The following is a 108,979-nucleotide window of genomic DNA, read 5'->3' on the forward strand; positions in this document are numbered from 1 at the left end:
AAAAAAAAAAAAAAAAAAAAAAAAAAAAAAAAAAAAAAAAAAAAAAAAAAAAACCAAAACAGTTGGCAATCGAAACCAAAACTATATCTAAACAGTTGGATCATATTTTTAAATTTTATTGGAATCGAAACCGTCGATTTTAGAAAGGGATTATCCGTCGATAGCAGTAAAACTCAATAAATGAGGGGCAAGAGTGTATTACGTGGCGTCCTGGGGTTGTATTTTATTATTTATTTTCAAAAATCGTCATCACCCAACAAAGCAGCGACGCCGGGGCCCCACCAACCATCAGACGAATACTGAGAAGCAACCTGCGCTAGCGCCGTAACTTCCTCGGCTGGAGCCAATGGAAGACCCCAATTTGAACCAAATTTCCTCCCAAAGCTAAAGATCTTGCTTACGATCTCGAAATTCCGGCAGATGATAACGGAGTCTGGCTCCGTCCCGCACGAGGAAGTTGCTGTAGCAAAGTCTCCTCTCGACAAGCCGCTTCAGCAGCTCACCGAAGATGACATCGCTCAGGTCACTCGTGAGGACTGCCGCCGGTACCTGAAGGAGAAAGGTTGCTGAGATTCAGTAAAATTGAAGTTATGAAGAAGCAGTAGCGCGATCTTGTTTTGACGAGTTAATTTCTGTACGATTTTTTTTACGCAGGGATGAGGAGACCATCGTGGAACAAGTCACAGGCAATTCAGCAGGTGATAATGCTGAAGGCTCTGCTGGAAACGCCGGCGAATTGCGATGCTGATTTTCGCAAGAAGCTCCGTATTTCCCGCCCTAATAAGCTTCATAATAACACGATTGCTTCTGAAAGTGTGCGTAATCTATCCGTATGATTATTTTATTGTTAGCATTATCATGTGTTTGTTTGGAAGAGAAAAATAAAATATTCGGCACATGCTTTGTATCGGTTTCAGTGACGCTGTTTAAAACAGTATTTAGCACTGATTAAGTTGTTAAACTAACTAAACAACTGTAGGTTCCCCAAGGGGCATGCCGTGATGCAGATTCCGCATTGGCGCTGGATGCCGCACCATACCGTAGAAAGGATGTGGACAAAGAAGATGCTTCCGGTGGTTTTGCTGCCGCCGATGATAGCTCTGCTTTCACTAGGTTATTATTGTTCTTTGATGTATGCTTTAGATCCAAAAGTTATATAATTTTATAAAATATGATATGATGGACATTAATGCGTGCGTGCACCTATGGATAATCTACAGCAGCCGTCCTTTACTTTCATTAATAATTCTTTTAGAAACTTCAAATTGAAGAAAGATTTCATGAGGATTTGACTTCTATTATATAACATTTTTTTCTTGAATTGAATTATTTGTGGCATCCTGCCAACGAATAAGCATTCCACATTGCTTACATTTATTATTTTTAATTGTTTTTACCGACTTATCTTAGCATTCTTGAATATAAAACACTTTTCATTTGTTTTAATTCCGTTTAAAATTTTCAGCTTGAGAGATTGATACGACCATGATTTATCATATTTGGAGCATGATTTTTTCAGTTAACTGAATCTCTTGCCATTGCATTTGTCACCCGTGTCTCGCACTTCACCATAAATTGAGTACTCTGTCTATACTATAGCTTCATGTTACCATTCTCATCCGACTCAGTGCCACTGTTGGCATGGCTTGAAGTCTGGCATCTCTTCTAAATAGGTTTTTTCGTCATTTCCAGAACCACAGTTTCAACAAAGATGACAGTAGGACAGATGACAATATTTTATTCTGGTGAAGTGAATGTGTATGAAGATGTGCCGTTAGATAAGGTATTGAAGCCATTTTTTCCCTTTCAGAAGAATAGAATACATCGAGGCCAGTCTTGTGCCTATTTACTACTCTTTTTTACCGAATATGTATGCCAACTATGTTATATTCCCTTCCCAAGTTATTTTTGACTTGCGAGGTTAAACTGCTTACAAATCTTCTGGCCTCCACCATAATGGTATCTGTCTTAGGCACAAGAAATAATGCATATCGCTGCAAGCCCGATACTTTTTCCACAAGAACATCCAGTTGAGGGCACTGTTTTGATGCAGTCTTCACCATGGTTTTCAAAAGCTGTCAAGGCCAAAGCTTGTCCTGATTATAATGTTATTCACTTGCCATCTATGCAAACAGGTGATAGTTCCATGTAATGTGCCATTGCCTTTCTTATCTATCAAAATTTTAATTGACGCCTAAAGTAGTCTCTCTCTCTCTCTCTGTATGCATGTGAAGTATGCCCGTTTGCAGTGTTCAGTCTCATGAATAGTATAATTTATCATATTAATTGTGATTGACCAGGAATTTCATGGAGGACGTATATTCAATTTTGAAAACAACTTATTTCAATAGAATTAATGTAATTTATGTATTTTGAAATGTTTTTCCAGTGACAACAAGCGGCGGTTCTCGATTTCTCACGGAAGAAAGTAACACGCCTCGTGAAGGGAACCCTGGTAAAATGCCTTAGTTTTTAAAAATTATCTAAAACTATCAGAATTACTGAATTTGCGGTGGATTACTTTTGCAATAGCCTTATATGGGGTTTATACTTTTAGGCTACATTAGCACTAACTTATCATACTTCATTAACTCGTGGGTTGAAAGCTGCAAAGTTCCATATTCATGTTGAAGGACCCATTTTTTGTTGACGAAGACGCCTTGAATGGACTAGCAATGCATCAATTCAATCCATAGGACTGAAACTGTCGGTAAACTAAGTTAAAGTGAAATGCACAAAAAGACGATCAAAAGATTTTGATTAACTTTCCTGTCCATCTTTTCTTCAGCAAATAATTCATTTATTTTAATGGAATTGGATTACAATGGCTCCTCATATCTAAAAAACGCCAACCATATCCCAATGTGCTCGGACGAGCTTACTTGGTTACTCATCTCACTGGCAATGACAAATACTCTCATGTAAGACTGTACAATTCTGGACCCTCTTTTAGCCTCTTTTAGATAATAAATTGGGGATTTCATTTTATTCTGTCTTCAGAAATATTAACTGCAAAATGAGGTATAATATGTCATTTAGTTTGGAGAAACTTATTTACTGGGTTGTAGTGTTTTAGATTACGATAATGCATACAAACTGCATCAGTGCTATTATGGATTTCAAATAGAATATATATGTGCTTTAATTATATGGAAATACTTGTACAATCACTATTTATATTCCTAGAGAGGAAGATTCTCTACTGCTATGAGGCTAATTTATGATCTATGGGAACCAAATTTGTCTGTTTTGAAATAAGATTAGTAGTATAAGAACTCTGTCATGTATTTTCAAATAAACTTCATTCTGATGTATTTCCTTTTCTAAGCAGTGGAAGAGTCATTGACCCGAAAGGCATCTGTGCAAAGGTATCTCGAGAAGAAAAAAGACAGGTATCTTAAATAATTAAGTTGCTATCTGTGTTACAAACAAGACACGTGTTAAGTGCTTCTAGTTTCTATTTGGTTCCTCATATCTCTGTTAAGTGAAGGTTTAAAATCAAGAGGAAGGCAGGAATAGCATCATGCTCAAGCCTGGACATATACTTTAACCATCAAATGGGTAATCAGATTACAAATGAGCCCTTGAGTGGAAGCGACATATACTCACCGCCCCAACTCATGCCACCTTCTACCCCAAAACGCAGCAGTTCAGTTGATTACGATTTCATACAGAATATTTATACTTATTCTGGTATGAATAACTGAGATGAGATCTGCATCTTGTATTTTTCATTTAGACGGTCTAAATCCTGAAGTACATATTTCCCAAAATTTGTTGCCATTCTCCAGTATTGTTCTTGTGGTTTGTAACTTCTATGTGTAATATGTGCCCAAATTTTTCCCTGAACTTGATTGATAATAACAGGAATTCGAAAAGAACAAAGAAAAAAAACAAGAGAGAGAGAACGTAAGAAAGATCCCTACAGTGGCTTAAGAAACTATGTAAATACAAACTTCTTGACTTCTTGTTGAAGTTCCACCATTGCTTATTAATTAGTATATAGGGCAAACTTGGGCTGCTTTTGCTACATTGAATACATGAATCTGATATCTATTAAACCTGATTTTCATTTTAGTGGCCAATGGTTAAATCATGCTCAGGTTAGTTTCGCATTCTGGCTGTTGTTATGTTGAGCAAATCACTTGATTAGTGGTTGAGGGTACTGAAATTGTTTTCAGGAGGCAACTATACTGAAATTGTTTTCAGGAGGCAACTATCAGAGATAATTTCTACTCTATGATTAGAAAATTGCTATGCTCGATTTCTATTCCGATCATGTATGTCCAGGTGTACAATACTTGGTTAGTCCGTTAATTGTTCAAGAATGATTATGCCTTGATTGTTGTTTTATTCAAATACCCTGAAATAGGGAGGAAAAAATATAAAAGAAATAACATTTCTACAGAGATCCAGTTTCAGCTACCAAATTTTGTTTCTTGCCTTTTGTGATGTCTCATAGTTGAATTATGTCTTCATTAGTTATTGCAGTCTTTTGACGATTATTTTGTTAGTACACTGGAAGAGGGAGGAAACCAAAGAAACCACATAGATCAATGATGAATCATGAACGGTTGCTTTTCAGGTACCAAGAACTCGAACTGGACTAGTTTGGACTGAACTCCCTCAGGTACCAAGAACTCGAACTGGACTAGTTTGGACTGAACTCCCGGCATATTACTTATTTTTTCTCACATGGTGATGATGACAGAGCCATCTCATTCTGTTATTATATGATCTCTTCAGGATTCATTTGGGAATTGAATCCCTATCCGTGGCATTGTCCTTTTCCCTGTTCACTTATTTTCCAGTGTCATGTCTTTATTCGAACTTGTTGTACAAGTAGTTCGAGTATAGGTGTAGGAGTTAGCCTCTTCCTTTCAGCAAAATCCCAGTTAGTTTAATTTCCTTTGGTAGTTGAATTGGGTGTCCTTTTAGCTGAGAAACTTGAGCAAGTGTCGGTAATCTTTGGCATGATTCTGCAGCTTTATGAAACATGGTATTTTTGTGTGTATGTGTGTGTTAACATGGTCTAATTGATCGTGTTGTCATGTTCGATGTTCTCGTATGTCCGATTCACTATTTACGATGGTACAGTGATGCTTTTTCAATATATAAGCTTGATAACTCGTGCGCATACTGTAAGGGCCAATGGGCAATTAATTTGTCGCCCCATCATTCGCACGAGGAGCAATCCTGGTTCGATGATGCAGGTTGGAATCGCGCGGTGAAGTCCGTCTGTAACAATTTTTTTAATTATTTTAATAAAATCTATCAATGATCCAATAGCCAGATTAATTGGATCGTTTTAATTAATAAAATTAATAAAAAAAAACTTAAAAAATTAAAATTAATGATAAAACATTTTTAAAAAAAATAAAAAATTGAATGAGATGATTTGGTCATTGTAGATCAATCGTCAAAATTATGTTAGCCTTTAAAAATTTAAAATCATTAAAAAAATTTTAAAAAAATTGCATAGAACGGCTAGTAATTTATATATTTTCAATCTCTTATAAATTCACTTAATTATGTTTTTAATATTATGTAAGCTTTTAAGCTTTAATTATGTGTCATTTAAAAATTTTCAATTATATGCAATTTTATTTTGTATTTAAATATCCATATATTTAATGAAACAAAAACTTAAGATTTCAACACTCTATCTGCAATATCATCCCCTCCTCATCGTCGTCTTCTTCTTTTCAATTTCATCTTCAATAATTTTTGATACCTTTGATCGATCTTATCATCACCATCGATTAACAAAAATTAAAAGCAATCATATTTACGGAAAGCTGTTGACCTATGTTACGTTTTGACACGATATTAAAGTGTTTCTCAAAATTTATGATGAAACAACCACTACTCTGACCGATGATATCTCTACATACACTGAACAAAATTTCAAACCGAGCCCGAATTTGAAAATCCAACGTGGGAAAAAGTTATCTTTTCATATCAATTTTGTGAAGTTCTGGAACAACCAGAAAATCATTCGTCACTATTTTTGATCAACTTCCGACCGTTTACCGCAACTTCCACCATCGGTCTTCCGAATTTGAAAGTAATTTAAGTTCGATTTTCAGCTTTCTAGTTTTCGAGAATTGCCCCAGACCCGTGTTACACAGGTCGGGTTCAGTTTAGTCGCGAATGATCTATAAGTTTTCGCGAATGAACGAAGTGCAGTCGTGTTGGAAATGGGCAGTTGTACTTGTGTCCCGATGGAGATCACTCTTTGTATTATGAGACAATGAAATCTAAATATTTAAACAAGCATGGCCCATTCCCAAATTATATCTCATTTTCACTCCCGAGGAACACATACAAAATGAGTCCCAAAAGTTCTTGTTGGGGTGTCATTTCAATTGTTTCATCGCATTTATTGGTCTGTGAATTAGTGCTTCTTGGAGTATGGATCAATCACGAACAATAATCGGTCAATTCTCATTATGTTTAATACTCAATTAGGGTGGTATTCCCATAAGCTTAATGTATTAAAAAAAAATGAGTCACTCTCTTGTGAGATGGTCTCGCGAATTTTTATCTGTGAGACGGATCAACCCTACCGATATTCGCAATAAAAAGTAATACTCTTAGCATAAAAAGTAATATTTTTTCAGTGATGACCCAAATAAGAGATTCGACCCACGAAATTGATCTGTGAGACCGTCTCACAAGAGTTTTTATGTTAAAAAATAGATATCGTATCGAAAAATATTAAAAATACTTATATCGATATCATACCGAAAATTTCAAAATACCGAAATTTCGGTATAATTAACATATTGATTAAACCGAAATGTTATAGTATATCGAGATTTCGGTACAATATCGATATATATAATTATATATCGAAAAAATACTTTATATTTTTGTAAAAATTTAACTTTGTTATTTAAATATATATTATTTTAGTATTTCGATATATGTTGAAAATTTTCAAATTTCGTATCATTATCTCACCTAAAATTTCGGTAAATTCTTTATATTTTTGGTACGATAACCTCAATATATCGAAAATTATTTTTTTTCCCACCCCTGTCAAACTTTTTTTTTTATTTTATTTTTTTGTGAATTGCTTATTAGAAGACTATCCTGAAGGTATATTTTGTATTTTTATCTATCTAAAAAGTTTTAAAGAATAATCTATTTATTTAAAGTATCTGGTTCATCTGACCCATTTATATCTATATCCAACGAATAATAATTTGTTGTGACATCACACGCCTAACAACTCTTAAAAATCAAATAGCTACTATATAAAATATCCATACTACACCTTTCCTGTTCGAAGAAATAGTTGCTCTTGTCTTGGTGGATAGGATACAAAAAGATTATAGTTTAATTGGAAGGCAAGAGGGAAAAAATATTACAAGTAAAAAAATCGACATATAATTGAAACCTTTTAATAAGTTTATATGTGTGTGTGTTATAACTAAATATTTTGTGTCGTAGAAGGTCAATATTTTACTATTTATCTATCATACATCTTGATTTTGCTGCATGCTATGGATACCTAGCTCAGTGCCAATATCTATGGCAAACTCTTGTAAAAGAAAAAGCTTTGCATCCATCGTAATTATTCTTCGTAGGATTATTGTCCATACTAGGTTTGAGTAAAGTCTTCTTATCAGTTCTTCGACTTCTTTTTGAAATAATAAGTTGTAGTAGCATTGCCCACAATCGACACAAGTACAATAACGATTGACATCCATTGTTTGTGATGATGAAATGATATCTATAGTTATATGAAATGATATCTATAGTTAGTTTTTTATACCGTAAGCAAAATATGATGAGTCATCATTTGTTTTTGACAAGTGTTAAGATTAAGTTTGTCTGTTTCAGTACAATATTGACAATTGTTATATTATAATATAATATTGTAAATAGGTAAGATTAGTCATCAGAATTTGTTAGTATATTTTGACACATGTAATGTCTGACAAAACGTAGTCATTGTTCATTTATATTATGTGGAAATAGAATTTATATGGTTGTAAAAGAAATAATACACAAAAATCAGGAGATTAAGCTTAAACAAATCTAATAATTTTGAAGGTTGCCATTTGCAGTTTATGATTTCGCAAATAAGTTAAGCTCAAGCTCTTTTTCACAAAAATATATTCATGAGTCACTCTTGAACAAAAATTTATCTATTCACAACAAGTATTTTGGATAAGCTCTTGATGCTACGTTTTATAGCATCAATAACACACGCACGCTTGTTCTAATTGGTAAAACAACAACAACATAACACAACAGTATCTCACAATATGCTAACAGCAAAAGCTAGCTGAAAATTGAAGGAATTTTGGAAATGTGAAAACGAAACCTAGCTAGGAGCAAACAACAATTTTCACAAAAGATGGACACATATGGGGTGCACCAATAGATAGGCTGCCATGAAGAACAAACAATACCTGAAAATGGAGGGTAAAAGCACTGTCAACAATGTTAGATATCAATAAGGCAAGCAAACAGATAGACACACACACATATTTGAGTTAGCAAGCTAACAACAGCAGCCCGACATAACAACTTCTATAGTACATTATCTGAGCTCCAAGAAGCACGTAGACTGTAGTAAACAATCATAGCTTCAAGATTTAGTGAGGCGAAAGACTAAACAACGAACACAAACAAACAAAAATAGAGAGTTAAACTACGAGCATAAGAACATATAAATCAAACAGAAACTTCCAACCACAATTATTAAGGACTTTGGATAAACCACAATTACTAAGGAGTTTGGACAAAAATCAGAATATTGAAACCACAAAAACCAAGAGCGTTGACACCACCAATAGTCGCTGCAAATGAAGGCGCTGTTGAGCTGGTATACAAAAAAAAAACACAGAATAACAAAACAAAAAATCTACACCAACAAAACATAGCAAAGCAGAGGCTCCAAATTCCAATAACCAAGGACACCAAAATACGTCTTTTATTAGTTGTGTGAAAGTTATCGTATTTTATAGTGTGTAGTTTGTAAGTACCTTAGTCTTGTTTTGAATGCTTCAAGCCTTCTTTTGTCATATCTTTCTTATCTTCAAGTTTTCTTTTACCACTTGAGGCAATTTGATGTTCGACAAGTTCTATTGCCATATGTTCCTCCGGTGTTTTTGAGGTGCTTTCTTGAGATTCAATCATAGCAATATCTGCCTTGGTCTTTATGCGTATGTAAAGATGTGCTTTTTTCTTCGGAGCTGTGTGATGTTGACGATGAATCAGATGTTGGTAGACATGCGATTATTGTATGTCGAACGAAAACTCTCCCCCTGAGTTCGTTTTTTGATGTTCTGATTTGAAGTAGGAACTGTAGTTTCTTGAATTGTTCATTAATACTGTCAAGACTAAATTCTCTTTCCTGTCATAAATAAGTACAATGAATCTTAACAGATATGTGGATTGTTCTATTGTAGGGAAATGGATTTTATATAAATATACCTGTTGCTCTGCTTCGATGATTTCTTCGCCGGACATGCCTAATAGTATTTTTGTCTCGTTATGTTCCACAAAAACAAGTAAATTCCCAGTTCCATCGTACAAATCTGCTTGAAAACGTAACCTAAATAGATATAATTGGTTACAATGCAAGATTATTAGAATATAAATATATAGTACAAGATAGCATGTTGGTTGCTGGTGTAGTTATGTAACCTATAATTATGACTTACAATGGTTTTGGGCTTGGAAAATCATTGTTGCAGTAGAAACATGTAAATTCATATTTGTAGGCTCCTTCAGATGCTCTAGAACAACCTGGACAAGCTAAAAAATATAACCGATGTTCAGAATCAGTTATTTTCAGCGTAGCTCTGATCCAAAAAGATTTGACCTGTAAATGTATATATTTATTTAGAATAGTTTATATTTTTGAGGTGTAAATGCAGGTAAAGCAATGCATGAATGAATGTAAAATTACCTTTTCAGTCAAGCTAAGAATTTGACTGATTTTCCGTATCTGAAAGCTAAGAGGTGGGGCTATTGCTTGTTTTGCTTTTTCATATACTTCTCGGTAACAACACTTTCAACATATTCTTTGTTGTTGTTTATCCTACAAAGATAAATCTAAATTATTTATTTGGTTTTCACTCAAAATAGCAGTTTTTTTTGTATACAATTAAGGAATAGGAAGCAAATATTGTAATAACATAACTAATAGTGAGGGGACATAAATTACCATATCATCAGTTGTTTGGCTTGTGGTATGGGAGGCTCAAATAAAATAGTACTATTTGGCACTGTTCCAATGGACAACCCTGTGATAATATATTTTAATGAGCAAAGACTACTATATATCAATATAACTTGCTATAATATATATTTAGCTATTTATCATTCAGATTTACTTAGTAAAGTTTTTATATAATGGAATAAAATCAAGCTTATCTTACCGTAAAATGTGTTCACAGAAAGCCTCATTCCCAAAATGATGGGCATGTTGTGAACATTTTCAACCAGATAAGGAGCTTCGTTTTCCAGAAATTCCTCCCATAATGTGAGGATTAAAGGTTTGCGTCTGTATGCATAATAAAGCTGTAATATCTCTTTGAATATGATTATGAAAAATCTAAAGTGCACCAATTGACATTGTATATTTTGAAATGAAATGACTTACTCTTCGTTGACAACGACAAAGTCCTGTAAGTGTTTTTTAGTTTTCTCAACAACCGTGGTGGAAACACATGCATAACACTGCACAATAAGTCTAAAACACAAGACCTGTTCATTAAATAACAAGACTTAGTTGGTATTTCAGGATGTGAAAGGAAAATTGGGGAAAAAACTTAGCTGATTTGTTTGTTATGCATGTCTGCTATTTGTGGGAATTGTCCAAACGAAGTAAGTTCGTAAGCATGGTCCACGGGAAGTTGTTCTTTTACGTCTGCAAGTTTAATGTAAGTGCTTCGACTCAAGATCATTTGATGTTTTGATGCTGCCATAATCGGTGTGTTTCCACTTATTTCCTTGATCTTGGCATTCCCGACATAGTAAGTTTTGTAAAGCTCAACCAACTTGTTTAGTTGATCCACATCTTGTTCATAGATGATACTTTGCATGCTTGTATTCTGGATGAAATAAAGCGTGTAATTAAACCATATGAAGAACAATTTTTTTTTTACAATGCTTTAAAATAATCTTACCTCTTTATCCAGGAAAATAATTTTTTGCTGTCTTCCCCATTTCGAAAAACGGATGGGGTTTTTTTCTACAACCAAAACCCTTACAAACCAGTTGCGAGTTTCTGGTTTAAGATTTGAAAGAGCTGTACATTTTTCATTCATTGATCTGCATGGTATAGGAAGAACAAGCAAGATATAAATGGCTATTTTCGATAATTCTAACAGAGAAGTTCTTGTTAACAATCACAATAAGAAATGACAAATATAATTTATACCTTAGATATGATATCTCTTAAGAATAACACTTTAATATGGTATAAAATAATTTTTAGGGTATGTAAAAGTTTTGGGACCAATTAACATGTGGAAAAGTTGTAATAAAGAAATTGAACCTTATTGTTTTAAATAAAAATGTAGCCACTGTGAGTAGGAAATTTTCAGAAAAGGCAGAAATCTAATTGGAAATTTTCAGAAAAGGCAGAAATCTAATTTGAATATAACAATGCTTTGTCTACAATATTTAACGTAATTGAAAATACCTAACAAATAGAAAAATAATAGAGTAATAGTTTATCTATATTAATGTATATTTGCAGCTTGTAGAACCTCGTGATATACACTGTTTTTTGTATAATTCGTATTTTGAATTAATGGTGTTGATGGTCTAATAAGCATTTTTACTTGACCTATATTTTTCGCTCTTGATAAAGCAACATAGAGTTGACCATGTGAGAAAACATGTTCTTTCAAGTAGACACCAACAAAATTCAAAGTTTGACTTTGTGCTTTGTTAATAGTCATTGCATAACATAGACGTACTAGGAATTGTTTTCTTTTAAATGGAATTGTTGAAAAATTGTCATGTGGAGCTTCTAATGTTATACGTGGAATAAATACTGGCTTTCCTGCATGAGTTCCTACTGAAATTTCAGCATATATAATATTTTTGTTGAATCCTTTGCAAAGAAGACGCGTTCCATTACAGAGACCTTCGGTAAGATTAATATTCCTTAGCAATATGATTGGTGAATTTATTTTCAAAGTTAATTTATGAGGAGGAAGCCCTTGGGGAGTCAAACAGTGAAATAATTCTTGTTGGTCTGGTATGATACAATTACTTGTGTTTTCATCACAACTAAAATATGTCTTCTCCTCGCCTGAAAATTTGCTAATTAGGAGATTATTTATTTCGTGAACGAATTCGTTTCTTGTAGTAAGTATAGCTCGTTTAACAAATGAAGAGAAATCAATATTCGGATAAGAAATGTTTGGAAATACCATGTCTATCAATGCATGTAAAGAAGTAACATCATCTACAAATGGAATGTTTATTTTATTTGGTATTTGGATTTCCTCTTTGTCATTAATATATTCGATTCCATTACCAATTCTGAGCAAATAAGATGAGAATTCAGGATCGAGAAATGCTTGCATATTTTGCTTGAGCTTTATTTTGTCAAATTCTTTCCATAAAGGTGACATAATAATTGAGGCATCTGTAATGGCATCTCTAGTGCTTTTAAGAATTACTGGTAAGGTTTGCCGAAAATCTCCACCAAACACAACAATTTTACCACCGAATAATCTATCTAAACCCATTACATCTTTAAGCATTTCGTTGAACTTTTCAATAGTACTACGTTTAGCCATTGTAGCTTCATCCCAAATAATTAATTTTGCTAGCTTGATTAAATGAGCTAATGTGCTTTGTTTACTAATGCTACAAGAATTCGAATCTTTTTCATCTAAAGGTATTTTAAATCTTGAATGTGAAGTACGTCCTCCTGGAAGCAAAGATGCTGCTACTCCTGAAGTAGCTGTAGCAAGTGCTATATGACCATTTGAGCGAATTGTTGCAAGGATAGCTTTGTATAAAAAAGTTTTGCCAGTGCCTCCAGGGCCATCAATAAAAAAAGCATTTGGTAAATCATTGTTAACATGATACATTATTCGATTATATGTCTGTCTTTGCTCTATATTTAGTTGTTCAACAGCTAAGAGATCTTCAGCAGGTATAACTATGTTTTGTTCATTTTGTAATTCTTTTGTCATATTATCATGACAACATCTAATTAGGTCGTCATTTGCAGGAAAGAAGTCTTCTAAATTTTTTCCCATCGAATACAAATAATTACCAAGAATGGTTAAAACTTTGTGTTTAGTTACATTAGGAGAAAGAGCATTGTTGTGTTTAAAATCTTCTGAAAGAAAAGTTTCGAATTTGAGCCATAAATGTTGGGGATTTTTTGGATTACAATATACAAGAACAGTAGCAAATAACTGTTGTAAAGCATGAGGCATTAAGTAAGCAGCAGCTTCTTGCATACACATATCAGCAGTGCTGTCAGCCTCTATTAAGCCTAATGTTCGTGCAGCCTCTCTGAAAGTTTTGAAAGTTTCTCCATTGATTGTTTTTAAGTCTGTAAAAGATGTTGGTTTCCTAACATGCATTAATAGCAACTTCAAATAAAACTTTTCACCGTCTGAAGGACGACAATTAAAAATCCTACCAATGACCTCATGTTTCTTACGCGGTTCCCATTCTTTTGAATCACTGTGCCATGTAAAATATTCAGGAAACTCAACGTATAAACAATTCATTTTTTTAGAATATTCATTGTATTTATTCATGTAGAAAAATTGGGTTAGCATTGTTTTTTTATTTGTAGGGTTATTAGCAATGTTGTATAATGATTGATTAGCATGGAAAGTTATAACTTGTTCATTCTCTAGATGAATAGGTAAACATATTACTGATGGATACACATGGTTCAGATCAAATTTGAAAATTCGCCAAGCAGCTTCAGGAGGTGAAATCCATCTTGCAGTTTGAACCACATGCTCTTTTTCATCTGTAGCTAGTGTATATAAAATTTTATCGTGTCCTTTGTAAATATATTTGTAAATGTATTTTATAGCTTGAATTGTTGAGCATATTTCAACATTAATATGGCAATTAAATTTAGCCAATAGATATTGGTTGTAAGGTACTACCCACCGATTATCTCGTCGTGAACCCCTAACAACAACAATATGGTTGTCATTTCTACGACGGTATATTGGATATGAATTTGTACCATATTTTGTATACTACTGAGAAGTCTTTAGGGTAATTAAATTTACAGGATTTTTTTTCATACAAGGGCACGATGGATTAAGCAAACCACAAGGTCTATCCATCATATGCTTTACAACTAATGAAAGCAAATATGGTTGAGTTTGTGGGTCAGGTAATTCGGCACTAACAACTCTATCAAATGCTTCTGGACAAAATAGTTTTGATGCCTGATTGAAAATAAGCAAAAAATGAGCATGTGGTAGACCTCTTTTTTGGAACTCTATCACATAAGTATAAGCAATAACATGACCAAATATGTCTTTCTTGAACAATTCATCTTTTAAAACCTGAAGTTTTGCACGAAATATTCTAGTGATTAAGTCAGGCCTATTATGTATTTCATCAGAAGGTAGACATAGAGCTTTTATTTCTGGCCAATTTGGATTCGAAGTCATTGTCAAAAAAATATCAGGTTTCCCATAGCGTTGAACTAAAGTTATCGCATCCATATATCTTCTACGCATATCTCTAGGACCTCCAATAAATGAAGTAGGTAACACTATGTGTTTTCCAATATCAGCACCCATTTCACATCCATGTGTTATACTATCTAGTAAACCACGATATGCTTCATTTCTTAAACGATTTTGCATGTTTGAAGTTTTAAAAAAGTCCAACCTCGATGTTTCAATTTTGATGTACATATCTACTATATACTGTTGTAGAAGCCTACCAGTATGTAGCAAAAAAGATTTGTCGTTCTCTCTAATTTGTAATTTATAACAATAATATTCACGACATGACACTGTTGATCTTTGAGTGCTGTTTTTTTCCAAAGCTATATAAACAATAAAACAAATATGTAAGTACAACTAAATGTGAAGAATAAATTTCAAAATAGAAACAAAAAGGAACAATTCTAACTTACCCTGATTTTCAATGTCTATGAGATAATCTTTATCCGTAGAATTTTGGATGCTGTAAAGGGTTTCATTATTGCATGTTGGTCTAGGATATATTTTCTTTTGTTGTTGGTTTAATCTTTCAATTTTTCGATGCCAACCAGATTCTCCATTTGGAAATATAAGAGGATATTGCATGGGATCGTAACAAGCAAAGTAATGTTTAATTATCTGTGTCTGACTATCTTTTGGATATACTTGTATATGTTGACTCGCATATTGTTCGCTTTCATCAGATTCTAACCATATTCCCGCAACTTGAGATATAGTAGGTTTATTAAAAACTCGTTGGTCAATAGCAGGGTCAGCTTGCAAAGTGATTTTATGATCATGTAGATTGTCAATACTATTAAGACTTCGGAAAAAATTTGCATAAGGATTTACCGTTAAAATATTTATCATTTTTTCTATAAGGGTTTCCTTAAATTTTGAGCTAATACGCATCCGGTTCAAGATTTCATGGTCAGTGTCAAAAAAATATAGTTGAAGATTTTTGGGATTTTCATGATTTGATGGTGTTAGTTGTCCTATGAAGTGATAAACTTGACCTTGTACACGAAAAGTATAAATTCCAACATTTCTTTTAGCAAAAGATTTGTCGCAATGTACTCCCATCGATGTGAATGCAAACATATTATTGTAACTACGAGCACAATTATTGAATTCCTCAGCATTTTCAGCATTACCAAGATACAATTGTACCAGTTCGAAAGGCATTTCTGTCGACAAGAGATTTATTTCCCCTAATGAACAACAAAATGCAGGTGACTCTAAATAAATACGTTTAGCATCACAAAATGCACAATTTGGCACATCAGGTAGCAGATCTTGAGTTGTTGCTATAAATTTTAACGGGTCACCTTCAACATTTTGTGTCTCAAAAGTATCTAAAATTGGTATTTCATTTTGTTTTGCTCGTCGAGAATTTTTTGGTAATCTCCGTTCTTCTAGGCAGGCATATTTCCTTTTACGACATTTTCTTACACAACTAGCATCTAAATTATTGTTGATTTTGTTGTGTGACATTGCTGCTAATTTTATGAACTAAGCAGAAGAAAAATATGCAGCTTAAATATTCCTAAATGTAATGTTATGGAAAACTAAGAAAACGCGTACCTATATGCTGATTGAGTCGAGGAGCTGGCCATTTTTTCCCAGAGTATACCTCAGCGCATGTAGATCGTTTATGTTCACACAACAAAGCGCAAATAACCTTGAGGGAAAAAAGTATAGCAATTAACGTAGGCAAATTCAACATAACCCAAATAACCTTGAGGAAAAATAAGTATTACAATTAAAAGAGGCAAAGTCAGCATTTTAGTTTTACCAAAAGTGTAAACAAATATGTAAAAAAATATTTATTTTTGGGCGAGGTGTTTCGGTTAAGCATCTACTGAATCGTTGGAAGATTTAAGGGATTTTTTTGCCTGTTTCTCGTTTGGATTATACTTCTTCTTTTCCTCTTGTTTTCTACTAGTACATTGTTTGTTGTCAAAGACCAATATTGTATATGATTTAGTTCAAAGATGGTTTAGTAGTGTTTATGCCCTTGTCAGTTTTGAAGGTGTTCTGGAAACCCTTAATTTGGAGCCAATCGAGGAAATAATTTAGTTATATTGATTGAAAATATTATATTATCATTACATACACAAATAGTATTAATTTACTATGGTACAACAATAGCTATTTTTCTGCTCAAAATTTAAGCTCTTTGAACAAATACTGAAGGATTGGAAAATACAATGAGGCTTTAGAAAAGTTTGAGTCAGTATTAGGTTCTAAACCAGAGGCAGAGGAATCTGTTGTAGCAAGTTGATGTAGCTAACGAGCTTTGGTAGTCCGAAGAAATCCACAAACCCAAAAAAAAATCCCAAAGCTTGTTCCAGTTGATAACTTAGTTCAGTAGAAGGATCAAACCAAGAAGCTTAAAAAGAAACCCAATTGATAACGAGGGAAAAACAAGAACAAGCAAACATATGGAAGAAGCTTAAATGCCCAAACCAACAACCATAACAAAAAGAATGAACAAAAACAAACAACCCAAAAAGAAGAACAAGGAAATAAACCTGGGCAAAGCTTGAACCGAAGCAGTAGACGGTACACCGAGAAACAAGACTGGAGCTGGAGAAGTTGTGAAGACGAAAGAGAGGGGATTACTGCACTTCCTTACACCAAGAAGCTTGAATGCCCAAATCAGAAATTAACACAAAAAGAAGAATAAATGCCCAAATCAGAACCTAACACAAAAAATAGACGAAAGCACAAAATCCAAAAAGAAGAACAAGGAAACAAACCTATACAAAGCTTGCACCGAAGCAGTAGACGGTCGCCGAGCGAAGCAGCGGACGGTCGTCGAGCGAAGCAGGAGTAGAACCGAAGAAGTTGTGAGGACGAAAGAGAGGAGAAGAACAAGGAAAAAAACCTATACAAAGCTTGAACCGAAGCAGTAGACGGTACACCGAGAAACAAGACCGGAGCTGGAGAAGCTGTGAAGACGAAAGAGAGGAGATTACTGCACTGCCTTCCACCGATTTACTACGCGAGATCTGTCCCTTGTTGCTGTGAAGAGGAGGTTGGGTAAATACCATTCAAGATCTGTTCGCGATGTGAGAAATCTAAAGATGTGAGAAAGCAATTTTATCGATGTGGAGATGGGCATGTCACACACGTGTATTTTGCTTCACCTGCAACCGGAAGGAAACTGGCCATCACCAACTTTTTCCCTCTTTTAGTATAGTAGATATTCCCACGTATGTAAATAATAACCAATTAATTTCCATATGCTAAATGTTAAAAAAAAAAAAAAGAAAAAGTAAAAAAGTCCCATGTTTTCAGCAAAATATAAATTTTTATAATTGATATTTTAATAATCGTTTGATATTATTCAATTACTTATCCTGAATTCTTTTATATTTTGTATTTTTATATTAGATAAATTGTTCTTCTAAATTCCTATATATTTTAAAAATAACATATATAATGTTTTATTGAATAAAAAATAATTTGGTACACGGACTTTTGATTAAATAGAAAATTGATATATGAATTTTTATTTATGGCTCAATTGGTACATATATGATAGGCAAAAACTTCTGTGAGACGGTCTCACGGGTCGTATTTTGTGAGTCAGATATCTTATTTGGGTCATCCATGAAAAAATATTACTTTTTTATATTAAGATTATTACTTTTTACTGTGAATATCGATAGGGTTGACCCGTCTCACAGATAAAGATTCGTGAGACCATATCACAAGAGACCTAATCTGTATGATATATGTTAATTTAGGTTCAATTTTTTGATAAAATTTAACTTAAATACCTATCTTACCCTTTCAGAAAAAATTATAATTTAAATATTTTTTGTTAAACTATGGCCTAATTTTTGTAGGAACGGCATTTTGACATAATTAATATATTAAATTTTTTTAACCACAATTATTACTTATTTGAACCTGTTAATTTTCAACTCAACCATAACTTTTTTACTCGAACTGTTCGTTAAAATCAATGAAATTTCCAGTTTACTTATATATTTATATATCATAATTACTATTAATTTGAATGCTTTTCAAAACACAAAATGAGAAATTTGCAAAGTATGCACAAAAAGTAAGTGAATAAATTTAAATAACTAAATTGATAACTATAGAAAATACATTTTTTTAAAATTCAATTCAAAAATATTTTTTCACACTTTTCTTTAGATTAATTGAAATTTTCAATTAAATAAAAAATTAATTTTTATCATAATTACTATTCATTGAATATATTTTTTTAAAAAAAATACATCATGAAAATGTGCAACGTATGCATAAATAAAAGTTTAACTAAACAATAAGATATAATGTATTTTTATATTTATCAAATTTATTTATTTAAATATTATATATATGATTCAATTCATATATCTAAATATAAATAATTCTAAATAAAATTTTAATTTAAGTGATATGGAGTAAAATAGAAAACTTAATTTCATAAAAAAAAAATTGACTCTAATTTGACATTGATATATCAATTGAGTAATTAGTAAAAATTCGTGTATCAATTTGCTATTTAATAAAATAAATTAATGTATTAAAATAATTTTTACTAAAAAAATACACTGCGTATTTTCTTTTTCTGTTAAAAGAAAATTATTGTAATAAAAAGGGAAATTCTTTATTGGAAGAAAATTATAATTTTTTATTCAGAAAAATGGAGAATGCAGAAGAGAGAGAAAAAAGAGAGAGAAGAAAAACGTTTCCTTTTACCGAACAAAAAAGAGAGAAAGTGGCAGACTGAAGCTATTCTTTTGGATTCCATTCCATTTCTTTTATCCACGCCCTGCACCTCAGTTTCAAATATTCTGTCTTTCAATCTTTGAACTGTGGAATCGAGCCCAAAAGATTAGTGGGTTTGGTTCTTGATTTGGTTTAGTTCTCATTTTGGTGGGTTCGTTTATTTTGTTGTGTTCAGAGATTTTGACGGCTTATGTGTGGTTTAGGTTACGGTTTTGGTAGAGATCTTAGTTAATTTAAGTGGGTTTTGGCAATTTGTTTTTAAAAATTTTGCGATTCTATTTAAGCTGTCCCCTCTGTTTATTTTTCTTCCCTGGTTATTAAGTTGAAAAAGTTCAAATTTTAGCTATTTTTCTTACTATTATTGTGACTTGTGAGCTGTAAAGAACACTGCTTTTTTGTAAAATTTATCAGTGTTTTGTGAAACCCGGCTTTATGTATTGCTTGTGTGGTTACCTGGGAATGATGTTCATCCTACAGGTGATGATTTTGGATTAAGGGGATCCAATTTTATTTTAATCATTTTTTGGCTTTATTTTCTCTCTTAAAATTTTGAGGTAAACATCCCGTCTTGCTGTTGTGGAGATCTGGGAGCTGTTTCATCTTCTGTGTCCCATGAGGACACTTTTTGCTTCTGAATCTTGTAAAGAAACACAGCTAAATTCCATCAATCCACAGTCATGGCTCCAAGTTGAAAGAGGAAAGCTTTCGAAATTTGCAGCACAGTCTCCATCTTCAATGTAAACAATGGACCCCTCTCTCTCTTGTACTATAATTGAATGTTAAGACCTTCCATTCGTTATTCATGTGATTAAGTCTTAATACCTAAAATTTATGTTGTTTGTAGAGAATCTCTTATCAAGGTCCCTGAACCTCCAATTCTTCCACATTACAAGCCTGTAGATTATGTAGAAGATTTAGCTCAACTTCATGAAGAACTCGAGTCATGTCCCCCAGAGGAGAGATCGAATCTTTACTTGTTGCAGTACCAGGTCTTTAAGGGTCTTGGAGAAGCCAAATTGATGAGAAGGAGCCTTCGCTCCGCCTGGCTCAAAGCAACCACTGTTTATGAGAAAATTGTCTTTGGGGCATGGCTGAAATATGGGAAGCAAGGTGAAGATATTATCTCTGACTTACTGTCATCTTGTGGTAAATGTCAGGAATTTGGAGCTATAGACATTGCATCTGAATTTCCTGTCAGCAAAGTTCCAAGTTTTCCATGTACTTTGGACGACACTGGTTGTCCACAGATTGTTTCTTTTCGAATTGGAGACAAGAATATTGCCTGTGATAGGCATAAGATTGCAGAACTGTCAGCTCCATTTCATGCCATGCTTAATGGGTCATTTACTGAAGCCTTGTGTGATGACATTAATCTGTCGGAAAACAATATTTCCCCTTCAGGAATGATGGTCATTAATAAATTTAGCACTACAGGAAGCTTAAATGAAGTCCCCGCAGATCTTTTGTTAGAGATATTGGTATTTGCAAATAGATTTTGTTGTGAAAGCCTCAAGGATGCTTGTGATAGGAAACTTGCTTCTTTTGTAATCTCGACACAAGATGCGGTGGAACTCTTTGAGTATGCTCTTGAAGAAAACTCCCCTGTCCTGGCCGCGACTTGTCTGCAGGTTTTCCTTCACGAACTACCTCACTCATTAAATGACCCACAGGTAGTTGAATTGTTAAGCGGCCTCAGTCTGCAGCAAAGGTCTATAATGGTGGGGCCTGCTTCATTTTTCCTTTATTCTCTATTAACCGAAGTCGCTATGAATTCTGATCCTGGTTCAGACATATCAGTTCTTTTCTCGAAGCAGTCAGTAGACTGTGCTGGAAGCAGCCGACAGAAAATGTTAGCTCTTCATAAGTTGGGATGTGTTAGATTCCTCAGAAAAGAATATGATGAAGCAGAGAAGCTTTTCGAGTCTGCTTTGCGTGAAGGCCATGTTTATTCTGTTGTTGGCTTAGCCCGATTATGTCATATTGATGGTCATAAACATTTGTCATACGAAAAGATGAACTCTGTCATATCCTCATATACTCCTCTTGGATGGATGTATCAAGAGAGGTCTTTATATTGCGAGGGCGAGAAAAGGTTGGGAGACCTTGAGAAAGCTACAGAGTTGGACCCAACCTTGACTTATCCCTACATGTATCGAGCTGCATCTTTGATGAGGAAACCAGATGTCCAGGCGGCCCTTGCAGAAATCAATAGGGTTCTTGGGTTTAAACTTGCACTAGAATGCTTAGAGCTGCGCTTCTGTTTCTATCTCGCCCTTGAGGATTACAAATCAGCTATATGTGATGTACAGGCAATTCTTACTCTATGTCCAGATTATCGGATGTTTGATGGACGAGTTGCAGCTTCCCAACTTCGGATTCTTGTGCGAGAGCATGTTGAAAACTGGACAACAGCTGATTGTTGGCTGCAACTATATGATAGATGGTCATTAGTTGATGATATTGGATCACTCTCAGTGATATACCAGATGCTCGAGTCTGATGCTTCTAAAGGAGTCCTGTACTTCAGGCAGTCTTTGCTTCTTTTAAGGTAACATTTGCCGCCATTACTCTCTCAACAAGTTTACCTGGCATTTCTGTTAGGAAACAATGTAGTATATGTATCACATGTTTTGTTTTCTGTGGTAGCTGCATTTAACATGCCAATATCATCTTTTTATCTTATGTGACTGCATTATAGTCTCAACGGTCAATTGCCTTGTAAAGCCCTTCTATCCTCTCCTGCCTTCTGGTCCATTGATGGATACCTATTTTTAGTTTTTGCTGGGGGTTACATAAATGATCAGTTACCACATGTGACAAGGCATTGGTGCTCCTGTCTTTTTAACTGGTACATTTGTGTATCGGTTTTACCCTTGCATCGACCATATGGAAAACTCAAGTAAATTAAATTCTGATGTTACTTAATTTGTTATTAGACTGAATTGTCCTGAAGCAGCCATGCGAAGTTTGCAACTAGCACGTCAGCATGCTTCCAACGAACCCGAACGGTTAGTTTACGAGGGATGGATCCTATATGATACTGGCCATTGTGAAGAAGGGCTAAAGAAAGCTGAGGAATCCATAAAACTTCAGAGATCCTTTGAAGCTTTTTTCCTAAAAGCCTATGCTTTAGCTGACTCTAGTCAGGATCCTTCTTGTTCCTCCACTGTTATATCCCTTCTCGAGGAAGCGTTGAAATGCCCATCAGATAGACTTCGAAAAGGTCAGGTATGATTTTCTTTTCTACCAACTTTTAAATTCTCTGAAGAAAAAACCATCATCAATAATTCAAAACCCCATCCTATGTAAATTTATTTTTCAAACGATTAGTTGATTTTTTTCATATTTGATTTTCGGTGTTAGCATCAGTGGGAGGAGTCAAGATCCAAGGTTCATTGGGGGAAAATATAAAATACTACTGTCTAAAATATATATATATATATATATATAAAATACAGTATTGCATTAGAGTCTACAAGAGGCATCAATCTTGTGATATTATTTTGACAATGTAGTTTTTTGAAGTGCTGTAATTATTGTTTTTTTTTTTTGTAACATAGAAGATGAGACCAATGTTAGATTAGAATTTCTTTAATATGTTAAATCCTCTAATAAAAATAAATAAAATCATTGACTGAGATCTATAATTATCTCCATCTTTATTTGAAAGAACTTGACCCAATACGGAGAATACCTCCATTTCTCTAATAATTTGTCTATTTATCAACGTGTGATCTAAATCTTGAGTTTAAAAGAATGTAGCATCTCCTATGGATAGCTTTAGTTTTGTTTTCCCTTGTTTACTAATTGGTGGATTTTGTGTATATACATGATGAACTCGGCAGTTATTGTTTGGATTTTTTTTCATAATGATTTATAGTATTATTCTAATAGATTATTCCAATTTTTGGCGATCTTTTTCTTTTTTCTTGTTTTTTCTTTGGGTGGAAGTTGACCATTTTCTTTTTCTGGCTAGGCACTCAACAATCTAGGCAGTGTCCATGTTGATTGTGGTAACTTGGATGCAGCAGCTGATTGCTACATTAATGCCCTTAAAATACGTCATACTCGAGCTCACCAAGGCCTAGCCCGTGTTCATTTCCTGAGAAATGACAAAAATGCCGCATATACCGAGATGACAAAACTGGTCGAGAAGGCGAGAAATAATGCATCAGCTTATGAAAAACGGTCTGAGTATTGCGATCGTGAACTCACAAAGGCTGATCTTGAAATGGTCACTCGCTTAGACCCTTTGCGGGCGTACCCATACAGATATCGAGCTGCAGGTTAGATTTCTCCTTCAATTGAATCATTATCATGGTCTAATTTCCCCACCGTCTTACCTTGCTGAATTTCATGTAGCATGGAAATTCAGACAAAGTAAGCCCTTAAGTTTATCTCCTGATAATTTTGAAGATTTTTAAAGCTCGGCCCTCAAGTACCATATGAGAAGCGCATGCCAGCTATTAGCAGATTGTGGAATTTCACCTCAAATCTTTTACTAAATAGCTGCAGATTGATGATTATTGGTGGATTTGTGTATGGATTTAACAACCACTCCATAGCCCAAAATAGTAAAAAGGCAAAGCAGGGGAAAAAATAATTTGTAGTAATGCAAGTGAAGAAAGTTCTTACCTAACGTGGAACTTAAAAGGGCGTGCAATAAGATCAAGATTCAGCGAATGTTGCTGGAGACCATGTATTCGGAATATTGTAAGGAACTGTTTGGTGCGAATGAGGAGATTCAACATCTTTGCATCATCCCACATTTTGATTCAAGTTTTACAAATAAGGCTTATGCCTACTAATGTAGCTGCAGTATTTGATTAAAAAAAAACTAAAACGTGGAAAGACAAAATGGTTTATGAGTGTTTCATGAACTAGTACATGAAGTTGGGTCTGTGCTGCACTCTTTATGGATTTGGGGTATTCTGGTGGAATTTACATATGATTCAGATCCATTATTACAGCTTCCATAACAATACTTGGTCTTGATATTGTTGTCATTCCATAACATCTCCAAGAAAAATTTATGTTCTGAGGGAGGGGAACATGGAAGGATAATGCCATGATTCCACCGAAGTTCTGATTTTTTATGTTTTTCTGTTTTTTGCTCAGGTTTCGGTTGTGACTTTAAGAAAATCCGTGTGTTTTATTTCCACAGTTTTGATGGACAACCAGGAAGAAAAAGAAGCCATTGCAGAACTCTCAACGGCTATTGCATTTAAAGCAGACCTTCACCTTTTTCATCTTCGTGCTGCATTCCACGAGCACATTGGTGATGTTATAGGTGCATTACGAGACTGTCGAGCTGCTCTTTCAGTCGACCCTAATCATCAAGAAATGTTGGAGCTTCGTAGCCGTGTGAATTCTCAAGAACCTTGAAGTCAAATCCTGCTGAAAGAGCTATGAGGTGGGGAAGAATTAGCAAGTAAGGTTGGTAAATGATTTATTATTTTTGTTATGAAAAAGAAAAGAGGAAATTATAAAAAAAACTTTAGCTTGTAACATATCTATCTTGTATCATACTATCATCTTCCTTTTTTTTTCCTGGATTTTGTATACTGTGAATTTTTTTGTCAATATAACTCACTATTGTCAAAAGGTATTGGTGGTCCTGTCTGATCACTTAAATGGTTCTTAAGGTATGGTAAATGTCAATATTTTAAGTATTGCAGAAGGAATTTACCTTTTTTAAAAGATTTATTAAAATGTTTTCTATTTTCCACTTGATTACTGAAATAATCAAGTTTTTGTAGGCCTATGCTCTCTTGATGGGTTTTTTATATTCACCCTCACTATATTTAAAGAATTTGACATTTACATATTTCTCGTGTTGTCATTTTTGCACTTACACAAGAGATAATAAATATAAGTAAATGTAAAAATCCCTCTCTCTTGTTATGATTCTTGAATCGTACATCCGTCTCAATTTTACGTTTAAATTCCTATTTTACCATCTTATTATCTCAAGCGAAGACATTAGTGATCAAGAATGGGAATGATTTCGGGAAAAAAAACCACATTTAAGTACTTCTAAAATATTAAGGTTATTGTGCCCCAAAAAAAAACTATTAAGGTTATATATGCTTTTGTTTTCAAAACATTTCTTTCGTCTTTTGAAACAAAATCAACATTGGTACTTTGTTAGGATCAAACGGTGACGAATGGAGAAACACTATAGCTGTGGTAGCGTAAAATCCATCAACTTTGGTGCTAATAGGTCGGGTTGTTAGGTTAATGAGTTCGAGAGGTGTGTCTATTTACTGATGTTTCATATCTCTTAGAGATCCGTCTTACTTTTTTCTTACCGTCGATCATGTCCTCAACAGAAATGATATTACCTGTTAAGAGCTGAAATTACTCTTTTATGGTCCACCTAACCAATCAGATCAAGCGGCGCAGTGTCAACAGCTTGACAAACGAGAACTTCTTAGAAAGTCACTCATCTCAGATTCTCAGTACTTCACTCGTACATACCTTTTTTTTTTCTCCCTTTTTTCTATCTTTCGACGTGATATTATTTTTAGTTCAAATTTTCACATCCTAATAAATTTGATTATATATTATTACATTATAACGTTGTGTAATATGATTTTACAATTTTTAACTATCAAAATGTTATAGAAAAATAATTACACAATTCAACCACTGTCAGTAAACTCTGATTTTCCTGAATACAAATTATATATTTACTTCATTATATGTTCACAACATTTTTAATTTGCTAAATATATTAACTTTGCGTCACCTCATAAACCATTTTTTTTCCATCAAATTTGTTTCGAAAGCTTAAATTTCTGTTTATATTTGGATATGAGCGCAAATTACAATCAAATTGAATTTTGATTCGTGGATTGGCGTCGTTACAAAATTAAAATGTATTCTATACTTGATAGAAAAATATTCCTCGTTCTCATGCATCATCAACTATCGGCTATATAAATCCTATGATATAAATTTAAAAGTATAATATGATGTTTTATATGGTATTATTAGATATATAGTATTACAGCAGCCCTTGGAATTAATTGAATAACAATTAAAAAGTATTATATCATAATTTCTCATCACTACAGACACACTGTGTATAAATTAAATCGTAATTTCTCCATCTCTGTTTCTGTCGAGGTTTTAAGTAAGTTTTTCTTATGCTCAAACCGACAACTCTACTAAAGTATCTGACAAGGTCTTCACACTTGGGTTATTCATCCTCGATGGACGTATATAGGATCAACTAGCGCAAGCTCGTAAAAGACAAATGCTTAGGACTGGTAGGACATCGGCCCTGAGAATGATTATACAAGGGAAATATTGATCGGACATTGTGCTTGAATTTTGGAAAATTGTCGAATCGTAATAGATACTTTTAGGTTATGTTGTAACATACTTAGAGAAGGGCATTATGTATCAGAGCTTCATCAACTTCAAGTATCAATTGAAGAGATTCTTGTCATGTTCTAAACATTGATTGATACATATTGTCGTATGTGCGTAATTGTAGAGAAATTTCAACATTGAACTGAAATTGTCGACCGCCGTATTGCTTTGATTGTTAAAGTTTCTGTTCGCTTCTCTCAAATATTATTGTTCATCGGAATGAGCAAGAGATACATCCTAGAATAAGGAATAACTCAAAGTTTTACATGGTTTAAAGTATACTTTTTTTTATGCATATTATGAAATGAAATTTTAGTATGACTTACTTTACAAGAAAAAATAATTATTAATTATAACATGATAAATATCGACTTTTTTAAATTCTATCACTATGTTGGTCCGTTGGAGCTATAGACGGTACATATGTGCCTACATTTGTACCAATAGCTTATCGAGATGCATTTCGAAATTAAAAAGATAACATCGCTCAAAATATATCAGTCGCATGCGACCATGATGTGAGATTTATCTTTGTTCATGCAAGATGAGAGGTCAACACGCATGGATTCCAGCATCTTGCAAAATGCATTAAGTCATCAATGTGTGAATGATTGTTCCCATGCCTTATTTAGGTAAATACTATGTGGTTGACTCCACATACAAAAATATGCCATGATTTATGATCTCATTTTGTGGTGTTCGTTATCACATGCGAGATTTTACATGTTGAGGTCGAGGTCGTGCTCCAAGAACTCCAGAAGAATATTTCAATCACATTCATTCTTGTATACGAAGTGTGGTTGGAAGAAATTTTGGATGTTTGAAGCGTCGTTTTGCCTTCTTTGGGGAACTAATGAAAAATTATAGCTTTTAGGAACCAAACATACTTTGTAATTACTTGTTGTGTGTTACATAATTTTATTAAAGAAGTTCAACTTGAAGATAATATTATTCATGAATTTGGAAATGAAAATGTATCAAATAAATTAAAAGAAATTGATACATCATATTGTATCATCTTCCAATGAAATAATCGTCGAATTAATATAACAACTCAAATGTAAAATGCATTGATCAAGTAGGTAAAAAAATTTTTGTTATAAACTATTTTATTTTTTGCTTTTACCATTTGAAATGAGAAGTTGCATGTTTTAAATTTTCTTACTATAAATTGTCATTTTGCTTCAAACATCTAAAATGTGAATGTGTATGTTTTAAATTTTATTATTATAAATTACATCATTTTGCTTTCAACACGAAAATTTATATGCTTTAAATTTTATAAATTTAAATTTTATTATTATAAATTATGTCCTTTTATTTTCAACATTTTAAATAAGATAGTGTGTTTTAAATTTTATATATTTAATTGTGCATTAATGAGAAAAGGTAAAAAAAAATGAGAAAAAATTACAATTAAAAAGTTTGAGTAAAATAGTTGTCCAAACACCTTCTTAATTATTTCAACTTCAAAATTGTTTTTCTAAAATAGTTATCCAAACATTTTTTAACAATAAAAACATTTTTATAAAATATTTGTCCAAACACTTATTTATTTTTAAAACAACTTTTAAAAACATTTTATAACAAAAATATTTTAGAAAAACTTGTCCAAACGGAGCCTAAGTTTCTACAAGTAAAAAGTAGCACAAAAATATGTCGTAAAGAAAAAAGACCCAAATAAATACCAAAAAATAAATATACCATTTTAAGCTATGATGCAGATAGTCCCAAAAGCAACCCCTTCCTCATATCCCCCTTCCACCAGGAATCCAGTAAAAACCACTTATCGGAATATATTACCGAAGAAACACTCATTATTTGGCGATTGCAATCAAAAAACGCATTGAGAATCCAGCAGTTTCATCCCAAATATACCTCTTCTTCTCGTCCACAAAGTTTCACACACTAATTTAAGACAACAGTTGCGCCTGTACGTAGGACAACTGAGATCACCAAACAGGGGGAAAAAGAACTCTTGAAAGATGAAACACCTTTTGTCCCTCATAAAGATGAAGCAGTGCAAACGAGGCGAAGTTAATCATTACCTAAATATTATGCATTTTGTTGAACTTGACGGTGTAGTTGCATGAACCAGTCGGCATAACCACTCGCACCTCCGGTCTGGTCCTCTACTAAGTTGGAAAGAAGGAAGTAACCTTCTCTAGGCTGCTCACCTTGCCTCACTAGATGACAAAGCTGATAATATGATGGATCGCTCTCCCTAGATTTCTGAAATATCTTCATCAGTTTTCTTGACATTTCATTGTCACGCTGAGAGAGGCTAATCTGGATCCATAAAATACAGAGATAAATATTAATAAATGCACATAGTGAGAAAACTTGCAGCAGGAAGTAGATGAAATGTGGAACGATAAATGATGCAAAAAGCAATCACAGAACAAAAACTGGCCCTAACACCATTCCATTCATGTATTGTGATAGTTCCCATAATTTGCAAGGGAGAATTATTGAAAAAGCAGAGTCACAACAATTACTAATTAATGACAACCCTATTGCTGCTGGGGATCTGATATTAATTCCACCAAGTTAAAGGTCTCTGCGTAACTTTTGGAGCAGAACTAAAATATAGAACCCAGTAAACACAGCCCAAAATTAGATCAGAAGGTCCAGGTGATGGCTTAATATAAATTTTGACTCAGGAAATAAGACTGAGTGAGCATCATGTGATTGGGTGTTCAGATGCTTACATCAAACAACCTTTTTTAATGTATGTTTCATATATATGACGCATTGCCATGCAGGTCTATAAATCACAAACTATGGGATTAATGACTGGCAAAATACTTTGTTCTAAAACTAACCCACCTTTGAGAAGTCTGCACCAAGATCTTCCCCAAGCAAACCCCTAGCTTTTTTAATGTATGTTTCATATATATGACGCATTGCCATGCAGGTCTATAAATCACAAACTATGGGATTAATGACTGGCAAAATACTTTGTTCTAAAACTAACCCACCTTTGAGAAGTCTGCACCAAGATCTTCCCCAAGCAAACCCCTAGCTTTTTTAATGTATGTTTCATATATATGACGCATTGCCATGCAGGTCTATAAATCACAAACTATGGGATTAATGACTGGCAAAATACTTTGTTCTAAAACTAACCCACCTTTGAGAAGTCTGCACCAAGATCTTCCCCAAGCAAACCCCTAGCTTTTTTAATGTATGTTTCATATATATGACGCATTGCCATGCAGGTCTATAAATCACAAACTATGGGATTAATGACTGGCAAAATACTTTGTTCTAAAACTAACCCACCTTTGAGAAGTCTGCACCAAGATCTTCCCCAAGCAAACCCCTAGCTATGTCAGGTGAAGCTGATCTGCCAAACCATATGACCAAACGAAAACCATCATCAAAAATATATACCCCTCTGGTATCTAAGCTCTCCGATGTAAGTGGTAGCCTCTTTGATATGTCAAAATCATCAGCCCGGGCAGATGACTGGGAATCAAAAAATCGATTTCGGAATATCAAAACATATTATTCACCAATCAAATATTTTTTTTTAAAAAATGAAAGTGCAAGTAACTTACGTTCACAAGACAGTCATCTATACGCAGCAAGGAAGGATAGAGAAGTTTTAGCAATTTCTTAACAGGTAAAGCCATCATAGTATAACCAGCTTCACAGCGTTCATCAAGTTGAGCATCAGCATATCCACCACGGAGGGGTGTGGATCTAGTTAAAGCTAATCCGTACAGGGGTAAGAACTTCAGCGACTCTGGGTAAATCATCCTTCCAACCAAGCGATGTTGTACAGCATATAGATTTCGATATTCTCTAAAGGCTTTTACAATCTTCAACTGGATAAAGTTCCGAGCATCTTCCAACTTGTTGGACAAAGTTTTTTCGATTGCTGCAGACCATATTGAACCCACGTTAGTCTGTACCTTAGCCCTGAACACCCGACCTTCCCCACCCCCCCCAAAAAAAAAGTTTCGTTTTGTTTTCCCATTTCCCATCAGGAATGGATGCTCTGGGAAGGATTGAAGAAGAAAAGACTGCCAATTACCTAGCCTGGAAAGCAAAGAAACAACCGCCCCTGTGTCGGTCAGGCGATACATTTCTCCCAAGTCTGCAACAACTGGAGCTGCTGCCGTGTGTACCCTGATTCGCCTTTCTCCAGAAGATGATGTATATCTTCACAATAGTTAAGGGATTTCAAACTTCTCCCTCCAAGAAAGTTCCCAAGGTTCAAAAAAAATTCAAGAGAGACAAAGAACATGGTAAATAGCTAATTTAAAAAGATGCAGAAGATAGAATAAAGGAAATATATGACCTGAGAAGTATAAAAGGGGAGAGCCTCAAACATACCTAAAACCTTACAGACATAGGTGAAACACCATACCTGCTTGACATGCAAGATAGGCCGAACCTAGATGTCATTTTTCAATTGCATAAAACAATGGTAAGACCTCATAGAGCCATGACCATGAAGTCTCTAAGTTAAAAATAACTCGAATTATACAATCATTAATCTTTTTGGAAGAAACCATCACACTAAATTCTTTTCACTGATAAGGATACAACAAAGCAACTTGGAAGTACACAGTCTGGGTTGTTAGAAGTGTCTCTTCAAGAGATAACTGTGCCGCATAAGCCTTATCACAATCAACAGCAGGAAGTGCTAGCAGGTCAGTGGATCTTAGCATGAAATTCCCATGAAAAGATGTGAAACGAACACCTAAAGAGAGGAAAAGGACATAGTCCTTGAATATCAGAACTTAGCAAACAAAACAATTTACTACAGAATCTGAAAAATGAAAGTTCAGGCTCAACAACTAGAGAAGCGTGGATTTACCTTTCCCACATCTTATGCGCATGACGGATTCCCATGCAGTCTCTCTAGTGAGATCTCTGGTTAACTCATGTCTTAACTTATCTTCGTGAATGACTGACAGGAAACTTGGATAATAATACACCTGGCCACCGGTATATTTTGCCAGGGTTCCTACAAGGCATTCAAGATGGCAGTTTAAGTTTACAATTAACTGCCGCATCACAAGTGAGGTGTGAACTCAATAAATTTGTTATTTCGAATTTCAGAAACTCAGAAGCATTGGAAAATTCAACAGAATAGCAGAGTTATCAAGCGATAGCACAATGGTTTTATTTCTCTCCATTCTTTTCTAACTAGCTTACATCTGATAACTCAAAAGGCAGCATTCTAAAAGTCAGAATATTGTACTGAGGTAATGAGCTCAAGAGCTTTCCTGCCTAGTACATCTTATCATGTTTCAAAGCACCACTCACAAGAAACAAACAAATCATTATTTTTTTACACCAGAGTGCAACTTCATCGAGCTATTCTAGGTATCAAGACTAGATCTAAGAGAGAAGAATTAATAGTCATTTAGCACCTATTCACTCCAAACTCAAATTTCTGGTGACATTGAGGTTGCTATTTCGTGCGTGCGTGCGTGCAGCTTTCTGTTCTCCTTTTTCTAATCTCTTTGTATATTAACTCTATTACAATTTTCTGGATGCTGGTCTCTCATCTTTTCAGCTTAAAGGCTAGGTGCACTACACATTTAAGTTATGTACCTAAGGATGCTATGTCTGTGTACTTTCCACTGAATGCATATACATTTGCTGCAATTTGATACTTGGTAAAATCAGCAGCCATCTGTTTATAAAATGGATCTTCTGGCACACGTAGAGTATGCTCCTTATCAGTTCCATATAAACGAATATCATCTCCACGCAGCCTCAGGCGACCAACACCTAGTGATGGCAGGGTATTTTGGAAAATTATCAATTTACCACCAAGTTGGCTCTGACAGAAGGAAAAACGCAAATTAAATACAACCAAATAATAGAGAATGATGAATTTTTAAAATAATAATAATAATAATAATAATAATAATAATAATAATAAGAACGGTGCATGTAATTCTAATGTAATAATTACAAGTCAAAGTTGAATTTGGAGCAAATAAAAAGTCAAACACACCATGACCATGAAAGCAGCTTTGAGAGCTGGACCAAATGCTGATTCTACATTCATGTTCTCCTGGAACATGGAGGGTAAACTCTCAAGGAATGCTTCCACCGCAATTCTAGATTCCGATAAGTTGACCAGAAGATCATCCGGCAGGGGAACAAATATGTCATCCAAATCTGAGACAACCATCATCTGAGGCTGCACCAAAGATGACTGATACAAAGAAAGTTTCTCGTCATTCCTAAAGCTGGGAGAACTAGAAATGCTACAAAATTGATCCTTTATGGTCTTACTTGCCTTCATATTATAGAAATGGATTGTGCTATCGTAAGTTAGAAATCCAATCTGTGTTCGAGTAGATCCAGGCAAGTTGTCCAGACAAGACTTAATTGTTTGGGCCACAACCTGCAAGATATCATGTGCTTCATTATTGATGATGATTTGGCAAATGTAAGGAAACAAGCTGAAACAAAGATCGCAACTATTAAAAGGACTGGTCATTCTAGACAAATACCAAGTTGGACCATCCCTCACAATCAGATCGTAAGCAGGAAAATTTAGATTACAGACCGTCAGATCAATGACAAAATACAAAATGAAATATCAAAAAAATTATATAAGAAGTTGACAGGAATACCACATAAAACACTAGTATCAATCAACTCAATATAAAAATATTTCTTGCAACGGTATTCCCAAGAAAAGGAAGTATGTCACAGTAACATGGCACAAATGTAATAAATGGACTAGGGTAGACAAAAACCTTTGCAGATTATATTATGATATTTGTAAAAAAATATCAATTCATGATGAGTTTTCAATCAAGTTCGAAACCACAAACTCATTTGGAAAAATAAATAAGATATACAAACTGATAAAGTTCTATGCACAGGAAAGTGAACAGAGATTTGATCGTACCAATTTTCGACACCGTAATCATTAACCACTCACAATAATTTGATATCAATTATATGTGGTCCATAAATGTACCAATTTCTAACGAACCTCTGATTTAAACAAACTTATCATTAAATGAAAGCAAAGTTTATTTTAGCATAAAAATAAAGTAAATATCTGATGCAATGGCTATAAAAATGGAATTTAGTAAACTTTTGCTGATGGTAATAGAGTTTTTTAAGAAATTCATATGTCGATAAATTCAGCTCAACAAAACTTGTCCAAGACCTGTCCATAAGAAGGCCATAGAGCTGAATCTTCCACTGAGTGCTGTACATCAGCATGGATTGTTTAACATAAAACAATACATTCTCACCAGTTGGCCTGTTCATAACTGCCAGGTTAAAGCCCATATCTGTATTCTTATTCAGTCTAACCGATTTACCACTGCATTCCAACTAATTCTTACGATATTTTCACTCGGAAAATCCATGATTTTTAATCTAAATAGAAATTCAATATCACTCTTTGTAGAAGATCAAGGCATGAATTTTAAAAACTCCCGTCTACTGTTGGGGAAGACTCTACACCTGAAGTAGGAAATGAGGAAATCCATATTTCATACATTGACAAAATACCCACCCTATTAAAATTTTAAGTGTGTAGCCCTGATAATAAATACGAACGGAAATAAAATTTAACTGTAATTTAATACATTCTCAGAATCCAAACTACTTTTTAATCCAACACATTATGAAAAGATTTTTAACAGCTATACCAAAAGTCCTCAAGATCCAAATTCCATTTTCCACTTCATACATTAAAAATAATTAAGCTTGTTTGGCATAGATTGTTATCTGACCAAAAGTTTTGATTTCTCTTTACATTAAAGCATTAGTTTTGACAAGGAATCTAAAAAAATATAAGATCACAAACATCTTTCTTGGTGTTTGGTTTGCGTTCATATTCACAACAATGTGGAAGACTTCTCTCTTTAGACTAAAAGAAATTATGACACTTCACATTCTTGCATCACATAACACTTTTTTTCCTCCGTCATGCCATATCCGTTACATAAATCTGTATAAAAGGGTGACAAATATGGAAAAATATAGCATTATGCTGACATAAAACTAGATTTCCAATGTGAATTATTATTTTGGTGGACAAATCAGAATAACAAACCGCAAAACCACGAAGCTATAAAATTATATTATTATAAATGGAAATTTTACCTCAAGCATTCCACTTTGAACCGCAGATATCGACACGTCAATAAGAAAAAAATACAGTGGCGGCATCGGAGGGCGGACCATGTATTCAACTGGAGCAATAAACTCCACACTACCCTTTGTCAGCTCTGGTCGTTGATCCAGATCAACTCTTCTGCCATTAGCGTCCACATGAGCAAAGTATTCACCAGGAACTGAACATGAGGAGCTAAGATAAATCAATTCACACATATTGACAGCAATGAAACAAAAAATTAACAAGGATAAGCCACTGGCTTAAAATTTTTGGCAGTAGACATATAGGAAACAGGAAGCGAGAATTGAACCGAGACTAAATTTCAAGGCTGTGCGTAGAACATGCATTAGCTGTCATTAAATTAAGAAATTAAAAGGTTTGCCTGAGGCAGTTGCATGACAAACTTCATGCTTTCTCGTAGCTGCTGCTCCATGGAACGGTAAAAAGACAAGAATTTGCAGGCAACTACCAAATGTACGAGAAAAACAAAGATTAAGACGGAACTGTGATGGACAGATTCCAAGATATGTCCTCTTAGAAAAAGAAAAAAAAATGGAGGCTGAAAAATTGCCAGTCCACACAATATTTAGACACAGAGTCGACGAGCATTTTTCTCTCTCTACATTTGTTTAGTTCTATTTGGTACACATAAATTGGCCAAACCATTTAACATGCTCCTTGAACAGAAAACAAAAGCCTAAATAAATATGGAAAAATGCAAGACTCTCAACAGCAAATATAAGGCATGATCCCAAATACCCAAAAATGAAAAGATATATTATAGCTTCTTAATTACCATCATTCAGCAGTGAACATATATTGCACCTCCACTTTCTTCCATGATCTGTGAAAGTAACATATGGATTCACATACGTGCGGCACCTTCGACAACGAATTATTCCTGTGGTGCCAAAATTGACAATGGGAACTTCATCCTGAATGAAAAATCAAGTAACGATTAGAGCAGAATAGAGATATTTTGAATCAAAGAATACAAGACGACGGACATTTTTGGTTGATATATGCATTGGGCTAATAAACATAACATCTAAAACGCAGTTGAGACTAACCCCAATAGGAGATTCTGCCAAAGGACAAACAACTGCCCCAAGTCCCAAATGCCACCTTGAAGCTAGAGACTGAGAATTTGGTATGCCACCCGTTGTCAGTCGCAAAACTCTAGAGTCACAGTTCAGGGGATACATCTCAGCTAAAGACTTTGATGCCACATCACCATCCAATGGCCTTGGCAATGCTTTAACATCAAGTCCAGAGTCAAATGATCCTGGCACAGACCCAAGAGAGAGTGAACTAAAATCTTCGACCAATCCTTGTGAAGCAATAGGCGGTGCCATGCCATGAAGCTGCACTTGGTCCCTTGAATAGGGGACTGATGAGGTTGTAACTGGAGGACCTGGCATATAACCTCTTGGTTGAGCAACAAAAGGAGCTGGAGGAGGGGGTGGAGCATAGCCTCCTGCTTGTGATGGAAATGGAGGCCGCACCGGAGGAACTTGAGCACTAGAATAAGGTTGTGCACTAGCATAACCTGGAAATGCTGACTGAGAGGTGCCTCTAGCAGTGGCCTGAGACGGCCCCATCATTGGTGAAATTGGCAGGACATTTTGCCTGGATGGAGAGAATGGTTGATCCGTAGAGGGAGGGATATTTGAGTAGAATTGTCCAGTTTTAATGTTTTGAGGAGGAGATCCCATTGATATAGAAGGTGGTTGAGGCTGTGAAAAAAAAGAAGCTTCGGATGAAACTGAACCTCCTTGTAGTCTGGTTGGTGGAGGTACAACTGGAGGACCTGAAAGCGAGGCTCGTGGGTGTTGCGTATGATCTGTTGAGGGTAATGGCGGGGCTGGAAAACGTTGGAATCCTGTAGTTGGTGGTCCATATGATGATTGTAATGATGGATGTGGCCTAACCAATTCATTAGGCCTGGCAGATGGTGGAGGTCCAAAGCCAAGAGATTCAGATCCAACCAAAGGTCCAGCGGAAAAAGGAAGGGTTGGAAATTGAGAGGAAGAAGGAGGTGCAGGTCTGAAGGCAGATGCTTCAGAACCAAGCACAGGACCAGACGATAAAAAAGGTGTTGTACTCTGTGGGGCAGAAAAAGGAGTGCTAGCTGGCCTTAATGGGTAATTTGGACGATTGGGATTTTCGGTCCCCATTGCCTTAGCTTCTGTAATTACAGCATGCACGATTTATTAAAAAGATAGATACATGGCATAAAGCCATCTGTTAACGCAACATATATCAGGGTGAACACTCTTAAATCTGATACCCTTAATTCTATCGTTTTAACTGCAATAGAGTAGAAGAAAAAAGTACGGATATTTAGGCCCTTTAGAATTTTTCTTTTCATTTAACTACATACTACATAGGGAAAAAAACTTCTCCTGGTTTAGAGGAAACTACAAATTAACTGTGCGTATCAGTAGTATCTTTACTATCAATATTTGATAATTGTTGGTTATCTTAGCTTTTACTATCATGCTATTCACATTTAACTAATCTTGGGCAGTAGATATAAATTTTAGCAACACGAGCAAACGCAATTTGATTGATTTGTCCATTTTGCTCCTCTTTTCTGTGTTCGCAATATTAAACAAACCAGAATTAAACCAAATCAATTATACCAAATTTCTACCACTTTACAGCATAATAGGTGGTCATAAATCAAACAAAACCAGCCAATACAAGTTCTCGATTTTTTCCTGCCGTGCATACACTAATTGGCAACCAAACTCTGTAAAGGAAGGAATTATAATTAAACTCAATCTGCTATCACATCACAAAATATTTACACTAGAACATCGAGAGCACTTCGCACTGAATTTACGGACAACAAATCTCGAAAAAAGACAAAATACACGAAAATTTTCAAAAAAAATTTAAAAAACAATGATTCGCCAACTTCAACCTGTCGCAATAATTTAATCACCAATCAAATAATTCAATTTCAACGTAGAGCCTACCTGATCAGAGATCTCTCCAGAGAGAGAGAGAGATCGGGAAAATTCCAGTGCAGGCGATCGAACAGATGAAAGACGAATTTGAGCTCTATGAGTCCTTGCTCGTCCGAACAGGCCCGACTCCCACATGTATAAAGTATGTACGTCATAATTTAAATAAAACTATATAAACTGAATATTTTCAGCCCAGAATAGTGTCCCCATTACTAATTTAAATAAGTTTGATGATGTAATTAATAGGCCCAGATATTGCCGTTTTAGGCCCAGCCCAACAATAAAAAACGAAAATAATGAATTTTGTTTGCAAAAGATTATGCTCGAGAAAATTTTATAGATTCTGAAAAGGTGTGAAAAAATAAAAGTAGAAAGCGTTTGAAATTAGAGTAGGTATTTTAAAAGATAGTTTTAAGGATTTATACTTGTGACATGAGTCGACTCGATTAATATTATGTGACATATCGAATCGATGTATATCTTGAGTAAAAATTAATATTTTTTTGTATAAAAAATATTATTTTTCATAGATAAGATCAGGTAGGTTTGATCATTGACCAGTGATTTCGGTTGAGATAAATCTAATAAGAGAATATGTGAAGTTATAGTAAATGAATAATGAGTTCAAGTATCGATATCACATAAACTAATAGGCAAAAACTTGTGTGAGACGGTCTCACAGGTCGTATTTTGTAAGACAGATCTCTTATTTGGATCATTCATAAAAAAGTATTACTTGTTATGCTAAGAGTATTACTTTTTATTGTGAATACTGGTAGGGTTGACCGGTCTCACAGATAAAGATTCGTGATACCGTCTCACAAGAGACCTACTCGAACTAATATTTAATTACTAGAATTTTTATCACCTAACTTGAACTAGATTAAAAAAAATGAGCTAAACTAAATTAATAAACTAAGACAATTGCAATTTAATATTAAGAATTCAATTATTAATGGAGAATTCAACTTCAAATCAATGACTACGACACACAACGATATCAAACTCTGCTATATTGACATGTATAAAAATCCAATTAATTATTAATTTCTTGCACAATCATAGGGAAATCTCTGATTATTTATTAAATGTTCATCCAGTTAATAAAACTATTTAAATCTGACTGTCTAATTATTCCTAATTGAATTAGATTTAAATGCATTAAATCTTTGTGAAATATCAGTTTTCACCTAAAACCGCATGTTGAAACCGAATACTATTTCTAGTCAGTTTAACCTTGTGTTGATTAACGTCTTTGTTGCTATATTTAACCAATCCATTTCTGATACGTGATTAACAGTAAACATGTAAATAGATGATCAAACTACTAACAAAAATATTAAACCAACAACAATTAATAATTAAAGTCAACACAAATAATATATTTAAGTAAATAAAAATCAAACAAAGTATTATTTGACTATATCATGGTTTTAGTCTAAAGAAATATATTCCATAAAATCAAAACAAAGTAAAAACATTATGTTTGAATTCTTAAAATAAATTCTAGGATGGAATAAAAAAATATGGGTGTGGTTGGCGTGATCCTCGACTTTGAAGTTGTCTTCCTCCTCCCAAAAAACTCCTCTTTTTTTCTTTTCCCGAATTCCTTCTTTAAGTGAAAGAATTTTGAAATTCCAAAAGTATTATTTTCCTTCATTTCTCGTCTCACGTGAATGACAAGGAAAATAAATAAATAATATTTTTCAAAAAAAATTCAAAATTTTCGTATCTCATGAAGTGGGATTCCACATACATATGTCTAGATTTTGCAAAATTCCTCATCTCTTATCATTGCTTCTATGGTGTTTGACTAGGTAGTAGAATAAATTTATTTTTTATCCTTTTATCTCCTTATTTATAATATTTTTTTCTTCGATCTTTCTTAGGTCTTTTTCAGTTGGCATTGAATTCTTTGATTTTATCTCCAAATTAAGTTTTTTCATCTTTTGGTCAAATCTACAAATAATATAAAATTGATACAAATAAGCATAAAATATGGAATAAAAATGTCATATAAACAGGAATATTATAAAATAAAATCCCTAAAATTCATGTAATATTCGGACTTATCAATCCTTATTATGAACTGTAAATGAATGGAAAAGGTAATTTTAAATTGGATACAAAATTTAGGGTAAGAATATCCAAAAACTATTATGACTTTAATTAATGAAATGATAATTTTGAATTAGACAAAAATATTGGGGTAATAATGTAAAAAAAAATTGTTTGCCAAAAATGTCAAAATCACTTTGAAGAAATGAAATCAACATGACACTAAATTTAAGATTTGAATCAGATTGAGAAGAATATGACACATAATTTAGTTTAGTGTTACAAAACACAAAAAACTGATTTTTAAATATGAAAAGTAATTAGATATTGCAATCACTCCCTAAGCAATTTATCGTATTTAAATTTTAATATTTTTTATTAAAAAATAATAAGATATGTTTATCCACATACTTAAAAATAATATGAGTTGTGATATCGTGTAGATTAACATAAGGGCTTCAAATAAATATTCAAACTCTAGTTTCATTTAGACTTTGTCATCTTACCTATCAAAAGTTAATTTAAGCTCCCTAATTTATTTTAAAAAAATTCAAAATCATACTTTAGCCATCTGTTCGGTACGTAACATTGTTATACATGTTGAGCATGCTCAAAAGCATGGGGCTACGCAAGTTTTTTAGCCTATATGTCATAAATATGAGGTTATATATATGTATCAACCGAGTTTTACAAACTTCTTCTCACAGCCTAACCACACAATCGCAATAGATGATTCCTGACGTATATCCTTTCAACAGCACTTAGCATAATCTTTTATCGTTTTCAACCTTAGGTAATATAATAAAGAAGTTTAATTTTGAAAATAATACATAAGATGGACAGTAAACATTGGTTCTTTTATTCAAACGCACAATATATTATTATATAGTAGCATCCTGCAAAAGTGGATAAACTTGTTTAGCTACTTATCGCAGCTAGAATTAACACACGTAAACTGAAAAATATTACAGATTTTATTTTGAAATAAAAATGAAGATGTTGAATGATATCTTCATCTTCTTTCTGTATTGGTGTATATAGAAATTTTGGTGGATTTGAAATCCGGATTTCAGACTTGTAAATTGCTTTTTGAGTTATGGTCAACATCTTTTAGTTGGTCCACTACAATTTAGTTGATATATATTTTTAACAAAATTTTATTTTAAATGAATGAAATTATTTTAAGTTTGATTATTTATTAATACTGAAAATTATTGTTATGTATTTTTTAGAAATATTAATTAATTAAATAAGTATGTTGAATTGACTTGAATAGTAAAAATTAAATTGCAATAAATTTAGTATTGACTTCTTTATTGTCTTTCGTAAATTAAATCAATAAGTAAAAATGTTGTGTTGAGAAATAAAATCAATATTGATTTCGATGATAACAAAGATTGTTATTGTGTTTCTAATATATTCAATCAAGTGTGTAATTGCTAGCTCAAGTTGGAAGCTAAAACTCGAATTTAGTCAAAAAAAATCTAGTGAGATCCAGTGTTTTGAGAATATATCATACTCCATAATGAAAATAACAAACCGTCAAAACTATTAAACAAAAAGAATACATTAGGGACAAGTTGTATTTCACGTCAGTTGGGCTAAATTGAATATCATCTAGTCAAACAGATGGTTGCAAGACCAAAATGATTCTACGAAAACAACAATTAGTTGGCATGAGCAGTTGCGGTATTTTGGGAAGCCTGATCAGTTCGATTATCCAAATGCAATGATTCAATATGTATTACGAAGCTAAGATGATGATCTACAAATCATATTCACAAGTCAAAGTCTGAATCGGAGTGTAAGATGCTGATAAATAATGATGAAAATACGAGTTCTGTGCAGGCTGAAATCAGCAGCAGTCTTCATTAGTTTGGCCCAGTTTAGTAGACGAGCAAAACCGAATGATCAGTTTGGCAAAAAAGCAAAATTGAATGACCAGTTTAGCGGACGAGCAAAACAAAATGACCAGTGTGGCAAAAGAGTCAAACTGAATGACCAGTCTAGCAGACAAGCCAAACTGAATGTGCGGTATAGCAGACGAGCAAAACTGAATGGAAAGTTTAGCAGATGAGCCAAACTGAATGATCAGTCTAGTTAAAGAGCCTAACTGAACAAAAACGTCAAAATCAGTTAGGCTCGGGAAAAGTAGCCTGCAAGGCTGAAATGACCATTTCAATATCAGAAACAACACTTAAACTATTCAAACAGTCATTTTCATGTGTCTAATATATGTATCATTCTTGGAGCCTATAAATACAACATCTTGAAGATCAAATACAAGATTTGGAATGAGATTCAAAGTATGATCAGCCTACGTAAAGAAATTAGCTAGAATGATAGCAAACCCAATATGCGAGGATACATTTGAGAAATAAATACACTGTAGATGAATAAATCTTTACATACAATCGCTCACATATATATACATGAGAGTTGAGCTTCAAAGTTTGGTTGAGTAAGTTTTCAGATAAAGACATTAAAGATTGTATTTGTAGTCTTGACATAAGAGACATTAAAGATTACACGGATTGTGAGGTTGCGTGGCCTACAATCGAGAGTGTGATAAGAATTTCAATTAGGCAAGAGATAAGTCCTAAGTTGAAATGGATTTGTACAAAGAGTTGTATAAATCAAAGTTTTCTAGTGTATCAATTTCAGGAGGAAAAAAGGGTGACTTATGAGTTGTTAATATTCGAATATTCATAAACAAATTCATGCATATTTATTTATTGCAATTATTTACTTGCTACTGTTTTTATTGTTGAAGTATTTTATGTGTATTTCAACTACCAAAATATTGCTACTAAGTGTTTGATAAAATGTTTCAACCAAAATATTTTTACTCATTCAACTTGGATATCTTTTAAATACTTTATAAAATGTTTAATCGGTTTGTACGAAAGATTTTTTTGAGTGTTTTCCTCTTGGTTTGAAAACCAAAATCAATTTAATTCATCGATATTCAATATTTCAAAAATCGAGTTAAAAAAAATTTATATTGATAGATAACAATATTTTAAATAAATAAAAATTATTCACGTTCAACTGTTAGCTCAAAAAAATTTTATATAAAAAAAAATCAAAATCAAAAATTACAAAATTCTAGGGTTCTATTGAATAATTTATAAATGTCAATACTAGTTATGCAAAATAAATCTAAAAAAGTATGCGTAAATCTTTAAAAATATGTAAAATTCTATAAAAATCAATAGATATATATTCACTCCACAAAAATATATTATTTAAAAAAAAAAATCAGCAACAAATACATCACTGAGTATTTTTTATTATTTAAACAATGGTTTTATCGACAGACTATTTTCTTAAATGGTATTGAGAGGAGGCCTATTTTTCTAAATTTTCCAGAGGGCTTTGGGGTTGGTACGAATGGCGATGAGATCTCTGATTACACGCAGTAGGCTGGGTGGTTTGATAGAACGATCATCCACGTTGGGGCTTCGCTACTTCACTGGTGCCGGAGGCCGTTTCTTTGTTCAGGTTTATTTTTATTTTATTTTTAAAAATTTATGTGGTTTTTTTTAATCTCGATGTTCAAAAAGCTTCGTTTATTTAAGAAAATGGAGAAGGAGTTGACGGAAAAGATGAAATATATGGCAGAGAAGGAGAATTTTCGCCAGGTATAAAAGATTTGATTTTTAGTTATGCATTTACCATTGGTTCTTTGAGTACTTAGTTTTTTTTTTAAATTTTAATTTTTTTATTTTTTTTGCGTTGTTGATTTTTAGTTCTTTTGTAACTGGTGGAGAACATTGTTGGCGTAAATGATTAAAAATCTGTAGAAAATTGACTACGTTTTTTTCCCAATTTTTGTTCAAAGTTATGCCCTTTCCCAATAGTCACTTTCAGATTTTGTGGTATTATTTAAATGTAATTTAAGGTGCAGATCCAGTAGAGCAAGAGAGAGAATGATGCTGTCATTAACTTTTACATGCCATAATTTTTAAAATATAAATAAAGTTTCCCAGGATGAATGAAATGACTACAGTCGATTCCGTTGACAGGGCAAATTAGGTTCCTGGGCACCTGTCTAAGGAATCGAGATAGTCTCCAACTTGTAAATAAAATACAAGAGCAAGGATGGAATTTAACCCTAGTTCCAACATAAAATATAAATGGTTGAAGAAAGATGAACTTGCTGTGGTTGGTCATTTAAAAAAATGCTGAAAAAAAGATCTTTAAGAAAACAATGAAAATAGCAAGTCCAGCCTAGTCATATGAGGTTGTGGTTCGAGAGTCTGGGTTTGAGAATATCTTTTATTTTGTCTAAATTATAAGTTTACCATATCTTCTAGGAAATATATGCTTTGGAGCCTTTCTGTTGGAAAGATTGAAAGGTTTGATCTCGAGTAAGTTGATAGGTATTTAAGTGTTCATGCTCTATATCTTGAGTAAGTTGATAGGTATTTAAGTGCTCATGCTCTATATTCGTTGAAATTCCCATGGAAAAGTAAAGTTAGTCTTTGACTCAGTAGTATAAATGTTAGACGTGTAGGAACAAAATCATATTTCCTATATGTTGAATACGTTTACAATGAAATATATACACAATAACTAAGAGCTAAATTAGGAAAATCTAAGTATTTACTCTAATCTGAATGCCACAAAATCCGTCAATTATGCACATAATCTTTTTTTATTTTGAAAGTGATTTTCCACACTTCTCCACAAGTTTGGGGATTGTCAAGGGCGCAAGGCGCACCGAGTTGCACAATGGCTCTGGAGCCTGAGGCGCGCGTCTTACAGAAGCAAGGCACATTTTTTATTTTTTTAAAAATATATTTATCTTAGAATAAGTATATTAAAATATGAAATAATTAAGTCACAATGTCACACAAAACACAAAATAATTAATAAGTTCATAGTAATAAGTAACATGATTAAAATTCTTCAATCAGCCAAATCAAGTTCATCTTCTTTCATTGAATCATCAGAGTCCCTATAACTTTCGGACTTGTATTCTTCTTGGTCTTTATCACTTTCTTGATCAACATCAATTTCTTATTCCTTTTCATCCAAAAGACGTGAAATCGGTTTTTTTCTGGTTGTTTGGAATGTAGATGCCCTTATCTCATTTGAAGAAGATGAAGCACGAGATCTAAAACCATAAATCGGTTCACCAACCCCAGACGCACTACCTACATCACCCCATGTCAAATCATCCTCAAAGACTGGACTATTTTCTTCATTGTCCAATCCTCCCATCAATCATTCATTGCTATCATCTATGTTATCCAATGAAATAGGATCAAATTTGTCGCGCAAATCATATCGACGTTTTAATGCCCTGTTATATTTAATGAAGACTAGATCATTCAAACGCTTCTGCACCAACCTATCTCTTCTTTTCGAATGAAGCTGCAAAAAATCTCCAGTTCCGCTCACAACCAGAAACACTGCACGTAAGGCTGAGAATTCTCACAACAAAATCTTGCAATTGTGGGGTCGTAGAACCATAAGCCAACCACCATTCAGCTGTCAAATGAGATATGCTAAATTTCAAAATTCAAATATTTCAAGTTTTCAACAATATTTATTGATCTTGAAATAAAAAACAAGAATTAATTGCCTGGTGATAATTTATTTCTATGTCTAATGGCCATAGAACCTTCAAAAAGCCCATCAATGTTTTTATGTTTTGAGGGTTGATATGTGATTTTATCTTGAAGGTCAACATATTCACATATCTTTTCAACACATTCGTACAACCCCTTCATAACCTCAGCATCTTTTTCTATATCAGGATTCGTGTAAAAGAATTCTCAATTCCGGGTTCAAAAAGTAACCAGCTGCATGCAAAGGCTTATGAAGCTAATCCGTCCACCTTTTATCAATGATTTCAAAAATCCTTTGGTACTTCTCTTCATTGTTGTTGAAAGCCAAAGCTATAGCCTCTTTAGCTCGATCCATAACCTCGTATATATACTCTATTGCAGGTCTTTTTTCACCATCAACTAATCGAAGCACTTTAAAAATTGGGCCGCCAACTTTAATGGCACAAACAACATGATTCCAAAATGAAGGCATCAATATAATCTCTATTGCACATTTACCTTCTACCTCCTTCGCAAGTCGACTCGTGTTCCATTTTTCTGAAGTGAACATCTTTCTTAAATTCACATTTCTGTTTTTTAACCTCTTCAATGTCAAAAAAGCAGTGGCAAACGAGTTTTCCCAGTCCTAACCATTTCTCTTTGACCCGTGAATTCTTTCATCATGTTCAAGACCTGTGAACAAATGTTCAAGCATTAAATCCAAACAATGGGCAACACATGGAGTCCATAATATGTGTGGAAATCTTAACGTCAAATGCTTCCCTGCATATTAAAGATATATGTTGTTACTTATAAGTAACAAATCTAATACTTATTAGAAAATAACCACTCGAATTCACATTTCATACCTGCATAAACAATTGCGGAGGCATTATCTGTAACCAGTTGAACAACATTTTTTGGACCAATTTGCTCCACATACTTTTCAAGTAAGTCAAACAACTTGAGACATGTATGAAAAAAGCCGGAGGCATCCACAAATTCCAGAAATACTGTCTGTCTTGGACCGTTCACCAAAAAAATAATCAAATTTCTATTTTTCCAATCAGTCCATCCGTTAGCCATTAATGAGCATCCATATTTTTTATAGTCTGCCTCGTACTCTTTTAAAAGAATTTTCGTACTTTGTATTTATTTATTTAAATAAGTTACCCTAACTCCATAGTAACATGAGGGCTTCCAATCATGAGTACAGTAAGATGCAGCTCTATAGAATTCCTTAAAGCTATCATACTTTACGGCGTTGAACGGAATACTTGCATCGTACATCCATTTGACAAAATACTGCATCACAGAGTCTCTCACTTTTTTATGACTTTCATCATATTTCTTTGAATCTTTTGCTCCTTTTTGCTTTCCTTGATTCACATCTTGATCCATATTGTTGACAAAGAAATAATCAAGAAGGTCAACAGTATTTGTCTTTTGACTTGAACTTAACATTGGTTGTTTCCCTCTGCACGTTCACGTTGCTGCTGCGCTTCACTCCACTCTTCACTACAGCCTTCTGCCCTTCTCTTATTCACGTTGCTGTTGCGCACTTCTGCTCCTGCCGCTCCCTGCTGTTTTTTACGTTGTGGACTTGGGCTGTTAGGACTTTGGGTTTTGGTTTGGGGCTTGCCTTTTTGTATTACTAATTTTAAAAAAGCTATCTCAAGCGTGCCTAAGGCGCGCACGAGTGGGCTCGCCTTAGTGAATCGTTGCGCCTTGGACGGACCCAGGCACAACGTTCACGCCTTGGACGGACCCAGGCGCAACGTTCACGCCTGGTGGCGCCTCTCGCCTTTGACAACTAGTCGGAAATTTTGGGAGATTATGATGTGCTTCCAATCTCTCGAAAAGGGAAACAACCAATGTTAAGTTCAACAGCGAGTTCTGCCGCCGTCCCCCTTGTTTTCTCAAGTCAAACGACAAAGACTGTTGGTCCTCTTGATTATTTCTTTGTCAACAATATGGATCAAATTGTGAATCAAGGAAAGCAAAAAAGAGCAAAAGATCCAAAGAAACATGATGAAAGTCAGAAAAAAGTGAGAGACTCTGTGGTGTAGTATTTTGTCAAATGGATGTACAATGCAGGTATTCCATTCAACGCCGTAAAGTATGATAGCTTTAAAGAATTTTGTAGAGTTGCATCTTACTATACTCATGATTGGAAGCCCCCAAGTTACCATAAAGTTAGAGTAACTTATTTAAATAAATAAATACAAAGTCCGAAAATTCTTTTGAAAGAGTACGAGACAGACTATAAAAAATATGAATGCTCATTAATGACTGACGGATAGACTGATGGAAAAAATAGAATTTTGATTATTTTTTTTGTGAACGGTCCAAGAGGGACATTATTTCTGGAATTTGTGGATGCCTTCGGCTTTTCTCATACAGGTTTCAAGTTGTTTGACTTACTCGAAAAATATGTGGAGCAAATTCGTCCAAAGAATATTGTTCAATTGGTTACAAATAATGCCTATGCAAATGTTTCAGCAGGTATGAAATGTGAATTCAAGTGGTTACTTTCTAATAGGTATTAGGTTTGTTATTTATAAGCAATAACATAAATCTTTAATATGTAGGGAAATATTTGACGTTAAGATTTCCACACATATTCTGGACTCCATGTGTTGCCCATTGTTTGGATTTAATGCTTGAAGATTTGTTCAAAATTTCTGTACTGAAGAAGGTTTATGAGAGACGCATGATGGTGAATGGACTATATATATAATAGGTCACAAGTCTTGAACATGATGAAATAATTCACAGGTCAGAGAGAAATGGTTAGGGATGGGAAAACTCGTTTGCCACTGTTTTCTTGACATTGAAGAGGTTTCTAAAACAGAAGGTGAATTTGAGAAAGATGTTCACTTCAGAAAAGTGGAACACGAGTCGATTTGCGAAGGAGGTAGAAGGTAACGTGCAACAGAGATTATATTGATGTCTTCATTTTGGAATCATGTTGTTTGTGCCATTAAAGTTGGTGGCCCAATTGTTAAAGTGTTTCGATTAGTTGATGTTGAAAAAAGACCTGCAATTGGGTATATATATGAGGCTATAGATCGAGCTAAGGAGGCTATTGCTTTGGCTTTCAACAACAATGAAGAGAAGTACCAAAAGATTTTTGAAATCATTGATAAAAGGTGGACGAATCAGCTTCATAAGCCTTTGCATGCAGCTGGTTACTTTTTGAACCCGAAATTGAGAATTCTTTTACACGAATCCTGATATAGAAAAATATGCTGAAGTTATGAAAGGGTTGTACGAATGTGTTGAAAAGATCTGTGAATATGTTGATCTTAATGATAAAATCACACATCAATTCTCAAAATATAAAAACGCTGATGGGCTTTTTGGAGGTTCTATGGCCATTAGACATAGAAATAAATTATCACCATGCAATTAATTCTTGTTTTTTATTTCAAGATCATAACATATTGTTGAAAACTTGAAGTATTTGAATTTTGAAATTTAGCATATCTCATTTGACAGCTGAATGGTGGTTGGCTTATGGTTCTACGACCCCACAATTGCAAGATTTTGCTGTGAGAATTCTCAGCCTTACGTGCAGTGCTTCTGGTTGTGAGCGGAAATGGAGTATGTTTCAGCATGTAAGTATTTAAATTTTAACATTGAATAGATATTCTGGAGTCTTGACATATTAATTATAATTATTATTATTATTATGAACAAATCATGAAAAATGAATGTATTTTAAAATTTTCGCAGCTTCATTCGAAAAGAAGAAATAGGTTGGCGCAGAAGCGTTTGAATGATCTCGTCTTCATTAAATATAAAAGTGCATTAAAACGTCGATACGATTTGCGCGACAAAATTGATCCTATTTCATTGGATTATATAGATTAGATGATAGCAATGAATGATTGATGGGAGAATTGGACAATGAAGAAAATAATCCAGCATTTGGGGATGATGATTTGACATGGGGTGATGTAGGTAGTGCGTCTCGGGTTGGTGAACCGATTTATGGTTTTAGATCTCGTGCTTCATCTTCTTCAAACAAGGTAAGGACATCTACATCCAAAACAATCAGAAAAGACCGATTTTGCATCTTTTGGATGAAGAGGAAGAAGAAATTGATGTTGATCAAGAAAGTGATGAAGACCAAGAAGAATACAAATTCGAAAGTTCTAGGGACTCTGATGATTCGATAGAACTTGATTTGGATGATTAAAGATCATGCTACTTATTACGATGAACTTATTAATTATTTTTTGTTTCGTGTACCATTGTGACTTAATTATTTCATATTTTAATATATTTATTCTAAGATAAATATATATATATTTTTTAAATTAAAAATGTGCGCCTTGTTTCGCTAACTCGCGGGCCTCACCTTGTGCCTCAGGCTCCAGAGCCCTTGTGCGCCTCGGTGCGCCCTTGACAACCATGATGCATATTAATAGCTGATTTGTTGTTACGATCAATCTTTCTCGGAGCTTCCCTTTAACCTTGATGTATTCTGAAAAAATTTCAGCAACAATAGTTACAAATCCCAAGAGCCATAGCTCTAAACTCGAGCCCTTGGGGACTGATTCAGCCTATATAAAGCCTTTCCTTCATTTGCTTACTTTCCCGTATTTGAACTAAACCCAGGTGCAATGTCCATGTAAACTTCCTCTTTAAATTGCCTATGTAAAAATGCATTTTTCACGTCAAACTGTTGTAATTTCCATTCTCGATTAATAGCTAAAGACAACACTACTCTCATGGTGTTCATTTTTTCTACATGAGCATATGTCTCGAGATAATAATCTATTCCATACGTTTGAGTGTAAACTGTAGCCTTTGTCAATTAGTCTTGCTTTGTATATTTCTAGTGAAATATATGAATCGTATTTGACTGTGAATACCCATCTACACCCCACTATTTGTTTGTCTTTTGACATTTTCATCAAGTCCCATGTTTTATTTTTTTCAAGTACTTACGTTTGAACCTTCATGGCATTTTCGAATTCTCATTATTTAATTCCTTGGATACTATTTTGGGAATTTGAATTGCTTTTAGATTGGTGAGAAATGCTTCATGATTGGGGGAAAGATTTTTGTAAGACATTAATAGGTTTAGAGGGTGTTTAGTGCATGTGCAGGTTCCTTCTCTAATAGCAATGAGAATATCATAATCATTTTTATCTAGGACATTTGAAATACCATTAGTGTTAGGATCAGGTTCATTGATTACCTCATTAAGTCCAAGAGCAGGGACTGATTTGGATGATTTGACCTGCACCGATTTGTTGATTGGTTTCTTCTTTCTTTTATAAACCAGCAATGGTCGTGTGGAACCTTGAACTTGTAGGAGACTCAGGATGAGTAGATGAGGTGTTTTTGTTGGGCAGGTATAAGGGCCATAAACGAGGCTGGAGGAGTGTGTTCAAGGAGGAAAAAAATCCTCTTCCACAACTTCCATGGACGAGATCTCTCCCTGAGGATAAGGACTTTAGCACTGCTATTGTCGGACATTTCTGACATTTTTGTGTGCAAAATGGTTACAAGATTGAAGAGGATTGAGAGATTGCTGATATAAAGGTGGAGGAGATGTGAAGAATTATCCAAAATGTAATTCCCAGATTTTTAACCTAAGGATTTGGTACCATGTTAAATGTATAGGAAACAAAGTCATATTTCTTGTATATTGAATAATGATGTTTACAATGATATATATTCCCTAACTAAGAGCCAAATTAGGATGATCTAGTTCTAGAGAATATTTAATCTAATCTAAATTCCACAAAATCTGTGATTATTTTGCCCAAGTAATTACAATTATACATATAATACTTTCTAATTTTGAAAGTGATTCTCCCACAATAAAGTATATCATATAAAAAGTGTCTCAATCAAACATTTTTGGTTTGGTAGAATTCAAATTTTCGTCGTGAGGAATTGTAATTGTTGGAAAAAAATAGTGAAACATCTAGGAAATATTTTAAAGCACCTAAACTAGTGATGGAAGACAGCTTATAAGATTTAGTAAGGAGATGCAAAAACATGGTTAAGACATTGAACATCCACGTGAAAAACATAGAAATCGCCGATGAAGTATGTGTACACTGTTAAAGGAGCTAAATAATTCCATATATTCTCGCACGAAAAAACGTTCAAAGTAAAAAATATCTTTTTGAACAAATACAATCACACATAAATCAAGTCTTCTTATTCAATTTTTGAAGTGACAGTGAGGAAAATTATGGTTAGCGGTTGCTGTATTTATCAGTGGATACATGGCATTACTCTATTGAATGGATCCTAAATGAGGTAGTGAAATGAAGTACAAATCCCACCGTGTCATTGTCGTCCATACCAAATTAATTAACCCTAGCTGTGTAATCACTGAGAATATGTGAGGTAATTTCCAGCGGATTCTTCATGTGTATGTTTTGTTAGTTTTCTCGTCATTTAAAAGTCGGTGTCTTAAACATACATGGATAAAAGTTTAATTGGTCTAATGTCACTATATGCATATGATAAAAAAAATTGAATGCTCCAAATAAGTTTACGATAAAAGTATTTGTCAAATCACAAATATTCATATACAACTCCTGCAAGGTTTCTCTCTTAGAGTGACTTTTCTTTTTTGTATTTACTTTCTTTCCCCGATAGTAGGCTTCAGTATTTGCATTCTTTCCTCAATTTTGTTTGATTCGCTCCCTTGTTATTCTTTTTAACAACATTACAGTATGATTTTGAATTTGTTTACAAAATTTTTACCAATAGTTCAGGAATTTGTCCACTGCGTCATTTTCATCAGCCAAAGATGCTCCAGGATTGAAGCTTCTTGTAACTTCTGGGCGCCATGCTCAGAGAGCAGTTGGTATTTGGCTTTTTACATCCGCTGCCTGGGTTTTTAGTATGGTAGTACTTGGTGGTGTAACACGATTAACTAGATCTGGCCTTTCCATGACTGACTGGAAATTCACTGGTAGCCTTCCTCCACTCTCGGATGAAGCATGGGTAGTTGAATTTGAGAAGTATAAACAATCCCCTGAATACCAGCGGTTAGTTCATGTGTTTATGTTTAGGCTTCCTTTGTGTACAATTATTGCCACTATTATATATTATTTAGATCCAAACAAGTTGGGGTTTGTTACTTTGTTACATAGATTTTTATTTATCCTTATTTTTCTGTTGAAAATTAAAATATTAGGATTCTTATAGTTGCAGCAACCATGATTTTACAACTTAATTTTTGTCTTTGTCCTGTTATCTTTAAGCTTACATTTAGTATTTGTATTTACTTATTTTTTTATTTAATTTATCGTTGGATAATATCCATCCAACTTATTTATCCTCTGATTATTTCTTTAATCACGTTGATGTGTATAAAAGGCGAGAAAATCTCTGTAAACTTGAGTGATCTTGAGAGTCTAAACTTGTTTGGTTGTATTCGCTTTGCTGGAAAGTGGGTCAATAATGCCCACGAGTCCAGGGGCAACTGTTTGCCCTAAGCAAGCTGAAGAGGAAAACGAGAGAGTCATTACAGGTGATTTCCTTTTATGTGGTACTCCTGCATATATATTAATTGATACTGGGGTATCGCATTCTTTCATAGCATCAATGTTTGTTAAGAAGTATAAACTACCCTACGTGTCATTAGTTGTTTTAATGTCGGTGTCTACCTATGGAACAAGAGGTTTTAGCTAAGCGACTAGCAGTAACTGTTTGTCGGTTTGAAGGAAAATAGTTACATGCCAATTTAATTATATTGGTTATGGAAGATTTCGATTGTATTATGAGAATCAGCCTATTAACTAAGTATAGAGCGACTGTAAATTGTTATCATTGTCTCGATCAATTTCGTCCAGAAGGAGACGAGAATTGGTTCTTCTACGGTAAGGGAGCTCGACCTACAATGCCAGTAGTGTCTGCTATAAAGACACTTCTGGGTTTTAGCGAAAGGAGGAAAAAGATGTCTCATCTATGCTGTAGACGTATAGAAGGATGTGATCTACGTGAAGAGCATTCCAGTTGTCGATAAATTTCCTGATGTTTTTTTCAATGAAATTCCTGGATTTCCTCAGACTGAAGTGGAAGCTGAGATTGAATTGGTACCAAGAACCACACCTATCTCTAGAGCGCCTTATAGATTGGTATCATCGAAGATGAAAGAGTTGAAGTAACAATTACAAGATCTTCTTGACAAGAGGTACGTTAGACCCAATGTGTCTCTTTGGGGAGCACCCGTGTTGTTCGTTAAGAAGAAAGATGGTTCTATGCGGCTTTGCATAGATTATCGGCAATTGAACCGAGTTACAGTAAAGAATAAATATCCGTTACCACGGATCGATGACTTGTTTGATCAATTGCAAGGGACTTCAGTGTACTCGAAGATTGATTTACGATCTGGATATCATCATCTTCGAGTTCATTAACGCGATGTCCCTAAGACTACATTTCGAACAAGGTATGTGCATTACGAGTTTCTGGTGATGCCGTTTTGTTTGACGAATGTTCCAGCAGTTTTTATGGATTTGATGAACCGAGTATTTCAGGAGTATCTTGACAAGTTCATTGTCTTTATTGATGACATACTGGTATACTCTCGTAGCCTTAAAAGCATGCGCATCATTTTAGGATTATGTTGCTAACATTAAGGAACCACCAATTGCATGCTAAGTTGAGCAAATGCGAGTTTTGACTCGACAAAGTTGTCTTCTTGGGACATGTTATATCCAAAGATGGGATATCAGTGGATCCTAGCAAGATCGAAGCCGCGTTGAGTTGGGCATGACCGAAATCAGCACAAGAGATAAGAAGTTTTCTAGGTTTACATGTTATTACCGGATATTCATCTCGAGATTTTCTCTGATTGCCAAACCATTGACACAACTGACATGTAAGAATGTGCAGTTCGAATGGACACGACATTGTGAAAATAGTTTCAATGAACTGCGCCAACGTTTCACAACTGCACCAGTTTTAGCTTTGTCATCTGGATCAGGAGGGTACATTGTGTGCACTGATGCATCACTTCAAGAACTTGGATGTGTTTTAACCCAGAATAGTTATGTAATTGCATATGCGTCCAGACAGTTGAACATAAAGAGAATTATCCAATTCATGATCTGGAATTTAATGCAATTGTGTTTGCTCTGAAGATTTGGCGACATTATCTTTGTTGAGTGAGATTTGAGTTTTTTACGGATCACAAGAGCTTGAAGTATATCTTCACTAGAGCTAAGTTAAATATGCGCCAAAGTGGATAGATTTGTTAAAGGATTTGCGAAATCAAGTACCATCCAACATCAACGAATCTCACACCTGATGCTCTCAAGTCGCAAGATGAGATTATCTGCACTTCAGACAAAAGTCTCATCTCAAGTGTAATCCAATATTGTTGTTCTCTGGGATTTCACTTCCGTCATAAGAAAAGAATGGAAAATATTCGAGTAACGAGCATTTTATCTGAACTGTGTATGCCAAAATCAGAGAAGCTCAGTCTTCTGGCCCGAAAAAGTTGGCAATTTTAGACGACGTTATCCCGAGAAATCCAACTAGACGAATGAGATTATAACACGTGGCATATAAGATTGAGTTAAGATCTTCTGAACTAGTCTGGATGTAGTCCATAAATGAAAGCTGATTTCATTTGTGTCATACTCCGTTTTCCCTCACTTTCTGTCTCGAGTTCTAGCTATATACCTTAGGTTTTCTAGCAAGTTTCTAGGGCAGTTTAGTGTCGGGAAGATTCAAAGCTAGTGTCGACTCGAGGAGGAGTCATTGAACCAGGACACGCAGATCGAGACGTCATCAGCTTGCTGACGACAGACGCAGGTATAATCCTAAAGCATGTAATAGTGATTTAAGGATCATTAAGAAGAACTTTGAAACATGTTTAGTTATTCTGGATCTGACATGACATTGATCGCAATATGTTGGTATTGTGTAGGTTCATACGAGTAAACTTTCTGTCAGATTGTTTTAAATGAGCTACGTGATGTACTGACTGAGATATCCAAGCATATTATACACACTTATATGCTGCATATTTATCTGTTGCATGATGTATGTTTAACTGCTTTGACTTATTATGCATTACATATCACGTTGATATCTTCTTGGATATATCTCATTTGTTGGGGCCGCTCAGCCCTGTTATGTATTGTGGACGGTTGGGTATGAGAGCTATAGTGTCCGACGGGACCCGCGGGCTTTGATGACCGTGGACATTGTAGGTCCACGTCTTGATGATGAGCGTGAGAGCCAAAACATGTCTATGGCAGATCAGATACTACACACTAAGGTGCCTCTAGACGAAGTATGAGATTCTTGACTTGGTCCTTGATATCCAAACATATTGCATTTCACATGCATCATATCTTTATATACTCGTACATTCTCCTTTAGGGTGATTGTCGCTCAAGTCTTTGTTTTCATCTTAGACACCCCATTCCACAGGGCAGGTCTTAGGTTGGACGGTTCGGACGGCCAGCGCAGTGGTTAGAAGAGCAGTTGGGTTTTTCATTGATGATCCAATAGAGTTTTTATTTGTTTTATCGTATTCTCGTGCATTATTATGATTTCGATTTGGTTGTATTAACGATTAAGATTGAGATTATTGTTATGTTTTCGTTTGGGTTGTAAGATGATTAAGTTATTTGGTTTCCGCTATTTAATTGTTGTTATCAAATTTAATTATGCATGCTTGTTGGTCTGTTTAGTAGTGGATCGGGTAAAGGCGTAACATAAACAGATGAGAACAAAAGGTATATGAATGTAGTGCCATATGCAAATGTTGTAGGGTATATCACGTATGCGATGATATGGACAAGACCTGACTTGGCTTATGCTGCGAGTATGGTGAGTAGGTTCATGTCAAATCCTGGGAAGGTTCATTGACAAGCACTAAAATGGATATTGAGGTATTTGAAAAGCACCTTGAACTTGGCATTGGTTTATGGTGGAGCTGCCAAGGACATCAAGTCTTGAATGGCTACGTTGACTCTGATTATGCAGGATGTATTGACACTCAAATGTCTCGAACGGGTTACGTATTCACAGCGTTTGGCACAACCATAAGTTGGAGAGCATGCTTGCAGCCTGTGGCGACACTATCAACTACTGAGGCAGAATATTGGATGTAACCAAGTGTTTCACGGAAAACAAACATGTGGATGTAACCCTTCGTGAGAGAAGTCATTGCCTAAGTAGATGTAGTGGTCCAGAAGATCTTAACTGATGAAAATGCTGCAGATATGATTACCAAGGTGGTTTCTGGAAACAAGTTCAAGCATTGCTTGAATTTAATTCAAGTATCTAGCCAGCCCAGCCCCTGAAGAAGGGGAGATAATGACAAGCAGTACTCAAGAATAAATTCTGAGACAAGGTGGAGAATTGTTGTGTATTGTCTCAGATATTTTTATTCGGTTCAAGGAAGTTAAAGTGGATGAATGCAAGGCAAGGATATTGAAGAATCAAGCCTTTTCTGCGTCTGCGGCTCTGCGCGTCTCTGCCTCAAAATTTTCCTGCGTCTCTCTCTCTCCTGAACGTTCCAGTCTCTGGAGTACAGCTTCTGGAGATAATGATGATGATATAGTTGAGGAAGATGAAGATAAATTTGGTGATTTAGATTTTTAAAGTTTTTTTCTTAACATACTAAGATAACCTTATGTGTTACTAATGAATTTTAGATGATTGGATTTTGTTTTTTGTTATGATTTATGCTAAATTATCTATTAATGAATTTTTATTTATATTGTTTGTTATCTTTGTGAAAAATATTAATTTAAATATTATAAATTATTTTATATATGTTGAATTTAAAAATTTGTGTCAAATGCGATTTAATTCTATAAAGCGTGCGCTTCGACTTGCTCCTCTGGTCCCAAGGCACCCTAGCGCTTTAGCGCGCCTCGTGCCCCAAATAACTATGGTTTTTACATTTTTTGCTGTGCTATTATTTCTTGTTTTCTGATTCGGGAATTCAAACTGTGTGACAAGCATTTTCTTGGTCAATTGTTGTGGACTGAAGACAGTTTTGCCGATTAATTCACGACACTATGCAAATGTTCCAATTAAAAAACCTGTATTTTAGCTCCCAAATGAATCAATATGTTTTTTAAAAGTTCCCAGAATATTTAGGGTTATATAATTAGAGATCTTTGAGGTTGTTTACATCTCATTGAATGTGAAAATTCTCTCAAAAACTTTTTTGGTCGTTGAATGTTCTATAATGACAATATGATATTGGTGCTGGATAATTATATTTCTGTCTTTGCACTTTGATATTTGTGTTAAGGGTAGTTCATTGGGCATTCGTGAATTCAACCATTTCTTGGCTCTTCCAGTGTAAATAAAGGGATGAGTCTTGCTGATTTTAAGTTCATATACTGGATGGAGTATGCCCATCGAATGTGGGGAAGGGCATTGGGTATAATGTATGCACTACCATTTTCATACTTTCTTCAGAAAGGATATATTACGCTTCAGCTCGGGCTCAGGCTTTCTGGATTGTTTGCTCTTGGTGCTGGGCAGGGTCTAATTGGCTGGTGGATGGTTAAGAGTGGTTTAGAGGTAAAAACTTGTATACATTCACTCCCTCCCTGTATTCTGACTGCTTAATTTAGATGCAGAACTCTTCAATTATACTTCCTATTCTTTTTAGGAACCAAAATCTGAGTACGCTGAACCCAGAGTAAGTCCTTACCGCCTTGCAGCTCATTTGACTTCGGCTTTTGTTATTTACTCTGGGCTGCTTTGGACGGCTCTTTCTGTTGTTATGCCTGAACCTCCCGGTGAATCAGTAGCCTGGGTTCAAGGGGCTGCTAAGGTCAAGCGTCTGGCTCTTCCTGTGAGCATCCTTGTAGGAATCACTGCTGTGTCTGGAGCTTTCGTTGCTGGGAACGATGCTGTATGTGCTACCCTTTTTGTTTTCACATTTTATTTCCTTGCTTTTAAGAATGGACTCTATGAGGTGATCTTATATGGCATGTTCAATTTTTCAGGGTCGGGCCTTCAATACTTTTCCTAAGATGGGGGATACATGGATTCCAGAGGATGTACTTAGTCTGAAGCCGATAATTCGCAATTTCTTTGAGAACACATCAACCGTGCAGGTAAATTTCCAGTTTAACATCACTAGTTGTGGAAAGCGTCTCAATCTACAAATATAAATGATGACAGTTAGTGATTGATAATTATTATCTTTTATATGAATTACTTTTACATATTTTAGGGATCCGATGATAAAAGAAGTTTGCTTTGACTAATCAGATTTTTTATCCGCTTTAGTTTCAGCATTTTGGCATGGTATTGCAATCTTCCTTCTTAAACAATACATCTAAATCACTGTTAACAAAGAGGTTCAAGATAAAATAAATATGAAAAATATCGTTAAAAGTTACTTCCGACCCACTCTATTCTTATGATGACATGAAATTGTGACCTCTTCTTGAGAACTGTTTTAGTTTCTCAGACGCAACAATTCCTAAAATAAATTATATTTGAAAAATCAATGTTCTCAAAATTTTCCTAGAAACGTGTTCTTGAAAAAAATTTATACTTATCATTTTTTTTCAAATCATGTTTTAATATTACTGTCGGTTATACTTCTAAAGATTTTAAATTGTGCTGTATAACCCATTTAAAATCATTAAAAATGATTTTAATTATTTGAAAAGATTTCTTTACTCATGTTTTCCCAGTTGGAATCATTTCGAACTCTTATGTTTAGTCAATTTTCTGGGAAATTTAAGTAAGCATGTAATCGTCCATTGTAAAGGATTCACAAATGAGCCGTAATGGTTGTAGCGACTGGGTTCATATGGGTTTTGAAGAAGAATGATGGTGATTGTGGCCTGTGATTGAAGGAGGTTAATTTTATTTGTGGGCACCATAAAGGAGTTGATGTTAGTGGGTTGAGGTTTTAGGATGAGAGGGATCATAGTTGTGGTAGAAATTCTATCACCAAAGGGGTTTTTGGAGATCGAAGGTTGAAGATGGAGTATGTAGTACACAGTCATTTTTCATTCTTTAGAACATCAGTTATGTAGTTGCTTCTCATCAAACTGTGTAATTATAATAACTATCCGTGATGTTTCTTGGCGCCGCTTGATAGTACCAGTTTGTCAACTTGTATGAAATTTGGTGGCGTTGTAGATGAAAGAATTCTTCAATAAACTTTTCAACTTGTGGCTGCGTGTTAAATAGCATATTCTAACGTATTCAATACATTATTTTCTGATGTCATAACGTAATGTAAACCAGCTCGACCATCGAATACTCGCAACTGCAACATTATTTTCCATTGGTGGATTGTGGTGGTCAACAAGAAAACTTAACATACATCCTGCCATACGGAATTTAATAAGAACAACTATGAGCATGGCTGCTCTTCAGGTACTCAGATCATCTTTTTTGTATTGGCTGTGAAAATATTTTTCCAAGTGTTGCATAACTCTCGTAACACAATGTGTGATCCACTATTGAATGCTGCTCTTTGATGTGAGCTTCAGTGGTGATGGGTTCATACTGAATAAAGATAAAAGTGAAGTCCACGGTTTTGGGAGAACTTAAATTTTTTTATTTTAAGCTTTGGGTTTGAAGCACCAAGGATGTTGATACCTGATCCTATAAGAAGTTCGTGTTCTAACTATATAATGCCACATACATATTCGTGTTATATTAGCTTAAATAGAACATAAAACATTTGAAGCCACTTTTCCCACTTGATCTGGATTTTGACCCCTATGATAAATCATTTTTGTTCTTTCTGTTCCAATGTGAGCTGAACGCTTAATTTTTTCTCCTCTTTGCTTCCCTGCAGGTTACCTTGGGGATATCGACTCTCCTGTTGTACGTACCAGTTTCTCTAGGAAGTGCTCATCAAGCTGGAGCGCTAACTCTTTTAACTCTGATGATTCTACTCAATCATGCTGTTCGACGACCTTCATCAGCGCTTCTCAAAACAATGCCTTCCGTGGCAAAAGCGGCCTTATAGTTAGTGTTCTTATTTGGGATAACAGCACTCTTTATTTATATAACCTCAGCAGCATTCAAATATATCCTTTTTCTTAGTTACTGCATTACGGAATACAGTAGATGAAGTCTTGATTCCATTTTTTGCGGATATAGAATGACACTGTGACAATTGTCACATGGTGTGAAATACACTTAAACCGATAATTGCCACTAGATCATAAATATTACATTTGAATCCGAAATAAAATGCTTTGGTTCTTAGTTTATATTAAAAACTGGCGTGAGTTAGTTCGCCGGATGCTATTTTACTCCATGTAATATAGAATATCGTCACCGGTGAGTGTACAACCTATGTGAGACCTGGAATTTCAGGAAACGTGTATCGTTTCGACCTTAATGACCGAAAACTCGTAGAACGAAATGTGCTTCAAAAGAAAACTGTTAACGAGCTAATATTCGTAGAACGAAATGTACTTTGAAAACTATGTCAAGTATTCAAACTACATCCATTGAAAGGAGGTAAAATTATACTTGCAACGAAAGAAATATAATCAAACTTTTAGAAGATGCCTATATATCTAATTGAAATCATCATAAAGCTTCGTATTCCTAGTGGTCTAGGTGAGAAACTCTATATGTAAGCACTAAAGTTCGAGCATTTGCGAGCCATGATGTAGCACGATAAACTATCTTGAATCACTTGAAGAGAGGTGTAATAATTGTCTTTGGTAGGTAGAGCGAACGAACCATGACTTTTGAGCTGTTATGTTGTTTAAAAAATTTGAGTTGTACTGTTATCATCATCTATAACTTTATAATGAATTCAATTGTTAAAAAGGATAGCTGAAGAGCAAATAACTCGACGAGTCTCAACACAATTCTTGTCCGGAACAAACGCAAGCAATCCAATGTAGGCAAGTGATCTTGAGCTCCTAGACAAAACATAACAACATGATTTTTGGTAGCATAAAAGGTTTCAAGATCTCTGGGCATGAAAAAACTAAGGGCATCTCCTGTGGTAGAAACACCATGATGGGTTTTTTGTGACCCACGATACAACATCAATGTCACGTCAAAAACAAAAACCTTTATTCATCTCTCAATTAGCAAAAAACCTCCAACAACTAATTTATGAGTCTTACTCTTTGTTTATATTTTGCATTTACATATTAATATAGATAATTATTTTATTTATTTAATAAAATATAATTTATATACAATTTTTATTTATTATAATTTTTCATTATTTTTTTTAAATCAAACAACTCGTTTGCAAATTAAATTTTATTTTTAAAAAGTAAAAATAAATGGAGCGGGGAGAGAGCTCCCTTAGAGCATCCCTGCTAGAAATTAAAAAAAGAGTTTTGTACTCATTAAGAATCGTTAAAATAATTCGAACGAGCTACGTAGTTAACATAATTATTTCTTGATTACTAATTATGATGAATGAGAAATTAATTGAGTTCAAATTTTATCGAATGAAAAAATTAAATCGAAAAGATTATATATATATAAATATCTATATATTTTGAAATCACAATGGCTGAAAGGCCACGTGATTTTTATGAAGAGGTGGCCGAAAGGTCATGTAATTTTGTGAAGTCTTTTGGGGTTGCATTTTATGAAATGATGCACTATTTCATGAAGAAGCACGTCTCTTGATTCAAGTCCTTTCATGTTTTATAAATAAGACCACCTCGTTTGCGTTCACTATACCAATTTCTCTTTTTCTCTTTTCTCTATAAGTTTAGTTCTATATGCGAATTTTTAAGCATTAACGCTTAAAATTCAAATTTTCAAGTTATAAAATCTTGAGTTTGAATTTTTTAAGCTTATACGCTTAAATTTGAACTTTGAAATTAAATTCGAGATTTATTTTCTAGTTTTGAGTTTTTTTAAGCATTTACGCTTAAATCCAAGTTTTGGATGATTTAAACTCTTGGAATTGGATTTTAAGTTTAACGCTTAGAATTTGAAATTAGAAAGTTTGCATACCATCTTAATAGTGTTCTAAACATTTCAAGTTCGTGTGGCTTTAAAATTTGTAGTGCTACTATTTTGAAGTCGTAGTCGTTATATCTTGAGAAATGAATTGCCAACAACCATGAGCACTAGGACGGGACAATATCGTTTTAAGGAAAAAAAATCAAACTCTTACCTCGACTATTTTCTTATAGTCATTTGGTTTATCCATTTCTATCCCGAGATTTTTCAAGAAAAATAAAAAAAATACCTACCCACAATCCCAATGAGAGCTCCTGAGAGCAATAAGGGGGAGCTCCCTCTTATTGTGCGATGAATAGGTCTCTTGTGAGACTATTTCACGAATATTTATCTATGAGACGAGTTAACCTTACCGATATTCACAATAAAAAGTAATATTTTTAGCATAAAAAGTAATACTTTTCATGGATGATCCAAATAAGATATACATCTCACAAAATACGACCCGTGAGACCGTCTTACATAAGTTTTTGCCTTGTGCGAGGGAGCTCTCTGTCAGTTGTTGGGAACGCTTTTAACATTATTAAATAAAAATAATAAAAAATAATATATAATTAGTTTTTTAAATATTTAAAAGAAATTAAAATTTAGCAATGTGGTTAAAAGACTAGTTTGGTTGAAAACATCTGAGCATGTTATGCGTGAGATCAATAAAAGATTAATTTATTAATTATGAAAAATTTAAGTATCTTACGATTTTTATCTAAATAATTTGTATTAATTGGTTGCTTAATGCTGTATTTTTTATTTTTTTTATTTTTATTTTATAATATTTAAAAATGATTTATAATTAATATAATTTATAAATTTTGAAAATTGATTGTAATTATTATTTTTAAAAAAGAAGAAATTAGGGATGACAATGGGGCAGGACGGGGACGTGCCATCCCATACCCGTCCCTGAATTCCATCTCTACTACCACACTTGCCCCGATCCTCGCTTTCCACGAATCCGAAATCGCGATGATCAAATTCTCATCTCCATCCCCATGCTCGTTTCAAAAATATTAATGAGGCAAGACGATGATGAGTCTGGAGATTTTCTCAAGATAATATTAATATTAATATTAATAATAATATTATTATTATTAATATTTTAAAAAATAATATTATTATTATATTATTATACTAATAATAATATTATTTTATTATTAATATTATTTTCGAGACAATTTAGGGGATGATAATAGTAATCTCATATCCGTCTCAAACTAGATCGAGGATTTTAAAAAATCTTCGAATTCAAAAAAATCAGAGATCTCCATCCCCGTTTCGTATTTCCTTGCAGAGTCTCAAACCTGTAGAAAAAGTTTTCATCTGTTATAAAAATGTTATTATTTGAGATTTTTTTTTTCACGTGACAATGACGTGAACGAGTGATAACCATAAAAAAATTTAACGGACTTTCAGGATTACGGATACCTCCCATTGTGGGAGGGAGCTCTTTTGTCCACATGTTGTATTTTAAAAAATAAATCGATATTTGTATATTAAATTATTATAAAATATTATATATACAATTATTTTTTTTAAATATACTAAAGAAATTAAATTTTAGCCGTTGTATACAAATACTAGTTTTATTTATTTATTTTTAAATATATTAGTCATTATAAAATTAGTTGTTTATTTTTCAGGACTCTATCGAAAAGTTTCAAGAATACAATCGAAGAATGATAGTCAAATACACTATCAACTTCGAATTGACTTGACTGAACACATATGAGCATGCTACGTGTGTGGTCAATGAAATATTAATTTATTTATTATGAATAATTTAATTATCTTATTTTTTTTAATCTAAGTTATTTGTATTAATTGGTTGCTTATTGTTGTATTTTTATTTTATAAATTTTATTTTTTGTAATTAATATTATTTTAAAATTTTATGCTAATTGTTGGTAATTAATATTTGAATTTGGTGTGGGCTCCATAAAAAAATTGTTTGGCGATTTTTTGATTGTGGATAGGTAAATGAGGTTTTTTTTATGTGCCAATACATCTTATGATCACCTGATGACTTTTTTAGAGAACGAACAACTTCTTGAGGGAGCATGCATACCAAACCAAATTAGGATTTTTTTATAAATAGTGAATCAACATTTCTCACCTACCATGACCACTGCGTCTGGTTCGGGAAAATCTAAGCCCGTCTGTGGTCGATTACGGTCAAGGTCACATAATTAGTCGTTCGAGTTTCAGGTCCGGTTCAAGATCTAGTTTGACCCTTCTAATATTAAAAAAAAAACATGGAGCGTGGTGAAAAGTCAAGAACAAACAATAAGTATAACAAACTCGAGTGTAATTAGTCGACGACTGAGTAAAAAATATTATTAAATTTGAATAAAATTTTAATAATATTAAGCAAAACAATCAGTGAAACAATATTTAAACATGATGGATTTATGAATTTAAGATTAAATGTATAAATTTTTCTTATTATATTTATTGATAGCATTATACTATTATATCAGTCTCTGCACTACTTCGAGCCACTAACAATTGTTTCTTGCTTCTTCATGTCAAAAGATTGTGCCACATATATGTACAACAACCGGTGGTGGATCTTTTATCCATCGCTGATAATGCCCGATCAGTTTTTGTGTAAACTTCTATTAATTTTGGTTCATTTTTTTCCAAAGAAAAGATTTTTTCCAAGAGTGTATTTGAGATATATACCTTAGAATTCTTTGTACTGCTTCCAAGTGTTTGCTGAATGGAGAGTGCATAAGTTGGCTAACCACAATCATAACAAAGGTAATGCCAGACTCAGTGTGAGATAAATAAATTAGCTTTGAAGCCAGAAGTTGGTATTGTGAGGTCCTTTTAACTCCTAATTGTTATTATTATGTAATTTGATTAGAGTTAATTAATTACAACAGATAACGAGTAAAAATTTTCTTTACAACGAGCTCAAAATGTGACAACTATGATTATAATACTAAAAATAATATATAATAAAATCTTGTCTAAACACATCACAACATAAAATAAACTCTCATCTGACTGAAATCAACTACATACAAACAACTAATATGATGTTGAGTATTAATACTCTTCCTTTTCAAGCAGGCAATGCATGATCATCCAAGTATCATTTGGGTCATGACACAGTCTCATAGGAGTGCTGAATCTTTCTCGAGAATTTTACGAGTTTGTGATGTTGATACAACATCAGCCATAAGTAGCATGATACACTTCATGTTGGAATTTTTGGGGCCATGAATGTAATTATAAATGTTTGTATGTCATCAATAAAATAAGTCATAAACTTATGAAGTCTAATTTAGAATAAGAATTGACTTGAGGACTTAAATGTCATGATATTATTGTGTGAATATCATATATTATATTTATGGTTTGTTGAGGGGTCAAATTAGAAGTAATAAAACTTGTTTAATTATAAAACAAGGGTTATGATCCCAATCTGCAGAATAACATTTCAAGTATTGTACCCCATCAATAAAACTCTCTGTCTTAAAAGGAAATCTGCAGATCGAAGATAATCACCGAAAATTGACTGCAAAATCATAGATTCGGATACGTTTCAGCAATTATAATTATTATATATGTTGTTTCTTGAGAATTGAATAGTATTTGAGGATTGTATGTTGAGTTATGAAATCCAATTGTTTTCTTTACTTCCATGATGTTTTGAGACTTGTAAATTGTTGTCCATTAACTCTTGTATAATATTACATTATTTGCTCAGAAAACGATTTCAAATATGTGTGGCTATAATTTATGATTTTATAATTTTTTTGTTTGCATTATCAAGATGAAAAGTCATGTATTAATCAAAATTTCAAGATTCGGCTTTTTACTACCCATTTATATTTCAATTTGAAACTCTTGTTCACATCGATAATTAAGGTAATAAATTTTAGAATAATTATATATAGTTACTCGATGTCATTAGGGGAAAAATTAAGGAATTCGTCGAGGATCCGTTTTTTTAAATTTTTTTTTAAAAAAAACTATAAAGTCAAATTTAATGACGTTCTCATTATTGCGTATGTATCTTGTGAGACGTTCTCACGAATCTTTATCTGTGAGATGGGTCAACCCTACCGATATTCACAATAAAAAGTAATACTCTTAGCATACAAAGTAATATTTTTTCATGGATGACCCAAATAAGATACCCGTCTCACAAAATACGATCCGTGAGACCGTCTCACACAAGTTTTTGCCCTAATTGTTTCTCAGTTGGCAAAAACTTGTGTGAGACGATCTCACATGTCATATTTTGTGAGACGGATCTCCTATTTGGGTCATCCATAAAAAAATATTATTTTTTATGCTAAGTATCAATAGAGTTGACCCGTCTCACAGATAAAAATTCGTAATATCGTCACACAAGAAAACTACTCTTCAGAGTTTGCAATATGTCATGTGGTGTAATGATTCATTCGCTTGACTATGACTATTTTAAAGAAATCACGGTCCACAAAGTTGACTAATTTCTTCAATTAGTCTCTGTCGTGCAAATATTTACAACTTTCCTCCCCCCTTTTTTCAATGCCTCAATTAAGATTAAGATGCCTTGTAGGGTACGAATTTGGTTGGACACAGTCAAAACTCTTTTTTTTTACCATATCAATTATATATTCATAAAACGGATATTTATAATCAAAAATTATATTTTTAATGTAAAAGATAATACATTTTAAAAAATGATTGATTGTGATATTCATCTCATAAAATTGATATTGATATTTTTGTGTCATATAACATGAGAACCAACTGAGACAAGATAATTATTTTGAATTAATTTATTAATAAATTGCACATTCCTTCTAATCAAAAGGGTTCGACATCATATGTTTTCATCACAAATTCGGGTCTAATGTTTAGATGCTAGCTTGATAATTGATGTTTAGATGTTTACTTTTGCTTTCATGCACTTTAAAGAGGAATTAACAATAATAATTACTTCTAAAATATATATTTATTAAAATAAAATGACGTTTTTTAAAAACTGCCTTCCCTCCATGTGACATTAGATATACTCAATGAGCCATGATTTAGCTCATTACTATATCACAAAAACTCCGATGAGATTGTCTTACGTATTAATTTTACGAGACACATATCATATCCGACTCAATTCATGAAAAATTATTACCTTTTATGTCAAAAATATTATTTTATACTTTAAATATATATCCAATTGATGGTCTCACGTGAGATTTACTCTTATTAAATTGGAATTGTTCTATGTTCCACCGAACTTATAATGTTCTCTTAGTTATAAAACATTCGGAAGAGCGTAAAATATCCCACTAAGCTTTATGATATCTAAAGAGAGGAACAAGAGTTAGAGATTATTATCTATTGTCGATTGATATAACCATATGTATATGCAATTAGAAGGTTTGTCATATAATTAACATTTTACTAGACTTGGTTCATGAAATAGATAAATATGATCGAGTTGATTCGTTAAATCCTCGTGATGTGTTAAACAATTATTTTATAAGTATCGTCTAAGTAAGAGTAAGTCTCATGTGAGGCACTCTAAAAAATCTATATATGTGAGATGAGTTTATTGAATTCATATTTACAAAATATTATATACTACTTTTTACATAAAAAAATATTTTTTAATGTATTGTATCATGTTAGAGACATGTTTCTCAAAATTGACTTGTGTTTTTCATATTTGAAGATCTATCTCTTAAAATTGACTCGTGTGAGTTTTTGTCTCTAAATAATTGCTTGATTTCCAAAAATATGGTATCTATATCCTAACTAGATTTTAATTCCTCTAATTATAGGTACCTATTTACACACTAACAAGCACAACTCCTTTGCTTGAATATCTATTGGCATTGATCTCATCCGTTTGTTTCATTTTGTTCATTAAAAATGAAAAAAACACAACAAAATATAAAAACCAGTAAAAAGTTCTATATCAATTTAAATTATTTTTATGAGCCAAATTTTCCATTATCTCAAAATTATGATGTTATCATTGCGTAAAGGAAAAAATATGATAAGAACATTCCAAATTCATATTCTATGTGGGTTAAACTAATTATAAAACAATTTCAATATATTTTCTTCAAATAGAAATCATTCTTATCATACAAAAGTAGATCACGAATCTTTATTTGTGAGACGGGTGAACCCTACCATTATTCACAATTATTCACAATAAAAAGTAATACTCTTAGAATAAAAAGTAATACTTTTTCATGGATGACCAAAATAATAAATCTGTCTCACAAAATACGATCCGTGAGACCGTCTCACACAAATTTTTGCTATTATACGACACAAAATTTGTATAGTGATTATAAGTCTAACCGTCAATGAAAATATATGATATATATACAATATAATATTATAGAAATAATATTAATTATTATTATTTTTAAATAATTTTATTTATGATTATTAATTAACATATATAAAGGCTGGAACTGGAAACATATTTGAGGACCCATTCATCGTCCCTGAGCTTAATCGGGCTCTCTCTTCTTTCTTCTTGGCTATCCATCACTGCGTGGAAAGTAAGAAACTGCTGTGTCTGCCTTCTTCTCTCTGTGATATACGCATACATATATGTATATGCACGGCCATACGCAAATTTAGTGGTGTTCGCCTCTCCAAAATCGTGAACAGCGGGGCCTGCAATTGTGTATTTCTGCTTTCCAGATCATCCGGAAATCTTGAGCCCGTTTGTACAAGTACTCGCCATGGCCAACCATTCAGGAGAAACTCCATCAGACGACTTCCTTGATCAAATCCTTGGATTTCCAAGCTACGGTGCCGGAGCCGAATCCAACTTGGCGGGAAACGATGCTGGCAACATGGTGGCTGCTTCCTCAGCTACGATGATGTTACATCTAGGCTCCGGAGATGTCTCTGCGCACCTAGGCGGAGTGGGGATGGGAGTTGGGATGGGAGGACCTTACGGAGGGCTTGGTCAAGCTGGTGGCGTCGGGTTTCCCTTGGGGTTGAGCTTGGATCATGGCAAGGGAGGGTTTATGAAAATGGACGATGCGTCGGGGAGTGGGAAAAGATTCCGAGACGACATTTTAAATTCCGGCGCTTCGTCTTCTGTTAAATCGGCAAGTGTCGTTTAGTTTTGGATGAAGTTTGGGGTCTTTTTTCAGATTATTATTTTTAGTTTCTTATTGAGTTAATTTGGACGGGACAGTGGTATTGAAGCTCATTCACTCTTACTCGATGATGGGTTTTCATTATTTGCTACAATTTTGATGTTTATCTACAGGGTTTTCATGGACAGCAAATACCCAATACAGGTCCACCCGGCCCGCAGCCAACCGCAGTTCGGCCACGAGTTCGGGCTAGACGAGGCCAAGCTACAGATCCACACAGCATTGCTGAAAGGGTATCGTTTCTTGTTCCACAGAAAACATATTTCTTATGATTTTAGTGCGCTAATAGTTGGCTTTGAGACATTCAAGTTTTGGACATGCTCTTTTTGTAAGGATGACTCACGGCTGTTTTCTGATGGGAGAAAATAATTTTGTAAACAATGATATACTGTGATAGTGTTTGCAAACACTACCTATATGTCCCGGATATGAGTCTTTTAACAATCATAATGTTTCAAAAATAGCTTTCGAGAGACGAACATGTTGAATGAAATTTGCACTTGTCACTAAATGGAATGTTTTGAGGAAGATGCGAATGAGGCACTATTATTCATATAATGCCGCAAACTTAGATGCTTTCTTTTTGTAATTTACAGTTGCGCAGAGAAAGAATAGCTGAAAAGATAAGAGCGCTGCAAGAGTTGGTTCCAACTGTCAACAAGGTTTGTTTTCTCTTACAGATGATGCTTGTCAGTTTTACGTTAGTTTCTGCTTTTGAAGTCAAATCTCGAACTTGCATTCGTGCTTTGGCCAATGATGAACTTTAGTCTGTGAAAGTACTCTTTATTTGATGAGGGGGCTAGGACTATAAATGGTTTTCAAGTTTCCAATCATGAGATATCACGCGACTCTCATTCCCGGTTTCTTTCTGAGAAAGAAGCGCAAAAGTTTGAGATATTTGAATGTCCCGAAAAGAAAAAATCACAATCAACCCTTGATGCTTCTTTAGGATTTGCTCTATCCTATTTATTCTATGGAATAATTTTTTTATTCCGTTGAGCGTTTTTTGATTCTGCTGAATATTCGTGAATATGGAATTTGGTCTTTTATGGACTGCTGTTCATTCTTCCACATTCTTGCTGCTAGCTCAAATTTAAATTTTTTCGCGCAGACTGATAGAGCAGCAATGCTTGATGAAATTGTGGATTATGTGAAGTTTTTGAGGCTCCAAGTAAAGGTAGATATATAAAATACTTTCATTCTGTTAAGGTTCAAAGATTTCATTTCAGGTTTATTTGGATTCATCTAATTGAATAATCATAAATTTTCCAGGTGTTGAGCATGAGCAGATTGGGAGGAGCTGGTGCTGTGGCACCACTTGTGACTGACATTCCAATAACATCGGTAGAGGTATATCAGAAGAAAACAAATATCTCCCTCCTTAGACCTCAACATGATTTTATTCGTCTTTCTGCGTACTTTTGCAGGAAGAAGGCATTAACAGTGGACGAGCTCAGCCAGCATGGGAGAAGTGGTCAGTTGATGGTACAGAACGACAAGTTGCTAAGCTAATGGAAGAAAACGTCGGTGCTGCAATGCAATTTCTTCAATCCAAGGCACTCTGCATCATGCCCATCTCGCTAGCTTCGGCTATCTACCACACGCAACCTCCAGACACAGCCACTTTCATCAAGCCCGAATCAAACCCCCCTTCATAACCTCCAAAACCAGACCTGTGCACGTCCAAAGGTTAAATACAGCTTCAAAAGCCAGATAAGCACTAGCAGGGAACAGTCGTTCACTTCCTCTAAAAGATTTCGCCCTCCATCCCAAACTTTTCGANCCCAAACTTTTCGAGTTTTATCCCCCCCCCCCCCCCCACCCCACCCCAGCCTCTGTTACTGAGATCATGCAACACCTCATTTCGCACTATCTTTTAGTTGAAATCTAAGTCAGACGTTTTTTTCTTGCTTTTTATAAAGGCGATCCTATATTCAACCAATATATCGAAAATAATGGAGAAGTACGCCGCAAGTCCTCTCGAATAGAGAAGGAAATGTCAAACTTCTCTTGATATGTTTAGCTTTTTCCTATCAGTTGTGGTGAGTGATGAAAGCCCTTTTGTAGTGGAATGGGGGACCCTTCGAAGGGATATCATGAATGAATGCATATATTGTAAGTGTAATATTTCAGTGGAAATGGGAATCAAAAGCTAGAAATAGATTAATGGATGTCTTTTTTGTGCGGAAAGTTAGATTTTGCTGTCCAAAAACATTCAATTGTGGACTTTGGGGTCAGTGGATTGGTCTACAAAGCCGGCCGAGTCGCTGAATTATAGTGGAAATGCGTGTCATAGTTGGTTACTTGTTAGTTCCACCCTACCTGGGAGGGTTGTCCTAAACTCTGCAACAGGTCTCATTATTTTTTCTAAAAAAAGAAATACTTTGTTGCATATATAATTTGAAAGGAAGTAGCTTGCTAGTAGTTTATGTTCGAGAAAGAGCAGATCTCTTGTGAGACGGTTTCACGAATCTTTATCTGTGAGACGGGTCAAGTCTACCGATATTTACAATAAAAAGTAATATTCTTAACATAAAAAGTGATGCTTTTTCATGGATGACCCAAATAAGAGATTCGTCTCACAAAATACGACCCGTGATATTGTCTTACACAAGTTTTTGTCTTCGAGAAATGTGTGGCTCTTTTTTTTTTTAAATACAGGTAAATGGGTGTTTTATCTTTCAAATTTCTCTCTATATATAACTTTATGTTTAGATTTTCATTAACTTGGGAAATAATTTCACTACTCTATTATATTTTAATAAAGAAATATTATAGCTATTTTATATATCATTCTTTATTACTTTATATTTTAACACAATCTATCATGTCTTTCAGTTTGAAATAGTCAATATTTAAATACCCTTGATATAAGTTCAATCGATGAGAAAATCATATGATGCAATTTATCCAAATGAAAAACAAGCAAATTCTTGTACTGTGAGGCTAAAAGAATTGGTTGAGATAGGTAGAACATTATTAGTTTTAAAATTAAGTTATTGAAAGGAATATTAGTAAATATTTTGTATCTGAATAATATGGAACAATTACTGTTAAGGAAAAAGTCCATCAGTACAATCATAAAATACATATGATCAAACATTTATCGCTTCATCAAATGTTATAATTGGTGACAATAAATTCTTGCAACCCATGAAAATCAAATATTTAACATTGACTCGATACTAACTGTAGTTTTTTTTACTGAAAGCTAAGCCTTTCATATAAGTTTTGCCAAAAATTATAGTAAATAATAACGGTACAACTCTAATATTTTAAATCATACACTAAATATTTTTTTTTAAAAAAACTAATTATGGGACTGCCTGAAACATAATTAATTAACCAAGAATTGAAGTGGAAAAAAAAAATAGATAATGTTTAAATAAAACTCATATCAACAATAAGCATGAAAAAAATATTATTATTTTTAATTTAAATTTAAATAAAAACGAATTTAACATGAATTTATGTTATCATCTTAATTTCTTTAGGGAAAAACTTGTATGAGACAGTTTCACGGGTCGTATTTTGTGAGACAGATCTTTTATTTGGGTCATCCATGANAAAAAAAAAAAAAAAAAAAAAAAAACCCTTGACAACGGCCAGTTTAAGGAGGCTGGTTCAGTTAAGCCGTGGTTTGCCATTCGCCCTTTCCCGAGCTGCTGAAGAATCCCAATTAAAATCGACATGGCTAAACCCTAAAGCACAATTTCGGCGAGCATTGGGCTGAGGTGATAACGTTGCGCAGCATTTCTCCTCTAATGGCGTTACAGAAAACAGCAGCATTAACGAAAACCCTTCTGCTGCCTCAAAACCCCGTACAAATTCCCTCATTTCCACTTCACTTCAACAAATCAGCCAAAAAAATCCGATTGAAATGCTCTTTCGATAGTAATTCTGGGCTTTACGAGTACGAACGGTTTGCGGGTTCGGTTCCACAATATCCGAAACCGGCAGAGATTCCTTGGAAGAAGGAGCTCTGCAATTCGGTGCAGCTGATTGGCATTGTTGGGAGTCCCGTCCAAATCAAACACCTTCCTTCTGGTAAAGTCGTTGCATGGTCCCGCCTCGCGGTCAAGAAATCGCAAAGTGAAACCATTTGGTAATCCTTATTTTTGTTGTTGTTGAATCTGAGATCTTCCGGCCTGACTCGACTCAGCTTAACTGGTGCTCTTATTTGGAGTTAATTGTTAATATTTTTGGTTGAATCTATGCGTTTGTTCAATATCATTGGATGAGTAAACGACCAACTACTGTTCTGTTCGATGTCGTGAGCCATTGCCCATTGCTTCCTTCCTAATTGGCAAGCAATTTTGGGGTGTATTTAAGTTGTTTGAATCTCTATCTAATTGGCTGATATTTTGAGTTAGCCTATGTCGTTGTCCTAATCTTGTTACCTGAAATTATTCGCATAAAATTTAAATTTTTTAGAAAAAGTTGTATAATATTAATTTTTTTCAGTAGAGGACCACAATCCTGTAAATCATGTTTCCATCAGAAATGCTACTTTTTTTGTAATATAATTTTTGTGGATAGCGGTACTTTGAAAGTTGTTTCTCACTTCATTTGGCTTAGTCTGATATTAGGTTGGCTAGCATGTCTGTAATGTAACCTCTAAGGATCAGATTTTAGTAATGGTACTTCTGAAACATTTTCATTTATTTGGATAAAGCGGTGGATTAGAAATTTGAACTGACTGGAAACAGAAAGATGGCTTGATCATGGTAATGTACTTATGGAATATACGGGATACATTCCATTACCAAATTAAGGACCTTGAATGAGGAATCTCTTTTTTTTCCTGGCAATAATCTGCCACCTGCATTTGTGCTAGCATACATATATATGTACAATCTCTAATTGATATTAAAGTTATAATTTTCAAGTATCCATCTCATTTCACAAGGCTTAGTGATTTTATATATAAGACCTCTGCTGTGGAAATGGTTGAGAAGGCCGGTAGTCGGGCAAACGTACTTCTCCCAGTCATTTTTGCGTGGTCGTTGTGAGTATGTGTATTGACTTTGATTCTTCATGAGATACCAGGCGTAAAGGGATGTTTTGGCTAAGATCTGTTAATAGGATTAACTCTCTCAGTTATTCGATACGGCATTTAGCAGGAAGATTTCTGTGTTTAATGTGGAAGATTCAATGAACCGCACAGGATTATGATGTGGAGCCATTAGTGTTGCTTGGAAAGGCTTTATGGGTTAAAGTTGATACTTGGTTTAATATGATTCCATGACCTTGGTCATACATTTGATAGCATTTATGTCTTAATGGGTATGTTCCTTGCTAACTTATGACAACCTTTCAGCTAGCATTACCTCATATTTTGTTGATATTTGCAGGATTAATTTGACTTTCTGGGATGAATTGGCTCACGTTGCTTCTGAGCATGTAGAGAAAGGTCACCAAATATATGTCTCAGGTCGCTTAGTCTCAGACATCGTTGAAAGTGAAGATCAGAAGCAGCAGACCTACTATAAGGTTTCTGGCTCTGTTATTTTTACATCACTTCTAGACGCAGACTGTTTCTTGCTAATATATTTTTGCATGTATTTTCTATCAAATTGGACAGGTGGTTGTTCAGCAACTAAATTTCATAGAGAAGAGCCTCTCAGCTGTCTCATTGTACACGGGAGATTCTAATTCCCCTACACCAGGTATTTGACCGCTTCTTCCCCACTTTTCTAGGCAAACAGTTTATGTGGTCTTGCTTCATGTCAATATATGCAACTCTAAAAATGGTTTTAATTAATTTGCAGGCAGGAAACAAAACAATTATGCTGCGAACTCTACTGGTTCACCGGAAGAACTGTGGCAAGCCTTTTTCGCCAATCCCATGGAATGGTGGGATAATAGGAAGAACAAGGTAGTCTTTCTCTCTTTTACCTATCACGTTGCTGATGCCTTCTTTCTTGAAAATGACGTGGTCCATTTTCTTATTCCCATTATTCAATGCAAAGGTTTTAACTATCATTTCTTTGGTAAACCTTATATCTGAAATACCACTAATTATCCTGTCCCTTGTCTACCACTGGGGTTCCTAAGTGCTAATTTTATCTATACAGCGAAGCCCAAACTATCCAGACTTCAAGCACAAAGATACTGGGGAAGCATTATGGGTTGAAGGCAGGTATAATCCACCATGGGTAAAATCACAACTTGCTGTACTCGATTCGAGAATGGAGTCATTCCACGAGCAAAATTCCAGTAAGAATGTAAATTTTATGACTGTCGATAGTCTTGGGCCCTTTTAGCCACTCATCTTTATGATTTCGGGATTTATTAATGTATAGTTCTTAAACTATTCGGAAACCCTTCATTTGTACTGCTTTAAAGCTTCAATTTTTTTCTGTACCCTGTGAAAGTTTGTTCCGTTTCTGTTGCTGCTATTATCTGCTGGTATTTTTGGAGTCGCTTTCTTTCTGAACACTTTGAAGTTCTATAGTTTTGGCGTCGCCTTCTTTCTTAGAACTTTGGAGTGTCTGATCATCAGAGTGATTGACATGAATCCTCCTATATTAGTTAAATACCTCAACACTTTGAAGTTCTATAGCTTTGTGGATTCTCTTCAAAAGTTCAATGCCCGATGGTTGTTTATTGTCGATCATTTGGCATTTGAAACACCGTTTGATACTCGGAGGAGGTTTTGAATATATCTTATAGAATCATTCTAAATTTGAAATCAGGCTCTTTAATATTTATTTTTATCGATAAATTAAATTTATAGATAAAAGAAATTAGATACAACTACTCTCGGCATGCTTACGAGAAAATACGACAATCAGTTTGATGTACATTCCTTGGTCAAAATATCAAAATGATTTGACATTCGGGTATGATAGATGCAAACATCGAAGAACATAAACATGAATCCTCTCAACAAGTTCTTTAAAATTGTTTATAAGAACGGAAGGTGTTACTCTGGACGATTTCGGTAAATAAGCCAAGTGTGTGTTAATATCAGCCAGAGTAAGTACCTTTAGGCATCATTTTTCCTTTTGGTCATTTTCCTGTCGAGTGTAGTTGATCGCAACCCATAAATTTTACAAGGGACCGATTGATCAGTGTTAATTTTTTGGAGATTTGTACTCTTCAGGAATAGTACATACAAATTTGAAATTTATTGATGGGTAATAAGTGCCCTGCTTACCCTTTATTAACTTTGACTTTGATTATACCATTACAGTTAATGTCTAAGAAGATTGAATATGGATATTGGAGGAATTTAGCCCTGGTTTGAGCAGAATAATCTTCAATTTCATATGGGTACACGAAAACAAGACCGAAATAAATTCTTGATCTCATGTCGGCCATTTCTCTTTTCTAATTACAGAATATGCTACAGCAGTAATAAAACAAAAGGGACCAAAACATTGAAGTAGACCATCAACTTCTCTTAGCATCTGTACATAATTGGTAAAAGGAAAACCCTTCTATATATCCATGTATCTGCAGTCTCTGTTGCAGGCCACAAAGCTAAAAATTACAGAGGCCCAAAATTAACCCTTGAAATTTCACCCTCTTCCAAGTAACAAATCACTGAATTTCTTGATTATTAAGAAGCCATTTTGCCAAAAGGGTTGGTTTCTCTTGCATGAAATTGAGAATCTTGTAAAATCCCTTCTTTTTTGCGAATCTACAAGCATCCCAATCCCTTAGCCTCAGATCCCTTCATAATCCTCAGCCTTTTGCAAGAAACAATGAACATATCCCATGGAACATCTCCAACTAGCATCCAATCCCCATCCTTGTCTTCATAAGTTGGTGCAAATTCAGATCCATTGTACCCTTCCCACTCCGAGTAAACACCTATGGTGCACTTGAACATGTTCTCCAATGCCTTGAGTAGATCCAAATAGTTCTGGTATACATTAAGGTCAATCTTCCTTAGATAAGGAGCTCCATCCATGCTCACTTTCACAAAGATCCCAGACGCATCAGATTCCAGCCTCTTCGTCAAAACATTCTTCCGGTAAGATCGAACCGGTGGCCAACCGATAACTTGTGCCCTATGTCATCCACAAGATTCGAGATCAGCACACGATTATTCATTCTACATAAAGAAAAAATCTATATATATATATGTGTGTGTGTGTGTGTGTGTGTGTGTGTGTGAGTGTGAGTGTGTGTGTGTGTGTTATGTATTCACAAACTTACTTCGGAGCTGGGCCGTCGCATTCTTGGTTTCCAGTACCCTTTTGGGTTGAAATATCCATTTCAGAAGAAGATCTCTTGTTGTTCTTGACAGATTGAAGCTGCTCGGATTCTTCTGTTCCTGGTAACCCTAATCTGAGCTCAGTCGCTTTCAGATTTAGATCGTTCCCGAAAACCGTAATCGCTTCCATTTCTTTTGATAAAATAAATTAAAGATTGGCAGCACTTCTCTCTGTAAATTTTCTGTATTGCTGCTTAATTAGTGGGGAGAAATTTGTTTTGTGAGGAAAGAGTTTTATAGGGAGGGGATTGTACGTGTGCATGAAACTGATAGACTCCATAATTCATGGTCCCCATGCGACCATGCTCTCATGCCCGCGNCTGATTAATCAATTGCCGTGTAAAAAGTATAAATTAAATTTTTTATTATGAGATAATTGATGATAAATAATAGCTGTATGAAATAATTATTGGGATGCATGCCCACGTTCACTTGTGGGGACAAGAATTTATATGTAAAGATAGAGGTGTTGGTCAGATAAGGGACAGAGTCTAGGCCTACTTTGAGACAAGAAGGGAACACGAGTGGGACAACTACAAAAGGCTGTGTTCTATGCATCGGTGTGAACGACTCTTGCTATAATAGCAAACATTACATTTAAATTCTGAAAATTATTTTTTTGACTCAGTGGAATATTAAGGAGAAAAATATTAAATATACTACCCATCTTCCAAAAATAGTTTCCATGGACCATAATATCCTCCTACGTACTTAATATGGTTTCCTATCTGAATTGGTGTATTATGTTAGTACTTGATTTATTATCATAAGTTCGATTCTTTTTATAAATACCTTCTCGGATGAGTCAGTCATTGAAAATTACTTAATGCAGTTTCCTTGATTAGTATAACTTGGAGATTATTGCATTAATACGAAGGTTTATAAGAATAACGTAACAAAAGATATCATAAAACAATATCTATATTAAATATTAAGGGCAAGGGGTAGACCCTCAATCTATAGCATATAAAGTATTTGATCCCAACCATGTATTGTTGGTTCTTTTTTCTTTTTTTACTTTTTGCATTAAAAAGAAGGGATATTGTCGGAGGGATGGGTTTAGGAAGTTTGAAATATGAAGGATTGTTGATGTTGAAAGTCAACTTTTTGCATTCATGGCAGCCAAAAGTAGTGATATAAAATTCAAGTTTAATTGTATTGCGTAATTTTCTAATCAAAAAAATGTTTTTTCTTATGTTATACTAGCAATTTAACGTCATCTTGGAACAAAGTTTATCGTGTTTATTCTGCCCATAACTTTTTTGTTTTAGAAAATAAACATTTAAAACTAGTATTTTGCTTTCATTCAAACAAGATATAATGTAACTTTAGAAAATTTTAAGGTCAACGTAAACTACATACATACAAGTTATCAAATTTTTTATGTATTCTAATTAAATTGTTTTAATGACATAAATTGATTATGATAGGCATGTTTACATGTTTAAAATTTAATTTTATATTAGAATGCATAAAACGTTATTTTTAAAGATTATTCGAGACTCGATCGAGGAACGGAGACCATATGAGGAAAAATATTTTATTAAATAATTATTTTAATTGTTTAATGTATGATGTATTTTAAATGAAATTTTCGAAAATAAGGTGTTTTGAGGTGGTTTTATATGATGAGTCGTGTTTTAAACTGATAATCGATTTTCGATAAAAATAGAGACTTTTTGAGAACTCGTCTAATATTTTCACAAAATTTCTTAAACAAAATATTTTAAATATTAATTATTGGGCTTAATGGGCCTATTGTACCTACGTTAATGAGCCTAAACTTGCACCATGTAATTTATTCATTAAATAAGGCCCTAACACCTTAACTTAAGCACACATATCAGCCGCCCACACCCCTAGAAACCTACTAGGAACTCCTCATCAGCTGTGAGACACACACCAACACATCCAAGGGTGAAAACACGAGTTTTGGGGGAGAAAATTCAGCAAGGGCCTCCTATCCGCCAACGTTCCTCGCATCGTCAAGTTGTTTTCGTGCTTAATAAACGCAAATGCACTCTTTAATCTCTTTTTTCTCATCTATCACATCATATTATATGTTTGATGCATGTTTGCATGAAAAAAAATTATGAACCCTTGTATTATTTTCGTTTTTATACCATAATATGCCAAGAACTCAAGTTTTTGTGATCCAAAACTTATGTTAACATTGCACAAAGGGACTGCCATGGTAGAGACATCATAAGGGACGATTTCCAATCACTACAAAAAAAAGGGGTTAGCGACGGTTTTGGTTAAGCGACGGTTTAGAAAACCGTAACAGGAAGCCGCGTCGCTATTTTGCAGCGACGGTTTCCCAAAAACCGTCGCTACAAGCGACGGTTTTTGGGAACAAGACCGTCGCTAATTTAGCGACGGGTTAAATACAAACTGTCGCTAATATTAAGCGACGGTTTTAGATAACCGTCGCTGCATAAAAGCAACGGTTTCTAAAAACTCGTCGCTATACTAAGCGACGGTGTTTAAATATCCGTCGCTATATTAAGCGACGGTATTTGAATATCCGTCGCTATATTAAGCGACGGATTTTCTAAGTACCGTCGCTATATAAAGTGACGATTTTTCAAAGGACCGTAACATAATTAAGCTACGGTTTTCTGTAAAAAAAATTAAAAGTCATCAAAATACTTGGCAAAATTTCAAAAATACAATACACCACAAATATTAAATTTTCGATAAAAAAAAACTTTAAAAATCTTACTTGCGCGAAGATATGCAGATCCACGTAACGCTGAAAGATTACACCGACGAGCAAATCTACGAAATTAATACAAAAAAAGTTAGTACAATAAAAAAAACAGAAAATGCGAAAAAATTGATAGAATTCCGCTAAAAAATAAAAAATCCGAATATGAGAAAATCGCTGCAATTTGTTCGCGAACTTCGGTATATAAAGAATTATAGCGACGGTAGTCGAAAAACTCGTCGCCATTAGCGAAAGTTTAAAACAAACCGTCGTCAATCTAGATCGGCGACGGTTATGCTTAACTGTCGCTATTGGCGACGGGCAATAAACCCGTATAAACCGTTGCAAAATAATGCGACGTTTGTGATTATACCGTCGCACATGGCGACGGGTATATTACCCGTCGCACAAAATAGCGACGGTCTCATTAAACCGTTGCTAAAATAGCGACTGTTTTTGTAAAACCGTCGCTATGATAGCGACGGTTGTTGATAAACCGTCACTTACTTTAGTAGACGACGGGTTTATGAATAACCGTCGCTATATGAGCGACGGTTGGTCAAAACCCGTCGCTAATGTAGCGACGGTTTATCAAAAACCGTCGCTAATCTTTGACTGTGATGGTTTATCAAAAACCGTTGCAAAAGAAGCGACGGTTTATAAAAAACCGTCGCTATAGTAGCAACGGTTTATCAAAAACCGTAGCTATTCTATCCGTTTTTTTGTAGTGAATAGCTTTAAGGGTCACAAGAGACATGGCTAAGGGTTGGACATGAGCTAGGGAAGGGCTGAACAAAAACCTAGAGTTTAAGGGCAAGCTAGGGCACAACTTGTGTTTCTACAAGGGCACGTCCTTTGATGTTGTTAGGGCATGACCAGGAGACCTAAGGGGATGATAGGATGGTCCTAGGGTGGTCGCACGAGGCTTGGCTCGAAGGCTTGTGTGACCGCGTTGGAGTAGAGGGCCGCACATGGCATGAGTGATCGGGTTTGAGGGGATGGGGCTTCTAGGTCTTTTAGGCTTGGTCCAGTAGGGTCCCTAGGGTTTGGTCATGGTCCTAGGATGGTTAGCTAAGGACTGGATAGGCTGGTTAATGGCCAGGACCGAGGGTTGCATGGTTAGGATGGCTAGGGTTTTCGAAAATAGGGGCAAGGGTTGAGTGGGTGTCCTAGGCTAGTCCAATGGTTTAATGAGCTTGAATTGGGTTTTATATAGTTTAGTTAGGTGTTACTAAGCTTTGGTTCAAGTTTGGTTAAGTTTCGAGTCCATACGAGTTAAAATCGGGATGTACGTCTAAGTTGAGAAATTAGTCGAGAAGCTTAAGTATACGTCTAAGAAATATTTATGGACATATTTTAAGGTGTTATGTTAAAGTTGGAATGATTTGGATCGTAGTTTTATGATCTAAGGATAAATTGGGAGAGTTAGGGTTTCAGGGGCAAAATATTCATTTTACGCCTGAAACATATTAGACGTCCTGGTAGTACACTGAATGTTGTAAATATTGTTAAAATGTTTATGGAATTTTATGATGAAATGTTAATGTTAAAAGATATGTTGGATGCTTGTTTTAAAAGAAAAATGATTTATATGTACATGAATTTTTATAAGTGATGGAAATATGAAAAGTTGAAGGAGGTGAATTGATTGTGACTAATACGATGATATGATGATATGCAAGGCCAAAGCTCAGTTGATGGGTGAGAGTGTCGCTGATATCCCCGTCGTCCGGTACCATGATAATACGTAGATGAATCCATCGACCTATAGCTAATACGAAATATGATATGATATGTTTAAAGAAAAATGTTAAAGTTTATGTTCATGAAAAGCTATTTTATTAAAAGTATTTTCACTGTTGCTTGTGAATGTATATGTATTACTTGCTATCATAGTTAAGGTTTGCTGAGTCAATATACTCACTAGGTGTGATCGATGCAAGTGAGCATGAGATTGATGTTAATGGATGTCTTGATGGTTGAACTAGTTAGACTGAAGATGCATACATCCTGAGGACCGTCGCTAGTTTTCCGCAGATAAATTTACGTTTATGATTTATGATTACTTAAATATTTTTACGACTTATGATGCCTTTTAGAGGTTTTTGAGAGGATGTTAGAGTTAAGTTTATTTTTGAAATAATGTTAGTTAGGTTGGTTGATGTTTACGATTTGATGCTTTGAATTACTTTCTTTTAGATTTTTAAATATTAGGTTGGTTTGTTTATTTTTAAATGGTGCAAAACATTTATATTTTAAATGTTTAATGTTTCGGCCGAAAGAATTATATAAAAAAAAATTCTAATACTTTTTAGGAAAAACGAGTAGTTGACGTTTCATATAAAATACCCCAAAGAGAATTTTGACCATATAACTAAAATACCAAGAACCAAATTGGAATTTCTTCTTATCTTCCCAAAATACCCTACATTTTGCTTTTTAAAATCTTTTATTATTTAGGGAAAAAATTACTTTAATCGTGTATATTTTGTTTTTTTGCGCTTGTAGTCCTTAATATCATTATTTTCAACTTTATTTCTTATCTTTCATTTTTTGATAATTTTCGACTTTTTTTAATCCGCAATACTAATATATAAATACAAATATTAACGTCATATCAACATTATATTAGTGATATATCACCGTCATATATCAATTAAAATTTCCTCGAGAATAATGTTCAAGTGCATAAAAGTCATATGTAACAAATAACTAAAATTACAAAGATAACAAAGGACAAAAAATCTTCACCTCCACACTTGACTCGAAGAGTTGGCTAATATACGGCTACAACCCATCTGGGTCTGGTCCCCAGATTGTCTGTAAATAGGATTCGTATTCCACGTGTTATTATTAACTGATGGACCCTAATTTTATCGGGTTAGTTTGTTTATGCTATTCGGGGCGGGTACATGCACGTGGCCATTAGCTCCCTCGAATTAGTGATTATAATATTTATATTCACTATTTTCTACAAATTTATAGTAATTTCATAAATTATTTTAATAGTTTCATGCATCGAGGTTAAATAGTTAACTGATGTTATTTTACAAATTTTCTCTGATAAATGAATGCCAATATTCTAATTTTTCAATATTTAATCCCATCCTTTATCAAAATTTTAGGCATTCAACTCTTCACAAAAATATATATAAATATAGGATATATTAGTAGTGTCCAAATGGGTATTGTATTAAGCTTCACTTTATAATTATTAACAACACAATTATTAAAATTACTAAAAATCTATTTGGTCGAGTTTACAAGTTTTTGAAATAGCTAATAAATCTTATTTTTTTAAAAAAAAAAAGTGGCCGGAAATAATTTTTTTTAGGGTTTTGCGAAAATTAAAAACCATGCACCAATTATGTGCTAACAAGTGGATTTGGATAAATTAGGCTTGCTGGCATTCTCTTCCCCTAGGACCACAAACAAGAGGGTACACCGTACGCTCCTTCAATTGATTAGAGCTTGGACGGATAGACAATTTTGGGACGTTTCTCAAAACTATCGAGAAGTTTATATGTATCAATTTGATATGTGTCGACTCTTCGTTGTATGGAAATGAACAAACCCAATTTTGGTTAGTAGAAACGATCTATCTAAATGCGCATTTTTGCGTTTATAGTTCGTCAAAATTGTGGTTGTAGTGTCGTACATTAATTTTTTAAAAACATCCATCCAATTTTTATCAGAGTCCGACATAACAGCGTCAAACATTGCTGGAATAATGTTGAATATTACCAATATGACGTTAGATATTGCTGACATTTTCGTCTAAAATCGAGAAGTCAGATAAAAATGTACTAAATATGAAAACAAATCAATTTATTGTACTAATATCAAATTTTGAACAAATAAAAATCTAAAACCTATAGATCATCTTAAATAAGGGTGTTCAAACTTCGGATAAAACCGAAAATCCAAACTAAAAAAATCGAAAACCGAACTGAACTGAATCGAAAGTCGAATTTTGTAATTCAGATATAAATATTAAAACCGAAGTTTATTTGGTTCGGTTTCGGATTATATATGTCAAAACCGAACAAACCGAAATTTCATTAAATTAATAATTTTTTTATATTTTTATTTATATTATATATTTTGATATGATATTTAGTGAATGAAAACTATTTTGAATAATTTTTAGTTGATTGTTATGTGTTTAATTAATTTAGACCTTATATTTAAATATTTTACTAAGAAAACATGTAGAAAGTTAACATATTATATTTTACAATATATTTATATTATTAATTTAAATAATTATAGCAAAACCGAATTATCCGACCGAAATAACCGAACCGTTTTGGTAGAAAACCGAACCGAAGAAAAATGGTTCGGATATCGAATTATATATTTCTAAAACCAAAAACCGAAAAAATCGAAATAAAAAACCGAAAACCAAACCGACCGATGAATACCTCTAATCATAAATGGCCAATTTTGGTTTTTTTTTTTTTTTTTACTGATATAATTCGATTCACAATCTAAATTTTCAAAGATAATTTACTGAAATATTTTGAAATTGTATGCAGAAGTTAAGAAATATTTAAAATAAACTCTTATAAACATTACAATTTAGTTGTAGAACGACTAAGGAGATCCTTTGTCTAAGAAATATAAGCATTTTGATCTAAAATTGGTACAGAGTACACACGTGTGAGGCATTAAATGGTGATGGCAAATGTGGGCCTCTATCACACGTGGGTTTAATCTTGGGCTCGGACTTTTGGGTCCAATTATGCATACTGCGACAAAAATAAGGCCCACCTGCTTACCTTCTGGTTTCCCTGTCCGCCAATGATTGTTGGGTTTGGGCCACACCTCGGACGTGGTCTATCATACTCCACACCTTTTTTTTAAAAAAAAAATCTGAAATAAAGATTATGATAATAATCTCTTATTACAAAGTTTTATCTTAATAGAACCAAAAAACTTGGTTGCACGGTCTATTTTTATTGACAAAAATTTGTGTGACACGATCTCACGGATCGTATTTTGTGAGACGGATATATTATTTAGGTCATCTATGAAAAAAGTATTATTTTTTTATGCTAAGAGTATTACTTTTTATTGTGAATATCGGTAGAATTGACCCGTCTCACAGATAAAGATTCGCGAGACCGTCTCACAAGAAACCTATTCATTTTTATTTTACTATATTTTAATAAAGTGTCAATTTTTTAGTTAGCGGATATGACTTTCTTTTCACAAAACATATGTTTTGTAGTAAAAATTTGTGTGAGACGGTCTCACGGATCGTATTTTGTGTGACGGATATCTTATTTAAGTTATCCATGAAAAAAATATTACTTTATATGCTAAGAGTATTAATTTTTATTGTGAATATTGATAGGGTTGACCCGTCTCATAGATAAAGATTCGTGAGACCGTCTCACAAGAAACCTACTCACGTTTCATTCCTTACACCACCAGTCCTCTTATTTTATTTGTTTTTTTCTTTTCTTTTAAATTCATTATTTAAATTACATTTTAGTCCCTAACTATTTTTCATAATTATGAATTGACCCTCATTTAAATATAAATCAATTTTGTTACCCAAAATAAAAAAAAACAAACAATATACAAACACGCAAAGCGTACCAAAATACAAAACATACACATTTCGTTCCCCGCAATGCATGAATATGGATAGCTTCAAGAAAAGAAGAATGTCACAAAAATATAATCTCCATTTTTCAAATTTTTTATATTATATTTGAAATATTTCTCCCCTTCCTACCATCAAATCTCCATCTTTAAATTATCGATATAACCTGATTTGTTTGATTCATGATAAGAATTCGAACCGAACAAATATAATTAAGGATGATAATGGGCGAGTACGTCTTCCACATCTCCTTCTCGCCGGAATCCAAAAAATAATTAACTATTTTTAAACATTATTTAAATTTTAATTTCTAAATTAGTTATAATAATTAGATGAATATCAAGATTCATATAGATATTTTAAAAAAAAATTAACATTATGACAATATATGATAATGACATTACTAATTTCGTATCAAAACATATAAATTCTCAAATAAAATAGTCTAGCTTAAAAAAAACTTTAACATAATATTTTATCATACTTAAAAAAAGAGAAATATTTATTTTATATGGTCATTCAACTTGAGTAAAATAATTAGAAATTTTGGTTAAGTTTAGAATCAACCCAATAGTGATCGATTAAAAATCAATCANTTTTTTTTTTTTTTTTTTTTTTTTTTGGTTCGGTATGATTTTTGTCCACCCCTAAATTATTAATTTCCATGAAAATATGGGAAACCCGCATCATCCAACTGCCTTGGTCATATTTAATAATTATATTGGTCATTTTAATGGATATATAAAAATACTCTTTTCTCTTCCAATGAAATCTATTATAATAAGCTATTTTAGTAAATTTTAAAAATTATTCTTATAATCCTTATTATTCATCTGATTGCAGTTCCATAATTGTCGCTCCAATCCAGCACCAAATTCAATGCAATCAAATGCAATATTGCTCCGCTGTAATTTAAACATTTTTTTTATTTAAATTTCTTAAATGATTTAGTTTAATTGAATTATTTTATATTTCAATTAAATAATAAAAGTAATAATTTTTTTAATTTTTAATTTCAAATAAATATTAAATTAATTTTATTTAAAATTAATTTAAAGAAATATAGCGCTATATAAAATTACGAGAATATTATATTTTATTGCAAAAATACAGTAGTTAGAGATAATTTTTATATAGAACTAATGTAGCGAAGAATTCAGTTCACTTTGTTAGGTATCTTAGAAGTCGTTCAGGGTCAAATGTCCAAGGAGCTGAATCACCAGAAAAATATCAAAATTGCGCGTGCTAGCAAGCTAAAAAAGCGCTACTGGAAAAAGAGCTTCACATCCCCCTTCTTGCATGGGCTAATTCCTCTGGATCCTAACAAGAAATTAAGAACAAATGCACGTAATCAATGGCCACAATTTATATTATATAACGAAGTATTACTCATATTACTAGGAAAAGACTATTCAAGAGAATAGAACAGGAAAATGTAAGAAGTGGCAGAAATGTGGAAAATCAGTACTATTTAACCTGCATCGCATTGAGTTGATGACGGTAAAGGTGAAATCCATCTGTGGGAAGTACAATAGCAACTTCTTGAGAATCAAAGTATGAAGATTTTTTGGGCCACAACTCATTGACGTAGAGAACTACCTCAGATGCAAGAGTACTCTTTCCTGCACCAGGTAGGCCACACAGACCAATATCATGCCTGCAAGCTGTTGAAGCTTATTATTCCTACAGTTTAAAACAAGAATAACTTTTTAGATCAGGTGATTGGTCATTTCTTTTTAGAGAACTTTCAAGATCAGGTGATTGGGCTTAATTACTTAAGAACAAGGATTACTCTACATTGACATGTAAAAATATACATGCAATCGGTATTTACTGATACTGTTTTTCTTCGTTCATTGAATTGTGTGAAGTGCTTGTGAGCTCTTTCCCAGACAAGAGGGATTGGCTCAGTTCAAAAGAAGAAAAAAAGTGGGAAGATTCCATCATCAGATGCTCTCTGACATTGAATCAATGTCTTGCCAACATACAAAGGCAACAAAATATCAACTTGTTTGAGGTAGTAAAACATGGCATACGCTGAGTCTACGACTGGAACTTCCTTCAGATGACAATGTCAAACCTGGTAAAATCAATTTTTTAACAAAAACAACTGTAAAGGGCTTCAAGAAATGCAATTTTTTTTAAAATCTATCGTTTCTAATTTAACACAAAAATAGGTGCATGTCACTGTATATTTGATTTATAATTTGAATGGCATATAGAAACTGAAAAAAAAAAACCTGCAGATTATTTTTATTCCAAGTTAAAATTCCAGTATGAACCACTAAAGGCCTCAAGTCTCTCGCCATAGGAGACAACCGAACCTGATTCCAATTGGGAAACCAGGCCTTTTTCAGTACAAATCAAATATTGCATGGGGCTGGCTCACCCAACCAATCCAAGTACAAAGTTATTTAATTACGTGCTTCATTCAATACAGAAATGTTGTCACATTTTCTTTGATTTTAGTTAAAAAGTAGCATTTTGGAAAATTATAATATTGTACACATATGTTTTGACTTTTGCCAAGGAAACCCGTACACACACTTTTTATATCTCTAAACTCCTCCTAATGCTTATACAAGTTTAAATACGCGATTTTTTATTTTTTTATTTATTTTTGTATTTTGATCTGTTAATCAAATATGTGACTAAAATACGAGAATTACACAACATATGCAGACGAAAGTACAGAATCAGAAGCGGCCAATCGTCAGTCACTCGAATAAGAGTATCACAAGGTAACAAATTGTTTATGCGAAGAAAAACATGCAATTTAACTCTGGAAAATAGCCTATAGCTAGAGTCAAGACCTGAGCCATTTAATTACGTCTTTTTTAATTATCTAAATTTTGGTATTCACACCATCAACAATATATTTATATAATTATTATTAAATTTTTAATATTTTGTATCAAAATTAATTTATCTTTTTATAACATTAATACTTGAAAAATTATATAAGATTTAATAAAAATTTAAAAAACAAATAATTTTTGTTGATGGTGGCGAATTTCCTTGTTATCACTCAAAATATGATCCCATTTTGGTTTTTAACTTAATTCTTGTTTGGGTTTATTTGAATTTGGCTCGAAAGCCATTTATTGATATATATATGATGGAAATGCTCCATCATCATTTGCATTTCATTGTGCTCGACAGCTTGCATGGGTAGGTAATTGGTTGACAAGAAGAGGGAAATTCGCCTTCATCATTTGCGTTTCAGACGGTCGATGTGCATCCACATGGTTTTCACATGGCCTCCCCATGGAACCCACTTAATTGCCAAAAAAATTAACTTTTTTTTTTTATTTTTGATAACTTTTATTTTTAGTCCTGTAATCCGTATTTTTTCACTTTTGGTTCTATTTTGACTGAGTCCATCGTGTTTGTCGGTAAAAAAAAAACCAAAAATAAAAGAAGAAACATAAAAACATAAAAAGATTCTCACGAATCTTTATCTGTGAGACGTGTCAATCATATCGATATTCACAATAAAAAGTAATACTCTTAGCATAAAAAATAATATTTTTTCATAGATGACCCAAATAAGATATCCGTCTCACAAAATACGACCCGTGAGACTGTCTCACACAAGTTTTTGTCATATAGAGTAGGTCTTTCATTATATGGTCTCACGAAAAGATCCGTGAGACGGATCACTCATGTCCATATTTACAATAAAAATTAATATATTTGACATAAAAAGTAATACTTTTTCGTAGATGACCCATATAGAATATATGTTTCACAAAATTGACCCGTGAGACCGTTTCACAAGAGTTTTTGTGTTGAGTTTTTACCTTGTCATGTATGCTATTATCCCCAAAATAAACTTTTCATGATTTAAATTTCATGTATAACATAAAAATCATTAATTTAATTATTCCAAAATTTAATCTTTTCTTTCTAAATTATTCTCACCTTCTTCTTTTTTTTTTAAAGAAGGTATTCTCACTTTTTTAGTGAAATATAGGATTAATTATTATTAAAAAACAATGATTAAATTTATTTCTTCTAAGTTTATTATTATTCATATGATTGAACTATAGAGATGAGGAATGGCACGTGTTAACAATCCATTTGAGGGCATGACTATGATTGTTAACAATCCAAATTATAATATATAATATTAAGCGTCACTCTTACATTCACCAACATCACACATACAAACACCTAACAAAAAACAAAAAACAAAAAACAAAAAACCCTAATCCTATAATTTAACCATATATTCATTCTTTTGTAACAAATATATGTTAAAAAAAAGGTGGCAAAAATTAATCATTTTTTTTAAAAAAAACTATGTATAATATATGTAACATTGCATTTCTCGTCTTATATGTTTGATTATTTGCACCTTTGATCTCCTAAATTGTCAAAATTGAGTTTAGCTTGATAATAAATTTAATCATTTTTCATTGAGAATGATGATGTGATAATATGCACATGAGTGTCATGCATGTTAATGTCAGGTTACCACCACGTTGAGAAAAAAAACCAAAATCACAAAATTAAAAATAAGAGCGGATTAAAATTGAAATTTGACAACATAAATGATCATAATCACAAAGAGATAAATATACATTAATTTCCCCTATATTATATGTGAATATATTTTTTTCCAATTTTAGGGCATGTACCTCCTCAGTTATTTGCTCTCACTACAAACTAGGTCTATTTCTACATGGTATTGGATTATGACGTATATAGATGCATATTATCGGTTTTCATAAATTGATTGAAGGAAAACAAACTCAACTTGTAAGGAGAACTAGCGATCTCTTGAAGACAAAAAGATGCAAAATCTATCGCAATGAGTTCATAACTTATTAGATCGAGTTTTTCATCCATGAAATGAATAAAAATTTAGTTATTGACATCAAAATATTCCGAAGAAAAATCGATCCAAGATTTCAAATACTTGGAAAGAAAATAGAAAAAAATCCAAAATAAACGAATAGTAAAAATTTAAAATATGACGACTAGTGTATCACACAACTTTTGTGAGACGATATCACGAGTCAATTTTGTGAGACAGACACCTATGAAAAAATATTATTTTTTATGTCAAGAGTATTACTTATTCTTGTAAATATAAGCAGAGTTGACACGCATCATAAATAAAGATCCGTGAGACTATTTCATAAGAGACCTATATTTAATTTATTCAAATGTTTCTATATTCATTATTTTTCTAAATCATGAACCATTTTTTTTTTCTAGCGTAGCTTTCTAAGAGTCAAAAACCCATGGAAGATATAACTTAAAGGGCATTTAACTTGAAAGATAAATGCCAATTCTGGCATGTCTTGGACTCTTGATATTCTTCTCCAATTCAGGTAAAATACATTCTTTAATCATTTCATATTTAGGGGCTACGTCTCTTACTTGATCCTTAAAATCAATTTCTTGCAATTATTTTGTCAATTCAAAGTAAATATAAAACCTAGTGTTTCATATATATAAGAAAGGTACATGTACGTATTGGTGAAAAAAAGATCGAAAAGTTGTAATCAAAGGACTTATAATCCATCTATCTATTTCTATGGTATTTGTTAAATTTAAGATTCTTGAAATTTAAATTTGATTTCCAGCGTTAGATCAGTGCCATGTTATGCACTCAATGTTAATAGCACAGATGATCAAAATCGCAAAAAAATCAAAATTTTATATAAAAAAACCCATTTGTTTCTTTTTTCAAAATATGCACTTAATAATTAATATATATGGATTAATTAAAAAAAACACACTCAGAGAGATTTGTTGTCACTATTGTTAAATATGAAATAGAATAATATCGTCAAACCATAGCGAAATTGTAGTCACCATATGTGTGTAACGTACGTGACTTGGACATCTTTTTATATTTTCGGAGCCTACCAATGTCCCCATTCATGTTAAGACACACTATTAGGGATACCTAATTATTGTCATTATTATGATATATATATAATGGAGACAAATAAATATCTTTCCTTTTCATATTCTCCAATTTATTTTCATGAAATTTCTGTAACAATAACATACACCTAAGTCCCCATGATCATGCATGCACGATACTCCATCATTAAATGAATTTTTTTACTTTGTTGATTACAAGGTATAATGAAAAATTGTTGAAAGTCATTAATCAAGACAAAATCAAGAAATTTTAAAATATATTTTATTTTTTTGAAAATTATAAGTTCCTTGATTAATATCCCAAAATCCATGTAATCACCCTACATACAAGTCTCTCCTTCTTTCTTTTTTAACTTGTGTTTCAATCTGCAGCTTAATGTATTGAATTTATATTGAATGGAAAATTAAATAGGTCATGTAGTAGGCTTTTACACACATACACATATTTATATAAAATGAGTTTCAAATGACCTTTAACTTTCTGAAAGTTCAAATGACATTTGATATTTCTAAATGGTCTGATAAATTTTACTTTTTTGAAATGTTAAATAACTTTTGATTTTCTGAAAGGTCAAGTAAATTTTTTTGGAAGGTTAAATAATATTTAATTTTCCAAAAAGTCAAATAACATTTGACATTCTGATAGGTCAACATTTTCTTATATACATATCTTCCTCATTTTCAATGAATAACTTGAAAGAATTTTCTCTCTAAACTTTCTTCCTATCTTGAATTTTGTCATTGATATTTCTTCTAAATCGTGATAAAGTTCAGATTATGTTCAGTTCGTCTGTGCCAGACTTTTTGCTAAGTTGTTACAGGTATCACCGTTGTATCATGGAAAACAATCCTCCATGGTGAACCTTGGAGCTCTGTAGGAGAGAACCAATATGTTTTAAGAAAACTGTAACATAATACAGGCCTCAGTTTGGTTTCGTTTTCTTCTAACTTTATCTCTATAAGATCGATATGCATTGGTTCAAATATTATACGAAGTCTAATTTATTTTATTATTTATAATTGTATTGCAATTTATAATTGTAATACAAGTTCATCCATAATCAATTTTTTGAATATTATCCCCGTTTCCCCCAACAATCTTAACATATTTGATTTTCGCAATATTCATTACGTGGTTTGTGTTTCAGATATGGCTAGCAGTTCGAATGACTTGAATGGGCCAAAGGTCATTCCCTTTAATTCTAAGGTCAGTGCTTCTACTGCTGCGATGCCAGTGAACCATACATGCTGATAAATTAGTGAAATTCGATGGGTCGAATTTCAAGAGGTGACATCAGAAGATGTTCTTCTATCTTATTACCTTGAACTTGGCAAGGTTTTTTGACTGATTGAAAAACTGCCTCCGGCTTGTAAAGATTTTAAGAATTATCTGAACATAAACAAAAAGAGATGAATGTGGAAAAACTAATTGCAGGCTCCGCATTGAAGAAAAAACAAGGTATCTGATATGAGGTTTTTCAATCCTTCTATGGCTATAACCAACATCTCGAGCATGGAAATAACTCGAAAGTCAAGAAATTGATTGGGTTATATGGTATCGGTGTCAAGTTGGGACCCAATAAAATTGCTATCAAGAAAAAATTTCCAAGAAAATGCTTCATTAACTGTGGTGGTCCGGGTCACACGGCTTTTGAATGCAAGAAACCGAAGAAAAATAAAGAGATAAATATGGTGTACACCAAGTCTCAGGAGTTCTCTAATATGAATCTATGTGCTATTATTTCTGAATTGAACTTGTGGGTTCAAACCCACGAGAGTGGTGGATTGTGTACATGGGAAACTCTACTACATCTGATATAAATGGTCAAGAAAAAGTGATCTTGAAATGACTTTTGGAAAAGAACTAGCTCTAAAAAAATGTGTTGTATGTGACAGAAATTCAAAAGATTAATATGGTGTCCGGTTTGCTTTTGAATAAGCACGACTTTCGTATTGTTTTTTTACTCAGAATTTTTTTTGGGTCAAAATGTGAAATTCTTGTTGGAAATGGTTTTTTATATGTTATTGATGATTTTTTAAGCTCAATGCAATGACAATTAAGTCGAAATTAAATAAAGTGGCTGCTTCTGCTTATTTGTTTGAGTCTTCCAATTTGTGGCATGATAAACTAGGACATGTTTGAAACAGTTCCTTGATTAATTAACTTGAAAAACATACCCACATTTCATATTGATAAAAAAAACACAATGCGAAACTTGCGTTGAAGTAAAATTAACAAGATCGTCTTTCCAAACTATTGAAAGAAATGATGAACCCCCCTTGATTTAATTCAATAAGAGATTTACGATTTAAAAAGAGTGCAAACACATAGTGAAAGTAAATATTTATTAATTTTATTGAGTATAACACAAAATTTGGTTATATGTATCTTCTTAAAAGTAAATATGAACTCCTAGAAAAGTTTGTACTTTACAAAAGTAAAATTGAAAATCAAATTAACTAACAAATTAAGGTGCTAAGAAGTGATCGTAGAGGTGAATATAAATAACAATTTGCTGAGTTTTGTGCTCAACATTAAATCATACACGAAAGAACTGCACCTTATTATCCTTATCAAAATGATATAGCAAAAAAAAAAAGAATTGTTCTTTGAAAAAAATGATGAGTTCATTGTTGTTGAGTTATAATTTACCAAAGAACATGTGGGGCAAAACTATTTTAATAGCTAATTTCTTTTTAAATAAGATGTCTCGAAAGAAACAAGATAAAATTCCAATACGTAGTTCTCGAAATAAAATTCCAAAGTTGCAGTACCTATTCAAAAGAAGGTAAAAATAGGACCAAAAGTTGTTGATTCACTACAAGAAAAATCAACATAAAAAACACAGCTACGACAAAGGTTTTTACTAAAACCGTTGTCGTATGCTTTTTGACAACGGTTTTAATGAAAACCGTTGTCGTAGGTGTGTTTTTTAAACAAAAGAAAACGGTTTTATAAAAACCGTTGTCTTTTGGGTGTCAAAGACAACGGTTTTTAGGGTCAATGACAACGGTTTTGTAAAACCGTTGTCTGTTGAGCGCTTTTTAGGGTAAAAGACAACGGTTTATAGAAACGTTGTCTATTAGCGTGTTTTTTTTTTCAATTTACAACGGTTTTCTTAAACTGTTGTGGAAAAGGTGATGTAAAACGTAGCAAAATCGTCGCTATAGTTAGCGACGGTTTTATGTAAACCGTTGCGAATTTAAAAATAGTGACGGTTTGGCCTACAACCGTCGCTATATATAGCGACGGTATAATATCTGTCGCTATATTTAGCGACAGTTTTAAATAAATCCGTCGCATATTTTTACTTAGCGACGGTTGTTATTACACCGTCGCTAATTTTCGCGACGGTGTTAGCATAACCGTCACTAAAATTAGCGACGGTTGAAAAAACACTGTCGCAAATTATAAATCGCCGACGGGCCATTAATAAACCATCGCTATTAACGACGGTTTAACCAAAACCTGTCGTAACTCTTCTATAAATACCCACTCACTCTGTCCATTTTAAAACACACAACTTCACAAAACTTAAAATTTTTCTTACATAATTTCAGTTTCGGTAATTTTAAAAAATTGTTCCAAGTTTTTGAAATCCCCGCTTATTTATGTAAATTTTTTCGTTTTAGTTTTTGTTAAATTTTTAAGTTTTAGATAAGATCTTAGTCTATTCAAATTACAAGTTTTTTTAGAATTATTAAATTGTTAAAAGTAATTTTTTTTTATTTTACTGAAAATATTAGCGACGGAAATCATGAATGAACTGTCGCTAAATTTAGCGACGGAATGCATTGCCTAACCGTCGCTAATGTTAGCGACGGTATTAAAAATCGTCGCTAACTAGCGATGGTTTAACAAAAATCCGTCGCAATATTTATGTGCGACGATTTGTTAAAAACCGTGCAAATTGTAGCTTCAACAACGGATAAAAATCGTTGTCACCCTTTAACCACATGAGCTTTAACAACAGTTTTAAAAGACCTACAACAACGGAGAAAAATCGTTGTCGTAGGCCTTTTTTCTTGTAGTGATTGCATTTTCAATGGATACGCACAAAACAGTAGTTTTTATCATTTCCTTTTGTATGACTCTCAAATACTTGATATTTACAAGAATACGATAATAGAATCAAGAAATGCCTCGTTTTTGAACACGTGTTTCTATAAAAATCAAAGGAAGAATCAAGTTCTTCTAAAAAATCATATGAGACAATGGAAAAAAACAAGAGATTCGTGATGAGGCCAGTTGAACCCAAACATAACAAGAGAGCTAGGGTGGAAAAATCCTTTGATCTGGATTTTGTTACTTTCATGTTAGAAAGTGAACCTCAAAACTTTAAAGAGGCTGTAAATTCATTTGAGGAATCTCAATAGAAAGAAACAATTAATTATGAAATTAAATCCATTTTGCAAAAACATACATGAGAATTAGTGGATCTTCCTCCAGGAAGCCAACCACTAGGTTACAAATAGATTTTTAAACAGAAAATGAAATCAGATGGAATAATATATAGGTATAAAGCTAGATTGATAACCAAGGGTCATCGTCAACACGAAGGACTTGACTATTTTGACACTTATTCTCCCTTAACGAGAATTACATCAATTCGAGTGATACTTGCAATTACCGCGTTGAGGAATCTCGAAGTACACCAAATGAATATAAAAATAGTTTTTCTAAATGTATATTTAGAAGAGGAAATTTATATGAAACAACTCGAAGGATTTTCTGTGTCTGGGCTGAAAATAAGGTTTGTAAACTTATGAAGTCTTTATATGGCTTAAAACAAGCAGAAAAAATGTCACGAGAAATTTGATAAATTCATTATAGACAATGAATTTAAGGTCAATAGTGTGACAAATGTGTATACGTTAAAGAACTTAAAACAACTGTTATTTTACATTTTTTACGTACATGACATGCTTATCATTGGGAGAAATGATAAAATGATTAAATTCACAAAAAAGTTATAGAACTCAAGATTTGATATGAAATATATGTAATTAGCTGATGTGATTTTCGGAATTAAAATCCACAAAACCTCATAAGGCTTCTTCTATGCCATAGTAATTATATTTGACAAAATTCTTAAAAAATTCAACAAGGATAATTCTGCATTGGCTAGAACTCCGATATATACGAGTCAACATCTATCAAAGGATCGAAGTGAAAGTGTGACTCAATTAGAATACTCTCGCATAATTAGAAGTCTAATTTACTTAATGAGTTGTACAAGACTAGACATCGAGTTGGTTAAAGGTTAAGAAAAAGTTACTTGACCTTTCATAAACCAAAAGTTATATATATATATATATATATATATATACATATCATCCTCATTTTCAAATGAATAACTTGAAATAACTTTCTCTCTGAACTCTCTTCTTCTCTCGACTTATGTCACTGCTATTTCTCCCAAATCATGATAAAGTTCATGTACTGTTCAGTTTGTTTGTATCAAACTTTGTGCTATTTTGTGGCATGTATCACCGGTGTATCCTGTGAAACAGTCGTCCACAGTGAACCTTAGAGTAACGTAGGAGGGAACATATATTTTTTAAAGAAACTGTAACATATTATATACCTCAATTTGATTTCGTTTTCTTTTAACTTTATCTATGAAGGATCAATATGCATTGGTTCTCATATTATATGTAGTCTACTTTATTTTATTATTACTTATATCGCAATTGACAATTATAACATCAGTTTATCCATAATCATTATTTTGAATATTATCCCTATTTTCCCCAACAATTTATGATTATCTAAATCAATTCTTCCATATAAAAAAAATTTCAAAATATTGAAATTGGTTATTTATATATGGGTATTTTAGGAAGACTCTTATAAAATTAAAACTCACAAAGAGACCAAGATTGTTATTATATGGGAAAATAAACTTTGTGACTTGAATGTAGAAACTCCAAATAAGGTTGGTTAATTCACTTGTCAACCTAGCTACCTATAGCTGTCTCAATCCTCATAATATGGATCATGACTCCCTATAAATAAAACCCATATTTTCCCATCTTTCATCTAAAACTCATTATTTCCCCCAAGAAAATTCGATATGAGATAAAAGAATCATTCAATATTCAACTCGGAATTTAAATTTCGAAAAAAATGGGTTTAAGAGACATAGAGGCCACACTTCCACCAGGATTTAGGTTTTATCCGAGTGACGAAGACTTAGTTTGCCATTATCTTTACAAAAAGATTGGTAAATGTGAAGAAGGGGAAGATGCCGAAGATACAACTTTGCTTGAAGTCAATCTCCATACATGTGAGCCATGGCAGCTTCCTGGTATGTACGTAGCTTCTTAGGACATGATTAATAATTTTTTAGCAGCAATATTAAAAAATATTCATATATTTTTTGATCACGAGATTTCGTCCCTTTGCCTCCTCCACAGCATTAAAAGTCTAAAATTTTGTTATGGAATTTTAATTTTCTCATTATAATACATGAGATCTAATTTACATACAGAGATATATAATCACATGCATACACATATTTAATCCAAGTATTGAGAAGATCAGCCAGATAACAGTTGTGGTGTATACATGTTGATCAACTTATTGGTTTTCCTATATAGATGAGGCAAAGTTAAACAGGAAAGAATGGTATTTCTTCAGCTTCCGTGATTGCAAATACGCCACCGGTTTCCGGGCCAACCGGGCGACCACCTCAGGCTACTGGAAAGCAACCGGAAAAGATCGGCCGGTATTCGATCCCAAAACTCTGGCCATGGTAGGGATGAGGAAGACATTAGTTTTTTACAAGAATAGAGCTCCTAACGGAATCAAAACTGGATGGATCATGCACGAATTTCGTCTCGAAAACCCTGAATTACCTCCTAAGGTAAGCCTCTCATAATCTAGATAAAATTTTAAAATATCATTTTATGTAAGCTCTAAATTTTTCCCATTTTATGCCATGTCAACTTATTACTTGCGGTCATAATTTTAAAAAAAAAACATATTAAATGCCGTCTCTCTCTTTTTTTTTTTTATATATAATATATATAGTTTTATTCTACGCGTATTCAGATATATTGATATATGTTTTGGTTATCGTATTTTAGGGAAGAGAGAATTATTTTTCTAGTCTTGTAACTTACAAGTTTTTCATTTTTTTGTCACGTGCATGTAAGTCAATTTACGATTTAGTCATTTTTATCGGAGTGTTGATGATGATTATACGTACTTATAATAATCAAATGATTAATTTAATCCATACTGATCTTATATATCCTTCTCTTATACAAGTATATAATTGCTTATTTAAGCCCATGTGGATGTGTACATACATATGAAAAAAGGATATAAGTTTACTAGTTTATCGAATCAAACTTAAAAGGCCCATAATTGATATATCAACTTGCATTTAATTTATTTCAAATTTCTCTCTAATTTTTCTAATAATAGTGGTGATTAATATATACTTTTGAATATTATTGGCAGGAAGACTGGGTGCTATGCAGAGTGTTTTACAAATCCAAAGGTGAAAATTCCCACATATTTCATGGTACGGCTTCCAATTATAACATCGAACAACAAAAGCATGAAATTATCGACGCAAGAAGCTCATCTGAAAGACCATCAGGCCAGAATCCAACCACTTACCCCGAATCGTCGTCTCTGCTCGGCTCACCCGGTCCCCTTAAGCTATCTATGAATATCAGTGAAGATCAAGTACCATATACTAGTGCTGGTAAAATTCTTGAAGCTAAAATTAGCGATGAGGATTATGGATTCTTGTTTGACATGGATCTTGGCTACTATATATTCAATGGGTGAAATATTGTAAATATTATTATTTTTTGAAATTTTTTTAAAAAATTTCAAAAAGTAATACGTTTGAAATTGTGAAAATATATACGAAAGAATGCTGTTGTATGTGATTATTGTAAGGTAATAAATAGGCTTGAGCAATTGTTTCATGTAATGTCTCAATAATGAGATACAAACCCTAAGAAATGTTGGTTTTGGTGTTAGGGTTATCGATAATATATGGTTCTCTTTGGCAATGTATATTGTTATTTTTATCTACCATCTTTATATATATGTGTGTATGCACGCGTATGTATACACACATNATATGGATTTTATATTCGAATTAGGTTAAATAATAAAATATAGAGTAAGTCTCCTATGAGATGATCTCATGGATCTATAACCGTAGACAGATTTATCTGATCCATATATAGAGTAAAAATTAATATTTTTGACATAAAAAATGATACTTTTTCATACATCGTGTCGGGTAAGAATCAATCTCATAATATTTACTCTTGAGACAGTCTCATAGAAGTTTTTATGTAGAATATATAATTGCGAATTTCACATCCTTTAAATTCTAGCTATAAGATCATCCAAAATGAAAAGCAATCAATCTTTTTCAATTTAGAAAATATATCACTTCAAGCCAAAATTTTTAGCAAACTTTGATTCCACGGCTTTCACTAACTTTTCATTTAATTTGGCATGAGATTGATTAAGATATTGACTCATTGTTTATCAAAGGAATTATATTACTCTAGTAATTTATTGCTTCTTCCTTTTACTCTTTCTGAATTAGAAGATTAATTATATATTACGCTTTTAATTCACGAGGTTTATCAAGGAAATCCCTCAACATTATTGTCATTAAATTGGTAGCCAACCAAATAATCTAGTAATCTCTAAGATAAGAAGGAACTAATTCGTGAATCGTGTTTTCAACAAAAAAAAAAAGGGTTTTTACAGTTCTGAAAATAAAAAACAAAAAGTAAGAAGAAAATGTAAAAAAAAATAGTTATTTGTTAGGGCATAATTTTAAATATTATATGTACATAATGAAATTTGCTAACAAAAAATTCCTCTGGTATTCCCGATGTCAAATATTAATAATTAGAAGTAAAATGTAATACTGAATTCGATTACTTAAATTATTGATTACAGTGAGATTAAATATCATATATTTCATAATCAAATATCTCACGAACCAAATATTTATGAGTTTCACTTTCACTTTAATAATATCTTATTTTTTTGGTTAAATAAAATCATTTATATTTTTCTAATAAATTTATTTATATTTTTTATTAATTTTATCTATAATTTAATATTATATTTTTATTCAAAAATAAAATTCACTTCTATTTAGTAGCGGCTACAAATCGATAAAATAATCATTGATTTTTTTTTTATCCATCCCTATGATTTTTTTGGTATAAAGGTGGGTGTACAAGATTGAGAGGTGTTAAGTTTAGGTTGTATAAAATGAGATATTTATGTAAAAAAAATAGTATTTTTTAAAAATTATACAATGACTAAATTAACCATTTCCAAATGGTCAAAAATTTAACCGTTTAGAAATAACATAATTTCATATACAAATTAAAACATAATTAATTATTAAAAAAAAAAAACAAAACAAAACAAAATAATTGTGAGTGTATACCAGCTGGTGTAGTTGCACCACGCCGTGTGTTGCATAGTTTTCCGATCTGATCATCCGGTTGAATTGATCCAACTATTAGATTCAGCATAGTTTTCTGATCTAATCATCCGGTTGGTTTATTTCAACCTGCTGCCTGCACGGGCAATGAACGGCCCGGATCACTCCACATGAGTGATCCGGGCCCACCTCCATGTAAAAAAAAAAAATTGACTCGGAAAAATCCGAGCCATTGGATCGACCCCTGCGGCGGTCGACTTAACCCATCCGATTGAACTGATCCAACTATTAGGTTTTACTGTTTTTTAATAAAAATCGTTCGAACATATGTCCGGTTATGAAAAAATTGGATACAATATCATTTTCTGATTTACTTGTGCGAGATTAAGATTACTCTTTAAATACTACACCTGCGTACAATAGGCGGAACTTCACTAGATTTCCTAAATAATTTTCAACGAAAAAACAAAGAAATTAAAAAGGTGGCCTAACACATACTTTTTATTCTAGAAATTAATCAAATGTTGGTATCTTCTCGTTTTCACCTTTTTTTGACTGAAGCAAGCGACCCGTAGAGGTCATTTCTATACAAGAAACGAAAATTGTGAATTTGCAAATCGATCTTCACTAAAATCCACCATGTTCAACAAAATCAATCATACATTCAAAATTTGCAGATGGTGATGGTTTATGGTGATGGTTTACAAGGTATACGTGGTTCAGCTTTCAATTTTCCTTTTCTTCTTTGATTTTCTTTCTTCCGAATGCTCTATGGAACCTGTCGATGTAACAAACCTGTTTCCCTTACCTGAATCCTGAGTGGTAGTACTCTTGGTTCTACTACTCGGAGTGGTGGTAACTTGACCACTCATCGTATGAGGATTTTTCGGTTTAATACTACGAGTTGGAGTAGCCAAGGGGCGACCTGACAAGGTTGACGTAGCCGTGGAAGACCTTTGAGACTGGCTCGATTTGAGAGTATTTCGTTTTTTCAACTCATCAAGCTCTGGGTAATGGATCAGAGAAACCCATCTGGAAATCTTCCCGGCTGTTGCATACAAGCAGCAATTCACATGGAGTAATTCTCTAAAGAACAATATACATTTCACTATGATCTCACTTTACAAATCACAATATATGATTAAGAATAATATTGCAAGTACACGAGATGACACAATTTGATATATCATTGCATGAATATCTCTGAGCCCGTATATAGTTCCATGCGGACAAAATTTCTCTGAAAACTTAAAATACAAACTAAGACTAATTTCAACCAGGAGCATTATTAGGAAAGCAGAGGAAAGCATGCTCAATGATTATGCTTAACCATGTCATTAGACTCATTACCACGAGATGTTGCTCAATAGAGTTGAAACAAGCAGATCAGTTCAAAAACATGACGTAGATCATTAAATCCTTCAGGAGAAAAATAACAAAACACTAGACAAGGGAGAAGCCAAAGGCCAGAAAAACATTTTCACTGTTGACCCAAATATAAATTACTTTCGCTTTCATTTTCAAGAAACACTGCTTAAGAGGTGCTTTGGCAGTCAAACTAACCTAAAAGCTATACACTTGTGTCGGATTACTCTTTAAATGCTATAAAATTATGGGATCATGTAATTTTGCAGAGAAAAGATAAGATATTCTTAGATTAGAGTTAACCACATCTCCTTCCTTTAGCTCAAAGTTTGATGAGCTCCGGTCCCTGAACAAATACTTAACTACTATCACTATGTTCTACATGTACAGAGAAAGGCAAAACCAGAACTAGCAATTCATGTCCAATAATAGGAACCAAGCCTTAATGAATATTAGCAAATGGGCAGTAGAAATAAAACCAACTGCAATGACAGTAAAAATATAAATGCTTGCCTATTTTTGCTTCCTCTGTTGAAGATAAGAAAACTATAGGTTCTGGACCTTGGGCTTTCAGACTAACTACGTCATACGATTTTCCTGACACGATAAATCCATGTGTAAAGCCTTTAATAGACATATCCAACAGAATGAACACCACCAAGGACAATAGAGTTGTAACAAGATTACCAGATGAGCACTCGGAACTCCCTAGATGACCATCGCCATTGAGTTTCAAAGACACTTCTTTCCCATCAAAATCAGGAGACTGAAATCAATAAAAAGTTAATCAAATTACATATGAGTCACACCACTATGGAAGCAATCGATAATCAAGATTCTAGCAAAAAAGCTTCAGCCTGTAGTTCATTTGGTGTCTGAATCACAGACACAAACAAAGAAAATTATTAAGGAAAGCTTTTCTCGTGTTTGATGCAAAGGAGAAGACAAGACACGAAGGAAAAAAATTTAATCCTGCTAAGCTTCAAATCTATACCCTCCATTTCAAATATGGATGCATGAATACATGAAATCATACTTGATTAATAGGCCACTGAATAAGCCAGAGTTCAGTCGAGTCCGTTATTTTGAGATCAACAAGCAGATCCTTCTTATCCTCCACAAACTCTTTCGGGGGCTGGTAATCATTCTCAGCGGACACATCCATTGCCTCTAAAAATTAATGCAAATCAGAGGTTGTAAATAGAACGTTTGTCAAATAGAATCAAGAAAATATAAAAGAAAATACTTAAGCAAAATATCAACAAATTGCTGATAGGAAAACAGCACACAGGCGTTCATGATCACAAATATAAACTTCATATCAACACGTAAAGCACCCGAGACTTAAAAAAAAAAACCCATTTTCTAGGGATACAACCAAAACAGGAAACTCTTTATCCCCAATTCAAAAAGAATAGCCACAATGTAAGAAAAAAATGAAATCTTTCTAACTTAAAAAATGAAATCTTTCTAACTTAAAATACAAATAAACAGAGCAACACACGAGCAAGCATAAGAATATAAGCAATTTACAAACAGTTTATCTGACTTGTGTTCTCAGAAGAATTGCAGATAGGAATAATATTTTTGCATTCAGAAAGTTTAAGCCTTTTAATAGTAAAGATTATAACAAAAGAACAGAAGGAAAAATCGCATTACTCGAGGATCGGACTATCGGAGTGCAGCTATGAACAGGCGACCGCAGCTGTCTCGAGCAGCGAAGGTAGGTTTTGAAATAAACGAGCCAGAGGGATTATTGGTTAATCGGTTTCGTATTTTATTTATAAAAAATAAATATATAAAAATTTGTTGGTGTTGTGAAAAAGTAAAAATTTACGGTAAAAAGTAAAAATCTCAAACTCTCAAAATTATCACACTACACACTTTATGATATTTTTCTTTCAACTCAATTGTGATTTTCTTCACAAATGAGAGATCTATTTATAGAAAATTTTTACAAATAATCCAAAAATAAAATACATCATTACCTACATCATCACACACTAATTTTCAATATTCAACACCTAATTTTACCTAATTTTCAACATTCAACATTCACATTTTCAACACAAATATTTTACACATTTTTAAATAATTTTTCAACACTCCCCCTTGTGATGATGATCATAATGATTGTATACATTACGTGTTTTTATACTGCCTCGTTAAAAACCTTACTAGGAAAAACCCATTGGGATAAAAACCATAGTAAGGGAAAAAGAGTGCAGTCACGTAAACTCCCCCTCATGTTGACACGAACAATTCTTCACAAATTTCGTAGATTGCGCATCCCAATATTATATATGTGCTTTCTGAATATTGTCGTAGGAAGTGCCTTTGTGAAGAGATCTGATGAGTTTTCACTTGATTGAATGTGACGAACATCAATACATTTATTCTTCTCAAGCTCCTTGGTGAATGCGAAGAACTTAGGAGGAATATGTTTAGTTCTGTCGCTTTTTATGTATCCTTCTTTCATTTGAGCAACACATGCAGCATTATCTTCATATAGTATCACAGGCTTCTCGTCGAATGATAATCCGCATGAGATTTGGATATGTTGAGTCATTGATTTTAACCACACACATTCACGGCTTGCTTCATGTAGTGCAATAATCTCGGCATGATTTGATGAAGTTGTTACAAGTGTTTGTTTCTGTGAACGCCAAGAAATTGCAGTGCCTCCACGAGTAAATACATATCCAGTTTGAGAACGTGCTTTGTGTGGATCAGATAAGTATCCAGCATCGGCATAACCAATTATACTTGGATTAGCATCTTTTGAATACAAAAGTCCCAAGTCTGTCGTTCCTCGTAGATAACGGAATATATGTTTAATTCCGTTCCAATGTCTCTTTGTTGGATATGTGCTAAATCTTGCCAATAAATTTACGGCAAAAGATATATCAGGCCTTGTACAATTTGTAAGATACATAAGGGCACCGATAGCACTTAGATATGGTACTTCTGGACCAATAATATCTTCATTATCTTCACATGGATGGAATGGATCCTTTTCTATGTTTAATGATCTAACAACCATTGGAGTACTTAAAGGATTTGATTTGTCCATATTAAAACGTTTAAGGATCTTTTCTGTATAATTTGTCTGGTGAACAAATATTCCACATTCTTTTTGTTCAATTTGTAAACCCAGACAATACTTGGTTTTTCCAAGATCCTTCATTTCAAATTCTTCTTTCAAGTATGACACAACTTCTTGAATTTCCTTATTCGTTCCAATGATGTTTAAATCATCAACATATACAGCAATAATTACGCATCCGGATGTTGTTTTCTTAATGAAAACACAAGGGCATATTGAATTATTTACATATCTCTTTTTCATCAAGTGATCACTTAGCCTATTATACCACATTCTGCCGGATTGCTTCAACCCATATAATGATCTTAGTAATTTCACAGAATAACATTCTCTGGGTTTTGAACTTTGTGCTTCAGCCATCTTAAATCCTTCAGGGATTTTCATATATATATATATTACTATCAAGTGATCCATATAAGTAGGCTGTAACAACATCCATAAAACGCATTTCTAAATTTTCAGATACTGTCAAGCTAATCAAATACCGAAACGTAATTGCATCCATCACAGGAGAATACGTTTCTTCATAATCAATTCCAGGCCTTTGAGAAAAACCTTGTGCAACAAGTCGAGCTTTATATCTTACTATTTCATTTTTCTCATTTCGCTTTCGAATAAAAACCCATTTGTATCCAACAGGTTTTACACCTTCAGGTGTAAGGACTATAGGTCCAAAAACATTACGTTTATTTAGCGAATCCAATTCAACCTGGATGGCATCTTTCCATTTTATCCAATCCTGCCGATTTTTACATTCACCAAAAGATTTTGGTTCATGATCTTCATTATCATTTATGATGTCGATTGCCACATTATAAGAAAATATATCATCAATTTCTTCTATATCTTTTCGGTTCCATATTTTTCCAGTATTAATATAATTGATAGAGATTTCATGATTCTCGTCAGTTTGTGGTTCTGACAAAACATTTTCATCATCATGTGTTTCTTCAGGAACATCATTCTCTATTTTGTGATCATTATGTGTTTCTTCAGGAACATCATTCTCTATTTTGTGATCATTGTGTTTCTCTATGAATTTTCTTTTTCGAGGATTTTTATCCTTGGAACCAACTGGCCTTCCACGCTTCAGGCGTTTAATGACATCATGACTATCTTCAATTTGTTTCTTCGGAATTTCAATTCGAGCAGGGGCATTTGCAGCATGTATATATGATTTAGTTACCCCTTTTGTGTCTGCAAATGCATCTGGTATTTGATTTGCTATTCTTTGCAAGTGCACAATTTGCTGTACATCTTTTTCACATTGTTTTGTTCTTGGATCCAGATGTAACAATGATGATACATACCATGTAATTTCTTTTTCGGTATGTTTCTGTTCTCCCCCTAACATTGGGAAGATTTCCTCATTAAAATGACAATCAGCAAAACGTGCTGTGAACACGTCGCCTGTCTGTGGTTCAAGATATCGAATGATCGATGGACTATCATAACCAATATAAATTCCAATCTTTCTTTGAGGTCCCATTTTCTTTCGTTGAGGTGGTGCAATAGGCACATACACCATACATCCAAAAATTCTCAGATGAGAAATGTCTGGTTCTTTACCAAATGCAAGCTGCAATGGGGAGTATTTATGATATGCACTTGGTCTGATGCGAATTAATGAAGCAGCATGTAAAATTGCATGTCCCCATATAGAAATAGGGAGCTTTGTTTTCATAATCATTGGTCTAGCAATCATTTGCAGACGTTTAATCAATGATTCAGCCAATCCATTTTGAGTATGTACATGAGCAACAGGATGCTCAACAATGATTCCCATAGACATACAATAATCATTGAAAGTCTGGGAAGTAAATTCACCAGCATTATCAAGTCTAATTTTCTTGATTGTATAATCGGGAAATTGATTCCTCAATTTTATTATTTGAGCAAGTAATCTTGCAAATGCAACATTTCGAGTTGACAATAAACATACATGTGACCATCTGCTGGAGGCATCAATCAATACCATAAAGTATCTGAATGGTCCACATGGTGGATGGATTGGTCCACAAATATCACCCTGAATACGTTCAAGAAACATTGGTGATTCAGTTTGGATTTTGGCTGGTGATGGTCTTATAATAAGTTTTCCAAGAGAACATGCTTTACATTGAAACTTATTATTCTGAAAGATCTTCTGGTCTTTCAATGGATGACCATGTGTATTTTCTATAATTCTTCGCATCATTGTTGAACCAGGATGTCCTAATCGATCATGCCAATTGGTTAATATTGAAGAATTATCAATTACCATGTTTGATTCAATGGGACGTATATGTGTATAATGCAATCCAGTAGGGAGCATTGGTAGTTTTTCAATCACATATTTCTTTCCTGATTTATATGTGGTAAGACACATATATTTCTCATTCCCTTCATTCATTGTTTGAGTATCATACCCATGGGAATATATATCATTAAAACTCAACAAATTTCTTTTCGATTGTGGTGAATATAAAGCATCATTGATCAAAAATTTTGTACCATTAGGTAACAAAAATTGTGCTTTACCACATCCTTTAATCAAGTCTACAGGACCTGATATTGTATTCACCGTTGTTTTTGTTGGTTTTAGTTCCAAGAAATATCTTTTATCTCGGAGGATAGTGTGCGTTGTACCACTATCGGGTATGCAAACTTCAGCTTTGCTCATAGCATTTTCCATATTTGAACTTCAAAAAATATGCAATGAAAAAAAATTAATGACAATACATATTTAAATATAACACATATCATAATTGTACAATAAAACATTATCATATAAATACATGAAAAATAAATTATTGTACATTTATATTCTACCACTATATTGTTCATTTTCAGAGAAATCATTGAGAAAATCTGCAGCATCAATATTGTTCATTTCTATCCCACCAACATATTGATCATTTCCAGAGAAATCATTCATAAAATCAGCAGCATCAAAATGAGTTGAATCACTCAAACGGTCACTTCGCTCAGTGAAGTTGGTCTCCTTTTCTTTCCC

The 108,979-nt window shown here is 33.4% G+C and overlaps 10 protein-coding genes and 2 long non-coding RNA genes across 26 annotated transcripts; 8 read left to right on the plus strand and 4 right to left on the minus strand.

Annotated features, from left to right (window-relative positions):
• Positions 1–199: 199 nt before the first annotated feature.
• On the plus strand, positions 200–5,012 carry LOC140960292 (protein TIFY 4B-like). Of its 9 annotated transcripts, none has more exons than XR_012172139.1 (10): positions 200–562; positions 655–815; positions 980–1,113; positions 1,693–1,783; positions 1,973–2,135; positions 2,390–2,455; positions 3,332–3,392; positions 3,491–3,693; positions 4,526–4,630; positions 4,747–5,012. XR_012172139.1 is itself a non-coding variant. In XM_073418503.1 (10 exons), the coding sequence occupies exons 1-9, from the start codon at positions 421–423 to the stop codon at positions 4,550–4,552; spliced, it is 1,059 nt and encodes a 352-aa protein (XP_073274604.1). In that variant the 5' UTR covers positions 200–420; the 3' UTR covers positions 4,553–4,585; positions 4,631–5,012. The 9 variants fall into 9 exon arrangements, 8 of the variants coding, with proteins under 8 accessions (XP_073274604.1, XP_073274605.1, XP_073274609.1 ...); XM_073418503.1 differs by having other exon boundaries at positions 4,515–4,585; positions 4,631–5,012; XM_073418504.1 differs by having other exon boundaries at positions 4,515–4,585.
• Positions 5,013–8,123: 3,111 nt separating this feature from the next.
• LOC140958386 (uncharacterized) lies at positions 8,124–16,368 on the minus strand. Of its 5 annotated transcripts, XR_012171775.1 has the most exons (11): positions 16,269–16,368; positions 11,154–11,298; positions 10,628–11,078; positions 10,404–10,528; positions 10,190–10,268; positions 9,932–10,063; positions 9,684–9,844; positions 9,454–9,574; positions 9,003–9,373; positions 8,557–8,628; positions 8,125–8,426 (listed from the first exon to the last, which is right to left on the minus strand). XR_012171775.1 is itself a non-coding variant. In XM_073415817.1 (6 exons), exons 1-3 carry the CDS (start codon positions 16,298–16,300, stop codon positions 10,797–10,799), a joined length of 459 nt encoding a protein of 152 aa, XP_073271918.1. In that variant the 5' UTR covers positions 16,301–16,368; the 3' UTR covers positions 9,998–10,063; positions 10,190–10,268; positions 10,404–10,528; positions 10,628–10,796. The 5 variants fall into 5 exon arrangements, 1 of the variants encoding a protein (XP_073271918.1); XR_012171773.1 differs by having other exon boundaries at positions 8,124–8,628; XR_012171774.1 differs by lacking the exon at positions 8,557–8,628 and having other exon boundaries at positions 10,404–10,545.
• Positions 16,369–19,340: 2,972 nt separating this feature from the next.
• Positions 19,341–25,062, plus strand: LOC140958356 (ETO1-like protein 1). Its single transcript, XM_073415770.1, has 5 exons — positions 19,341–20,173; positions 20,281–21,984; positions 22,373–22,664; positions 23,413–23,722; positions 24,601–25,062. The coding sequence occupies exons 1-5, from the start codon at positions 20,049–20,051 to the stop codon at positions 24,819–24,821; spliced, it is 2,652 nt and encodes an 883-aa protein (XP_073271871.1). The 5' UTR covers positions 19,341–20,048; the 3' UTR covers positions 24,822–25,062.
• Positions 25,063–28,501: 3,439 nt separating this feature from the next.
• On the minus strand, positions 28,502–38,073 carry LOC140958743 (protein transport protein SEC24 A-like). Its single transcript, XM_073416307.1, has 13 exons — positions 37,920–38,073; positions 36,006–37,123; positions 35,732–35,870; positions 34,923–35,113; positions 33,088–33,195; positions 32,800–33,003; positions 32,391–32,622; positions 31,648–31,797; positions 31,374–31,530; positions 30,859–30,986; positions 30,380–30,702; positions 30,102–30,287; positions 28,502–29,105 (listed from the first exon to the last, which is right to left on the minus strand). The coding sequence occupies exons 2-13, from the start codon at positions 37,110–37,112 to the stop codon at positions 28,872–28,874; spliced, it is 3,159 nt and encodes a 1,052-aa protein (XP_073272408.1). The 5' UTR covers positions 37,113–37,123; positions 37,920–38,073; the 3' UTR covers positions 28,502–28,871.
• Positions 38,074–43,293: 5,220 nt separating this feature from the next.
• LOC140960421 (heme A synthase COX15) lies at positions 43,294–60,739 on the plus strand. The gene is made up of 8 exons (XM_073418680.1): positions 43,294–43,472; positions 43,550–43,612; positions 52,274–52,554; positions 57,844–58,069; positions 58,161–58,406; positions 58,501–58,611; positions 59,762–59,893; positions 60,321–60,739. The coding sequence occupies exons 1-8, from the start codon at positions 43,362–43,364 to the stop codon at positions 60,492–60,494; spliced, it is 1,344 nt and encodes a 447-aa protein (XP_073274781.1). The 5' UTR covers positions 43,294–43,361; the 3' UTR covers positions 60,495–60,739.
• Positions 47,009–49,844, plus strand: LOC140960422 (uncharacterized). Its single transcript, XR_012172166.1, has 2 exons — positions 47,009–49,146; positions 49,265–49,844. It is a non-coding gene; the product is annotated as an uncharacterized lncRNA (long non-coding RNA).
• An 8,182-nt stretch (positions 60,740–68,921) lies between the features above and the next one.
• Positions 68,922–71,770, plus strand: LOC140959777 (transcription factor UNE12). The gene is made up of 6 exons (XM_073417790.1): positions 68,922–69,558; positions 69,723–69,842; positions 70,206–70,271; positions 70,721–70,786; positions 70,882–70,959; positions 71,037–71,770. The coding sequence occupies exons 1-6, from the start codon at positions 69,184–69,186 to the stop codon at positions 71,265–71,267; spliced, it is 936 nt and encodes a 311-aa protein (XP_073273891.1). The 5' UTR covers positions 68,922–69,183; the 3' UTR covers positions 71,268–71,770.
• A 1,438-nt stretch (positions 71,771–73,208) lies between these two features.
• On the plus strand, positions 73,209–76,031 carry LOC140960548 (protein OSB1, mitochondrial-like). Its single transcript, XM_073418851.1, has 5 exons — positions 73,209–73,714; positions 74,964–75,102; positions 75,194–75,278; positions 75,381–75,487; positions 75,687–76,031. The coding sequence occupies exons 1-5, from the start codon at positions 73,374–73,376 to the stop codon at positions 75,873–75,875; spliced, it is 861 nt and encodes a 286-aa protein (XP_073274952.1). The 5' UTR covers positions 73,209–73,373; the 3' UTR covers positions 75,876–76,031.
• A 957-nt stretch (positions 76,032–76,988) lies between these two features.
• LOC140958399 (auxin-induced protein 22B-like) lies at positions 76,989–78,075 on the minus strand. Its single transcript, XM_073415830.1, has 2 exons — positions 77,779–78,075; positions 76,989–77,630 (listed from the first exon to the last, which is right to left on the minus strand). The coding sequence occupies exons 1-2, from the start codon at positions 77,964–77,966 to the stop codon at positions 77,258–77,260; spliced, it is 561 nt and encodes a 186-aa protein (XP_073271931.1). The 5' UTR covers positions 77,967–78,075; the 3' UTR covers positions 76,989–77,257.
• A 20,026-nt stretch (positions 78,076–98,101) lies between these two features.
• LOC140960534 (protein CUP-SHAPED COTYLEDON 2-like) lies at positions 98,102–100,093 on the plus strand. Its single transcript, XM_073418836.1, has 3 exons — positions 98,102–98,375; positions 98,668–98,933; positions 99,536–100,093. Exons 1-3 carry the CDS (start codon positions 98,195–98,197, stop codon positions 99,869–99,871), a joined length of 783 nt encoding a protein of 260 aa, XP_073274937.1. The 5' UTR covers positions 98,102–98,194; the 3' UTR covers positions 99,872–100,093.
• Positions 100,094–102,215: 2,122 nt separating this feature from the next.
• LOC140958620 (uncharacterized) lies at positions 102,216–102,773 on the plus strand. The gene is made up of 2 exons (XR_012171813.1): positions 102,216–102,416; positions 102,447–102,773. It is a non-coding gene; the product is annotated as an uncharacterized lncRNA (long non-coding RNA).
• On the minus strand, positions 102,233–104,669 carry LOC140958619 (mediator-associated protein 2-like). Of its 3 annotated transcripts, none has more exons than XM_073416138.1 (5): positions 104,538–104,669; positions 103,915–104,048; positions 103,566–103,644; positions 103,392–103,475; positions 102,233–102,561 (listed from the first exon to the last, which is right to left on the minus strand). In XM_073416138.1, exons 2-5 carry the CDS (start codon positions 104,041–104,043, stop codon positions 102,233–102,235), a joined length of 621 nt encoding a protein of 206 aa, XP_073272239.1. In that variant the 5' UTR covers positions 104,044–104,048; positions 104,538–104,669. The 3 variants fall into 3 exon arrangements, with proteins under 3 accessions (XP_073272239.1, XP_073272240.1, XP_073272241.1); XM_073416139.1 differs by lacking the exon at positions 104,538–104,669 and adding an exon at positions 104,428–104,462; XM_073416140.1 differs by lacking the exon at positions 103,392–103,475.
• Between the last annotated feature and the right edge of the window lie 4,310 nt (positions 104,670–108,979).

This window comes from Primulina huaijiensis, chromosome 15, assembly GCF_012295235.1.
Source record: "Primulina huaijiensis isolate GDHJ02 chromosome 15, ASM1229523v2, whole genome shotgun sequence".
In the NCBI taxonomy this organism is placed as follows: domain Eukaryota; kingdom Viridiplantae; phylum Streptophyta; class Magnoliopsida; order Lamiales; family Gesneriaceae; genus Primulina; species Primulina huaijiensis.

What these genes read in the sequence shown, in the direction of transcription:
- LOC140958619 (XM_073416138.1), bottom strand. Translation starts at nt 104,043, where the DNA reads ATGGATGTGTCCGCTGAGAATGATTACCAGCCCCCGAAAGAGTTTGTG. An exon ending in TTCAGTGGCCTATTAATCAA is followed by an intron (nt 103,645 to 103,914) that starts GTATGATTTCAT and finishes TATTGATTTCAG; the next exon opens with TCTCCTGATTTTGATGGGAA. An exon ending in AACAGAGGAAGCAAAAATAG is followed by an intron (nt 102,562 to 103,391) that starts GCAAGCATTTAT and finishes TGTATGCAACAG; the next exon opens with CCGGGAAGATTTCCAGATGG.
- LOC140958386 (XM_073415817.1), bottom strand. Translation starts at nt 16,300, where the DNA reads ATGGCCAGCTCCTCGACTCAATCAGCATATAG. An exon ending in TCGACTCAATCAGCATATAG is followed by an intron (nt 11,299 to 16,268) that starts GTACGCGTTTTC and finishes TATACCATGCAG; the next exon opens with ATCAATGAATGAAAAATGTA. An exon ending in TTATTTTCCTGGATAAAGAG is followed by an intron (nt 11,079 to 11,153) that starts GTAAGATTATTT and finishes TATTTCATCCAG; the next exon opens with AATACAAGCATGCAAAGTAT.
- LOC140958743 (XM_073416307.1), bottom strand. Translation starts at nt 37,112, where the DNA reads ATGGGGACCGAAAATCCCAATCGTCCAAATTACCCATTAAGGCCAGCT. An exon ending in TTCAAAGTGGAATGCTTGAG is followed by an intron (nt 33,196 to 34,922) that starts GTAAAATTTCCA and finishes GATATCTTGCAG; the next exon opens with GTTGTGGCCCAAACAATTAA. An exon ending in TTCTTTGCTTTCCAGGCTAG is followed by an intron (nt 30,703 to 30,858) that starts GTAATTGGCAGT and finishes TATGGTCTGCAG; the next exon opens with CAATCGAAAAAACTTTGTCC.
- LOC140959777 (XM_073417790.1), top strand. Translation starts at nt 69,184, where the DNA reads ATGGCCAACCATTCAGGAGAAACTCCATCAGACGACTTCCTTGATCAA. An exon ending in TTTTGAGGCTCCAAGTAAAG is followed by an intron (nt 70,787 to 70,881) that starts GTAGATATATAA and finishes TAAATTTTCCAG; the next exon opens with GTGTTGAGCATGAGCAGATT. An exon ending in TTCCAATAACATCGGTAGAG is followed by an intron (nt 70,960 to 71,036) that starts GTATATCAGAAG and finishes GTACTTTTGCAG; the next exon opens with GAAGAAGGCATTAACAGTGG.
- LOC140958399 (XM_073415830.1), bottom strand. Translation starts at nt 77,966, where the DNA reads ATGGAAGCGATTACGGTTTTCGGGAACGATCTAAATCTGAAAGCGACT. An exon ending in TGCGACGGCCCAGCTCCGAA is followed by an intron (nt 77,631 to 77,778) that starts GTAAGTTTGTGA and finishes TGGATGACATAG; the next exon opens with GGCACAAGTTATCGGTTGGC.
- LOC140960534 (XM_073418836.1), top strand. Translation starts at nt 98,195, where the DNA reads ATGGGTTTAAGAGACATAGAGGCCACACTTCCACCAGGATTTAGGTTT. An exon ending in TGAGCCATGGCAGCTTCCTG is followed by an intron (nt 98,376 to 98,667) that starts GTATGTACGTAG and finishes TTTCCTATATAG; the next exon opens with ATGAGGCAAAGTTAAACAGG. An exon ending in ACCCTGAATTACCTCCTAAG is followed by an intron (nt 98,934 to 99,535) that starts GTAAGCCTCTCA and finishes TATTATTGGCAG; the next exon opens with GAAGACTGGGTGCTATGCAG.
- LOC140960292 (XM_073418502.1), top strand. Translation starts at nt 421, where the DNA reads ATGATAACGGAGTCTGGCTCCGTCCCGCACGAGGAAGTTGCTGTAGCA. An exon ending in GCCTCGTGAAGGGAACCCTG is followed by an intron (nt 2,456 to 3,331) that starts GTAAAATGCCTT and finishes TTTTCTAAGCAG; the next exon opens with TGGAAGAGTCATTGACCCGA. An exon ending in CTCGAGAAGAAAAAAGACAG is followed by an intron (nt 3,393 to 3,490) that starts GTATCTTAAATA and finishes TGTTAAGTGAAG; the next exon opens with GTTTAAAATCAAGAGGAAGG.
- LOC140960548 (XM_073418851.1), top strand. Translation starts at nt 73,374, where the DNA reads ATGGCGTTACAGAAAACAGCAGCATTAACGAAAACCCTTCTGCTGCCT. An exon ending in AGCAGCAGACCTACTATAAG is followed by an intron (nt 75,103 to 75,193) that starts GTTTCTGGCTCT and finishes CAAATTGGACAG; the next exon opens with GTGGTTGTTCAGCAACTAAA. An exon ending in GGGATAATAGGAAGAACAAG is followed by an intron (nt 75,488 to 75,686) that starts GTAGTCTTTCTC and finishes TTATCTATACAG; the next exon opens with CGAAGCCCAAACTATCCAGA.
- LOC140958356 (XM_073415770.1), top strand. Translation starts at nt 20,049, where the DNA reads ATGAGGACACTTTTTGCTTCTGAATCTTGTAAAGAAACACAGCTAAAT. An exon ending in GCACAGTCTCCATCTTCAAT is followed by an intron (nt 20,174 to 20,280) that starts GTAAACAATGGA and finishes TGTTGTTTGTAG; the next exon opens with AGAATCTCTTATCAAGGTCC. An exon ending in ATACAGATATCGAGCTGCAG is followed by an intron (nt 23,723 to 24,600) that starts GTTAGATTTCTC and finishes TTATTTCCACAG; the next exon opens with TTTTGATGGACAACCAGGAA.
- LOC140960421 (XM_073418680.1), top strand. Translation starts at nt 43,362, where the DNA reads ATGGCGATGAGATCTCTGATTACACGCAGTAGGCTGGGTGGTTTGATA. An exon ending in AGAAGGAGAATTTTCGCCAG is followed by an intron (nt 43,613 to 52,273) that starts GTATAAAAGATT and finishes TTTTACCAATAG; the next exon opens with TTCAGGAATTTGTCCACTGC. An exon ending in TGGTTAAGAGTGGTTTAGAG is followed by an intron (nt 58,070 to 58,160) that starts GTAAAAACTTGT and finishes TATTCTTTTTAG; the next exon opens with GAACCAAAATCTGAGTACGC.